Source organism: Phoenix dactylifera, unplaced genomic scaffold (genome assembly GCF_009389715.1).
Source record: "Phoenix dactylifera cultivar Barhee BC4 unplaced genomic scaffold, palm_55x_up_171113_PBpolish2nd_filt_p 000447F, whole genome shotgun sequence".
NCBI lineage: Eukaryota > Viridiplantae > Streptophyta > Magnoliopsida > Arecales > Arecaceae > Phoenix > Phoenix dactylifera.
This window is the reverse complement of record NW_024067879.1, coordinates 1-114,243: the sequence shown is the minus strand read 5'-3', so window position 1 is coordinate 114,243 and position 114,243 is coordinate 1. Positions and strand designations below refer to the sequence as shown.

Sequence of the window (114,243 nt, the reverse complement as noted above, 5' to 3'; positions counted from 1 at the left end):
ATATATATATATATATATATATATATATATATATATATCCAATGCACCTAAATTTTTGATATATAATACATATATATGGAGGCTTTAGCTCACCATTATGGATCATCCATCACGTTTGTAAATAATATTTAATTACATATGGAAAGAGGTTGGTTTTGTAGTTTGAGAGTAATTGGAGGATATTTAGTGAAAATAATTATGTCCATATGAAAAAGAGAGTTTTATATTTATTTTTCTCAACCTTCCCTTGGTCCTTCTCTCTCCTCTGGATATATTCATTGCTATATTAATAAATACATATAATAAAGAGAGAGGATGGGTGAGGGAAGAGGTTGGAGAGTTGCAACTTTTCATATCTTATGAGAAAATTAGATTGCTTTATTCCTAAAGCTACTTCTCCTATCCCCTCCCTTCTCTTTATAAAAACCCCCTCTCCCCCGACCATTTTACACTTCCAAGATTCCATGCTCCAAGTAATCCCCATCATAGTTTCTTCGATTAATAACAAAGTAAGTTAATTGAAACCAATAATATTTTAGAAAGAATAGTAAAATTAATAATATTAATAATACAAATATTCCTATTATTATTTTAATAAAAATAATATATTTAGTAAAATAAGAATATTTTATTAGAAATATTTTCGAATTAATAATGTTTAATAAAATATTAATATATTAACAAAAAAATATTTTATTAAAAATAATAAAAGTGTATATTAATAAAGTATTAATTATTATTATATTATTATTTTTAAATAAATATCTAATTAATAAAAAATATTTTAGGGATGGTATATATAAATAAGTGATGACCCAAAGATTGATTTAAAGATTGATTTTGATGATCACAAAACTTTGAAGTATAATTACTAATGTTTGTGTTGCAAGAAGAAAGATAATTTGTTTTGCAAGGAACATAGCAAGTTGAAAAAATACAAGAAGGCCTCAAAAACTCTCAAAAAGTAGAAAGAAAGTTATACTTCATTAGTCCAAGTTTCAATTTCAAATGATTCAAGTTGGAGGAGCAAATTCAAAGAAATATTCAAAAGAATAGTCCTCGAGTCGACTCCATGAAGTTCAGAGTCGACTCTGGCACTCTGGAGTTTCAAGGAACAGTGCTCGAGTCGACTCCGAGGCTCTGCGAGTCGACTCCGACTGAGAACAGACAAACAGATAGAGAGTTGATTTTCAGCGCTACAGTGCTCGAGTCGACTCCTACTTCAGCGCTACAGTGCTCGAGTCGACTCCCAGCTACAGTGCTGGCAGACTCTTATTCACGAGTCGACTCCTACTTCAGCCGAGTCGACTCGAGCACGCTGGGAGGCATAACGACTAGTTTTTTCTCAACTCCAACGGCTCTATTTTTGTCTCTAACGGCTAGATCTTTGTTCCCACACCATCCAAAGCTATAAAATCAAGGAAAGAGCTAGGGGAGAAGTTAAGGAAGTGGGAGAAAACACATAGGGAAGAGATTTCAAGAGAAACCTCCTAAAAGCACAAAAAGGGCCATTCAAAGCAAAAGAGAGAGAAGAAGAGCATCCGAGTGAATCCCAAAGCTTCCTCTCCAACTGTGTGCTGCCTCAGTGATCCTCTACCTCGTGTGAAATCAGAAGAGGGTCAAGTAAAGAAGAAGCCGAGTTCCTTCATCTACAAAATTTGTTTGAGGGCTTCTTCTCTTTACTCTATTTGTTTACATTGTTATATCTGCTTATTTAAAAAGCTTGTATTTATTTTAAACTCTTGTTCTAATATCTTGTAACTTGATTCAATCAAGGGATTAAATCAAGGGGTTAAGGTTTGTTGGTGAGCCAAAGGAAAAACCAACGGTGTAAGGTTGTGGTTGGTGAACCGGGGAAAACCAACTGGGTTTGATTGTGAACCCGAAAAACAATCAAGTGGTTCTAGTCGGTGAGCCTGTGAAAACCAACCGAGTTCGTTGTGATCTCGTGAAAACAAAAAGTTAGGTTGTGAGCTTGTAAAATATCTGGCTGTAATCTGAGGGATTATAGTGAAATTCCCAAGAGGTCTTGAGGAGTGGATGTAGGTGCTGGGGTGCACCGAACCACTATACATTTGTTGTGTTTGTGATGCTTTCTTTCATTATTTAATTTCCTCACTTACTTATTTAGATAAATATCTAATTGAATTGCTTGCTTAACTCTTATCCGCGCATCATTTAGTTGCAAGTATATTCAAATTGTTTAATCAAGTTTCTTTTAATAAAACTGCATTAAGTTTCATTATATTGAAATGCTTGCTTGGGGAAATCTAGACTAATTGTTTATTGAGTCCGCTCCTTAATAGTTTATTCTTGATCAGATTAGAATCAAACTATTGCTAAGTTTAAATTCTACTGTGCATCTATACAACTTAGCTTAATTAATTGAAAAGTTTAGAAGTAGTTGAAAAGTTTTAAAAGACCCAATTCACCCCCCCTCTTGGGTTGTATCTACTAGGCAACAATAAGGAAATTGCTTATCAATTTTTTTGGCTAAAAATGTCAGGTATAAAAAATCACAGAAATAAATATACTTAAAAAAAATATCTCGAGCAATGTGTGGGTTATACGGATATAACCACATATATTTATCACATATATTGTATGACTTTTAGTCAACATACTCATTTTGTATTTATTATATATTTATTTTGTATGTATAAATGGTGATTAAATCCTTAAAAATAACATGAAGTAAATCTTTTTCTTTATTAAAAATTAAGGCAAATTGTCTTCTTCTCAACTATTTTTGCAATTTAAATATTGCAAGAATCTTATTTGCAGAACTTGTTGGATGGAGATTGTAGGCCTAGTCTGATAATGTGATATTTCTTCTTTGGTTGAGTCAAACACGAACCCCACTTTTTTTCTTCCATGTTCTTTCACGCAAACACACTTGTAGCAAAAGTCACAAAAGCTGAATGTTTGATTATATAATCAAATATTTTAGTTACTATTATTTAGTTCTATATTTCAAAATATGCCTTGAGTAGAAACTAGAAAGAAAATAATAGTGTGTTATTGGAGGAAGACAATATATCACTTATAAGTTTACTTTTTAGGTCATTGAAATAAACCAACTGGTGATTAGCTCCACCAATACCTTACTTTCAAATATAAATGTTAACATAAACATATATATATATATAGTTGTAGCATCAAAATATTCTAAATAGAGATTATTTGTCATTCTCAAATGTTTGGTCCTTTTCATTCATGCCTATATGGAAGAAGATGTAGATAATTGACAATTGAATGAAATCAAAAGCTAAGATGAATGTCACATGACTAATTCATGGATTAATTAATGAACTACAGGACCCTGTTTTACTAAGATTTGTACATATCTACTAGCATATAACAGGAACGATTTGGAGGCTAGTCTCGTGCATCAATCTTCAGTGTTTGATCTCCCTCTATATTATTTTTGATTGCCTCATATCTCAAGGAAATAAATCGGATACATGGTGAGGATTTTACGACTTCACATGGATTCCAAATATTTCTCCCTCCCCTATTCCTTTAAATATCATACTCAACAAATTAAAAAAAAACTTTGTTTTAATCAAGATCAAACGTGTTATACCGAACCGACCAGTACGGAACGTACCATGCCATAACCAACTCAGCACCAATATACAGTACACAGAACGTATCGATATTTAGTATATCGAACCAGCTCCCACACTGGACATACTATTACAGTAATAGAGTAGCACCAATATGCTAGACTCTAGTTTCAATATAACCATATTAAAAGAGGAACATATTCTTGCATACTTTCATAAGTGATAATGAAATCTAAGGTGGAACATTTTTGGTTTTGGGAACATACTGAGATGTTTATGGTTTTATTTTCTTGCATTATGTTTTGATATAACTAAACACCTAATATATACCCATTATGCATTGTACTTAATCATTTTGATGCATGATGTTGTGTACCAGGCCTATACAACCACCATGTCATGTTTTTATATTGAAAGAAAACAAATGGAGAAACCACCTCACAAAAATGCCAAGTAGGATCTCTTCATTTCTCTGTATTCATGTAAGATCACATTAACATGCATCCTGTATTAAATCACAACAGTAGCATCAAAGAATGTTATATCCACATATACTAAATCAAACAGCTGCAAGCTCTGATGATCATACAGAAAAAAAATGAAAGAAAAATAAATAAAATTGAATACCAGTACAGTCCAACACAAGTTAGCTCAGTCAATAGGTAAATAACCACTGATTATTATATCAAGGAGTAATTATTACTAAGCATCTTGGCATATTTTTTTGTGAGGTGATAAAATAAAATAAATTAAAATAAATATTAACTATGACATAAATTTTACATTGGTGAACATATTCTAAAACAACATGCCACATCCTGTGTTGGTACTGCTATAAAATAAATCTGCCTCTAGAAGTTGACCTGTGCATCAAAATTGCCCCTCTTCTTTTGGAGCTCTGATCCACCTCTACCACCTGAATCTACAGTGTGGATGATGCCAGCCTCATCATCACCTCTTCACAATGGCAGCTGCAAAAAATTCCTTGAGGCAATCTGGTAGAAACACAAATTCTACATATTGCCCATACATTGCCACAAGCCATATTACCAATACCATGACAGGATCCTCACAAGGCATCATTCTCAACTTGAATGACGCCTTGACCGCCGCCTCCGCCCATTGAGTAGCTTCAGCATGTTATCAGTTATATCAGGTGGAGAGTCATCATCCACATCCTGGTGGCTGTTATCAGAAGTGTGTGTCAACCATCCCAATGCCTCTATGGCAGCATCCCTCTCTGCGAGCTGCTTGTTCTTCTTGGGCTTACCCACAAACTGCATCCCTTTGAACTCTACTATTGCCCTGAACTCATTGGTTTTGAGGTGTTTTGTCTTGTATTTTGGAGGGCTGTGGCCTGCCCTCATCAACAAAGTCTGTAGCAAGCTCTTCGGGTTTGTCCCAGCCTTCACAACATTGCTCCTGTCACCGTCGTTGCTGCTAAACCCGGCCCTCTTTGTTTCCCGGCCGAAAACAAACCTTCCTTCGCATAGATCACCTGTGACTAGCTCCTGCACAGCAAGCATTAGGTACTTGCCTTCCTTTTGGATATCTATGCTGGGGTCTTGAAGCTGTTCAAGGGTATCATCAGTAAGATCATAAGGAATCAATATACCTAAATCGAGTCATTAGCTAGAGATATGATATAACCACAGACATTATTCTCCATATTATCGAAAATCGCCCAAAACATTTTTTTTTTTTTGCCAGTCAATTACTTCTCCAAAAATTTCCTCAAAGTATAACTCATTCACAAACTATTCCACCAAGTTCATGAATTGATGAACTATTATTCAATTATTATTTAATTATTTATCAAAATTGCACTTTTGCCGTGCTACCGATGATATTATCTGTTATTGTTCTCACTGCTGGTGCATGCATTGTTAATTCAATATAACATTTTCATTACATATATCATTCTTCACAATTCTGCTGATATTTTAGTTCCCCCGCCCCTGCTCAAAATTTCTGTGGATTATCTGCATGTTCTTCAAATACATATTTCTTTATTTTAGAAAATCCCCAAGCCAAAACATTTAGCAATGCCAAATGCCTAACTGTGACTCTAAATAACATTACATCCTTCTTTTCCCGTAAGGGAATATAGTAGGTTGTACAAAACTAGCTTTAGGTGGTTCAGCCTGACTTTACCTTCTTCTGAATAAGTTTATCAAGTTCTTCCTTGATGTTCCAATAGCATCCTGCCAAACTTGGATCCATGAAGAAGTCAAGGTAGCCATCCAACATCTTCAGATGCCCAGCCTAAATATCATAATCCACATTGCAGTTTACCCCTGAATATTAGTATACTTAGGCAGTAAACTGATAATATAAAAGAAGGATGCAGAAAGAATTTTACCATGTCTCCCTTAATAAGAGTGCCACCAAATAGGATCAGTATGGAATCAGATACACCAGTAGAATCACGAATAAAGACAGTGTTGACTTTAACTTTCTCACCAAACATCAACCATGGGTAAGGGATAGTCTGGTACCTAGCATTTACAGAGTTCTGAAAAGAAACAGAAATCAGGAATACATTAAATGCTGAATAAATGAGTGAGGAACATTAAAAGGAATAGAACTAATATCCAGTTTTCAATTTGGAAAAAATGTTTATGTATGTTAGATCAGTTCAAATACAACTGTCCTCATACAGATCATGATTATATAATCAACGGCATGTACAATGTTGCACAAACCATCCAGGATCACAGGGGAAGGTGCAAATACACACATTATGCATACATATGAGTAACAACGCTCTGCATCCTGATGTATTTTATGCGATATTTCTTTGCAGAGTATCTACGTCTGCAATGAATGCTTAAGATGCACGTAGTACACACCATGCAACATATTCGAGACAAGGACTACATTACAGAATTTTGATATTATTGTTTATTGGATAGACGTGGACACAAAAACAAAAACAAAAACATCAATCTCAATTGTAAATGAAATGACTGGTAAAAACTGAGCACCTTCTAGTCACCCAAGGCAAAATATCTTCTTTTCTACCTTGACCTTCTGAGATGATCCTCCAAAGAGATATCAATAAAAAACTATGCTGTAATTCCAATGACATGGGACCATCTACCATTCTTCAAAGCATGGCAATAAAGTAAATTCTAGGTTCCACGTGGCATGGCACTAGGTGAAAAGTGATGGTACGGCAATTTTAGAAAAAGACAACCACTCAAAACCAGTTTGTTCATGAAAGATAAATTAAGAAACTTGAAAAAACAGGCAAACCCTATAATACTACTATTTCCTTGCACTAGAAAATAATCATATAACTACTGTCAATTTTCCAGAAATGGAAAGTTTTTTCTAAAAAACATTGACTGTTTCTGTTTCTCCCCATTAGCATTTCCCCCTCTTCTGAGGGATGTTTGGTGGGGACTTTTCTGTAGCTTATTTTCAGCCCCACAGCCACCATTTCTACAAACACCAGCACTCTCCATTAAAGCCATCATCACGCAACCACATATCATTGTCATTAACCATCCTCCTCTGCCAATCCACAAGCACCATGCTGGAAAAACATGCACTTTTTACCATGGCGAAAGCTCACTCAACAAGAGATCACTTTCTGTAACCTTGAACTCCTCAACAAATAATGTTAGAATTATATTTGCAGACAAGCCTTCTAGGTTTCATGATAGGTCCATCTCCTGCCCAAGGTGACATAGTCGCAACTTTGGCACTAAATGTTCAGGGTTGATGCCAAGTTGGGAACTGATCTTGACTTTAATGTATTATGCCTTGATTCATTAAACCAACCATATTAGATGGCCATGTTCTCTATGGATCTAGGAATTTCCTTCTAGTTTCACAAATTAAATATGAGAAGTTACCAAGATTCCAGACCAAGAAAAGAAATGAATGTTCCCTGCTTGTGCAGAATATTTTCTTCCAAGTAATGACAAAGACCAGCAAAATGAAAGGAAAAGAAAGGTCAAGCCAACAATCTGCACTTACAGCATAAAGTAGAACCTGGCCATCATCCATTGTTTTGAAAGACATAGACTTCTCCCTGTGCTACACAAAACGGAACTCATATTAAAATAAACCAGGTACATAAGGTACGTAGCAAATTTTGATGTAAGCACCAAATATTGTCAATCCTTACCACAACAGATGCTATTCCCGGAAAGAGGCCGGAGCATATAATAGCACGAACCAGTGACTGATTATGGCTCAAGCTATTATTGGTGCTGGGATCAGCATGTAATAATCCAGCATCTTTTAAAATAAAATTGAATTGTTTTCGAAGGGAATGGATAGCCTGAAGAGTTTGGGCTGAAAGAAAATTCCTCCAACAATACTCGTAAGCAGACCCTTCTCTATCTGCATCTTTCCATCCTTCGTATGCACGGACCACAGCCATATGATCACTGTAGTCTTTTGCAGCAAATCTTGTTTTTGCTGTTCCTGCCAACTGAACATGAAAATAAATAGCCAAACTGTCAATCAACTATTCTGGCCTAGAGAGTTTATCTAAACAGCCATATGTCTGCTCCCAATAAGCTGTAGAGAAAATGGATGGTCAATTAAAAAAGTTTTAGCTACGCTAGTGGTAGAAGTGGTCAATCAATGATGATGAAAACAATTGAAAAGTTAAAAATTGTCATGACAATTCAGAAAGTTGAAAAAAATGAAAGTGATTAATCAAGAATGAAGAGGGATGGCATAAATATAGATAATGCATAGACCAAAGCTTTAAATCCCATGACAAGGGGCTGTTCTGGTTTGCCCATAGAACAGGACGCGCCACTGTCTTGCCTCGTCCCAACACTTGGGAGTTGGAACAGACGGTGTCCTAAGATGTGCCAATCGAGATGCTGGGACAATGGTTGGATAGTCTTGTCCTGACACTTGGGATGGTATCCCGTCCTGCTGTCCCACAGGACATCCCACCAGGATTTGTGATCATGGCATACACTCGCATCACTCACTGAATAGTTCCAACTTCCAAGAAGTGGTCATATTAGTACCTCAGAAGAAATATCTGGGAGCTCAAAACCTTTTCTTTTCCACATTTTTAGCCTAACTACAAAGATAAACACTTACATCCTTCTTGTCTTGAGGTAACAGGAATGGGTCCCGGACGCTTAGCCCAGACACAATTGTCAAAACTGGATCAAAGCAACAAAAGACAGCACCCATGATCAGCATCTTCCCTAGCTTTGGATCAACTGGAAGCATTGAGAGATATCGCCCTATACAAAGCAAAAGCAAATTTAGTAAAATCTAGCATCTGACAAATTACTAGATAGGCAAAATATACGAAGAAATGATTCAGGCATTCTAAAACATATTAGCAAACATACCAAGATTTGTAAGGTTTTCCTTCTCATCTAATGCTCCAATCATCTTCAGTAATTCCACTGCATTTTGGACCTGCATAGATCCAAGTTGTCAAGTTCATGTGTGCACTGAATTAGAGGAAGGGAGAGATCAGCAAGTGATTGAAAAAAAGCAGGAAAGCAACTAGGTATGGTTTGTTGATGTAACTTATCAATCCCTTGTTCCTTCACAATCCCACTCTCTCTTCCCCTTAAAAGGCATAACTTCTATTAGCAGACCGACCAGATTACAACCAATACAACATTGAGCTGCGGTCTGGCCCCTAAAAATAGGACAGCAACTTGACCACTTGCAAGTACACACAAATGAACTGTTTTACTTTATGCACAGAAATATGAATGTATGTATTGAGACTGGGAAAAAACACAGATCAGCAATGCTAGTATCCTCTGATGTAGCAAAAATAACGTAAATAATTGGCACACAGTTGGTCTATTCTCCTTCCAGAAGGATTGAGATCTCAATCCTACCAATCCAAAATCAATGATACTTCGTATGGAGGATCCGCACTATCGATTATGATCTATATCACAAAAATTATTTAGAAAACAAAAATCATGTCTTTTGATTGTCATTTGTCTATGCATCAAGTGGTCCAAAAAATATTGTTTTAATGGCTCGATATGATGTTTTGCACAATTTACAGTTTGGAAGTATCCAAATCTATTGAATTTTGGTACATACATATTTTATGATATGTAGACTGTGATCAATGGTGTTGATTTTTAATTTACATGCCCTATGATGTAGTTTGCAACACACTATTACAAATCATGTCTTTGGTAGGAGGCTTCCAAGGACATTATTTTTTTGGTTTCTTGACAATTTTTATGATGCAGATCATGATCAACAGTATGGATTCTCAATTTAGAATGTCCATTATCAGTTTTGAATTGGTAGGATTGAGACCTCAATTCCTCCATACATACATACATATATATATATATATATACATATATATATATATATATATATATAAACCAGTAATTCTGTTAAATCATAGTATGTTATGAGCTTGGAACTATCATCCAAATATATGCAGGAAAAACAGAGGACATGAACTGACCGGCAAGCAGTGTCCACTAAATTCGCATAAAAATACTTACAGCCAGAGGTTCCGGAGGCTGCAAAGCAGCTGACAAGAATTCCCCTATAGTACCAAGCTGCAAACTTTTTATTTGCAAGCATAAGGAGTTCAGAGGAGTTCTTAGAAGCTCCGGAAGCTGATATTCTGGAAAGGCATCATAAACGCATCTAGGATAGAGATGATAGCATTCTCCAGGTTGCACACGACCAGCTCTACCTCTTCTCTGCACTCATCAGAGAGAACAAAGAAAAAAACATCCATTACATAGTTAATATAAGCTGCATCCTCTGGGCATCATATGCATCTGGGACTTGAGCAGTACATTAAAATTCAAATTGCCAGGATACGTAGCAGGATAGAGAGGAAAAAAAGCTTCTCAGAATTAATTAGAAAAAAGAATTTCTTGACATTACTTTTATTCAAACAATAAAGTCCGTATACATGTCTGCATTATCACCATCACAAGCTCCTGTATATGCACATATAATTATGCATATGGTGAAGGTAGAAAAGATGGAGAATTCTGAAGTGGATGAATAAATAGGACAAACAACTGATAACATCATGGAATTTCAAAGTGGGGTAGGGAGGTGTAAATGGTAAGAAGTATATCAAGATTGTTTAATGCCAAGATGGCCAGAGAAAGAAGGTTTATGTTGGAGGCAAGGGGCCTGAGAGCACAATGAAACCGAAGAACCAGATGAAAGATGTCAGGGGATTTGTGAAATCAGTTGACTGAGTAGCACTAGGATGAAAAGTGAAGCAGAAAAGAAGCATCCACAAAGAAGGATACATGGCTTGCATATACAAGTACTTTAACTAAGCATGAGATTCTATATGGTACAGAGTGTTCAAGATCCACCTCTGCAAGAAATCTGAAAGTTGTTACTAAGAAGTCAAGCATCAATATCTAAAGCAGCTGGCACAAAAACAAACTGAGTACATACAGTCATATAAAGAATGCCTTTATTGACTCTATTTTAGACACAGCTGGTACATTCAAAAACAATTGACCAAGGTTCGCCGTCTCAGTGCCAGATCCTGTACCGGTACTATCCTATTACAGTGTCAATATACAGTACGGTACGAGACAGCGAGGCGTATCGAGTGTTGGTACAGTACGAGACTGCGCACGATATGGTATGATACCAACCGGTACAACAAACCTTGCAACTGACATTGTTTACCTTGGACATTGACTTCATCAGAATTTTGGATTAGTTTCTTCTAGTGGATTTTGCATAAAAAATCCACTTACTTATCAATTTTGCAAGAAAAGATCAATTTTTTTTCATTTTTGCAGAATGATACATATTTTGGGATTCCCAAAGATTTTGCCCCTAGATCTAGGTATGGATGGACAGCAATCTAAACAAATGTTGTATCAAATATTCAAATATGTGCATCAGGCATTCAGTGAACATGTATCAGGCATTCTATTTTGTGTATCACTTGTCTTGTACTTAGATCTAGGGAAAAATGGTCTCAAGAACCCTAAATGATCACACAGCAAAAGAAAATAAAAATCAATAAAATCAACACTGGAGTCTTTATACAAAATTTATTTTCCTCACTTTTCAACCCAAACCAACAACCTACAGAACTAGGAGCTTTGACCATAATATGCCACTCAACCAGAAATTTTTCATGACCATGTGCCAGATAACCTACTGAAAATGATATAAGTTGTGACCACCATGCTCTTCATTTGATATCAAATAAGCAAGATCCTTTTGCTGAAAATGTTTTGACTCCTGCTTAATCTTATTGATGAAACTAAGCAAGCAATTTGTATGAAGTGGTATGGTCCTGTTTGTGCACATGCCATAAAATAAGAGCAACAATAGATTGAGAATGACAATGCATATAATTTAGTTCATTATTCATATGTTAAATTTAAATCAGAAAAGTTATGTCAAAGACATAACTGCAAACCAATGATGCATCAATTAAATTCATTAAATCAACCTGATTTTCATTTTAACTCTCATTACAGTCACAGTTCTGAGAGATGGTTGCAAATTTCCTAACAGTTATAAAACTACTGTAAAACAAGTTTTCATTAAAAATCACATAGGTAACATGGGTCAGATATAATTGGAAATTTGGAATTATTCTGTGAGTAAATTCTTCTCTCAAAGAGTGAGATAAAACAGAAGATATTCACACCTGCAAGAAAACTATATGACATAAGGAAAAAAAAATAAAAGGGGGAGCGTGAAGGTATCTTACTTGGCGGGCAGAAGCTTTTGAAATCCAAGATGGGAGCAAACAAGGGGTATTATTCAAAGCATCATATGTGGTCTCCTTTGCTTTCCCGCAGTCAACAACAAAAACAATATCATTAATTGTGATACTTGCTTCTGCCATGTTTGTAGCAAGAACAATCTTACGTACATTCGGTGGTGGCTTCTCAAATATGAGTTTCTGGAAACATAACCATGCAGATAGGGAATAATCAGATCTATTCATGACTATAAACAAGCAAATATTTAAATCTCAGTTACCAGCAATGCAATTCTGCACACACAGAAAGGCCTTGCCTTCGCTAGATATTTTAGTGCCATGGGAAAACATGATATAATGAGCCTTAAATAGGATCCCATACAGTTTGTTATATCATATCTTCTATTATGCAAACATTAAGGAAAACTTCTTTGTCAATGCACTACCTAAACAAAACTCGATCTTACATGGCCCCCCTTCTCTGTTGATCAGATCTTCCACAAATTGGTTCACTCATACACTGTTTCTTCACTAGTTCAGATTGATCCACAAAGCATTGGGCTGCAATAAAGGACAGACTCACTATAATCAACACTTGGCCTTGAACCATGTTTGGTAGCCCCGCCAGGCAAAGCCTCGGTACCGTAGTTTGAAATTTTGGTTGGAATGGTTCGATTGAAGCTGATTAAAACCAACTAAATACAGGGATTACAATTATTTTCAACCAACTAACCAGCTTACAGCAAAACCTGGCACGTATTGTTTTTAAAATATTAAAATTCACTATCTGGATCTTACAATTTGGATCAAGATGTCCCCAAATGATCTGGATCTTATTCTTTGACAGGGATCAGTCAAGATCATAAGATCTAGATCCAAATTATGAATTATACAATCCCTTGCATCATAAGATTTAACTTGATTGTGCTTTTTGCATTTTAAATCATGTGAAAGTCTATTTTCTAAGATTTATTTGACTATATGGCTCATAAAATTAATGAGCCCATTATTTGGAGATCATGGAGTCAAAGGCAAGGGAAATTTTCTTTTCAATTTTACAACCATATGTTGAAATCTGATTCTTTTTCCTTCCAAAATATTTTACATAAAAGGATAACTGAATTAATACGTTCTACATAGATATCTTGAATAATTGGAGGTGATGTTAGCATTGTTAGGCATGCTTTATTTTTCACATTATTGTATGGTCTTATGACGGTGGAAACTAGACTTCTTATTGGCGATATATTCTCCAATTATCTACTGTGTAATGACTTGTTTCGATTTTCACATTTTTTATTTTTAATTTTATAATTTTAAAGAGAACAAAGAAGATCTTACAATCGATGATCCGATCGGATCTAACCCCCTCTATGATTCACAACTCAATCCGAATCCCGATAACATCATTTTTGAAAGACTACACTTTGATTTAGTGACTTTACAAAAACATGAACATTTAGTTGTCAGGTCCCAAAAATGTTCTGGGAAGTAAATTTAGGCTTATTTTAAATTTCATAGATCTCCAAACATGAAGAACCATATATGTGAAATTTAAGAGAATTCACATTTCAGTTGCTAACTTTCCTTTCTGTAAGATATCTGAGAACATAGGTTCCTTGCATTTAACTGTGTAAGCAAGTGACAACTTGCATAGGAGTAAATTAGTGAAAAAAGGGAAAATTACATTTGTAATGCCAAACCTATCTCTTGGACTTGAGAATTTGGTTTTAAAACAATCATGACATATATTTGTTGCATAAGCAAGTCGGACTTATGATGCAGGAATTTCTATAGTTATTGTTTTGGTACTTGATGCTTACATGACTCAAATATCAGTTTATTCTAATTTTCTCCATCAGTCCCTGGTACTCTAGCAATTCAGTTCTAAGCATTCACAAATGTTTGTTATAGTAACTTTTTTACTAGTGATATAATTCACAAGTGATAACTCACAACATTCTTAGTATCAGAAGAAAATCAGCATTATATGCACTGCTACAAAGGAAGGGCCTGAGTACGGGTCCATGTTGCATAGGACAGAGTTCATATCTGTCACACAGGAAAAATGGATCTTAATTTAGAGCCATGCAAAACCGGAAGTGCCTGCGTACAGGTCTGTGTTGGGCCAACTTTTGGTCTTGTTCAGATTTTAGTTAACTGACCCACTTACCTTGCTAGAAAAATTTTGGCTTCATTGCTTATAGTTGGTAGTACACTGCACCATGATAGTTAAGTTCAAAATATATATGGTGCTAATGTGCTTCTTTCCTTTCTTTTTCTTCTAGATACTATTCTTGAGTTCATCTCTTTTTTGCATTTCATTCAATCCACAATCACAGATCCATATGAGCACTTATACATTCAGATATAAATACACTAGGTTGCACAAAAAAATAGTTTTTTCATTGCGCCGGTAAAGGATTTTCCAAGATAAAAAAGGGTCCGTGGGGCACCTAATCGTTATGTCATAACAGATCCAAACACTTAGGGTTCTTCGCGGTCAATGAAATAGACCAGCAAGTCTGCAGCATCTGGTTCACCAAGAAAAGCAGAAACATTGGTCACCAAAAACGAGAGAAGAAATAGGTACATTCAAAAGTACAAGTTGTGTCTTCCATAAGAAGATAAAGCCCAAACGGCAAGGCGAAACCGAAAACCTCCTCAACTTAAGAAGTATCAATATGTGCTTAAAGCATTTCCAACTATAATTGCGTAAGAGAAAGGAATTCTTTGACTTCGAACAACAAAAAGGAGGTCCGATAGACATGTGAATGCAGTAAGCAGTCCAAGTATGTTTTTAAGGCATTACTAGAAAATTTGAGCCAACAATGGGAAAAAGAGGAAAAGACTGAAGCCATATAAGAACCAAGAATTCACATGTAGGCCGTTAATACTGGCCACAGTTGGTAAAAAATATATGCAAAGTAACTCAACTTAGAAAAAATATTGACTGCAATATTACCTGCTCAGAAGTGGCCATCGATCCATGACATGTAAGCACCAAGACCCTGTTTGGATCTCCTAACAGAGGATGTGCTTTTAGTTGGTCTCTCAAGCAACTAATGTCATCCCAGCCAGTCATGAACACTAAAACAGCACCCGGCTGTTCCTTCCGACATATATGACAGAGAACAGCCTCAATAAGATTAAACCCTATGCAATCTGGGTTCCAACAAGCCAAAGAATCACGAACCCTGGAACTGTAGCTCTCAAAGCTTGAGTTTTTCTGAGAATCCTGTACAGTAAAATGTAGTGTCACGAAGCTGTTAATCAACATAGAGTTACATCATATTCTTCCCCGGAAGTAATACCTCAACAAGTGCAGCGATTTGGTTTTTCCTTTTTCTCGGCATTAGCTGCCTCTGTGTTTTCCACAATTTCTCTTGGCCATAATCATCAATTTGGTTGAATGAAGTAAACTTGTATCCAGTTTTCTCCAATATATCTTCCAGAAAGTGCGCCCTTACAGGGTATGTGAAACCCTGAAATCAACATAAGAAATTTATATTTAACGTAGCCTGAAAAAAGATGAATTAACAAGAAAAGATAAATCCCTACAAGCAGAAAACTGCAATAGTCATGGTCAGCAAAGCTATTAAACTTCCCACAAAACATACTCAGGAGAAAGTGTAAAAGCTCCCACCCTTTCCCGAACAAGAAAAAACAGAAAAAATGAAAGAAAGAAAAAAAGCACGAAAAATAAAATTTGTGCTTTTCTCCTTTTCAATCGATTTTTTAATTTTCTCTAGTTGTAGAAGATTAAGTAGTTCGATGTCAAAACAGGAAGTTAATGAGATCATATATATATATATATATATATATATATATATATATCATGCTATCCTTGTAATCCTACATCTGATCTAAACATCAATACGTAATACAATGAAATAACTCAAAACCACTGTTTATTTAGATTTTGAATCATATTGCCCCATTCAAAAAGAAAACTTGTTTTCTCTTACTTTTGTGCATGAGTTGAGGTGGGGGGGGGGGGCATAGGGTTGGACACAGCAAGCTTAGAAAACTAAGATATGAAGACATGGCACCAATTTTATATATATATATACACAGTTGTTTATATGTATATGTATCTGTGCTTGTGTGTAAAGACACACTCAACATACACGCATGTACTGACTCACACATAAACTAAACAGATACCAGGTCTATCTTTGAACCACCAAGGCCAAACTTGAAATTTCTTTCTATAATAAAGCCCAATCCTCGTGCCTCCTTGATGGATCAGATCTAATAATCGTTTTACCCTTAACCCACTTTCCATCTGTTATAGACCAGCCCAGATTTCTCTTTCTCCATTCCAAATCTCTAAGGACTTTCTCTTTAGGGTTTCCATGATCATGCCCACCATGGTGGTGCGGATGATGGACATGCCTTTCTATATATCCAGTAGGGCTGCCTTGTCGAGATTAGGGCAGCATTGTCAGATTATTTCCTGTCCACCCTCAAGAACAGAGGAACAGGACTGCGGGAGGCTGGGAGCAAGTGGAACAGACTTGAAGAGGACTTGAAGCAAAGAAGAAAAGAAGGTATACCTAGCCATAGCTCTTCCCTCTTCTCTATTCTCTCTTATTTTGTTCTTTCTTTTGTTTTTTTTTTAATTTTTTCACTTCTTTCTCTGCGAGAAAAAAGACGGATTTGGGTTGGGGCAAGGTTTTGTTTTAATAGCCATCAGTTATAGTGGATATATGGAAACTAAGAACACTCGAGCAAACCATGAAGGTAGCTGTGTCAACTGCATGTGGTACATGTGACATGCGCATCCTGTCGTGACAACACAGCAAAAATCCTAAAACTTGCCATGTCCAGGTAGCATTGTATTTAGCTGAATCAAATATGCAACTATTCCATCCATTTCTGATCAACATGAACCACAAAATAGTAATCTTCATTCTTAATTTCCTATGGACAACTGATATTACTCAACAAAGAAGTTGCAGAAAACAATATCACAAGGAAAGCATGCCACATGCACTTATCTAACAGAACTAACTACAATTTAATGCAATTTCCCACTTGATGAGATATTAGCTTACAGGAATATGGATCGTAGGTGCCCCACCAAAATAATTTGAGAACAATTCAGCGTTCAAAGTGGCACTCATCAAAATCAATCTCAGATCACGACGACGAGGAAGAAGATCCTTTAACACAATCAATAAAAAATCTGAAAAACAAAAGTAATAGCAGTATGAACACCTTATACCGTAAATAGTAAATTGCATTCAGAGAAAGCCCATAAGAACACGAGCCAAATGTCTTGAGTTTTCAGAAACGCACCTTCATTCATGCCTCTTTCATGAATTTCATCAACAAATACATGAGTTATACCATTTAAATTACGGTCACCCAGCAATCTTCTTAGCAAAATGCCACTGGTACAAAAAAGCAGATGTGTATTTTTTCCTTTCATTCCTTCTAATCGAACTTTGTAACCAACCTATCACAAAAGCTAATGTTGTATAGAAACTTGAATAAAGATACTACAGAAAAAATTCCTTTTTCCTAGTAACCATATTAAAGCTAAATTGTTACAAGAAACCAACAAAAGAACAGTAATATGAAATCTTACTGTTTCACCCAGATTCTCTCCTCTTTCAGCAGAAACTCTTTCTGCAACAGCCATAGCAGATATTCTCCGTGGTTGTGTACATATGATGTTACAGAATGCTCCACGACCAGACTCTATCTCTGATTCCAATATGTATTGAGGAAGCTGAGTAGTTTTCCCACATCCAGTCTCCCCAGAGATCACTATGACCTGTGAAGAAGATAAAAGATAATTGGGGCGAAAAACAAAGGAAACTCTCACAGTACATGCTTGCACAATAAGTGAGTGGCAGAAGGTTGGCAAACATCTTGCACGTTACAGCATCTTTAGAAATAATGGCAGAACAGAAAAAGCTCAAGATTCATAGGATTGACAATACAAGAGATATTTTCAGCTATCGTAAAGAATCTAAAGCAAGAGAAAAAATGAGAAAACCTCCAATCCAAACAAAACTTGAGCCAGGACCCATCCAAAACACTACAACCCTAGCTAATAACTGTACTTGAGAGAAATCACTTGCTTATAAATTTTTCTCTTATAACTTCCCTGATCTCCAGAGTCTCCAGCAGTATCATAAGCATACTTATTTCCAAACCAACATTTGAAATCTGCATGACCTCCTTATGGCATGGGTGTGCACACACGAAAGGAAGGGGTAAATTATCTTCCAATGCAATACAATAGAATCAAGCATACCAAGTAGGAATTAGGAAGATAGGAATAACAAAGAGCATAGCCTTGACGAAGACCATATTGTCCTTGAAGAAAGATGATTTCTCTTCCAACCTGCAATCTTCATTAACAACCTACAAAAAGGGCAATTCCTCATCCACCATAAGGCCTAGCAGAAATCAAGATTAAATATAGCATCAAACCAAGGGCAAGCCTTGGTGCAACGGTAAGGTTGCTTTGTTGTGACCTAGATGTCCTGGATTTGAAACACAGAAAACAGTCTCTCCTCACAAGGGAGAAGGCCGCGTACGTTTGAACTTCTAGACCGTACTATGGGGGAGCCTTATGCATCGGATGCCCTTTTTTTATATAGCATCAAACCCATTTACAAAGAGACGAAAATAACCTACTTGAAATCAACAAGCACACCAAGAAATCATTGTCCCCCTACAAATTCACAAATTGTCGCTAAAGCACCGTGCTCATACATGTAGCGGGCAGGACATACCATACTGGCCAGGAATGGGTCCCTCATACCCCCTTGAGACTAATATGCGGATGGAAGTGGAACAACCCAACATAGTCCTAGATTGACCCTGTACTATTCAATATTGAGCTTCCAGATGTTTTCACACCTTTTTTTTAATACTGGCACTTTTAACCCTTCTTTGTTTCAACACCAACAAGTACCTTATATTAGTATGAAAGGTCCCATGATACATACATAATGCCAGCAAGCAGCAAGAGGCCATATTGCAATTTTTACGGCCCTTGAACCTATTAATAAACACATGTTCCATAGCTTCAAGATGAGATCACCAAGACAGGGAAAAGAAGGAATCTATGAAGCCATGAAACTACTACACTAATCACAATTCAAGACTAAGCTTGAAGAAGTATCCACCAAAACTCAATCTGTACCTACCTCCGAATCCCATACGCTTCGCAATGTAATGAAAAAACCTTCTAGTGTACCCTTATGTCATTTTCAGCTCTCATGTCTTAAATCTCTGTACTCGTGCACAATTAAAGGATAATATTATATTTGTCTCCTTACCAAAACGCATATTGGTTAGGTCAAATCTTTTTTTTTTTAACCTCATTTCAGTCTACCAACCAATAGTCCTGGCATTACATGATAAATGATGCCTATTGGGCTAATAGGCTGCATACTTTCCCCTTAATCACTCCTTCCTTGGGAATCAAGGATAAGAAAAAACGATAGTAATTAAAATTTACAGTTCTCAAAAATTCTTTGAACATGCTCAGGTTCAACATTAACCACTTCCAATAATTCACCCTGGATGGCACTTCATGCTAGCCAGTACAAAGGCACAAAGTAATACATGTTCATTAGGCCCATGAAAAAAGAACACCTTCCATGTAAAAATTTGAAGCCAATCCATTTTTAATTATAGTTTCAGGTAGTCAACTTTAAACCATTAATTTCCTTCACATGCATATATAGAAAGCCTGGAAACAACAAAAAAAAAGAACCAAATCAAACTAATATACTAAGCAAATGCTTTATCAACTTATCATGTTAAGAGTTGAAGCATGGACATAGATACGAGAGACAAAAACAACAAAAAATGGATACCATGTCACGGCAAAAGGTAAGATATGATTAGGCCAGGACATGACAATCGTGGTTCGCCGAATCGGCCCCAACCGCCTGGTTCCGGCCGTACCGAGCCGAACCAGATTAGTTCAGCTATGAAAATCGGAAGCAAGGTCCGAACCGACATTGGTTCGAACCAGTTCCCCCTTCCTCCCCCCTCCCCCTTTAAAGTAATGGGAAGGTCCTGAGAAAGCTTCCCAAGCCTTCTTAGGCCTTCCTTCAACGTTTTCTCAAATCCTCCCACGAGACCAAAAGTACAGATTTTGATGATTCAAGAAGGATCCAACCCAAAGCAAGGTATGTTCCCTCCCCTACCTCATTTCCTCCCTTTTTTTCAATGCCAAAAAATTCCAAAATAAAGCAAGGTCATGCCAAAATTTTCATGAAAAATTGTAGATCTATGGATGATCTACACAATCGCACTAAGATCTTTAATTTTCATTAAATATATAATTTTTTAAATTAGAAAACATATTTTTAGATTAAAAATTTTAAAAATAAAATCTAAAAAATAACTGTAAAACTAGAAGTTTATTTAGGGACATGCAAGCTACTCTCAATATAAATTTGGTGTCCATTTATTTGAATTTTAATGTGATCATGCGCATAGTAGCCTAAGCCTAAATTTTTTAAAAAATGAAAAATAAGTAAGCTTTGATACATGCACACATGCTTAGAAAAATATATGTAGCATCTAAAGTAGGATTCTACATGGATCTAGGCTCAAATTAATTTCTAAAATATTTATATTTTAAAATTATTTTAAAATTTTAAAATAATTAAAATATATAATTAACATAAAAATATAAAAAATTAGGACTACTTATTACAAAAGTTAGAAGTATTTTCTAAAATAGAAAACATATTTTTCTGAATTTATTATATTTAAACATATTTTTAAATATGTTTAAATTTTTAAATATAGATCCATATACATATCAAATTTCGAGTCGTATGTTGGATTCTATTACCCGCAGCCACACACAGCCTATGACCCATACGGATACAGATATAGATATAGTGCGTTTGAGGCATCATCTTCTGGTGGCTACTGCCATATGCAGCCCAGAGATCTTACGAGTCGGATTTTACTGCCGACATATTCGGATAGGCCCCTCCACAGCCGTATTATCAGCCAAATAATATCACTCAAAGCCATAGCTTCAGTTAAAGATCTAAGACCGGTTATAACCCGAAGCACGTTCTATATAGGATGAGCGTACGGGACTACAATGTTGCTTGGTTAGAGGGGTGGGTTGAAGTCCTCCCGATTATGCTAATGATCCGGATATCTATGAAAGACGTTGCCACTCAACGAAATTTTAGATATCGGTATGTATGTTGTACTTTAAATATATAAAAATGCTTGTATCATTTTATATGTTGTATTTCACCAGTTGATTTTAGGATATTTCACGTTGCTTCTTTTAGCATGCAAAGCATTCTAAAAACAAAAATTATACTTAAAATTATTTTACGTTTGCATCACTATAAAACATCAAGAGGCATCATTTAGAATGTATTGGGATTATAGAAACATCAAAAAAATCAAGAAATATCAAATTATACTTAAAATTATTGAAAAATTAAAAACAATAATTATCATTAATTTAAACTTAAAACTATTAAAAAAATTAGCGTGCCAGTTCCGAAACGACAAGCCATTGCGTATCGTATATCGTACAGTACCGAACCGGCCGCCAACTGGTACGGATCTCGATACTAGTTCGGCGAACCTTGATGACAATAAATAAATATACACTTTTCACATATAAGCAAAAGCATCCATAAATATTTGTATGTTATCGAAATACACAGTTCATGCTATACACATCAACATCCACAAACTTCACTATTTAAAATCATTCAAAGCCATAGATTACAATCTATACTCATGCAATACCATCAATATCACAAACTCCAAAATTAACCATTTACGATTGAAACATCAACATTCATCTAAGGAAAAGAGAGATAGCAAGAGAGAGAGAGAGAGACCCTCATCCTCAAAAGAATTTGTTAAGTATCTATGGTGTATCTAAAAACATTTCAGAGCTCTTCTTTAGCTTAGAAAATAGAGCACCTAAAATAAGTATCTGACACATTTTAAAAGTATCCAACACATATCGGTATCAATATGCATCTCATACAAACACAGCATGCAATTTGACATATCCATACTTCCGAAATGGTAGGACTCATTTCCATTTTTTGAGAAAATAGAAATATCAAATAGCTTTACATGAAATGATCCACTTCTGAAAATAGAATGTGGTCTACTCTTTAGTTAGAGTGTAAGAACCACCAGAATCTTATAAAATTTTAACCCACCCTAAGAAAAATACATCAAATCCAACAAACATCAAATCATTTATACATATATAAAAAGACAGTTAAAAAAACAGAATGGCTACTCTAGAACAACATATAGACCAGAAATTTTTCTGCTTCGCCAATCAAATAATTGCCCCTAGTTTCTTCTCTAATAAGTGCTTAAAAAAAATCATCTCAATCACACTATTCTGGCCCACTAGATCAAAGCCACCAAACCAACTCTTCAACATAAATCCTCTCAAAGATGTTTGTACTGTTATCCCTAATGTTCACCTTCTCTTCCAATCCCTCATCTACAATAATGCGGGCCACTCAAACATCCTTACCAAGCACGTGTTTAAAATTAATTCATTGACCACCTTCTTATGCCATTGTATCTTAGATCTGAAGGCCACAAAATATTCTGTTACAACAATCTTATCATCTAATCTTTTACTTCCAAGTTCAAACAAAACTTGTTCTTCTTTAAACAAATTAATCTTCTTAAAGAAATCAAAAGCATCTTATAGTAACATGTACCATCAGATGGTTATTCTTATTACACCTTGTTCTAAAAGGCATGACATTCCATAGCAAGTATTGCCATTCAAAATATAGGAAGTTCTCACCACATCTAAGCATATGCTTCAACAATCTTCATCAAAGACCAAAAAACCACATGCTAGATGGTCCCAGGCCTGAAGAATACTTGATAAAGACAAGCAAATAAGGAATATAACTAAAATCAAAAAAAAAGCAGGCAAATGAAGTTACAATCTCTAGATACAACTGATCAAGACAAACCATGATTCATGCACCAAGTACAATTTGCTGAAGCAAAAGCATATTCAGAACCCATTTCAGTTAATAAAATCCTCATTAACTATCTTTAAACAAGAAGCAAGACATGCTGTGTAAAAGATTACTGATATTAAGAGATAAAAATTCAGAACTGAAGACATTGTGGGATCAAAAGAAAAAATCAGATCTGAGGATGGGTCAAAACACCTCTAGAGATATAAGGGCCTCATAATCAATTTTATGTATTGATTCACCCTATGGGAAAGTGCTTTTATGTATGCAAGTCCATGGCTTCCAGAACATTCAAGAGTCCACTGCTAATTACCCCATGAAAATGAGGCTACCTCCAATTAAGAGACCCGCACTTGTCCTATCTAAATGGCTGCACTCCCACACCTTCCTTAAATTCAAGGTATTCAAACCCTTGTCATTTTATTTTATTAGGTTGTACCTTCACTCAAAACTTTGCCTACCTTCTTTTCTTTTGCTTTTTGTGCCATTCACTTGTCTCCTCAGACAAGTGGGCATCCCCAAAATAGATCAAATTTGAGCTTTCCATCACCAAAATAGATCTAATCTGAGCTTTCCATCATAATTGAAGTCATGGGCCAAATTAAAATCCACCTTACAACAGCCAATATCCCTGTAAAAAATATGATATTGATCCATTGGCTTCTGAGGGAACAAAACAATATTGTACACCAAAAACTCAAGGTGTGCTTACTGTTGCTTCTGCTTTCTAAAAAGTTCTTCTTGGAGGAGACAAAGAAGCCAAACACTAGTTTTTCTAGCTTCTTCTAAAAGTGCTTTTTTCGACTTTTTCTTCTTGTAGAAGCACTTCTTAGATAATCTTGCCAAGAGCATGTTTGGTATTGCTTAAAAAAAATGCAGCTATGACTTTTAATGCAAAGCACCTCCCAAAAAAGTCAGTGTTGTAAAATCATCCAAAAAAAATGCTTCTACAAAAAGAAAAAGTCAAAACAGCGCTTCTAGGAGAAGCTAGAAAACCTCGTTTTTAGGTTCTCCTTTTTTCGTAAAGTAGAAGCAACACCAAACACACTCCAAAGACTTTTATTTTAAGAAGCACTATTTTGCTTTAAAAGTCATGAAAATACTTTTCTTAGGCAACAGCAAACATGCCCTCTGTCATGCCACTTGTGTTTCATGGATGTGCACTATCAATGTTCAACCTTTTCACTCATACCGCCTCCATTTCTTTTTGATTAAAAATATGACAGTTAAAACTTAGAAGGACTTGTAAATGTAGCTTCTTCTGAATTTTGTCTGGTAAGTCAACAACTGCAACCAACTTTTCAGAAACCTAAATGAGTTCATAAAGATATGTAAATATCTCAGGCATCATGCATGCACTATAGGAGGCAATCAGTTGATGCAACAAATCCAGCTCTGATTAGGTATAACACGGTTCATCTATGTCACAGTTTGAGATGCCATCATGGTGAAACTGATGTTAAAAGAAATAAACTAATTCTTTCTTCCCCCACAAAGGAAAACAAAAACTAGAAAAAGAAGTCCAACATTGATATAGGACTACAAAACCATCATCAAAAAGGAAATATACACATAGAGGCTATGAAAATGTTCTCTTTCGAGGCTAGGCTCTTCTAAAACAAATCATTGGGAACATTCTAGGTATATGCTCAACTTTTTCAGCAAAAAAGAAACATTTTAATCTTTCACAAAATAATTTACTGTTCCATCCACATGAGCAGTTCATTGCTACCTAACTAGAAATTGCTAATATGAGACAAAGCTGACCCATATACCTAACAAGTTGGGCAAGAACTTCAAAGGAAATTACAACAGCCATAAGGATTAGCATTGCACAGTGCAATGTCATCCCACCTCATCTTACCGGTCTTCTATAAAAATATCCTTCAAACAAGCTCAAACAGACATGAGACATCAACAAGATAAGATGGTGCCCAACCAGTGTTGCTAAAGGCACACACAAGGCACAACCTCGGTGCCTTGTCTACCTTATGGCACGGCAACTTCAACAAGTCGCTCCAGAAGCACCTTATGCATGCCTTGTGGAGGCAAGGCACAAAAATGGCACACCATTGTGACTGTGCCGCGTGCATGTGATTATGGGTGCTTGAGAGTGTTGTGTGTGTTATGTGCTATGATAACTGTGTTTTTGTGAGTGGGTTGTTCATGCGCTGCCCTGCATGCGTGTCAGTTTTTGTGATTGTCAGTGGGTCCGGGCTGAAGTTATTAAGGTGTTTGCATGTGTTGCTGTGTCTGTTTTGTTTGTTCATGTGCTGCCCTGTATGCTTGGGACAGGGGTTGTATCTTTCGCGCGAAAGAAGGATTCACCTTCCTTCGCATGAATCCACCATTGGATCGCGCAATATCCGCTTCATCATCTGTGCAGAAAGATGAATGAAGGCATTCGGAAAGCTTTGAGATATATGTGTGGCGCAATCCAATGGTCAACGTCGCAAAAGAACATCAATCATTCTTTTGCGCGAAAGATACAACCCGAACCCATGTGCTTGTGGATTTGTCTGACTGTCAGTTGGTGTGGCTGAAATTACTAAGGTGCTTGCATGTGCTGTTGTGTCTGTTGTTTTGGTTCAAGTGCTGCCCTGTATGCGTGTCGGCTTCTACGATTGTCAGTGAACGCGGGTGAAATTATTAAGGTGCTTGCATGTGTTTTTGTGTCTGCTCTTTGTCTCTCACACACACATAAAGCATACGTGCACATACATACACCTATTTAGAAATGCATACGTGTTTCTTGCACCTTTGTTTGCCAAGATGCATGCCTTGTTGTGCATCTTGTGCGCACGAGTATAAACACATATATGTATATACGTGCACACACATATAGATATACAGACACATACATACCTATTTAGATATGCATATGCGTTTAGTGCACCTTTCTTACCCAAGGTGTGTGCCTTGCTGTGCATCTTGCACATGGACTCCAAGAGGCCTTGGTGCCCTGATGTGCCTTGAGTCTATAAAAAGTTTGTGCTCAACATACAAGTCAAAGTATTCTTCATTGGAAGGATCTAGTTGCAAATTAAGACCTGATTCCGTGCAATGGCAGACAAGAGTTTCTCCTTTTCCTTGTATGCTGGAAGAGAATTCCTAAATCGTAGCATCTTCATGCCTTCAGGTGATTCCTGTTGAAATTGAAGATCATGACATGTTATAGATATAGCTCAGATTTAAATTGAATTGAACATGAGATAGATGATGAGGCAGAAGATCAAGAAAGGCTCCAGTAAAACATGCAACAACAAGCATCAAGATGTAATGGGGCAAAATGTTTAGAATAAACAAACTACCGGGTTATGATGATTAACACATTCAAAAAATATTTTTTTGTATGAATCCTTTGCTTCAGACGATACTTACTAGAATTAGACAAGTAACCAGCTTAGGTTATATATATATATATATATATATATATATATATATATATATATATATATATATATATATATATATATATATATATATATATATATATATATATATATATATAATTCGCTTCATTATATATTATTTATGACGTATCATGCTTTATATATACAGCATATTATAAGGACATGACCCACCTGCCAGGTTCTCTGCAAATTCCGCATACGCCAACTCTTTCTCTGAAGAACCTTTTCCATGACCGACCCATCAACCAGTGAGTATTGGTTTTCATCTGGACTTACATCCTCAACATCTTTAATGGCAGAATTGGTTTCCAACTTATCACTGACCTTGCTGGATGTTAAAAGCATCCGGTCAAGGTGTTCCTGAAGTAGACCCTCAACCCTCCTTTGCAAGCTAAGAGAGATTACTACCTGTATTACAAGCAAAGAAATCAAACATCATTCAAGTATAGTAAAGTTGTTATTATGAAGTCAATAACTTGAAAATGCCACAGGCTATCACCTCTCTTTGAGGCCGCTTATCATCAAGATCAGGCCTGTAATTTGGCAAAGGAACCTTGCTGGCAACCACCACTTTCCCATAAATCTCGCTGCATTGATGACCAGATAAAATGGCAAAGGTATAACTTCAGTAACATCTCATAACTTTTTAAACTGGCAACAGGAAAGAATAAATAGCATTTGCTACCTGTAAAGCCCCATTCTCTTTGCAAGGTTAGAGATCTGTTCGTAATCACGCCGATCTCGTTTATCTCTAGAGACAATCTCCTGCTTATCAGTACTACGCAAGAGCAAACTAAGTTTCCACCTCCATTCATCAATGTTGGCCACTGAAGAAGATGGCTGCATGTAGACATGTTTTTTTAAGAAATATAGTGGGAGGAAAAAGGAACAAATAAAGCTTTTTAATTCCTCGGGTCAAACTCCATCAACTGAATTCTCTTTCATGTTGCCCTCAACTATCCCACAAGTTAGTTTAAACATTCTCATCGGCTAAAGAATTTTGGTTGTTTATCTCGCAAAGGAAGTTGACCAACTCTATGAATTGCAATTTATAAATTACGAAAAACAGGAGCCAATGAAAGCAGAAAATAAAATAAAATAAAATAAAACAATTAAAGCAAGCCCCCAGCTATTATGCAGAGAAACGTACAGCGACATCAATCAAGCGGCACTCTGATCAAACTGCAAGGGGAAAGATGATTTTTTTAATCTCACCCAGATAAATACATCGATCTCGATCTAATTCTCCTTGATTTATGAGAATGAAAGAGAGAGAGAGAGAGAGAGAGAGAGAGAGAGAGACCATCATAAAAAAAAAAACAGATTACTTCTCAATTCATCAAAGAATCCAAGTTCTATCATTTCAAAATTTCATTTTTCTTCCGATCAAATTTAAATAAACGAACTAGAAACTCAAAAGATGATCACGTTAGAGACATTGGCATCGATCTAGACCTTTTGGTTATCGAATTCGTACTCGTAGTCATCGTCAGAGAACTGCTCCACGGCGTACCCGCAGAAACCGCGCCGCCCGCCGGCCCAGCGTCGAAAGCCAACATCTCCACCACTATAATAGATCAAGTGCCGCAAAAGAAAGGGAAGAGCTCTAAACCTTCGATCACCCGGTGCCCCAGGGGACCTCCGGAAGCTCAGAAGCAGCCCTAACCCTAAACCTAATCCGCGAGGCATCCTGCTACAGAGGCATGGCACGAAATTCTAGCCGGAGCCGGGCTCGCCGAGGCCGAAATAGAGGGGAAATTTCTATTGTTAGGGTTTGCAGTTTGCATGAAGGAAGACAGAACGAAGGGTTTAGCGGTTTTGCAAGGAGGGAAATGCTCAGTGAAGCAGCACCCAAATTTTTTTACCAAAATAAAAAAACAAAGCGGCAGCCAAATTTGGGATTTTTGTTTGTTTGTTTGTTTGTTTTTTCTTTTTTCTTTCTTTTGCTTAGGAAAGAGGGGGACCTCATCCACGTAGCAATCCCCACTAGGCTCTTTTTCGCTAGAGACAGATAGATAAATTTTACTCCTACCCTTTTCACCCTCGAGGGAGCTCCACTAACGTGGCAGCCACTTCCACGTGTGAGTACGTCACACCAACACTACCTTAATATCGGCAGATCAGATGGCGACTCCACGGGCAAACCAGATGGAGGGCATCCGGTCTCCATATTTAATCGACGCCTGTGCGTTTTGAACTTGGGCCACTCCGGTGAAATTTTAGACCCGTTCTAACCGTGCTACCATCTCAATTGTGTTAGTAGTTTTGTTGAACAACTTAAAAAGTTAAAATTGTAAAAAAAAAAATTGATTATATATCTTTCATGTATATTCTTACTAATTTACTATTTTATATGCAATCTTATAAATTATTTTTGTTTAAATATTTTTTTAAAATATATAAAATTGCATGCATATTTTAATGGACATAGTTAACCCAATATTTATGAGTTATGGTACATTGGAAAACTTATGAGAGGAAGTTTTATTATTAGCATCCTACATCCTAAATGGGTACCTTATAAAAAAATAGTAATAAAATACTTTTGAGCTTTAGAAAGATAAAACTTTAAAATTGGATTACCTTAACATGCAGGGTATCTAACTAAGACAAGTATACCTGAATTAAAAAGAAAGAAATAGAATTCAAAACCGTCATTTTTGTAAGATATTCCCTAGATGGTAATACTAATAGTTTTCTAGTGATGAATTTAGAGATAATGTAGTATCTCAAATAATACTCTACTAAGTCTAGAGATATTTAAAAAATATATTTTTCTTGAGAAACCAAGTCCCTGATCCAACATCATATGAACCATCCATTTCCTATATTCCTAATCTTAATGAATTTGAATCTCCTTGTAAATTGAAATAGAAAAAATCCAAACCTAATAGCAGATCTTTTAAACTCTGAAAAGATAGGAGGACAATAAAAGAGAGAGAACTTTGAGACAATCATTCACTTTTATTATTGAGGATAAACTTTTCACCTTTTAGAAGATAACGCCTTCACTTGATACTCTTTCAATCCTTCAAAAGCAAACTTGAATCCTAACCGATCTACCATGCGAAAATAAGCTAGTAAGTTGTGAGTTGTTGTTCTATAGAATATTTTATTACCTATTCCTTAATGATTCTATATAAAAATATATATCAATAATGATAGGTAAGGGTTGCAACTAGAAGAAAAATCTAAAATATTTTATCACCTATTCCCTGTAACTAGAATTATAGCCTTTAGAAGACTACTTGCAATTACTTTTATTCACAAACTAATCATTTATCAAAAGGATGTCAAGATTGCATTCATAAATGACTATTTAAAAGAAGAGATCCATGAAATAAGCTTAAGGCTTTATTGTAAAGGGACACTTAAATATGGTGTGCAAACTTGTTAAGACCATGTATGGTTTGAATACGCTTCCAAATAGCAGCAAAAAAAATTTGATAAGATCATTCTCTCTTTCAGATTTATCATAAATGATCATGATAAAAATGTGTTGTGTGATCTTTTGCTTATACATCAACACCATATTGATCTTTGGGAATTATTTAAAATCATATCCGACTTTAAATCATTTTTATCAAACAAATTTGATAGAAAGATCTAGGTGAAGATAATATGATTTGAAAAATGAAGCTAATCAAATTTTCTGAATGGATAGTTCTCCCCTTTTTTTCATTCTATGGGCAAAATAATCAAAAAATTAAATTTTCGATCCAAAACTAGTTTCCACTTCATATGATCTCACTATGTGACAAGTAGGATAAGACCTGATATTGCTTATGTTGTGGGGGGTTAACTAGATGTACTCATAATTTAAATCAATCCTATTGGGCTACTCTATAACAAGTGTTACGTTATCTTAAGGGAGATTGATCTTTCTTTTCTCTGCAATAGATACATTGAGGTGGTCGAGAGTTACGGCAACACAAATCGGGTTATTGATTTCTTAGATCTTCAATCAACCATAGGCTCTTTCTTTCTTCTTGGTTGTTCTACCATAGCGTAGGGATCTTTCAAGCAAATAATTGTATCTTGAAGTGTCATGGAGATCAAATTGATTAATCTGGATACTAAATATACAAAGGCAGATAAGATTAAAAATTTTATATTATAGTTAACTTTGGTACCAAACTAGTTCTGGTTATATCAATCTATTAAAACTAATAGATCCAAAAGAGTATCAAGAAAATCATGAATTTGTATATCCAACTTCTTCACAAACATTTAAGGCAATATGTAAAATTTATAATTTCCTTGGAGTATGTCACATCATAGAAAAACTTGATAAACCTGTTAACCAAAGGTTTATCAGATGTTTTCGAAGGAGATGGGGCTTAAGCTCATTATATGGTCACTGATAATGGGTACCATCTTTGTGTTTGGAAATCCCATAAAAAAAGATTCCATGTGGTAAAAATAAAGCTGAATAAATGATCATGCCTGAGTACAACTTTTTAGAAATATCTTCTTGCATCCTTATAATAAGTGTTCATACATATGACAAAATAAATGAAAGGTTAAGTGATACTTTTAATAAGTTCAAGGCAAGAAGTCTATCGAATATTAAATCACAAATACCTTTAGAGCGCTCATCTATATGCTGACCATCATAAAGATTGTGGCTAGGATTTTGGGCCAACCTTAATAAATTTTTATGAAAATCAAGGTGTTAAATGCAAGATTTTTAATATGCCTTGACTGTAGTAAGACCCAATTGATACATATGTGTGTTATGTAAAAATCTGAGATAAGATCCTAGTTCAAATTCTAATACATTGTAATTTCTTTAGATGAATACAATCAGCACTAAGTAAGATTTAAGTTCATTGAATACCTCATCATTACACAATGTAAGTTACCAAAAGTTTCTTCTCTATTATCTTAGCAATGTTAAAAATTTAAACCTTTTGCGAGAGATTGTTAAAAAGCTTATTGATTTTGTTTTTAAAAGGTTTAAGTTTTAAAAATCCCATATTTAATAATCCTATGTTGAATGATAAAATGCAAGAAGATAAGCATTTATTGAAGTTCAGATGTTTCAGGCCTAATTGGGCCTTGTGGGTTTTAGGCTAGCAACAGTACACATACTTGCTCGTTGGCTCGAGATGCATCTCACCACTGAGTTAGAGATGTATCTCACTACTGCAATGCAAACTAATTTTGCAACCCAATTGAAAGTTTTCTCTAAGCTTACCATACAAGCACCACAAGCACTCTAATTCATTTGCTTGTTCATTCAGATTTTGGTGGGGTTCAGATTTGTTGATTGTACATAAATTTTTATAACGTGTTGTGCATGAAAACTGAAATCTGCTTCATATTTATGTTGTAAAGTTGAATGGGGGTCCAAACCCGACCCGAAACCGACCTAATTTTTTTGGATTGGGATCGAGTTATACATGGACCCGATCCGACCCAAATAATCCGTTGGGTCAAAAATTGTAGCCGTGGATTTGACCCAACTCGACCTGACTCGATCTTCTATTGGGTTGGGTCTGGGTCCAAAATTAGGACCCGAATAAGAAACTAGGTTGAGTCAGGGTCACTTATGACCCGGTCCGACCCAACACATTTGCACCCCTACCATATAAGATTTAGATGCAGTTGGATGACTAATTTCAGTAGCATTGATTTTTCTATTTTTATAAATCAAAAGGAATTAAATGTCAATTACCATTTTTTATTAAAAAATAGAAAACAATAATCTCTATTTGATACCAAATCCCATTTGCAACCCTACCAGGTTAGATTTGGATACAGTTGGATGACTGATTTTTCTATTTTTTATAAATACAAAAAATAAATTTCAATTATCATGTTTTATCAAAAAAAGAAAACATTAATCTCTATTTGATAACAAATCCAATTTACACCCCTACCATGTTAGATTTGGATGCAGTTGGATGACTGATTTCAGCGGCGTTGAATTTTCTATTTTTATAAATCAAAAGGAATTAAATGTCAATTACCATTTTTTATTAAAAAAAAGTAGTAATCTCTTTTTTTTTTGGTACAACGGCTGCTCACACTGCTCTAGGATGAGTGCTGCCAATAGAGTCAATAGAAAGAAGATGGCGTAAGGGTGAGGGGGTAGCCACAAAACACGTCCAAAGAACCTCTTCCGAGTGGTGAGCGGCGAAGAAGACGACCCAATATGCAGCCTTGTTCGTTTTTCGATACACATGAATGGCTTCAAATGAGTCACAGTCTCTCGCTATCCTACAAATATCCCTAAGCAGTAGATGGCCATCGCCCCTCCATTGTTGAGTCCCCTCGCAACGGTGATGCCCTCCCACGCTGCCCTGAGCTTCTCTCCAATGGCTGTCATGTCACAGGTGTGACGCCCTCCTGTGGCAATCAGTCTGAAGTTGTGATCCCTAATCACAAAACTCATACCTTCTCTTTCTCCATCTGCCAACACACTGCCATCGAATTCACCTTGAGATGGCTGGGGGTGGGGGCTCCCGAGAGACAAAGGTGAATTTCGGCACTGCAGCAACGAAATGGGAGTCCCAGATGTCCCTAGCCATCCTGGATGAAGTCGCCATGGTAGTGTGGATGATCTCTGCAGCCTGATGGAGGGCTCTATCCACCACCGCACTGGGAGATGTCCTCCTATCCTCAAAGAGACGGGTGTTTCTATCTAGTCAGATATGATAAGCCCGGTAAGTGCAGGTGATGCCCCACTCAGCAGAACTCTGTCTCCTCAAGGCTTCCCTCATGAGGCGTAGAAGCTTCTTGGCCAACCCCATGGACTATGGCATGGGAAATGAAGCCCTCCTCTAAACCCGTACTGCTCGAGGGCAACCAAGAAGTACATGACTGATAGACTCCTCCATGTCAGGGCACTCCCTACATATTGGAGTAATCCTTGTGTCCCTCCTAGCCACCATACTTCGGGTTGGTAGACAACCTCACATCACCTTTTAGATGAACAAAACTATGCTAGGGTGGATACGCATCCTTCAAATCCACCCACCATCAACCTGTCGTGTTGTCTCCTCTTCCATCAATCCCTGCAGGTCCCTGGCACGTACCTTTGCCCTCCCTGTCGAAGTCCAGACCAGTCTGTCCATCGTCCTCCCTGCTGGAATCAGGAGTGCCAGAGCCCTCTCCACCAGCTGCTTCCCGAATGTATCTCCGATCAACGGCTCATTTCATCTACCCACTCCTGAAGAGATTAAATCATTGACTCTACAAACCCACCAACCTCACCGAATCGACCATCGTCGGCATCCGACCAAGCAGCTGCTCGGACACCAAGCATCCTTCAACACATCGATAGACTGCCCATCGCTAATGGCCCACTTGATTGCAGAGAGCACCGCCAGAGCATGGGCGCATATCTCCTTCCATATGAAGGAGCAATGGCTCCTTGCCCGGAAGTCAGTCGCCGCAGTGTGTGCACCATACTTACCTCTCATAAGGGCACACCACAAGCTATCTGGTTCCATGATGTATACAACTGCATGTTTTGCCGCTAAAATCTCTCGCCTTGCCACCAAAGCGTGCACGCCCAGCCTCGATGACCTAACCGGCTGACAAATCACCTCCCATGCTACCAAGTGGATGCCCCATTTGCCCTCCCTTCTGCCCCAGATGAAGTCCCTGAACAGCTGCTCGAGGGACCTCAATGGCGCTAGCGGCATGATGGTGTTCAATAGCAGGTATCGAGCTGAGGACCGCCTGTACCAAAGTCACTCTACCCATCATAGATAAAGCATCCATCTGCCACCCCTCAAGCTTGTGTCTAATGCTCTACTCAATAGAGAAACAATCCCCGCATCGAAGATGACGACAAGTAATAGGAACCCCAAGGTATTTCAGTGGGCCCTCCTGCTCGCCCACTCCCAAAATCTGCTTGATGTAGGTCTTCATCTGGGCTTAGTCCTTGGACTGAAGCAAATAGCTGACTTGGCCAGATTGACCTGCTGGCCAGAGGTTGCACAATAATTCTCGAGGATCCTCCGGATGACCGATGTCATCTGCCTAGTCGCCCGAGCTAAAAGCAAACAATCATTTGCAAATAGCGGTACAAAATTTGAATGGACTCCGGCCCCGACCTATAGGCCTATCATACCTGGATCTCGGCAGCCCATCTGAGGGCTTTGGATAGCGAAGCGCATATGATGAATAGCAGGGGAGACAGCATGCATCCCTGTCTTAGCCCTACCAAAGATACAAAAAACTGCGTAGGCCGCTCACCAAGATGGCGAAGGAAGGAGAACTGATGCACCCCATCACCCCACGTCTTATGAAATCCAAAGCTCCCTAGTGATCGCCTCAGAAAGCTCTAGCTCATCCTGTTATAGGCCCTCTTCATGTCCAGCTTGACCTCCATCAAGCTCCTCCGACACGGGGTTGTCCAAAGATCGAACACGAACTCCTGAGCAATAAGCACATTGTCGGTGATGCTCCGACCTCCCACAAAGGCTTCTGCTCCGGACTGATGATCCTCGGCAAAATGCTCCTCAATATGGCCACTAGGATCTTCGTCATAGTCTTGTACAAGGTGGTACACAAGTTGATCGGTCGATAGTGGTTCGGCTCCACGACGTTTGATTTCTTTGGGATCAAGGTGATGAATGTCCTCTTCCAATCCTCACACTTCGTTGTTGTGCTGAAAAACTGCTGGATAGCCTCTACCACATCCTGTCTAACCACCATCCAGTATCTCCTAAAAAATGCCGGAAGAAAGACATCAGATCCTAAGCCTTGTCTTCAGCTAAGGACCAAAATGTCTCCTAGATTTTTTCTGTCGACACCAGTCTGACCAAAGCAACGTTGTCCTCCTTCGAAACCGTGGCCAATGGCATCGGCATGATGGGCGACTTCTCACTGCCAATCTAATTCATCCACCTGGACCTAAAGAACTGCTCCAGCACCCCCTTAATGGCATCTGGATCCTCCGTCATCTGATTATCTGACCCTTTGATGGCTCTGATTCTATTTCTTTGCATTCAGATTATCGCTGCTTGGTGAAAGAATCTAGTGTTCCTGACCCCCTCCAAGATCTATCGAACCCGCGACTTCTACCTCAATAGGGTCTCTTGCTGTCAAAGGAGCAAGTCATGAAGGGATAACTAGGATCTGAGCTCCATAGCTCCTCTGCCGTCAAGCCCCCTCTCAGTTCCTCCTGAGACTATAGTTCTACAATAGCAATTTCAGCCTCCTCTAGCTTCCTGAAGATGTTCCCCACCTCCTTTCGGTTCCACCAACGCAATTGCCGCGTGGCTCACTCTAGTTTGTGGGACACCCTACGTATAGCATTCCCCCTTACCAGCACCCGCCATGCCTCCCAAATAATCTCCCATGACCGAGGGTAAGAGAGCCAAAACTTTTCAAGTCCAAGAGGACACTGGTAAGAAAGAGAGTGTGAGGTACTGACCAGGATTAGACAGTGGTCCGACGCAACCCATGGCAGATGGCTCATGCTGTAGTCCGGGTGATCTTGAACCCATCCAGTAGTGGCGAAAGCTCTGTCTAGTCTCTCCGAGACCCTAGCTTGTCCCTGTCTGTTGTTGCACCAAGTGAATCTAGAGCCAGTGAACCCCAGCTCGATCAGTTCATTTGCCATGATGAAGTCTTGGAACTCTCTAACCTCCCTCTTGTTGGTGAAGGCCTGATGCGGGATGAATGTGAGGGATTTAAACATAAGGATTGTCAGTAAGTTATGTTGATTAACTAGCCTAATAGCAGCTGAAAATTCAGTCACATATGGGATAAGAAAACATTAACATGAGCATAGTAATTTCAGGACTAGTTACCCGCATGTACTAATTCATTTAGGACTTAGAAGAATGGACCATTGTGGTTGAGAAACTACTTGATTAGGACACTTCCTTCAATAAATCAGACCTAGAGTTGAGGTTTACCAAACATTGAACTTCTGAAATTTTTCTGGAGGAGGATCCTTGATCTCACTCTCGAAGGTTGATGATTGGATGACCAAGCTTCATCTTCCGTTGCAACAGGGCCCTTTTGCTATTGGTGTGGAAGGATAATTGACCCAATGACATAGAGTACTTTAAGGACCTACAAAGAAACAAGGATTAGAACTTTGGCGTGAGAGGAGAATGGAAATCACAAAAGAAAAGGGAGGCGAGAGGAGGTAAGGCAGCGGTGGATGTGGTAGTGGCTTTAGGGCCTCACGCCCAACTTGGAACAAGGGCCTCACGCCCAACCTTCTCTCAAGGTGACAAAGCAAAATTGCTAAGGAAGAAAGAAACTCTTTTTATTCATTCATCAACTGCCCTTACAAGATATCATGAGGAGGTATTTATAGACTTTCCTCATGATTTGAAATTTAAACACATAATGAATGGCGCTCCACATTTGAAGGCTTGGTTGCTAGAGAAAAGGAAAGAAAGTTGGCCAGCTTTAAGGGGGAGGATTTGAAAAGTTGTTGGCTCCCATTTGAAATTTTCTTGCATTTAAATTGTGGCCGACCTCTTGGACTTTGAATTTGGGTGACGTGTCAACTTGTATGAGGTGGCATGGTGATTGGTTCTTCTGATGAGGTGGCATGACGTTGCATTGGTTTCTTTGATGAGATGACGTGGCCGGCTCCTTATGCTTGACTTCATCCTGGTTGGCGTGCTTCCATTGGTTGGAGTGGTGGTGAGGTGGCCAGCTGATGTTGATGTGGATGCCGAGGTGGTGCTCCAAGGGTGTGCAAAGGTGGTGGTAGAAACATGCAACATGTCCTGACTTGGCTTGCTTTCTGACTTATTGAGGCTTGCTTTCTGACTTATTGAATTTATTACAGGACTCGATCAAAGCCACAGTGACCTTGAGTTAATTGATTGGAGTCTTTTCTGGATTCTGGTGCCCGCACCAATTCTCCCGGGGTGGGAAGAATTCGACTCTGTCGAACAGGGGTTGGTTTGGCTGTGGTACTTTTCTAGGAGATCTGGGTTGAGTCTCTGTAGGTCCTCTCGAGTAATCCATGAATCATCAGATTTTGGTCGACCCTCCCAGTGAACCAAATAGCGTTGGTACCCTTTGTTCCGGGTGGTGATAGCTTGATCATCCAAAACATGTTCAACCCTATCTCTCGATTCTGGAAATGTGGCTGGAGGGCACTCAGGTATGGGTTCACTCTCAATGGGGGCATGATCAAAAGGCTCACTAGGTATCAATGTTGGTCCCTTATACTCTATAAGGTCTGAGATGTTGAAGGTCGAGCTAATACCAAAATCAAGGGGTAAGTCAACCACATAAGCGTTAGGTTCAATTTTCTTTAATATCCTAAATGGACCTGCACTGCGGGCATGCAATTTTTTCATAGTTCCCGGGGGAACCTTTCAGGTTTTAGTCTAATCATTACATAGTCTCCTTCAATGAATTTCTTAGCCCGTTTGTGACGATTAGCTGCTTGCGCAGAAGCTTTGTTACTCATATCAATTTTCTTACTGATTTCATTATGTAAATCCCTGACATGTTGTGCATATGATTCTGCTGTCTCTGAGACTCGTGCATGTGAGGGTAATGGAATAAGATCTACAGGTTTTCTAGGTTTATATCCATGGACAATCTCCTTCAGACTACTACTAGCTCCCCTCTTAACGTTGTCCTTAGGTGGGGTAGGGTGAACTACAATTTTCTTTCCATTATGATTGAAGGAACATGAATTTGATCGTCCAAACAGGGTAGCATCATGATCGTATAGCCATGGTCTGCCTAGGATAATGCTACTTACTCCCATAGGAAGGACATCACACCATACCTTCTCCTGATAGGATTGGAATTGTATCTGGACTTGGCATCTAAGTTTAATGGGTATTGAGGTCGAATTTATCCAAGATACCTTATAGGAATTGGGATGGGGTACAGTAGGCAACCCTAAACTCTTGATGGTGTTGGTTGATATGGCATTGACACAGCTTCCACTATCTAAGATGATTTTGCAGGCTTTTTCTCCTATTTTGATAAAGGTTTGTAGGATGTTGGTCCTACGCCAATCTTCTTGTTCTTTAGCCTGGGTCAATATACATCTCACAACTCCTAGAAATTCACACGTCTCAATGATTTCTTCCTCTTCTTCATATTCATCTACCAAATTGGTCTCTGCTTCGTAGACTTCTTCTCCATAATTCTCTAGGGTCTCAGGATCTTCTTCTTCTACTTCTCCTATGTGTAACACTCTAGTGGGGCATTGGCTTGCATAATGTCCTATTTTATGACACCTAAAACAAGGGACATTGTTTTCCTTTCTACCTTCAGGGGCTTTTCCTTTGTCGTCCCTACGAGCCTGTGGAGTGATAGGATTGGGTCTGTGTGATGGGTTTGAACTTGGGTTTGGCCTGCTTCCAGGGTTGCTAATCCTATTGGGTTCAGGTTAGGGGTGGCAATCGGGTCGGGTCAGACATAAACAGGTCGGGTCAGATACAGATCGGATCAGAAAATCATAAACCTGAACCTGACCTGTTTATTAAACAGGTCAAAAATTACAACCTGAACCTGACCTGTTTATTAAACAGGTAACCCGACCCGACCCGTTTAACCTGTTTAATAAACAGGTAATCTGTTTGCCCAACCCAACCCGACCTGTTTAACCTGTTTAGCCCAACCCATCCTAACCCGACCTGTTTAACCTGTTTGCCTAACCCGACCCGACCTGTTTAACCTGTTTGCAGTAATTAAGAAAATTAGTTGAAAAAAAGATTGCTTGCCCCTTTTTGTTTCCTTTAGGCTTTAATTTTTGTTTCCTTTAGGATTTAATCTGTTTCCTTTAGCAAAGTATATCACATCTGAACAATATGCATGGTTACCAACATAGATATAGGACTGCCTGCATCTTAAACTTTCTTCTGAACTTTCATGTTCTTTTTGTTCACTTTTTCTTGGCATACCAAAAGCACTAGAATAAATTAGCTCTAGCATGCAACAGAATGTTAAACATGTGCAGACATTAGACATTGCAAATGTTTGGAAGTGATAATCTGCAGAGTTGAGCTAATAACTGCAGCTTAAATAAAAGGAGAACATCATTGCAGCAAAGTGCAAAAGAGTACACATATGACACAAGGTTTGAAACCTTTTACATATATCTGTAATTCTGTATAGGAATTTTCATAAGTCAAACCATGTAGCAACATCATGGTCTGAGAGATAATAATAAGAATGGCCACGAAGCAGTAGTGCCTCCAAATTATCTTCATCTTGTTTAAGTATGTATCCAGTCTCTGAAATAGCACTTGAGTAGTCTTTCAATGTTAACAACAATTTCACCTTGAGAATTTTTGCCTGCAAAGGACACGCTTCACTGAAGTAAGGTTGCAGCTTATTGGTACAATCTCTATCTAATTTAACAAGCAAAGACAAACATCAGTAATCCATAAATGGTACCCGTAAGCATCCTAGAGAAAAGACAAGGACAATTTTGTCAATATAATCCAAAGCTTTTGAAAATCATGAAAGGCATCTGAGATACATGAGAGGTTAGTGAAGCAACAAATGTAAATCATAAGATTTAGAGGCACAGAAAGTGCTGAAACAACAATATGCAGTAGAGACCCATGGAACACAGTTTAGTTTGTTTTATGAGCAGAAGCAACTCACATAATATGATAGAAGAAAGAAATGTAGTGGACCAGTAATATACAGAACCTACCCCAGTGACACTAGCACATAGCATGTAATCCACACCAGAATCTTAGAAACAAAGTGACCAAACATAACAAGTTAAACTGATTTGACCAAGGGACACAAATGGCATAACAAACAAACAGCATAACAAGCCTAAATTACAACAGTATAACCACGATGAATCAAGAAAACAACAAAGATAAAAATAAAAACAACAAGACACAACAATAACTAAGGCGATACTTATCCATAAAATTGAGATGGTCTCTGTTAATGCAATAAGGAGCAATCCTTTAACAACATCTATGCATGGAAGAGGTCCAAAAGACAGAGAAAAAGGAAAGATTTCACAGAGGGAATTACTACTATAATATTATCTGCAAGACACAAAGAATAAACCAGAGGCCAAACTTAAGAACTTTCTCAGGGGAAAAAGGAGCCAAATTTAACAACAACCAACAAAACCAACCTCCACAAATACAAGTTTCAAAGACCACGCATGTTGAAGAAAAATCGACCAGCAACCACAAAGCGGTATGGAATTTCATTGATCTCAGCTCTCAAGGAATAAACAAAGTAGTACTTCAAATCAAACAACAGATAATGTTCTCGCATAGTTGATAGGTCAGCTAAAGGATTTAGTGCTATCCTTGGGGTAGCAGTATGCTCAAGAAAATACCGTATGACACTTAAATAATATCAAATAGAAATTAAAACCCCGTCTTGTGCTCATGCTACCAAATCTCAGAAAATTCCAAACAGCGCCAGGCAAAAAGCACACCTTTTAACAAATTAGTATTACAGTGCAGACATTCACAAACATGAGGTAGATGATAATCTTATTTAAGATCCAAGTAAATGGAATTGCTTTCGGCAATGAGAGATCCAGCTAATTCCAGGAGCTTCCACCTGAAAGCCAGCAAATATATTTGTTAATTTAATAAAAAGAAGTCGATGAATAGGATCGGCATTTTTTTAAAAAAAAACAGTATCTTGGTCATTTTATCAAGTTGTCAAAAAAAAAAAAGCAAATAGTCGATCTTCTTAAATCCTTCCTGAATGCTACTACGTTGGAGGTTGAAATCGAATGTATGGATTTTAAACCCGGGTAAGAAAATAAGTAACATTGCAATATTGCATATAAAAAGATAGAAAGAAAATCGAAGATTTAACTCCGGAAAAAGGATGGATGAAATCACCTCTCCTATCCAAGAAACGGTTCTCAACTCTATTTTCTGGGCCGATCCGCCGTCCGATCTGACGATCCTAGGGTTCCAAGCTCTCACTCCACCGAAGAAAGAAGCCGGAATCGGAGAACACCGAGGACCAGAAGAGCAACAACTTCACAAAGAAGGAAAAAAAGTAACGAAGCTCTCACTTCATCGGAAGAACTGCTGATCCAAAAGAAAATCTTCAGAACCTTGTGAATAAAAATCTAAATCAAGTGAGAAATCCTTGCAAAACTTGCTTAACCTAGATCGATTGAAACCAAAACAAAAGAAAAGGAAAATAAAAAATTGGGGCAGTAGCGAAATTATGAGAACATTAAAATACTAACCACGGCGATCTTCCCCTCCTCCTAACTGCGGTGATCTTCGTCTTCCCCTCCTCTCAGACTCGGGGCGATCTTCTTCCCCTCCTCCTATCCGCGGCGATCTTCCCCTCCTCTCGGACTCGCGTGCTCGGTGCTTCCAACTCCAAGCCCTCGCACGACACGGCCGCATGGCTGCACAGCGCACGGGGAATAGAAAAGGCTTAGGGACCTAGGGTTTGTGAGAACCCCTAGTGATTATAAACCACCTGATCTTAGATGAACGGCAGCAGCCCAATTACAATCTAAACGGGTTAAACAGGTTAAACGGGTCAAGACATTTAAAACCCGTATCCGACCCAATTAATAAACAGGTTAAACGGGTCAACCTGTTTACGACCCGAACCTGTTTAGGCCAAACCCGAACCTGTTTATGGCGGGTCGAACGCGGGTCGGGTTGGCGGGTCGGGTCATATTTTGCCACCCCTAGTTCAGGTCGTCGAAAAATGGGTCCCCTCTGGAATCGTTCGCAGTCTCTGGCAATCTGGTAGGCTTGGTCTAAATCATGAATTTCCCTTAAGAACAATTCCCTTTGAATGTCCTCCTTAAGACCAGCTCTAAACCTAGATAGGGTTACGGCTTCTGACTCGACTATGTTGCACCTCATAGCGAACTCATCAAATTTGGCAATGTACTCAGATACAGTTTTTCCCTCCTTGATTTAATCTTTGCCATTGATCTAGTAACCTCTGTTCGTAGGATAATGGGACGTATTTCTCTCTTAGCTTAATTTTCATCTGTCTCCATGTATTGATAGGTAGTTCTTCTCTTTGCCTAGTGATCCTCTCAATATTTTCCCAGTATAACCTTGCATGTCGTGTCAACCTAAGCTTGGCAAATTTGAATTTTCTTTCTTCCGACATTTCATACCACTCAAAATATTGATCCATGTCATTTTCCCAATCAATGTATACCTTAGGGTCTAGACTTCCTTCGAAGGAGGGTGCATCAAGTCTGATACTCCTAAGGGCTCGTTCATCCTGGTCTACATGATCCTGATGTGGTTGTCGCTGATTATGTTCAGGAGTGAAAAGGTGGCGATGGGGTTGGGGTGTCAATTCAGGTTCCACGTGGGTCTGTTGATTTTCCTCTAGGGTTCCTAGCCTCTCCTCAACTTGATCAAACCTATTGTTCAATTGTTTGAACTGCTCAGTCATAGTCCTTAGGATGGTCTCAAGATTGGGGTCCATGGCTTCAAGGGGTTGTGTATGTGATGGGTTGTAGGGTGATCCTGATCTAGTTGTCATACAAGGCTCAAGACAAAACAAAATGACTAGCCTATGCTAGGGTTTGCTAAATCTAAATCAAAGACTTATCTAATCAAAATTGGTTCACCACTTGCCCAGGCCAGTTGGACCAAGAGTTCGTGTAACCGCCATTAACCATACTTAGCTGACACCAACCGCTTAACGGGGCTGGGCAGATAAGATGGTAGCCACGACCCTGATCGGAACTTTTCTAGACAGCAAGGAATTAGCCAAATTCAATTAGCCTAAAGACTCGTTGTGGTTTCTAAGTTAAGTTGGCTAGTTGAGTTTTAAATTAGGCTTGGGTTCTAGATTTATGAGGGCGGTTGTTTTGGGCTAAGGAAAGGTGATGAAATCCTTCCCTTATGTTGCAATTAGAGTGCCCTTAATATGATTTATGATGGATGCAACTATTTTAAATGCCCACACAAGTTGAGATTTAAAATTTCAAATTTCAAATTTCGAATTTAAACTTTTGAATTTTGAATTTCAGATTTGAATTTTAATTTTCAGCTTTTGAATTTTCAATTTCAAATTTCAAGTTTAAATTTCAAATTTAAATTTTGAATCTCAGATTTTTTTTGGTTTCAATTTAAGTTCCCACTTTTAATTTCCAATTTTGAATTTCAAATTTGGATTTCAGATCTGATGTTTCAAAATTTCAAGTTTTGAAATTCGAATGCAAAAGTCATATTGGAAATTTCAGATTTGGAAATTTCAGAACTGGAAATTTCAGATTTGGAGCCCAAACCTAGAATTTCAAATTTAATTTTGAAATTGTTAACTTCAAATCCTAAATTTGTGGAGATCAGATCTCAACTTTAATAACTGAAATTCAGAATTAAAATTCAAAATATTCAGATTTAATTCATAAATTTAATAAGGCATGCAAACTAGGATTTTGGCATCAATGGATTTCAGAAAAGTGCAGAAATTTCAGCAAGTGCAGAATTTCAGCATAATCAATGTGCATGTCCTAATTAACCTTGCTCTGATACCAAAAATGATGCGGGATGAATTTGAGGGATTTAAACATAAGGATTGTCAGTAAGTTATGTTGATTAACTAGCCTAATAGCAGCTGAAAATTCAGTCACATATGGGATAAGAAAACATTAACATGAGCATAGTAATTTCAGGACTAGTTACCCGCATGTACTAATTCATTTAGAACTTAGAAGAATGGACCGTTGTGGTTGAGAAACCACTTGATTAGGACACTTCCTTCAATAAATCAGACCTAGAGTTGAGGTTTACCAAACATTGAACTTCTGAAATTTTTCTGGAGGAGGATCCTTGATCTCACTCTCGAAGGTTGATGATTGGATGACCAAGCTTCATCTTCCGTTGCAACAGGGCCCTTTTGCTATTGGTGTGGAAGGATAATTGACCCAATGACATAGAGTACTTTAAGGACCTACAAAGAAACAAGGATTAGAACTTTGGCGTGAGAGGAGAATGGAAATCACAAAAGAAAAGGGAGGCGAGAGGAGGTAAGGCAGCGGTGGATGTGGTAGTGGCTTTAGGGCCTCACGCCCAACTTGGAACAAGGGCCTCACGCCCAACCTTCTCTCAAGGTGACAAAGCAAAATTGCTAAGGAAGAAAGAAACTCTTTTTATTCATTCATCAACTGCCCTTACAAGATATCATGAGGAGGTATTTATAGACTTTCCTCATGATTTGAAATTTAAACACATAATGAATGGCGCTCCACATTTGAAGGCTTGGTTGCTAGAGAAAAGGAAAGAAAGTTGGCCAGCTTTAAGGGGGAGGATTTGAAAAGTTGTTGGCTCCCATTTGAAATTTTCTTGCATTTAAATTGTGGCCGACCTCTTGGACTTTGAATTTGGGTGACGTGTCAACTTGTATGAGGTGGCATGGTGATTGGTTCTTCTGATGAGGTGGCATGACGTTGCATTGGTTTCTTTGATGAGATGACGTGGCCGGCTCCTTATGCTTGACTTCATCCTGGTTGGCGTGCTTCCATTGGTTGGAGTGGTGGTGAGGTGGCCAGCTGATGTTGATGTGGATGCCGAGGTGGTGCTCCAAGGGTGTGCAAAGGTGGTAGTAGAAACATGCAACATGTCCTGACTTGGCTTGCTTTCTGACTTATTGAGGCTTGCTTTCTGACTTATTGAATTTATTACAGGACTCGATCAAAGCCACAGTGACCTTGAGTTAATTGATTGGAGTCTTTTCTGGATTCTGGTGCCCGCACCAAGGCCCTTCCCCCCAACTTTTCTTGTGAATTATCAATGCAGTTGAAGTCCCCTACCACAAACGTGGCATATCCCTGTTGGATTAGCTTGGCTGCCTCCTCCCATAGGACCCTTCTATCCCTAAAGTCTGTGCCGGCATACACTGCAGCTAGGACCCATGGAGTACCATTTTCTTCGAAAATCACTATGACTAACTGTTGTTTGCATACATTGAAAATGTCAAGGTTAAAACATCCTTGTCTCCAGGTTGCAATAATACCACCTGACAATCCTTGGATTCTACTGCATAGGACCCCCAAGATCTTGGCAAGGCCTGCCTGGCTCGTTGAAAACTCCTTTCCGAGAGCTAGGTTTCAAAAAAGACACATACCTCCAGATTGTGCAAATGGACTAGCCTGCAAAAGGATGGAGCGAAAGAGAGCTTATGGCCCTCGGCAATTCCACAGCAAGATTTTCGTTTCGCATCCTGGAGGGTGTCATGGCCCACTTCCACGGGCCTAGCTTCCCCTCACTCAAACGACTTGCCCACATACAACGTCTTGCAAGGTCAACTTGAGTTGATGGGCTAAGGGCCCATGAGGCCATCCACATTACGTACTATGTTAGCCCAGAGAGTTCCAGAATGCCCCATTTCCTTCTTGCCCTGTTCATCCAAACCCTCTCCTCTTCCCCTCCTCCTAGTTTGGTCCACCGGAGCTATGGTCCTTGGGGCCAAGCTTGTTGGCGTGAGAACCACCTCCCTCGCCGCTGGAGAAGGTGTTGTCGCCGAGGTCCACGGTGTCGTCCCTCTCAAGTTGGTCGCGGACGGTCCTGGTTGCCCCCACTCAATCTTCCCCTGCTCTTCTGTCTCGTCGCCTCCTCTTCCCCCGCTCGGCTCCACCGCTGCCTCTCCTCCGGCCGCGGCCTTCTTTGCCAGTGTTGGGGCCTCCATCCCAGCCGCCAAAGGGGGCATCGTCATCGAGGCCCCAACAACGGTCTGCTCTTCGCCACTTGCGGAGCTACCCCTTCTCCCGCATCGTCGGCACGGGACGGCCGTGCGATCGCTGTCTCGGAGGGAGGAATCGGCATGTGGACCCTTGTGCCATTGGTGCCTCTTCGTCGCCTTCGACTCCCCTTCACCATGGATGAGGAAGAAGATGGGGCCTTGGGCTTCTGGCGGCCCAACCCGACCCAGCTTCCGCGCGTGTCCTGGCCGGGCTTCTGGCCCTCTTCAACAGTCCCAGGCCCAAAGCGAGCTCCGCCCTCAGCTAGGCCTGTTAACGAGCCGAGCCGAGCCCAAGCCTAGGCTTGTTTCACAGAAGCTCAGTCTCGGGCTCGGTACCAAGCCTTGTATTGGGCTCGAGCTCGTAAAGCTCGTTTCAATTACGAGCTCAAGGGTCGGGCTCAGGCTCGGGTTCATGATCTGCCTCCTCCTCTCTATCTCCCTCATCTACTTCCTCTATACTCTCAACCTCCTCCCTCCTCTTCCCTTGCTCACCGCCAACTTCCCTGCTCCACCACCACCACCACCTCCTTCGTTGTCGCTGATTCGGTCCTCCACTTTTCCTCCTTTAATCTCTTCATCCATACTACCCCCTCGGCCACCACCACCACCACCAGGACAGCTGCCCGAGCCGCGGCGGCCGCGGGGCTCCAGCACGTAGTTTTCAGGATCGCGGCCTCCGCCAGTCTCTAGGACAAGCGCAAGGACTACATCAAGCTCTGGGGGTGCCCCCGCCAGATGCGGGGCATTGTCTGGCTCGACAAGTCGGTGATGGAGTTTAGCAACTCCGCCTCCGCCGCCGGCCTCCTCGCCCTCAAGCTCTCCGGCGACACCGCCCGCTTCCCCTGCACCCACCAGCAGGGCAGCCGCTCAGCCATCTGCATCTCCCGCATCGTCTCCGAGACCTACTACCTCGGCTTGAACAACATCCGGTGGTTCGTCATGGGCGACGACGACACCGTCTTTGTCCTCGACAACCTCGTCCGCGTCCTCTCCCAGTTCGACCACCGCCAGCCCTACTACATCGGCTCTGTCTCCAAAAACCACCTTTAGAACATCTACTTCTCCTACGTCAAGGCCTACGGTGGCGGCGGGTTTGCCATCAGCCGCTGCCCTCTGCCGCGTGCAGGACTGCTGCCTCCACTGCTCCCCGGCCTTCTATGGCAGGGACGACCGCATTCAGGCATGCATAGCCGAGCTCGGCATTTCCCTTACCTGCTCCCTGAGCTTCCACCAGTTTGATGTCCACGACGATCTGCTCGGCCTCCTCGCTGCCCACCCCATGGCCCCGCTAGTCTCCCTCCACCACCTCGACGTTGTCTAGCCCATCTTCCTCGATGCTCCCTTCTGCGCCGCCGCCCTCACGAGACTAGAAGAGCTGAAGAGGAGGGCCTTGGCCCGTTGGATGCAGGGTTTCCAAATGATCTCGACCGCCGAATTCCGAACTCATGTGGTCGTGTTAAGTCACGAGCTCGTTTGGGCTCGTAAGCTGCTCGAGCTCGAGCTCGGATTTAAACGGGCCTCATTTTGAGCTCAGGCTCGAGCTCGTTTAACGAACCGAGCCCGAGCCCGAGTAGCTCGGCCCGTTAACGGCCCTACCCTCAGCACTTCCATCCGTGCCTTCTCCATTCGATCCTGTTGGCCAGCATGATGGGCTTGACCTGCAATGCATCCCAGCCTGACGTTTGACTTGGTTCTCAGTTAGGGTTGACCTGCTACTCCTGAAGCTCCCGAGTCGCCGATCGAGTCACCCTTCTCCGGCGATCTCCTCCGTGCGACCTTGGATGGATTCTGCCAACCCTCCACATTCGGCGGAGACTCCGGTGAGTTCGGCCTTACCCCCTGTGCACTCACCCTCCGTTTGGGAGTTTTGGAGAGAAAAGAAAAGAAAGGAAAACTTTAATGAGGAGGAAAAAGAAAAGAACGGAATAGTATAGACTTTCCTCTCCTTTTGTTTGAAAGTTTTAGGAGGAAAGAGAAAGTACTTTCCTTCCTCTTGTTTGAGAGTTTGGAGAGAAAAGAAAGCATACCTTTTTAACACTTTTAATAAAATACCCTTATTATAAAAGGGGCATGCTTATGAATAGAGATGCAAATGGATCGGGTCGTTTCGGATCATGAGTGACCTCGACCTAACCTGGATCCTTGTTCGGGTCCTAATTTTAGACCCAGACCCAACCCACTAGGAAATCAGGTCGGATCGGATTGGGTCCACACCCAAAGAGTCAAAATTTCATTTCCTCTATTTATTCTAGCTATACTAATGTCTGTTTGATAAATTTGATTAAAGTAACCCAATGAGCAAGACTGGATATCTATACAATCAAATAAATATACGAGATCCATACAATTAAATAAGCAAACAAGCATATCGGTTTTTTTAGTTTTTACAACTTTTCTAAAATAACTTGTTCAAAATGAGAATGCTTAACTAATAAAACTTGCCCACAAAAAATACATCAAAGCAGCCTACAAAATGTTCAATTTCACTGTAGAGGAAGTAACCACTACCCAGCCACACCTGAAATAAGTACAAAGTAAAATAAGAGGTTCATTCAATGCTATCTAAAGAAATTAGTCATTGCTTCTTATTACTACTAATATAGACTTTTGATAATGGGCTAAGAGGTTATACCTTTTTTTGATGTTTAGTGAGAAAAAGGTATGCTTCATTAAGTAAATCACCCTCCATTCCAATGCCCAACAATTCATTAAAAATTTCTTCCTCCGAATATACATGTGCTCGACCTTTCTCCCAAACATAATTTTCTTTCTCAAGAATAGCATTTCCTACTTTGAGGGCATTAGCAACTTCTGTAATTGCATGTTTTATACCTTCAAATGGTTCATCATTCTCTTCTATAGACTTTCTTTTTTTTCCTTTTGAGGATGCTTTACTTTAAGAAAGTGCTTGAAATGGCGGGTCCATGGACATCATATCAACTTCATTATCAAAATTATCAAATTCATTATTATAGTACGATTGCAAAAAAAAATCAAATAAAACAGAGCTTAGCAGCAAGAACAATTATAATTCATTAAAAACGGGACAAAGAAACATGTGGATCCACTCAAAAAATCAGGACCTTCGATCTTGAAATAGAAACCAAAAACCAGAACCGTGATCTAGATGACATCGAGTAGATCCATAAAGATTCAAGGATAACAACCAAAATCTGGTTCAAAAAATAGATCTTATCCTTCATTTTTTTAAAAATAAATGATGTAGGAAACATACTTTTCTTTTTAACAGATCCAAAACAGCTTGAAGAGATCAACACCTACCACCGCAAAAAAAACGAGCAGGAAAAAAAAGTAAAGAAAACGAATAACGAAAGAAGAAACAAACAAATAAACGAAAAATCATAAAATAACAAATCACATCCAAAAACAAGTAAAAGAGTCGTCTTTATCAAATCTACCGCAATACAATCATCATAGATCCAAACCCCATAAATCAGAAGACAACAAATCATATCCAAAACAAGTAAAAGAGATGCCTTTATCACATCCACGGCCATATAATCATCACAGATCCAAAAGCTATAAATCAGACAATAGATCACATCCAAAAACAAGTTAACGAAAAAATAATTCTTTTATTTTTTTCTATTGAGAGAATAAGCTTATCTTTGAAGCTTAACAACCGTTGCTCCTCTAAGAAAGTGCAACTGTGGAGATGGAGCTCCGTAGAGGTGCAGCAGATGGGTATATGGAGATAGAGATGACATATAAAAGATTAAAATAAAAGATGCCCTAGGATATATTTGTCTTTTTAATTTGGTACTTCTTTTTTAATTTAAGAGTAAAATAGGTATTATAAAAAATTTATTAAGTTTCAAGTCTTTTCTCTCCAAATCCTCCCACTTATGGGAGGAAATAAAGGAGAGAATTGGAGCCCAAAATTTTTCCTCCTATTCCCTCCTATTCCCTCCTTTTCTTTTTCTTTTCCTCCACTAAAAAACTCTCAAACATCATAATTTTTAACTTTTCCTTCCATTCCATTTCTTTTTCCTCAATTCCAAGTTTTCAAACGGAGCCTCAGTCCCGGCCGCATGGAAGCCGACCCTATTGTAAACTTGGATGGCATCTCAGTCATCTTGCTCGGCAACCTCACCTCCTTGGCAGCCCTTGGCTGCCGGATTCTGTTGGCTGTCCCGAAGTCTCCGGGGCAGTTTCCATCACCATGGGTTTCGGTTCCATCTGAGTCCCCACTCCCTCCGCCCCAATCGACACCGGGGAAGTGAAGTCGCAGGCACCTCCCCCATGTCCGATCCGGGCACATTTGTAGCAAAAATCTAGCAGGTTTTCATGGATGAAAGCCTGCCAGAATTTCTCAGATAAACCCTTGATGAAGACTCCAGGCCTGAGGGGGGATCTGGCATCTAGCTCCACCTTCACCCTCGCGAGCCTAGTTTCAGAAGTTGGTCGGTGAAGCCATCCACCGCGATCGGCCCGCCCGTCGCAACTGTAATCTCCAGAACAGACTCCTTCTCCCAGTACTCGAGCGGGTGCTGTGGGAGTCGGAGCCACACCACCACTCGGTTCACCTCTTTGAGCTCGAGGACGAAGTCCGGCTGCCACCTCTCCATGGTGAGAAGCTGGTCGGCTAACCACCCATTGCCCGTTCTCCATTGCTGCTTGCTGGTCCGCCTCACACTTGAAGCAGAGGGTGTGGTATTGCTCTACCATCAGGAATGTCTTGATCTCATAGTCGAGCTTCCCCTTCAGCCGCATCTCCCTGGCAACCCACTCCACCGAACGGGCCTCCCTAAGCTATGCACAGCAACTGCCATGGACATCCAAGCTTCCCTAGCCTTCACCACTCTCTCCGGCGGTAGCTCTAGAGCTTCGGTGAAACACCTCTGTAGAGCCACCAGGTCCTCGTCCGAGATTCAGTGATTGGTCCACGCCGCCTGCCGAGGAAGCCTCTTCGCCACCTCTGTCCACGATGGGTTGGTCACAGTCACCCCCGAGGGTGGGCACTCCTCGCCAATCTCTCTCTCTTTTTTTTGTGGTTAAAAATAGGAGGGGAGGGGGAGGGGTAGAACCCCACCCACGTAGCAGCCCCGACTGGGCCCCTTCCATCAGAAAATGTTCGATGCGATTCGCAAGTTTCCGCGTACTCTTCTCAACTCGTGGAAAATCCTACTGGGTCATCCACATGTGAGTACGTCACCCCAGCGCCACCTTAGTACTGATGGAAGGAAAGCATATCCATACAGAGCCATCCGGGTGTGGGGCATGCGGTCCCCTGATTTAATCGACGCCCACGCGTTTCGAACTCGAACAACTCAAGTAGAGTTCAAGCCTCCTTTACCACCGGGTTTTGATCCCGTGGTTGCCTGCTTCATCTTCGATCGCACATTCTCTCAACCCACCAACTCTTCGAGAGAAGCCCTAAATCGTCGCATGAAAATTGGAGCATTCGCACAATGTCAACCAAGGTAGGTATGAAAATGTAGCTTGGAAGTAACATGACCGGCATACCGTCCAAGATGGCAGCCTCCCACCGCTCCCGTTGACCCACCACCTCTTCCCATTCGTCCTCCTCGTCCCCACTTTCTAATTTTCTTAATGCTTCCCGTCATTAACGGAAAAAAAATTCCTACCACACACAAACGCTCCAATCGAAAGCTCATTGGGATGTGGTCCCCATCAGAAGAACGAACTTCTATTGGTGGTAAAGTTGGATTTGTCAAACAATTTGTTGCGTTTGATATTTTTTAACTCGGTAATGGGGCATAAACTATAAAGCATTTTATGAGACCCACCAGATTCTTTAACCATTCTTTCTTCTCTCCCTATAAATGCCCCCAAACTCTCTCCCTCTCGTCGCGCGTCTTTCGACACTTCTCTCGCCTTTCTCTTCTCTCCTCGTCCTTTCCTCTCCTCCGCCTCTTCTTCGGGACCCCTTCCATCATTCCCTGAGGTACGCCCTTTCTCCTCGCTTTCGGATTTGTTCCCCTCCGTTTTTTTTTTGGTAAATTTGTTCTTCCCTTTGCTCTCTCTCTCTCTCTCTCTGTGTCGAGGGATCGGATCTTGCAAGATCTGATCTAAAGTTCTATTATTTATTATTGTTTTTCTTAGTTTTGTATTCGTGAGTTTGGCATCTATTGTTCTCTGCTACACTTCTTAGCTGTTAATCTTTTGTGCTAGTTTATTCTCCGATGAAAAGTCGTTCTTTTATCTCCGGGGAAATTGACTGTTGCTCGATTTGATCTAAAGTTCCCATTTTTGATTTTTTTTTTCTTGATTTTGCTTTGGTATATTGGGTAGTTTGCTGATTTATAGCTGTCCTCTGCTACATTTCTCGAATTTTAATCTTTTTTGCCAGTTTATTTAATCCACGATAAAAAAGTTGCCCTTTGTCTTTCCGAGGAAATGGGGTCTTGCTGGATCTTTTCTAAGTTTTTTTTTTCTTTTTCTTTTTACTGGTTTTTTCTCTCAATCTTATGTGGGTTGGTTTGCTACCTTGCTGATCTACAACTGGTCTCTGCTTTTCATTTTGCCTCGTTTCTTTTTCACTTTCTTACTTCACTTTTTTTTTGTGGGTGTAAATCAAGGTGCTTTTGTGTTAATATGTGATATTTTTGGTGGAGATCTGAATCCTTACTTCATAAGCTGTCATTCTTTTTTCTTTAGATATTCTCTGTTTGCTAAATTTATGTGGAGATTTTGATCTTCTGCTGGATCTGGTGCGATAATTCTATCTTATGGTTATAGATCTAAGTTTTCTATCTTGTACATATGGCATGGAGTATGATTTGGGACTCTCTTCACAGCTACAGATCTAACTATTAGGACCCTGTTCCACAACTTTGTTTGGCATTCATTAACTTCATTTATCTAATAGATCAGAGGACCCGTTGTGTTTACCGGACAGTGCATTTTGATCTATTATTTGGAACAAATCCAACTATGTGTTCGTTTTCTCATCTCCATGCGTATCTATACCTAACCCTCAGATTTAGTCACAGGGTGTCCTCAGTTTGGCTACTGTGCTTGATTTCTACTTAGCATCGTTCCTGTTTTCTTTCTTACTGGTAGAAGAACCTCACTTTGCTTATTTTGGTTATCCTTTTCATCACAATAGAACTATGAGCCCCCTTGTGTATTTTGAACCAAAGGCTCAGCTTTTCCTTTTACGTTTCATTTCATAAGCCTTGTAAAGCCAACTTCTGTATTCTTCTAATCAGTAAACTGTTCTTTTTCAAATGTGATATATCTTTTGTTTTCCATTTTGCATATTTTCTTATTTTATTTCTTTCTGTTTTTGGTGCAAATACTTTGTTCGTTTTGGTTACAAAAATGTCTTTTTTCATCTTGTCTGCTGCTGAGCATTTGAAAGTAAACTTCTCAATCAGGATATGTCTCCTTGACTATCTTATCCACTCCTTGGCATGCCACACTCGAGTTACCCAGCTGATTATAATGATAGCTACTTTATAATGTAGAAGATAATCTATTACATTTAGTCTATCTTTGCGTGTCTTTACTTTAAGAATTAATATGATCTTTGTTTCCATCTACATGACCAGAAAAATGGCATCACACATTGTTGGATATCCTCGGATAGGGCCCAAGAGAGAGCTGAAGTTTGCTCTGGAATCCTTTTGGGATGGGAAGAGCAGTGCTGATAATTTGCAGAAAGTTGCTGCAGATCTCAGGCGTTCCATTTGGAAGCAGATGGCTGATGCTGGGATCAAGTACATCCCGAGCAACACTTTTTCATGCTATGATCAAATGCTTGATACAACAGCAATGCTTGGTGCTGTTCCTCAAAGATATGGATGGAGTGGTGGAGAGATTGGTTTTGACATATACTTCTCTATGGCCAGAGGAAATGCTTCAGTACCTGCCATGGAGATGACCAAGTGGTTCGACACTAACTAGTAAGTCATCTGACCTATCTTAAGCCTCTGGCTGCTCATTTTGTTTTACCTAGCTTGAATTCTTCATGACTCATTTCTTTGTCCTATGTTAATCCAGCCATTACATTGTCCCTGAATTGGCCCCAGATTCAAAGTTCACATATGCTTCTCACAAAGCCGTGTCTGAGTACAAGGAGGCGAAGGCGGTATGCTTCTGAATAAGTTTTTTTTTTAATCGTTGCTGATAAATCTCTGTTCCTAATGGTTTTGATATTTGTTTCAGGTTGAATGACATTCTGTCAAGTATTCTTTTATTTGTTCCACATTAAAAAATATTCTATTGGAAATTTTATGGTTTGAATTGTGTAGACAACTCTTTTGCTTCTTTTTGATGTTGGATTTTTTTTCCTCTTTCCTTTTGTTCTGTTGTGTGTTGAGTTTACTGTTTCTTTCCCCCCTGAGGGTAAGCTGATGAAAAAGGAAACCAAGGATTCTTTTCTAGCTTTTTAATTTCATGAAATATATAAGTCTAGCACCTACTTGTGACTTGGTTGGTCATTGCACCAATTATTTATACTGTTAGCGGCTGATTATTGTTTCAATTGATAAACAGTTTTTTTCAATTCAAGATATTAATCTGTACTAACTTGAATGACGAGTAACACAATAAGAAGCCATAAATTATCAACATTTTATTGTCTGACATTTTTTTAACTGCTGCTATTTTTTTTGGTACTTCCTAATTTTCAATTACTAATTTTTGGTTTCAGTCATCATGACCATAATAGTCTGACCAATGGTGCTATACACATGCATGTAGTTGAATACTACCTATGCCCACAAACCTTGAAACCACAGGAAACCTCCTTGGTATGTTGGCTCTGCTCGTATTTGAGGCGGGTCCACTAGATAGTGGTTTTTTTGGTTTGTGCAGTGTTTAGGTGGCTTCACCTTCACATCAGTGTATACAAAGCACTTTTCTTATTTTAAACAATAGTAAATGTCCACATGTTTTGGACTAAGGCTTTGTGGCATGTGTTTGACATTGAAATTCAAAACTTCAATCTTTGATTTTCCTGTGGCCGGCAAATTTATGTTTGATAAGAAGTAGTGATATTGCCATTAGAAATTGCGAGTTGTATTAGTAGCTTATATAAGAATTGTATCACAGTGTGTTTGTGTTCATTTGGTGCAACATGGTGGAGACTGGAGATGCATCATTTTGTTGAGCTTGCTACTTCTGAACATGCACAAAACATGATTGTATAAATGGTTTCCTGCAGTAATTTACTACAGTTAGAGCTTAGAAAAAACATGTTTTTTAATTTGGTATTCATAGTTTGGCAAAATTATTCTTAATAGCTGGAAACTTCTACTAATGACAACACACCTGCTCTGAAAGCAATGTAAAAACCTTGCCTGTGGACCTGCTTCCTAAGTATTACTCATTGCAAATTATTTTGATAGATCCACTTTTTCGCACTTGCACCTGAATCTGCTCGATGAATATTTAATGCTTTTATCTAGTGATACTTGTTCGTTTTCCTGGGAATGTGCCAGTCAGAATTATGATAATTAAGCACTTTTATGTGCTTGTTGAATATCCAGCATTCATTTTTCCCCTCTAATGCAGCTAGGAATCGATACAGTTCCAGTGCTCATAGGACCTGTGACATATTTGCTGCTCTCTAAGCCAGCGAAAGGCGTTGAAAAATCCTTTGCTACTCTCTCACTTCTGGGAAATGTCCTGCCTGTCTATAAGTAATGTTCAACATGCTTCAAGGCCATTTTTAGGCTTCCATACTCTCTACTGCATCATCCAATAATATGTACTGATGATATAATCATTGCACAGGGAAGTTATTGCGGAATTGAAGGCAGCAGGTGCTTCATGGATCCAATTCGATGAGCCGACCCTTGTAATGGATCTTGATGCTCACCAACTGGAAGCATTTACTAAAGCCTACTTAGAACTGGAATCATCATTCTCTGGTTTGAATGTGCTAGTTGAAACCTACTTTGCTGATGTTCCTGCTGAGGCATACAAGTTAGTCTGTTCTCATAATTTTGTTCAATGAACAATAATGTATAATATGATTAAAAATTATTGACCATACTTTTATCTATTCCAGGACTATCACTACCTTAAACGGCATATCAGGTTTCGGTTTTGATCTTGTCCGTGGAACCAACACTCTTGACTTAATAAAAAGTGCAGGTTTCCCTTCTGGCAAATATCTTTTTGCTGGAGTTGTGGACGGGAGGAACATTTGGGCTAATGATCTAGCTTCCTCCCTGAGTACACTTAATGCTCTGGAGGCTATTGTAGGCAAAGGTTGTCTAATTATATATTCTGACATCTTACATTACATATCAAGTCTTCTGATGATTATTTTTTGCTGCTTTCTCTGCAGACAAGCTTGTGACGTCTACTTCTTGCTCACTCATGCACACTGCTGTTGATCTCGTAAATGAGACAAAGTTGGATGGTGAAATCAAGTCGTGGCTGGCTTTTGCTGCACAAAAGGTGGTTGAAGTGAATGCGCTGGCAAAGGCATTGGCTGGTCACAAGGATGAGGTATGGTCTCTCACAACTACCCTTTAATACAAGACTTGTTCGATATATCTAGAGCACAATTATGCTAGTTTCATTTTCATAATTTTGTAGAATCTTTCTATGCATATATGGGCTGTTTAATTTACTCTCATAGTGTTTTAACCATTCGTTGCCATTTCTAGGCCGTCTTCTCAGCAAATGCTGCTGCTCAGGCTTCAAGAAAATCATCACCTAGGGTGACCAATGAAGAAGTTCAAAAGGCTGTGAGTTCCTGATCATCTGCATCTCACTTCTGTTGGAAAAGAGGTGTTTCTTACTATTTCAGTTATTGTGTTGGATCTTCAGGCTGCTGCTCTGAAGGGATCTGATCATCGCCGAGCTACAGATGTTAGTGCCAGACTGGATGCTCAACAGAAGAAGCTTAACCTTCCAATCCTTCCTACCACAACTATTGGTTCATTCCCTCAGACAATGGATCTCCGAAGAGTGCGCCGTGAATACAAGGCAAACAAGTGGGTTCTCTCGAACTTTGTTTTTTCGAAGAGCAAACTCTTTCTCTAACAATTTCATGCCATTAGTAAATAAGAGTTAATATATCAATAATTTCTGCTATTCTGATCGTTATGACTGGTTGCAGGATATCTGAAGAGGAGTATGTGAATGCGATCAAAGAGGAAATCAACAACGTTGTCAAACTGCAGGAGGAGCTTGACATTGATGTCCTGGTTCATGGAGAGCCTGAGGTGAGCTTAAATTGCTTTTACTCTGATGTTATGTATGAATCCCTATTAATTCTCAATTTTACATCACATGGAATCACCAACATATTTACATGCAGCTTTGAGAACTATTTTGCTTAATTTTTTGTATGATAAGCATGGATCATAACTTGATCTTACTTTCCAGAGGAATGATATGGTTGAATACTTTGGGGAGCAGTTATCTGGTTTTGCATTCACAGTTAACGGTTGGGTGCAATCTTATGGTTCACGATGTGTTAAGCCACCCATCATCTATGGTGATGTGAGCCGTCCTAAGGCCATGACTGTATTCTGGTCCTCAATGGCCCAGAGCATGACTTCACGCCCCATGAAAGGAATGCTGACGGGTCCAGTCACAATCCTGAACTGGTCCTTTGTGAGAAATGACCAACCAAGGTCAGGGCAACTTCCTTTATACCCATTAAAACTCCTTAGTGGAGCTCTTAATACCTTAATTTATTTTGCTGCACTTCCGCCACTCGTGTGTTAACTTAGTGCATGCTATCTATTAGATTTGAGACTTGCTATCAGATTGCCCTTGCTATCAAAAAAGAAGTTGAAGACTTGGAAGCTGCTGGCATTCAGGTTTATGTTTGTTTCTTGTTCGAAGTTCTATTGTCAGAAAGTTCTCTTTCCTCAAATTCTTTTATTTCTTTGAATGAGTTCAGGTCATCCAAATTGATGAAGCAGCTTTGAGAGAGGGGTTGCCCCTCCGCAAGTCCGGTCAGGCCTTCTATCTTGATTGGGCTGTCCACTCTTTCAGGATCACCAACTGCGGTGTCAAGGATACAACTCAGGTTCTTCCTCCATTACTTCTAATTTGTATAAAGATCAAATACTTAGATAAAGAACCACCAAACTACTTTAATTACAATTATTGAATCAGTAATACTATGGGTCTTTATATAGATTCACACCCACATGTGCTACTCCAACTTCAACGACATCATCCACTCGATCATTGATATGGATGCTGATGTGATCACCATTGAGAACTCACGGTCCGATGAGAAGCTCCTCTCTGTGTTCCGTGAGGGTGTGAAGTATGGTGCAGGTATTGGTCCTGGGGTTTATGACATCCACTCGCCTAGAATCCCATCTGCAGAGGAGATTATAGACCGAATTAACAAGATGCTGGCAGTGCTCGAGAGCAACATCCTGTGGGTTAACCCTGACTGTGGGCTGAAGACCCGCAAGTACACTGAGGTCAAGCCTGCACTTACCAACATGGTTGCTGCAGCCAAGGCCCTTCGGAAGCAGTTGGCTAGTGCCAAGTAGGGCGTATGCCTACTTCTTAATAATATGAATTATGCTTATTTTCATAATGCGGCAAAGTGGATTTCTTTGGTATGAGTGAGTGATATGACTATCTGTTTTAATATTTGTGTTTGAAGATTGTTGAGGTAGCTGAATGCCTTTCCTTTTTTTTTTTTTTGGTGAGAAGACGGCTGAATGCCTCACTATGAACTACTTGTTCCTCTTGGAAACTGAAGTAAAAAAGGGGGAAAATAAAAGAAGAGGAATCTCTAGTTCTTTTGATGAAAAAATAGACCCATTTTCTTGTATAGTGACTTTAATGTAGGAGTAGATTATCTTCAATCCTGCATATAGTTAGTATCAGAATCGCCAGTAGCCCAAATAATTCTTTTCAGAATTGGATTGCAGTCTGGAATGCCATTTGCTTGCTGAAACTTGAATCAACCAGAACTTGGGTTTCAGAGACTACTTTTGCCAGAAATCTAAGTTCTTTGACATGGATTTTTCACTTGTTAGCAGAGCAAGAATGTCAGAGGGAGGGAAGCAACAAATATGCTGAAACAAGTATCAGATTTTTCTAGCAAGATTCATTCTAGAAATAAATTTTTGGCTCTCCCCAACCTTTTCTGAAAGGAAAAAAAATGAGGATCATGAGATACAAAAAGGGGCATGAGGCATGCACCCAGGGAAGTTTAATTATTGGTTTTCATGTTCTAGTTGTACCATAAACAAATGGTGATGCCCACTGAAGAAGTCTTCACTTTGTTCTTTATGTAACCCTGCCGACGAAAGACAACTTTTGTGCATGCCAATAATTACAGCTGAGACTACTAAAGGTGAATTTCTTGTAAAAACTGAAAGAGGTCAGAGGCAAATGAAATAGTCATTTATGGTGATTCAGGAAAAGGATTATGAAGCAAATGGAAATCGTTTGGTCATATACAACAATAACCCAAGTAGAGACTATGTGATGAGGGTGGAAGCATGCATATATAGAAAATAGTGTTACTAAAGGCTCAAAAATGCTTACTTTAACCGTTTTTATGGCTCTTGATTGAAATCATGGTACGCTGTACTGGCACGAACCGGACAGTATATGGCATACCGTACCGTACCTGTTTAGTACTGATATCTGGTACGGATTGTATATTGATACTCGGTATGCTAAAAAGTATCTGGTACTAAGACGGCGAATCTTGATTGAAATGTATGGTTAGGAAGAATAATCAATATTGAAGAAGTGCTATTGGGGGATATGGAGCAGCATCTTTGATAGTGATCTAATAGTGATAAGAGTAGGTTAGTATATTCTTGTCATCTAGCATATACTTTGTCTGTACATCTAAAGGAGTTTATCACCAACTAAAATTCTGCTTTAGGTCGTGTACTTTTATCACAACTAGGGTTACCTAGTAACTAGGAATTTTGCCTTAACACAACAGTGTTAGTCTCAACGTTGTCATGATTATTGTATTTGTATGGATATACCTGCCCTTCTAAATTTAAGAGCTTTGCTCCATCTCCAACCCCATTTTGCTGGGATGGAGATTGAATTTTGTTATTGTTCTGATATTTTTGGGAAGCATGCAATATGATGGGCTTATTGCATAGGCTATCATTAGATGGACCGTTGTGACAGTTTAGTAGCCTTTGACATGCCTGTAATATTTATATAAGGGTAGTTGAAGTGAGACTTGCATCCAAGTATCTGTTATCCTAACCCAATTTTTTCTTTTTATTTTTATTTTTATCAAGGAGGTGATAACTACGAATATAACAACATCAGTATTGCAATGTGATGCTGAGGGATAAAGTAGCATTATACTTCTATCACCAGTCTTTGCACTCTATGAAATGCTATGGTGATCAAGATGTTGATTTTGATGTTCTGCTCTCATTTTAGGAAATATGATCATGTTATATATTGCCATATGGTTTCTTTTTTCTTTTCTTTTCTCTCTACTATTATATAACATGTTGATGTGAATTTCAGTAAAGCTTGCAGTTGAACACTAAGCCAAATATGGACCTAAATCTTGTTCTCAAGGAGGGTATTTACAGATTTAAGATTTGGCCGCTTTCTCACCTGTTCCTGTGTTTCCATGAAATAACCATCACCATGTCAACAAAATCATATCATGTAGCTAACTAACAGGAAGCTCTTTATTTTTCTCTCATGTAAAAAATGAAGCAAATTCCAACAATATCACTACTATCTACTACTGCCAAGGCTAGATACAGCCATATATGAAAAATGGATTCAAAAACATGTCCAAACCCTAATACACGGAGAATATTATCTAATATCCTTTATCAATAATATGTAATAAAGTATTATTTTCAAAATAATATATACTACATATTTGGCAATACAAATATTATTATTGCCATAAAATTGTGGATATCTTCTATAATAATATATTACAATTAATACTATTAATATAATATGATACGATATGATATAACATACTTTGATATAGTGAAAATTATAGCAAGATTCCTCCACTTTGGATGTGTCCTAGAGATATCTCCTCAATTTTGAAAAGTTTTAAATTGATTCTTCAGGTTTCCAAATTATTCCAAAGTGGCTCTTACAGTTATCTCGGTTAACAGAATGGTGATATATGACTATCACATGATAGTATAAAACAATTGGAGGACAAAAATACCCTTGACATGTATTGAATGGGGTAGAGTCTCAAAAGATTTTTTGTGTGAAACAAATATCAAAGCACAGCTCTCAAAGCATTCTTAGTATATGACTCATAGTTAAGGATCACACACCACACATATCTCAAAGCACTCCGAACTTCTTCATTCATCTGCTTACACAGATCTTAAAGCATACTTAGTCTATGACCCATAGTTAAGGATTACCCATTGTGCGAATCTCAAAGCACTTCAAACCCCTTTATTCATTCGCTCGCACAGATCTCAAAGTACCCTTAATATATGGCCCATAATTAAGAATCACCCTAGCATGGATCTCAAAGCATCTTCATTCGTGCACCTGCACAAATCTTAAAGCTTCCTTAGTTCATGGCCCATAGCTAAAAATCATCCACAACACGAATATCAAACTACTCCAAATTCCATTCATCCATCCATGTAGATCTCAAAACACTTTTAGTATATGGCCGATAGTTAAAGATCATCCACGGTGCAAATCTCAAAACACTCCGAACCCCTTCAATTTATCCACCTACATAGATTTTAAAGCACCTTTAGTATATGGCCTATAGTTATGGATCACCCATGTCGCTGATCTCAAAGCACTCTGAACCCTTTCAATTCATCCACCTATATAGATTTCAAAGCACCTTTAGTATATGGCCTATAGTTATGGATCACCCACGTCGCCGATCTCAAAGCACTCCGAACCCCTTCATTTGTTCACCTACATAGATCTCAAAGCACTCTTAGTGTATGGCCCATAGATAAAGATTGCCCACTGCACATATCTCAATGCACTCCAAATTCCTACAGCCTTCTGTTAACATAGATCTCAAAGCATCCTCAGTATATGGCTCATAGTATATTATATTTTATACATCATATAAAATATAATATACTATCATATCATCTAATATATAAAAATTACTATAATATATTCCATTAGATAATCAATAATATAGAAATATCTTTATGTTGTTGCTTAGGCACACATGTAAGGTATGGTGAAAAACATCCAAGCCACTTCTTGGGTATGGTTTTGCCCATTTTTACTAAAATTCAATACTTATGGGAATCAATATTTCCATATCCAAGTATCAAATATGAGAATAGACTAAGTAGGAATCTAATACCCATCCCCCCCTCCTAATTCATGTCAACCAAGCATGGTCTAAAGATGGGCTGACCTTGAATAATTAGGAGAATGCTTGATAAATAATAGATTTAAATGACACTGCTAATCACTAAATAGTCAGTGGGGTGCACAAGAGGTAGGTCTATCCCATGAAATATTGTTTCTATTAACAATGGTTGCAACAATATTATTTTCAACTCATGCAGCATCTTCTTACAACAATGACACATACTACATTCATTATGTGCCTCTTTTATATATGGCTCCTTAGCTTGTAACCTATGTATGTCCCAATCCCTACAGCAACAATGATGGCCACAACAACATTTACTATGAATTGTCTATACTTATTCAATCCCTTTACAACATCCTCCATTCCCGGCTTAGAAGTTTCAGGCACTTGAACATTGTTGTTAGCTACACCTTGTGACAAACGGTCTTCGGCCATTCGCTTTGGCACCACCACGTAAAGAATTCCTTCATCAAACTTGGCCTTGATCATCCTTACATTGCAATCCTTTGGGAGTTGGAAGCTCTTCAGGAAGCGACGCCATTGATTGCCTTCAATGTGGCATTCTCCGCTGATCTTTAGGTTCCCTGATGTGTCGACTTGGGCCTTCAATTCTTGCTTCGTAAATCCTTTATTCCAAGTAAAGAAACAGAGATGCATGATAAGCAATTAGATATATGCCATCATGGTACGCCATACCAACTCAAATCAGACGGTACAGAGTATGCCATACTGTACCGATCCGGTATCGGCACTCGTTATGCCAAAAAAAGCCCATACCATATCATGCCGATACTGTGCTAATGTGGCACTAGTAGAGGTCCGGTACCGAGACGGCGAACCTTATAAGCCATATATTAAAAGGTTTGTAATATGAGCATAAAAAAGTTTAAAATTATCCTTAGGTAAAAAATAATTGTTCAGGGTCACTATTATAATAGTGACTTTTAATAATGATATCCAAGGTACCATTGTATTGCCCCCCTCCAACAATAAAAATAAAAATAAAAATAAAGGCCCCTTTATGTTATAAAATGTATAATAGGTAATAAACTAAAAGTGGCATTTAACCATCATTCAAATAGAAAAACATTATTTAATATTTTCTCTGTTAATAGAATAGATACTACATTTATATTAAATATGCTTACAAATAGCTGAAAAAAATAGTAGTATAATATGTGAGCAAAGGTTTTGTCAGATAGCACCATAATGTAAGCTGAAATTATTATTTTCTTCATAACAGAAGGAAAAACATAAAAACGCCATAATGATCTAACGCAATTGGAGGTAGAATTTTCAAAGTCAATAATTTTTCTTCATGTCATCTTATGATGTGGGTTAATCCCATGAAGATGAAGGCCTCATTTCCATGTAACACACATTCAAGTATTTTACAATTATGATGAAAGAAAGGGGGGAAATTATGTGACAGATCTTTCATGCCAATGAATAGAGAAATAATACCGGAGGCATCGACGAGGAGGGTGTCGAACTCCTCCCCTTCAACCCACTGACAAGGAGGATCAACCTCTGTGTAAATACGAGAACCCGCCATGGCTTCCATGACTTCTGATCTTTGTTGCTTGGAGAGGAATGACATGAAGCACTTCGACAAATGAAAGGAAGGCCATGCATGAGTTCTTATATGCACAATAGAACCCACTCTGTGCAAGGCCATTTAGGCTTTTGCTTCACAAGGAAATTATTCCTTGTTGCTTTCTTTGAAGGCTTGCTTGCTTCCAACCTCTCTGGAAGGAACTACCTTGTCTTCTTTGCACTCTTCTGAACATTGCCATTTGAATTCTTTAATCGATTAATGATGCTCACCGCCAACTTGAGAAAAATGCTTTAAAAAAAGACTTCTCCAGTGAATGATCAGTTCTGGTATCAAAAGAAGAAGAGTTTTGTATACCGATTGCAAAGCTTCTATATATACATGAACTTAAGATGCTAAAAATAATGAAAAGAATAAAAGAATCTAGCATAGGATAAGGATGAATGCAGAATAAACTAACTCCACAGTTGTACAGGATAAGGATGAATACAGAACAAACAAACTAACTCCACATCTGTATAGAAAAGTATATTTTAGAAATGTACATATCAGCAACTATATAAGTCAGCATCTTCTCATCATCTAATCAACTTGGTGCTTCCACATATATTGCTGACTTGTCGTGTGCTTTCCAATATCTGGTAAGCATCTATGTTAAAGTCATGAGGCACTTAAAAAAATTGAACAAATTTCAGGAACTTTATGTTATAAATCATGTCAGTTATGTTTCTCTTTTCTGCAGGATGGGAAGGTGAGTGCAATAGAAGACAATTAGAAGGTACATTTCAGTTTGTATTAGATGCTCTTTACCTTTCCTATCCAGTGCTAGAACTAGATATTCGGGATATAGTACAGGAATTTGAGATGTTTTAGGATATCATAAAATTAGAAATTTTTGGAATTGACTTAGAAGTATGAAGGCAAGAATATGTGCAGTTTTTGTTAATTCATCGGAGGCAGGATTCTACCGATATTATGAGGCCAAAATGATGATGTGAACGTTGAATCTTCTTTTCTACTATCAGTTCCTGGTTTCCAGTTTTACTTAAATATGTTATTTGTTTACCATTTTACAACCAATCCTTGATCATTAGCATTTAATTTTTAGTCCTGTACATATTTCCACATATTTACACTTTTATTACATGCATTTATATTGGTTCTTACACATGCTTGCTGTCCATGTATAGCATATATCCAAGTGTCAGTTATCTGCAGGAGCGGCCCAATGTATTTGGGGTCTAAGGCCATTTTGTCTTTGAGGCCTTTCTTGCAATGGGCCGGCCTAAGACGAACTCACGGAAGGACTTTTTTTCTTTCTATTTTGTCTTTGAGGTTTTTTCTACGGTGGACCTTCTTTGGGCCGGGGCTTTAGGCGACCGCCTAAGTCGCCTAAAGGTTGGGCCAATTCTGGTTATCTGATAGTATGCGCAGGGCTAGGTGTAAGTGTGTGCAAGGGCTAGAGATTAAAAATTAAATAAACAACAAATAGTAATCAATTGAGGGATCAACTTGATACTTTCTATAGATTGGGTTAGCTTACCTGTTTATTAAAATAGTCAGGCTGGTTTGAATGTTTGATCCGTTTAATAAAAAAGTTGAGTACAGATTGACAGATTAACCTCTATGCTATTTTTTGCTAGCACCTATCATATCGGTCCAAGTTTGTACACAGAGGTGTGCTCATATAGGACGTATAGTGACTAGTGGGTTTAAGGCTCCTCTTTAGAAAAAAAATAGCTAGAATGTATTATTTGAGATCTTTGATTCTGTATAAGTATCCAAGAGCGAATAACCAATGTGGGACTAAACAAATACCCTCCCGGGTCCTCATATACTTTCTCTGTTTAAGCCTTAACATCCTCATCAGGCTAAGAGCCCAAATCCGTCCATATCCAATGTCAAGCACCATGATCGACTCATGGTCAGCCTTAATGAGCCCATATTGCAGTATTTTCTGGACCACATGCACCATAGGTCGGGTCCGCTTTGATACCATTTGCAATAACGTAGGACCTTACTTTAAAAAGGCTAGCCAGAAAGTATTATCTGGATTCTTTGATCTTGTATAAGTACCTAAGATCTACCCAGCGAATAACCAATGTGAGACTAAACACATGCCCGTACGGATCCTCACATCTGTTTTTTTATAAACTCTTTTAATTGTCATTGGGTGCATGATTATGTCTAGATTTAGATGGGTCTATCAACTAGTTTAAATTTAAAACATTTACTTCAAAGGTACTCCTGTAAAATGTTGTGCTAGAAAGCATTATGCCCTTTCAATAATATATTTGATATGGCTCAGATTCGCCATTCTAAAAATCTCGTCTAATACCTTAGCCCACCAACTAGACGATGATATGTGTCTAGCGAAATCATCGGTCAATCAAATCTTCAAACAATCAGTATGATCGGTTATAGCTCGGTGCGATCTCAATGCACCCGATTATGATGCGCTTAAAAAAGAATATCCTAATCATTCAGATCAGCAGATATGGAAAGAGCTTAACTGCTCATCTGCGAATTGCATGATCCTAGTCCTGTAGATTTGCATCATGCCCTCAATAAATACTAGGTATGGAGACCCCTCAGGTATGGAAAAAGCCCCAAATACTATACTCACTACTTTTATCTCTTTTTCATCTTTTATGTTTTCTCTTGAAACTCTGCTTGACTTAAATATCAGAGGGTCTCCTGCTGGATACATTCCGACACCCTTCGATCATTTTCTGTGGTCGCAGAACTGCTCCAGTGCGGTGCTATGCTCCTCTAGCTCAACTAAGTAGATCGACACATTCGTCTGTCAGATCTGATTTTGGAATGGCAACAATATTTATTTCTTATAAATTAAATGCATAAATCAAAGGACTATGTTAACTTTAAGCCTTAAAGATTCTCCATGTTGGTGCACTCGCTTTGGTCGAAGTGGAGAGAGATTGCCGAGCTACTCTTCTTGCAGCATTTAGATTGGAACTACTCTACCATTGTTTATGTGATCTAATGGCTTTTTGGATTTATCTATTGTGTCTGGATTTGGCTACCTATATTGGGTGCGGGACGTGGGTTTCTAGCTTTCTATTGCTAAACTTTCCCCCCTTCTCCTTCTTTTTCATCTTTCTTCACCCTTTTGTAGTTTTTTTTTTTGGTACAACAGTTGCTCACACTACTCTAGAATGAGTGCAACCAATAGAATTGATGGAAAGAAGATGGCGTAAGGATGAGGGGGCAGCTACAAAACACGTCCAAAGGACCTCTTCCAAGTGGTGAGCGGCGAAAGAGGCGACCTAGTCTGCAAGCCTATTCGCCTCTTGATACATATGAGCAGCCTGAAATATGTCAGTCTTTTACTATCCTGCAGATATTCCGGAGCAATGGGTGGCCATTGCTCCTCCACTCCTCATCACGAATCCATTAGATCACCATCATTGAGTCCCCTTCTAGAAAGATGTTGGCCCTAGAATATGCCTCGTGAAGGTGATGCCCTCCCACACTGCCTTGAGCTCTGCCCCGATGGCTGTTATGTCACGGGTACAATGTCTTCTTGTGGCAATCAGTCTAGAGTTATGATCCTTACTTATAAAACCCATACCTTCGTCTCCATCTACCGACACACTGCCATCGAAATTTATCTTGAAATGACCGAAGGTGGGCCCCCAAGAGACAAAAGTGAATCTGGGCGCTGTGAGTCCTAGATGTTCCTAGCCATTCCGGATGAAGTCGTTATGGTAGTGTGGATGATCTTTGCAGCCTGACTGAGGGCTCTATCCACCACCACACTGGAGGATGTTCTCCTCTCCTCAAAGAGATGGGCGTTTCTGTCCAGCTAGATATGATAAGCCAAATAAGCACAAGTGATGCCCCACTTAGTTGAACTCGATCTTCTGAGGGCCTCTCTCATGTCTACCGTTGCTCTGGAAAAAAAAGGGTGTTGTGATTGACCTACTGAAAATAATATTGGCAAATCCCATCATGTCTCCTTTTACTTTGTTTTGGAGAATCTGTACAATGTCCTTTTTTTTCTTATTTTCCATGTCTGCAACAGATAGAGAGCTTATAGAGTCAGAAGGCTTTGACAGTACCAGGACAGTAATATTTATTCCTCCTCCAATATGAAGGGCTTGTGCAGAGTGTGTTTTTTCTTCCTCTTCTTCTCTTTTTTTCTGTTTTCTTTTTTATTTAATTTTTTAGCAAATGTATTAACCATTTTTTTGATAACCTTTTTTTTTGTTTTTTTGTCATAGTAGTGACAAAATCAATATTTAGAGTGCTCGGGGCAACTCTATGGCATTAATATTTTGACTTGTTTTTGTTTTGAGCAAAAGTGATCATATCGATATTTTGATTTTTTTTTTCTCGTATAATCTTCGCATCATTAGCATCATCATTATTTTTGGAGGTACCTTATCAACTCACCAATGATTAGACACCTTATATCTTGCGCAATGGAACATCATGCTTGATGAGTAAAGCAATGCCATTCCTTCTCCACCTACATCTCTCCCTCTCTGGTTTCTAGGATTATCTCCCACATATACACAAGCCCATGGTAAACGTAAAGAATTCCAATATTTCCTCACTTTATTTTCTTTTTAGGCATCATTTACATTTAATAAATCACAAATGCCTCCAATGTTTCAATGAAAGCATACATAGCTTAGCCAGCTTAATGGCCATCTTCCTCCATGGGTCGACTCCGTTTGTAAGTCACGTACAACCCCACCCCAACCAAAACCACAGCAGCTGCAATTATATTCACCATGATCTGGCTTGGCTTGTAGAAGCCTGAGCCTAGTTCACCCACCAACTTGCTCACCCCATTCCTGACCGCCTCCTTTTTCTCGCCTTCAGTGACTGCATCACCTTTCTCACCCTCTTCACGTTCAACAACACCTGTAACCTTCTCCTTATATTGCTTCTCTTCAGTTTGATCCTTCTCCTTCTCTCCCACCTTCTGCACTTCTTTTCTCGCATCCATTGGTTCACCTTTCTTCTCATCTTCTTGTTTCTTAGCAACACCATTTGGCTCAACAGAAGCTTTGTGGTTCATCTCATCTTGGCGCGTGCTCGGTTTCGGCTCGATCGCTGTGGGCTTCTCATCAGGAGCTTGTGTAGGCTCTTTGCGCTCCCTGACCTCAGGGATCAATTTTGGCAATATCACGTAGAGGTGCCCGTTCTCGAACTTGGCACGGATTTCGCTGACGTTGCAGTTCTCAGGGACTTGGAAGTCCTTGCGAAATCGGTTCCATCGGTTGTCTCCGAGAGGACGCTCCCCGCTAATCCTAATCTTCCCATAGTTATTAATCTGAACCCTGAGTTGGTCTTTCCTATATCCTGCAACCGAAGAAGGAAGATTATACATTACAGCAATCAACACAAAATGGTGATTTTGAACTACAATAGCAGTCGTGACGTATTCGAATTCCATGAAGATTTAATCACAATACGTACTAATAAATAAACTACTGCATCAAAGCTTTATATATTCAATCCTATATGAAAACAGTTACTATAGTCATACAACTTTATACTCTCATGGATGCATGATCAGCTTCTTTCTTTTTATTTTCTCGTACTCATCTCTGTAACTTTCTCCTCCTTTCTTTCTCTCTTCCTTGAGTTTTGTAACTGCTACTGATTTCTTATTCTCCTAATTAAAATATTTGGTGATTCTAACTCTCTTTAACTCTAGAAAAAAAACTTTCTAATTGAACTGATGATTGAGTTGAAGAGAAAGAAGGCATGCCTGGGATCTCGAGGATGAGTGTACCAGCACCTTCCTCTTGAACCAACTCATGTGAAGGGATGAAATCTTCGTAGACGCGCTGACTGGCGGCAGGCCTCGTATCCATGTGAGCCTCCTTTGCTTTGTTTCCCTCTTACAGATAGAGATCTTCTAATGTGCTTGAGTGAATTAATGATGATGGAGATGGAGGCCATTCAAGGGGGTTTATATGTATATATACCTGCATGAGGGAGGGATCCTTTGTGTTGTTGTCAATGTTGAATTATTCCTTGGGGTTTAGTTGGTTTGAAGGCTGGGTTATTCCTTTTTGACCTCATAACATGGGTAAAGGGGATGGTTCCTTGTTTGCTTTGCACTCTTCCCCCCCAAAGCATTCTTGATGCTTTAAATAAATGTCTGATATAGCTTTCTAGTAGATATTGGTTTTTCTTAGTTAAATACAAAAGCATATAAATATAGGCTGTTATATATGCAAAGTAATCAAACAAAGTGGCAAGTCATTGTTTTTGTTTGTTCTATTAAAAAGATATTGTTATTGTTTAACGCTGCTTAATGAAAAAGAAAGTATCTTGTTCATATATATGGACTTTCAGAATATTGTCTTTATATTTCTGCTGACAAAGACACATGATGTTTAGATTGGTTTTATATTGATCCAGGTCAAACCATTAGGCCTGGCCTATAAACAAATTTCCAGCCACATTTCGAAGGCTCTTATCATTGGCATCCATGACTTTATGTAATTTAGCAGTCAATCAAGGAATTAATTAGATGCTATATGCTGTATGGATCCTTGATAGCTCGGGATATCTGGGGCTCTTCTTCTGCTCGTGGAGCGTCTCGCATGGTATTTTTCACCCGGAGTCCTCTACCTCCGAGCTTTCTTAAGATAAATTTTGACGGATGTGTACTAGATGGCGGGAGTAGGGGAGATGCTGGCTTCATTATCAGAGGTCCAGACTCCATGACTATTACGACTGGTGGTTGCCAGATCTTCGATATCTTGGTTTCGGGGGCTGAGTTGAGGACGGCTTAGGCCAGCTTGAGCTATGCTTGGCGAGTGTTGCAGGCTAGTGCTATACTGCTTGAGGCGATTCGGCGGTAGTCATTGGCTGGATCCAGCAAAGCACGGGAGGGGTAGGCGACTATCATTCACTGCTTAGGGATATCTGGGCGATGGTTGGTGGTGGGATGGTCTTGCAGACTAAGCATCTGTATAGAGAAGCCAACAGGGCAACAGATTGGGTAGTCTTTTATGTGGCCAACCATTCCGGAGATACTTTTTGGGTAAGAGAGAGGAGGTTATCCGGTGTGCCCCGAGACTTGTTATGTTTCAACTTTTTTGGATGTATTTTGTACTCGTATTGTATGATACATCCGTCCTAGCAAAAAAAAATAGAAAGAAATTTAGATGTTATCATACAATAGCTCAGAAAATCCTCAAACTCTCTTCTATTATCTATTTCTCACCCTTGGCTTCTGTGGCTTATAAGATCAGTAATCAGATATGTGAGGCCCAATAGTCCCACATCGGAAAGACTCGTTCCAGAGCCAGGGCATACGAGGTGGGTGTCTCCTAATCCTGCAGACGCATTTTGGATGGAAAACAAAACCGGGGAGGGGTGAAGGACGCTTGCGTGAAGCCTCAGAACCGGACAATATCTGGCAGGGGAGCCCCGTGTTCCCCCCTCATGTGGCCCCCACGTGGGCACTGGGTGCCTCACGTGCCTCGTAGAGGCGGGGGCGTGACATTTGGTATCAGAGCCGAGGACGGCTCTTGTCCGATGGTGGGAAGGGTGTGAGGCCCAATAGTCCCACATCGGAAAGACTCGTTCCAGAGTCTGGGCATATGAGGTGGGTGTCTCCTAATCCTGCAGACGCATTTTGGGTGGAAAACAAAATCGGAGAGGGATGAAGGACGCTTGCGTGAAGCCTCAGAACCGGACAATATCTGGCAGGGGAGCCCCGTGTTCTCCCCTCATGTGGCCCCCACGTGGGCACTGGGTGCCTCACGTGCCTCGTAGAGGCGGGGGCGTGATATTAGGCCCAATAGTCCCACATCGGAAAGACTCGTTCCAGAGCCTGGGCATATGAGGCGGGTGTCTCCTAATCCTGCAGACGCGTTTTGGGTGGAAAACAAAATCGGGGAGGGGTGAAGGACGCTTGCGTGAAGCCCCAGAACCGGACAATATCTGGCAGGGGAGCCCCGTGTTCCCTCCTCATGTGGCCCCCACGTGGGCACTAGGTGCCTCACGTGCCTCGCAAACGCGGGGGCGTGACATTTGGTATCAGAGCCGAGGACGGCTCTTGTCCGATGGTGGGAAGGGTGTGAGGCCCAATAGTCCCACATCGGAACGACTCGTTTCAGAGCTTGGGCATATGAGGCGGGTGTCTCCTAATCCTGCAGACGCGTTTTGGGTGGAAAACAAAACCGGAGAGGGGTGAAGGACGCTTGCGTGAAGCCCCAGAACTGGACAATATCTGGCAGGGGAGCCCCGTGTTCCCCCCTCATGTGGCCCCCACGTGGGCACTGGGTGCCTCACGTGCCTCGCAAAGGCGGGGGCATTACAAATGGTATCAAAGCGGACCTGGCCCATAATCTATGTGGACTAGGGGACACTGCAGCACGGATCCATTGGGGCTAACCATGAGTCGATCGTGGTGTTTGTGATTATATTTGAATGGATTTGAACCCTTAGCCTAACGAGGACGTCAGGGCTTGAACGGGGGGAGTATGTGAGGATCCGTGCGGGCGTGTGTTTAGTCCCACATCGGTTATTCGCTGGATAGATCTTGGGTATTTATACAGGATCAAGGAACCCAAATAGTAACTTCCGGCTAGCCATTTTGGGTGAGATCCTGAGTTGTTACAAAAACAAAATCGGGGAGGGGTGAGGGACGCTTGCGTGAAGCCCCAGAACCGGACAATATCTGGCAGGAGAGCCCCGCGGTCCCCCCTCATGTGGCCCCCACGTGGGCACTAGGTGTCTCACGTGCCTCGCGCAGGCGGGGGCGTGACATTTGGTATCAGAGTCGAGGACGGCTCTTGTCCGATGGTGGGAAGGGTGTGAGGCCCAATAGTCCCACATCGGAAAGACTCGTTCCAGAGCCTGGGCATATGAGGCGGGTGTCTCCTAATCCTGCAGACGCGTTTTGGGTGGAAAACAAAATCGGGGAGGGATGAAGGATGCTTGCGTGAAGTCCCAGAACCGGACAATATCTGGCAAGGGAGCCCCGTGTTCCCTCCTCATGTGGCCCCCATGTGGGCACTAGGTGCCTCACGTGCCTCGCAAAGGCGGGGGCGTGACAAGATATCTATATAAAGTAGGGCTGTCAACGGGCCGAGCTGCTCGGGCTCGGCTCGGGCCCGGCTCGGTAAAAGCCCGGCTCGAGCTCGGCTCGTTAGTCAAACGAGCCCGAGCCCGAGCCCAAAATGAGGCCCGTTTAAATCTGAGCCCGAGCCCGAGCAGCTCGCGAGCCCAAACGAGCCTAAAAGAGGGCTCCAAAATCGAATTGGATTGGTTTGGGTTCGGACTTAGCCCGTTAACCCAAACCCAATCCGTTACCTTCCCTCCCATAGTCCCACCGGCCACCTCCTCTTTCTTTTTTTTTTTCTTCTCCTTTCTTCTGGGTTTCTCCAGAAGCGTCCAGGTGTCCCTCCCAGGCTCCCCTCCCCTCTTTCGGGTGTCCCTCCCCTCCCCTCCGGGCGTCCCTCCCCTCCTTTCTTCTCCGTTTCTCCCTCTCTCTTTTCCCCTCTTCCTTCTCCGTTTCTCCCTCTCTCTTTTCCCCTCTTTCTTCTCCGTTTCTCCCTCTCTCTTTTCCCCTCTTCTGGATAGGGTTGTCCCTCCCCCTCTTTCTTCTCCGTTTCTCCCTCTCTCTTTTCTCTCTTTGCCGACTCCTCCACCGGCGACGGCGGCGAGACTGCGACAGAGGAGGGTCGGGCCGCGGCCGGCGACGCGAATGCTAATGCCACGTGAGGAGTCCCTCGCATGGGAGGGTCGGGCCGCGGCCGGCAACGCCCGCGGCCGAGCCCGCAGCGCCCGTGGCATCCTCGGCCGTGCCTGCGGCCGACGCCCGTGCCGGCGGTGCTCGCGGCCGAAGCCGGCGGCCGCCGCACGCGACGAGGTGAGTCCTTCCTTCATTCTTCTTTCTTCTCTTCTTCTTCTTTTCTTTCTTTCCTTCCTTCATTCTTCTCCGATGAACCGCCGGAACCGAGCTCGGCTGGCGGCTGCTCGTTCTTCTCTCCGACGGTCGACGGAGATAGGGACGGGGATGGGGATGGGGCAGGCTCGGGCTCGGGCTCGGGCTCGCCGCTCGGGCTCGGGCTCGGGCAAACGAGCTTCACGAGCCCAAGCCCGAGCCCGAGCTGTGCCGCCCGAGCCCGAGCCCGAGCCCAATACTAGGCTCGGTACCGAGCCCGAGCCCGAGCCCGAGCCGGGGAGTTGGTGAAACGAGCCGAGCCGAGCCTGCGGAGGCTCGGGCTCGGCTCGGCTCGTTAACAGCCCTAATCTAAAGTGGGGACTGCAAAGATAGACAAGAGGGTCTTTGGAGCCGGGAGATTAGATTTGAAGCAGGTTTGGATGCAAACCAACAACTTGAATTGGACAAAATGTCCAGTCTTCCGCAAATCTCAAATTAGTTATACGATAGAAGCTTTCAATGTACACCCGAGGACAAATCTTCCACTCAATGAGAAGTGAGAACTTGTGACAACATTGTCTTGAAGATGGATGCAATAGGAAGAAGTGGCATTTAGAAGTGATGCTGACTTTATATTTAGGTTTCGGCGTAACAAAGCTTGCACTGTCTTTTTGTGCTCAATGCGCACAACATGCATGCCGTTGGTAATAATTCTACTATGGTGCTGCAAAATCGTAAGCTGATTCTAAGTAATCATCGTTGTTGATTGGATTCTGGAGGAATGACTTTGTTAGGATTGGAGAATTTCTATAATTCTTCCTGTCGAGAGTGACTTTGAGAGTTTTACCAAAACTCTTCCGACTTAGTGCAAATGTAGGACTCCGTAGTATGAACTTGGCATCCGATTGGATCACTTACAGTCAAGAATGTTTACAAGCTTCTGAATCACAGGGAATTCATCGAGTCATGTACTGATTCAATCTAGAAATGTTTGATACAGCTGAAAATAAGATTTTTTTGTTGCCTGCTCAGGACAAACAAGGTTCTAACAACTAAAAACTTGAGCAGATGCAATTAATATTTCTCCTAATTCTTGGTTTCTTTGCGGAGGAGGTGACAAAACCAAGGATCACTTGTTCCTAGACTATGAATTATCATCGAACATTTGGAAGTCTTTTATGGATAAACTTAACATTGGGGAGCTTCCAAGATTTATGAGTGAAATATGGAGGAGTTGCTGGAAATTGGACCCGGGGGCAATCTTCGGTCGAGGAGAGGGAGCGGCTGTTAGTCCTCACGGCGGGGCGGCGGTCCGTCGGCGGGCGGCGTCCTCTGTCCGGGGCGGTCGGAGAGAAGGAGCAGCAGGTCCTCGCAGCGAGGCGGCGATCCGTTGGCTGGCGGCGTCCTCCGTCCGGGTGCCTGCACACGAACCGGTGGCCGGGTTCTCCGGCGCCGGCCCTCCGACGCTCAAGTCAGGGAGGGGGCAAATAGTGGGAAGAAGGAGATAAACAGTGATTTTTGGGTGTATGAATGTTCCAATCCCCTCTTGAGAGGCCAAGGCTCCCTTTTATATGCGGGGGTCGGTTTACCTGTGATGTAACAGGGCGAGGCCGTAGTACGGCTTGGCATGTTGTTCAGGTCGGCGCTCGGTCAGGCGAATCATTGCACTGATGTCGGCGGTATGGCCGAGATCAGAGACTTATCATAGTCGACTAGACCCTGCTGGGTCGATTTGCCGTGGAGAGCTGGGGATCCGTAGATGTCAGGAGCCATGCGCATTTATTGTGGAGTAAGTCGGAGATCCGCATTTATTATGGAGTAAGCCGGAGATCCGCATTAATGGTGGAGTAAGCCGGAGATCCGCATTAATGGTGGAGTAAGCCGGAGATCCGCATTTATTATTGAGTGTGCCGGCAGATTACAGCGGCCATGCGCAATAAATGCCGGAGGGGTGTTAGAGTACGGTCCTCGGACATCGGGGTTTCTCTTAGGTCGGAAGTTTCGGGGTCGGTCGTCTTGTGGCCGAGCGTTCCGAGGTCGGACGCTGACTTCGGCTGTCCGGGGTCGGAGATTGTACGGCTTCTTTGGGGCATTTATGTCATTTGGGGGGAAACTTTATTCTCCCCAACACTACCCCCCGACTTCCGAGTTCGAGCTGCTTTTTGGCTCGGACGAAGGAAGTAGTCCAGTCGTTGATCATCCTGTAATATAGCCAAATATGTATAGAGATGTACGTGCCGAGTAGGGTGTACCTCTCATGCAGTTGGAGTTAAGTGCTCCAGGTTGATTCAGCGGCCTTCTTTGGCCTTGTCTGTTGGCGATCAAGCCGAAATTGAGCCGAGCTCGATAGTCGATGGAGATCGAGCCGAGCTCGTTGGCTGAAGCCGGCGGACAACGAGCCGAGCTCGTCTTGGTCAATGAAGACCGCATCCCAACGCATCGGGGCATCTCGACGTCTCGAGCTTCCCTATAGCCGGGGCATCCCGACGTCTCGGGGCATCCCGACGGGTCGGGGCATCTCGACGTCTCGAGGCGTCCTGACCGTGGTCAGGGTAGGAGAACGAGCCGAGCTCGTCTGGTCAGAGAGGACCGGAACTCATAGTCGATGGAGCACGAGCCGGGCTCGTCGGTGGAAGTCGATGGAGAACGAGCCGAGCTCGTCTGGTCAGAGAGGACCGCAACTCATAGTCGATGGAGCACGAGCCGAGCTCGTCGGTGGAAGTCGATGGAGAACGAGCCGAGCTCGTCTGGTCAGAGAGGACCGTAACTCATATTCGATGGAGCACGAGCCGAGCTCGTCGGTGGAAGTCGATGGAGAACGAGCCGAGCTCGTCTGGTCAGAGAGGACCGCAACTCATAGTCGATGGAGCACGAGCCGGGCTCGTCGGTGGAAGTCGATGGAGAACGAGCCGAGCTCGTCTGGTCAGAGAGGACCGCAACTCATAGTCGATGGAGCACGAGCCGAGCTCGTCGGTGGAAGTCGATGGAGAACGAGCCGAGCTCGTCTGGTCAGAGAGGACCGCAACTTATATTCGATGGAGCACGAGCCGAGCTCGTCGGTGGAAGTCGATGGAGAACGAGCCGAGCTCGTCTGGTCAGAGAGGACCGCAACTCATAGTCGATGGAGCACGAGCCGAGCTCGTCGGTGGAAGTCGATGGAGAACGAGCCGAGCTCGTCTGGTCAGAGAGGACCGTAACTCATATTCGATGGAGCACGAGCCGAGCTCGTCGGTGGAAGTCGATGGAGAACGAGCCGAGCTCGTCTGGTCAGAGAGGACCGCAACTCATAGTCGATGGAGCACGAGCCGAGCTCGTCGGTGGAAGTCGATGGAGAACGAGCCGAGCTCGTCTGGTCAGAGAGGACCGTAACTCATATTCGATGGAGCACGAGCCGAGCTCGTCGGTGGAAGTCGATGGAGAACGAGCCGAGCTCGTCTAGTCAGAGAGGACCGCAACTCATAGTCGATGGAGCACGAGTCGAGCTTGTCGGTGGAAGTCGATGGAGAACGAGCCGAGCTCGTCTGGTCAGAGAGGACCGCTAACTCATATCCCGACGTCTCGGGCGTCCCTATAGCCGGGGCATCCCGACGTCCCGGGTCATCCCGACGGATCGAGGCATCCCGACGTCTCGGGGCATCCTGACCGTGGTCAGGGTAGGAGCACGAGCCGAGCTCGTTGGCTAACCTGAAAATAGATAAAATATTGAATTTATTTGAAGCCAAAGTGGCGTCCTGTACCTTTTGGAGATATTTTGATGGCTCTCGAGCTTCGAAGTCCCTCAGGACTTGGTTCAGTACCGGCCTTCTTTGGCTCGATTTTCTAGGAGGTGTTCTGCGCTCGGGTTTTTGAGCTCGGTCTGCATGAGCTCGGCCTGTATGAGCTCGGCGAAGGCTTCGGTGATGGCAACGCTCTGAAGGAGAGCAACGTCGCGGGCGCCGTCCCTTTGCCACAGAGGCTCACAATCCCATTTTAAAGCTCCATAACTCTCCTTCTCCAGACCTCAGCTTTTATTTCTCTTTCCCCCCAACTCGTTGACGTGAGACTTGGGCTACTACTTCTCACTGGTTGCCCCCACATACGTCGTTGCAGCGGGAGCTATGCCTGATTCGAGATGGCTCGAGAGAGAGTTTCTTCCTCTGCTCAACATGAACCCGTGGAGGCGGCACAGGAGGAGCCTCCACTTGTTGCAGGCTTTGGGCTGCAATGGCTAGCGCTTGGACTTGCTGCACTAGCGCGTCGAAGTGCTCGGGTTGGACTTGTGGAACTTGATCTGCCGGAGGTCTTGGTGGTGGATTCTGGACTGAGCGCCCGGGGCTTGGAGCATGATGCCGGGAACTGGCTCGTCCTCGATCTGGCGGGAGAAGGGGGACTTGGTAGTGAACTCAAAGTCCCCTTCCTGTCTTGCCTTCTTGCTGTGGAGTGCCGCAATCTGGCGCTCCAGATGCTCGACTTTTCGGTCGAGCTCCCCCACCCGTGGGATTGTCGCTGTGGTTTGCGCCAGCTCACGGTGATCCGGGGCTGACTCCGCCTCAGAAAGTTGGGGTCTCCGGTCGAAACCTTCTCCCGGTAACTCTCTCCGGGGAGAAGCTCGTTCTCCGTTGTTGGCTCTGGAGGAGCCATGCAAATTTTGGCTGGGGAGAACCGGGCCGTTGGGGAGACACTCCGGCGGGGCCTGGGCCTGCGGGGGAAGTGCCGGTAAAGCCTCCACGCGCCGCAGGCCCTGAACGGCGGCGGCCAGGGCCTGGACTTGCTGTACCAGGGCATTGAACTGTTCCGGCTGGACCTGAGGAGCTGGGTCAGCCGGAGTTGGAGAATTCTGGACGGAGTGTCCAGGACTTTGCGGGGGACGCCGGGAGATGTTAGAGGCTCCCTTACTTCTCAACTTCATGACTGCTACTCGGGCCCTTCCTCTAGCGCCAACTGTTGCTGGAAATTGGACCCGGGGGCAATCTTCGGTCGAGGAGAGGGAGCGACTGTTAGTCCTCACGGCGGGGCGGCGGTCCGTCGGCGGGCGGCATCCTCCGTCCGGGGCGGTCGGAGAGAAGGAGCAGCAGATCCTCGCAGCGGGGCGGCGATCCGTTGGCTTGCGGCGTCCTCCGTCCGGTGCCTGCACACGAACCGGTGGCCGGGTTCTCCGGCGCCGGCCCTCCGACGCTCAAGTCAGGGAGGGGGCAAATAGTGGGGAGAAGGAGATAAACAGTGATTTTTGGGTGTATGAATGTTCCAATCCCCTCTTGAGAGGCCAAGGCTCCCTTTTATATGCGGGGGTCGGTTTACCTGTGATGTAACAGGGCGAGGCCGTAGTACGGCTTGGCATGTTGTTCAGGTCGGCGCTCGGTCAGGCGAATCATTGCACTGATGTCGGCGGTATGGCCGAGATCAGAGACTTATCATAGTCGACTAGACCCTGCTGGGTCGATTTGCCGTGGAGAGCTGGGGATCCGTAGATGTCAGAAGCCATGCGCATTTATTGTGGAGTAAGTCGGAGATCCGCATTTATTATGGAGTAAGCCGGAGATCCGCATTAATGGTGGAGTAAGCCGGAGATCCGCATTAATGGTGGAGTAAGCCGGAGATCCGCATTTATTATTGAGTGTGCCGGCAGATTACAGCGGCCATGCGCAATAAATGCCGGAGGGGTGTTAGAGTACGGCCCTCGGACATCGGGGTTTCTCTTAGGTCGGAAGTTTCGGGGTCGGTCGTCTTGTGGCCGAGCGTTCCGAGGTCGGACGCTGACTTCGGCTGTCCGGGGTCGGAGATTGTACGGCTTCTTTGGGGCATTTATGTCATTTGGGGGGAAACTTTATTCCCCCCAACAGGAGGGAGTGGACATTGTGCCATGGTTGAACCAAGAGCATCTTTTGAATGGATGTTACTGCCTCCATTACATTGCCAGAACATCTGGATAGAAAGGAAATGGAAAAGTTTTCAGAAACCAACCTAGCTAGAACAATGGTGCAGATTAGGAGAAGCTCTCTATTCTTATTTTCAATTGGATGCCTGTTTGCTTCCAGAGGACAACTCAAGCACTACTTAAATATGTTCTAGAAATTTTTAAGCCTGAATTCTAACATTTTCTTGCTTTATAGAACTTGTGCTTTGCTTCTCTCACAACTGCCTCTTTGCATCTCTTATCTTATTTGTAACCTTTTCTTCTTTTTAATAAATTGGATTTGGCTTTGCCCGGTTCTTGTGGATATGTGTACACTGGTGCTTGTTTTAATTTTTTTTTGTAATTATTCTAGCGAGAGAGAGAGAGAGAGAGAGAGAGAGAGAGAGAGAGAGAGAGAGAGAGAGAAAATCTTCTGAATATGTGGATGTGCATTTATCAATACTTATGCACATTTCAAATCCTTAAACTATCACTAAGAGAATGACAAAATCATGACCATCTATCAATACTTCATCACCTTGAATCATTCGCAAGCACAAGTGCGAGGTTCTACCCTCAATATCATTATTGCCCTCATTACCTATTCTATAGAATTTATTTGGAGCAAACTTTTTAAATATCTTAATGCACTCATATTTTGATAGCGCAATCTAACTCTAATAATAGCTTAAGGCTTACTATAACAATTTAATTAAGAACTAATAAATGAGATTTCTACACAAGCATTTTTATCCTTCCATCTAGATACTTTATTAGATATTATAGCGATCCCACTTTACTTACTACCAAAATAGTCATTTCTATATCAATAAAATGACAAAATATCTATTAAAAACCGAACAAAGTTCCTAAATACTTAAAGGCATGTCTACTATTATAACATTGAGGATCAAGTTTGATTGAGTGACATTTGATGAAAATCAGTTTTCATCCCTAGTTTGATTGTTGTTTGATTCTTGTTTCATACGCAAGATAAGGTAAGAGAAAATGATCATTAAAACTAAAAGAATGCGATCAACTTTGATCCAAATAACCTATTATTTCAAAAAAAAAAAGACACTTAAATCCACTTCACATATCATCACAACTCAAAATACCTATATATATATATAAATATTAAATTGCAAGGAAGGTGGGTTTGAAATAGCTCAGTGAACATAATTGGTTATCCGAGATACTTCACCTTCTAATCTAGACCTTTTCAAGTATTAAATCTTTCTGAGATACCTAAGATGGTATGAACTTTAAAGGACTCTTTTTTTCACAAATAGGATTCTCTAGACAACAAGAAACTAAGAGAGATTTATACATGATCTTTTTTTTATTCCAGCTAGATACCCGGCTAGATGTGATTGCTATCTGACTGACAATTTTCACTCACGAGATGACAAAATTACCCTCAGTAATCAGAAAAGGAAAACCGTCTTAGATCCTTCACCCCAATCATGGAGATTAAATTCAATGATATCCAAGAGAGATCTATCTTCAACCCTGCTCTGATGGTCATTTTGTTCTTATCTTCATCCACAAAACAGGGACGTAAAAAGACTGCCATCAAACATGAGGGCCTGGAGTTAATTTTCGGCCAACGGATCCTCACGATTAATCGAAGTGAAACCAGGGGCTAGAAATAAATTGTTTTCCTTAACGGTTATGCTAAATTCTTTTGATAGCTGCACTCCTTTTTAACACGATTCACCCTTTATTTCTTTGACACTATTACTTCCTTTTTAATGTGAGGCGGTCAAGGGGTGTGCATCAAGATAATAGGGAGGACACGTGTAACCTGCCACCATTAATAGAGTAGGAAACTGTGGGTGTAATCACAGCCGTCCATCCATAGTCACGTGCACCCTCACGTGCCCAGCGCTTGTTTTGGTTGCCGAGCCGTCTATAAGTACCAGTCCCCTCCTCCCTTCTCTCTGTGCCTCATCGCGACCTCTGAGAAGAGAAAGCTAAGAAGAGATCTCTCCATCAGTGGAAGCGACCGACTTGATCTCGCCTTCTTCCCCTTCTCTCTCCTTCTCTTTTCGTTCCATTTGGGTGAGATCTCCTCTCCTTCATCTTTTTATTTTCTTCATCACAAACCCTAGATTCCGTTCTTTCTTAGTCTTCGTGATACCCTAGGTTCCCCAATTCGTTTTTTAATTTTTCATGCTTGGATGCTGACTTTCTGATAAATCCTAGAAATTGACGTGAAAATTGGGTTTTTTACGCTTGATTTATGGCTAGGTAGCTTCGTGTCTATTATCTGATCTCTGTGATTGGCCTTGGGGATTGATGATCTCGTCATCCGATGTGCGGGGCGAAATGGGTATTGATCGGATAAGAGTAAATTTGTCAGCTTTGATATGGAACTTTTGGTAATGGACAATAGGAGTGCCAAAGAAATGTTGAAATAGTATATTCTTGATTTGATCGAGCGTGGTCGTAGGTGCGGCTGATTGCTTGGATTAAGATTATTTGGTGTAGGGCGTCCAGTTGTGGGTATATCGGGAGTTGGAATGGTAGATGAAGGTGGGTGATTAGTTCCATCGAACAGATCATGTGCATGATTTGTGGTAGAATGTGGTGTCAGTGAGGCGCGCTGGTGAACTTTTGCTATTAATTTGATAATCAAATGGGTATTGTTGGGTAAAAGTAAATCTGCAGTCTCTTCCATTCAACTTTTCTTGACGTTGAGTAAGAACCAAAAATTAATAAAATAGAGTTTTTTTCTAAATAAATTGAATTGAGTGCGTAAGGCAATGGTGATTTCTTGGTTTAGGGTTACTTGGTGTGTTGGAGACTATTTGTCGTTGTCTTGGAGGGCTGAATGGTGGATTAAGGTAGAGATTATTTTCATCAAATAGATCTTGTGCGTTATTTGAGGTAGAATATGGTCAGACTGAGAGGTGCTGAGCTAGTGATGATTGGTGTTTGACTTTTTGGGTTTGGTTTTGTTAAAAGTAGCTTATGTTTACTGTAAATATTGATTAGGAAATTATATAGATTTATGCTTGTGGATAATGTCCAAGTTATACACTCAAAGGTCATGGATACATTCACCATCGTGTTTCCTTCGCATTTAAATAATTTATGGAAGTAAATTTTAATGATTAGTACTAAAGAGGGCTGCATGTTTAACTAGCAGCTTATTTCTTCGCCGGTGTTAGCAGTATCCTATTTAAGATGCAACAGTTGCTTTCTGACATGCATTATACTACTATGTTTTTCTGTTGCTTTATCTTTGCAAGCGTTGTAGCACAATCATGCCGTGATTTAACACCATAACAAGTGATAAAGTAGTGATCTTCTGGGTTTCTAAATAAATGATGCCTTCATTGATATGGATATGTAGAATTCTTTTAAGAGCATATGCTGTTGTGAATCAAATTAGCAATCATCATTAACTGTAAAACAGATGAATGGGATTAATGATTCACCTAGCATATGTTGTGTCATGCCCATAATAGCGAATCTTAAAGACAGCCTATAATTGACTGGATTTATGGATATGTTCTGCAATTTTTTGATGGTTGTGATGATGAGTTATGGACTAGGAATATAATATTACACCCATTATATGTTGTGCATTGATACTGAAGAACTGCAGATATATGGAGTAAATTTGTTCACTCAGTTCTTAAGTCCTTTTGCAAATATAATTGTGCTGATAGCGGTTCTTCTATTTATGTTAGAGTTTTGAGAGGCATCTAGTGGTATGTATATGCGTGAATTAATATAACACCCATTTATGTGGTGTATATTAGTGCTGAATGATAACTACAGGCATACGGAGTTAGTTTGTTAAACATTCACTCAGTTCTCAAATCTTTTAGTAAATCCAGTTGTACTATTAGCGTCTCTTTGAGCTAGGGTTTTGAGGGGTATTTAGTGGTATATGCGTGTGTATTCTGACTTATGAGGTGCTATGTACATCACATGCTTAGAATGTGTAACTGTTAAGTGTTGACTGTTATCATTTTTATTTCAGATGTATCTCTATTTACAATTTGTTAGTATCTACCAATGCTACTTATCCAAGAGGTATTCTTTGTCAATAAACCAAGAAGACACATCTGATTCAATTCTTTGAGACTAAAGATGTCAGATAATGGGAAATCCCTAATTCAGGGGTGAGATCCACCATTTATCTAATGAACCTGCTTAGCTATAATTTTTTGATTTATGAGGTAACTGTCTTAAAGACCCTATCATTGCAATTATTCTTTGCTTGAAGGTGCTATTCTAATGGTGCAAGAACTCAAGGGTCTACTAATTTTCTATGTTGCAACTCATGTCTTGGTAGGGATAGGAGTTTTACAATTAAAATTTGCCAGTAGCTATACAGATTTTGTTAAATATAGAATTTGGATAGAAACCAAATAATCTTGGTTGGCCAAAGTTGGAGAGTGGTTAGATTTATGTCATTTCTCTGGTTGAGACGGGAGACTAGAAAACTTAAGCCAGTGGACTAATGTTCACCATCTCCATCCTAGACACCGTACCGGTGCCATGTCGATACAATACCAGCATACTTGGTACGAGGGTCAGCATATCAAGTCTCAGTTCGTTACCGATATGGTATGATATGCCCGTTACGTGATGGTATGCACCGGTATGGTGAACCTTACTGTGGACTAACAATACACGCGAGTTGTGATAGTTATGATAGGCTTTGTATTTTTCTTTTTCATCAAAGAACTTGTTTTTTAAGTGTATGTCTAGTTGAGTGGGATGTCTTTTTGTTCAAATTATTGCCTATGTTCTTACTCTGCCCATCCTTGTGTGTTCGCACCTTTGTACCCACCTTTTGGTTCAAATATACAGCTTTAGATTTTGTTTTGACGTTGCTTCCTACTTTTTAAATTTCCTCTATACTTTTATCACTTTATAATTTTTATCATTCTGAATTAAAGTCGCAGAAACCAGTTGCCTGGGAAGTCCAGTAGAAGTTTTAAATTATTGCCTTTTTTAAATTTTGCACTTTATAATTTTTAAATTTCTTCTATACTTTTAGCACTTTACAAAAGTGGGATGTCTTTTTTTAAATTATTGCCTATGTTCTTACTCTGTCCATCCTTGTGTGTTCACACCTTTGTAACCACCTTTTGGTTCAAATATACAGCTTTAGATTTTGTTTTGATGTTGCCTCTTGTTTATTAAATTTCTTCTATACTTTTAACACTTTATAATTTTTATCATTCTGAATTAAAGTTGCAGAAACCAATTGCCTGGGAAGTCCAGTAGAAGTTTTCGTACAGGTTATGATCATTGAACATTAGCATTGACATGACATAGATCTTTCCATCTGAAGGACATTCAAGAAGATTATTGTGGATTTTAAAATAGAATTGTCAGTTTATATGCGTTTACCCATGAAATGGGGTGTCGTGGAAGGCCATTATTTGACCTTAATGAACTCCCAGCTGAAGAGGAAAATGAGAATGATAGTGTCCTTTTCCAGCCCCAGAAGTCTGTTCCTATTCCAAATCCTCACACCTCAAGCATCTTTCCACCATCAGAAGGTTGCCAGCGGATAGTTAATAACCATGCATTCACACATGCTTCTTCGGGTTCAGGTTTTCAGCCTTTTGTAAGGAGTAAAGACCAACAGAACTCAAAGGATGGCTCCAAACAGAAAGCAGATGATTCAAATGCCAACCAAGCCTCAACATCAATGGCTACAAGTCATAGAGAGGATAATAAATTTTCACTGTTGGGGTCTTCAGGTAATCAGGATGCTCAAGCTGTTGAAAGGGAAGAAGGGGAATGGTCGGATATGGAGGACAATCTTGATAATCTTGATACAGTTCGAAGCAATATTAGCGGTAAGCATTTGGAGGTTAACACTGAAATTGCACAGTTGCAAAAGGCAATTGAAGAAATTAATCCTGTATCTGTTAAGGCCGATGAGAATAGTTGCAATGATTCTAATCTCCTTGGACCTAGCAATAATGAAGTTGGAGATGCTTTTAAGGATGCAAAAGTTCAAGACCCATCAGGATCAGAGAATAACAGAACTGCAGACTGTAATTATAAAGGGGATGCACTGGCAGATGGCTTGGAAGAACCTTCTTCAATTGCAAAGACCAAGGAGGTCAAAGGAGTTGAAGCCAGTTATGCATTGAGATTTGCAAATAATCCTGCAAAGAGACCAAAGCTTGATGAGCACAAGGAGGCAATGTTAGGTAAGAAAAGAGGTAGGCAGACTGTTTTTATTAATGTGGAGGATGCTAAGCAAGCTGGTCCTATGAAAACTTCAACACCTAGGAGGCAAACTTCTTTTCCAACACCTATTATTACTCGTACTGTGAAAGACATGTCTCGTGCTAGCCCTGCTGGTGTTGAAAGGGCTGTGGACAGACAGAGTCAGCTCATAACCAAGGATCAGAAGCAATCTGACATAGCAAGCAGTGAAGGAAGTAACCCTCTGGAGCCAAGTGACCAAAAGGCTGAATCTAATGGTGATGTTAATCCAGGGTCAATATCTCGCTCTAAGAAGATAAACAACAATGAGTTTTGTTCAGAATCTTACTTACCACCAATTCCAAGACAGGCTTCATGGAAGCAGTCTGTAGACTCCAGGCAGTATAAGAACCCAACCATTTTATCCCGAAAACCTTCTGTCACAGGTCAGAGCATTTCAGATCAGAAATTGGGAAACAAAAAACATCTTGCTTCTAAGAAGCAGAGTTCAAACAACATACAGTACCAAGATACATCAGTGGAGCGGCTTCTGAGGGAGGTGACGAATGAGAAGTTCTGGCATCATCCAGGTTTGGAACATTCCTTTGCTAATTATAAATTCTGGTGTAAGTATGTTTCTTTATATCTTATTTTGTTTGCACCTGAATTCTTTTGGAGAATGATTCAAAATCCTGAATACATGTATCATGGCGTGAACAACATGTGCATGTGATGAGAGGGAACAAAGAGCTGAGGAGTGGGTCAGGATTTTGAATGTCTCATTTAATTAATCTATTGACACAAATTTGTATAATCGGTAGAGAATCAGCCACGCTTGTTCTGTAGCCAACATCAACAGGATGTGCAAGGCAAAGAGGTTGTTGAGTATATGGTGTGGTTTTGAATCCACCAATTTACACAAATGTTTTTGTGTGAAATAAAAGGGAAACTGTCTCTATGTCCAGTTCGATTGAAGGATCCTTGTGGGTAGGAAGAGATTTAGTTTCTTTTTGGGTGATGATTGGCTCTAAACTTGACATTTGTTTGAGATTTGATAAGTACACTGTCTTGGCTAGTAATGTATTAAATTGTTCAACCAGAAGTTAAACAGAGTTAACGTGCCTTTGTTTATTGGTTGGTAACTGATTACTGACTAGATGTGTATGCTATGTCAAGATACTGCGAGGTCTCTTGTCTAAAGCCTGACAGTTACCTGTAACATGTACCTTATCTGAGGATTTTCTGTGTATTTTAATTGCCAACCTTTGTGATTTCTTGTCTTGTAGTTGTTCCTAGTTATATTATGTTGTCATTTGTGTGGTTACTATTTTGAATATAACACAAGCATCTGGCAATTATCAGAGGAGACGGAACTTCAGTGTGTGCCTGGACGCTTTGAGTCTGTTGAGGAGTACGTGAGAGTTTTTGAGCCCTTGCTCTTTGAGGAATGCCGAGCACAGCTCTACAGCACCTATGAGGAGCTTACAGAGACTGTAACTAGGGATGTACATATTATGGTTCGTGTAAAAACTGTGGAAAGACGAGAAAGAGGTAAAGATCTTGATTTTGTTATTTTGAGGTTTATTATCTTTGTTTTCTTTAGGAGTAATATAGAATTGTAAGAATCAGAGGGTGGATTGCAGTTTGAATTTGCAGTAAAAAAATAAAGCAATCAGTATAAGCAATATGGTTATCACTTGATAAAAATGTTGTTTAGCTTTTTTGCTATATGTTTTGGTTGTTCTTTAGCTTCTTGATTATTTTATGCATATCTGTAATGTTTGGCTTCTAGAATTATAATGGTATTGATGCTCAGAAAAAGTACTCGCATTTCTTTAGCTCACAGTTTTTCTATTTCATTATTGTCTATCACAGCTTTCATTGTGTTATGAACAAATGTTGAGACTAAAGATTTCATGCATTTGAAGCTTTTACAGATGTAATTATCATGTTCGTTGGTAGTTCAAAAGTTTTATTTCCCACATATCATGTGAGCTATGTTTGATAACATAACTTAAATAACTAAAATTTTTGGAATTTTGTTACCCATGTTAGATCCATGACTATGCAAAGCTTCTGGAGAACTGATTTTTTCTAATTAATGAAACAATAAATTGGGCGGGGAAATACTTTAGAGGTACCTTAATCTTTGCCAACAGTGTTGTCCAAAATATCGAGGGGATTTCTTTTATATCAACATGAAAATATGGAAATTTCTTTTAATAGAAGTGAAACCATAAATGGGTTTTTGCTGATATTTGATTGCTCTTTGCTTTTGGAGGTGGGCCATCTCTTCTACAATTTTAAAGAGGAAAGAAGGGTAGAAGGTAGAAACAATAGTTTGTGATGGTATTAGAATTATTGGAGTGTTATTGGTTAGTGTTTCCTTTTCACTTATTTCAGATGCTAATGCCAATGAGTTTGGAATCCATATGCTCTGTTGCTTGCATACATCCAGAGGAGGTGGTTCAAGTCTGTGAGTAATTCAATTGGAGGAGAATTTGCATTAGAATATATTGTATGATCTTTTGATGGGAATTGTGGATGTGCATTGGACATACTTCATTGATATGTGATTTGATCTGTAGAATGGATTTAAACTTTAGGAATCTTGTAAATCAGATACTTAGATATTTTAATGAATTGGTTTTGGTTGTTGATTCTTTGCTGTTGCCACCTCTTTCTGCAAAAGTGTAGAGGGCCAGTTAGTTCCTCTAGAAATGCCAGAGTTCTCTGTAGTATCTGTAGATGCTGATAGGCATGAGTGCTTATGGTTTTGTTACCTGTAAAATTAAGTGTTTTTTCAGATTTTGTACTCCTAAGGTCAACGATGCCTTCTCTTTATTTTTTTAAATAAATTTATTTGCGTCTACTACCATTTCAAAAGAATCTCGGGAATTGTCGCTGGGTTTTTACAAATTGAAGATTTTGCTTATATGGGGTAGGGAATGTCCTGCTTATTGTTCGGTAGTATTGGTTTGATGTGAGGAGGTATTAAGAGGCTTTATATTGTATGTTTGTCAGAATGAAATTTGTCCAGAATATATTATTGCGTTGGTGTTACAAGTAGCCTTTACCTCACGGTAATTGTTGGCTTTGAACTCTTGTGCACCATTTCAGGACTGGATACGTCATGCCATTCCAGTAACTTGTGTGCTTGAGTTACCATGCTGTCATAATTGTATGATATACCCAATTATTGAAATTAATATCATTCTTAGTTGAGGACTTGTGTCCTACTAAAAGTCTCTAATTTGATGGCAAGGGCATTATATCATCTCATGCTGAATGCTTGCGGACCTTCTGGGAATCAAAATGTTATGAAAACTCTCAGACTTCTGCTTGAGTGATTTGGTCAAGGCTCAGATTGGACCTTGGAGGTCCTTCAGGAATCTTAGATTCAGCCTTGGTTGTCTGGTGGACTGGTGGGATGATTTGGTTGATTTGTATTTGCAATATTTGAATTCTGTAGGGATCTAGAGGTTAAATAACCCTTTTTTAATGATGATTTGCTCTTTCTAATAATTCAGCTTTCTAATAATTCAATCTTCATTGTAGAAGGCATTTTTCCTGTTGCATTAACTGGTGCTCAGAGCAACTAGCAGTTGATTGTTACATGTAGGGGTTTTTCTTTTTAGCAATGCATCATATGCTGATTTTGTTGGATTCTGAATATTCCTTTATGGTGGTATTGCTGTTATGCATGGAGGTGGACCTTTGAAAGGACCATATGAAGGGTACATGAAGGAGTTGGATTGAGCTCTGAGTTTCTGCAGAGCACTGCAACACTTGCTTGAAAGATAATGTGCCTGTTTTGTGCAGGTCAAGCTAGCCTGTGATATCTTTGAAAGTATATGTTCTGCAAAGGAACAATACTTGCTGCTACAGTGGCTGGCTGAATAGTTTTCATTCCTACCCAGGGAGTTTTGACTGGTAAACTAGTTCTACGTCTAAACATTCATTGGTCTTGATTCTCAATTCTTGGTGCTAGTTGGAAGCAGTTGATTTATCTACCTGAAATCTTTGTAGTGTGCTATTATTTTTTACACTGTGCTGGCTTGCGTTGTTATTTCCAACATCTAGTTTTATTGTCATTGGTATCTATCAGGTCCTTTTCGAATTATAGATATCCTATTGATACTCTTGAAGTTTCACAACTAATTCTGAAGGTCTGTTGTTCATGTCCGTTAACCTAATGTCATCTCACATTTTTAAGTCCAGGATGGTATGATGTCATAGTTCTTCCCGTGCATGATTGCAAATGGACTTTCAAGGAAGGTGATGTTGCAGTTGTATCAACCCCTCGGCCTGGTACAGGTTTGCAGTTGAGCCTATACGTATTTATTTCATTTTGGTGGATCAATCCATTTTGCTTGCGTCTACAATGTTTCTTTTGTTAAACTAAATGGTGCATTGCACTCTTTCTTTTGGTTAGGTTGAACTTTCCATAGTTTACAGTTTTGTGCTTGTGTTTGTGCAAACAGCCAGATCTAATAAGAGAAGTATTAATTCCGGTGCAAATGATGACGATGTTGAATTGGACATTACTGGATGGGTTGTTGGTACTGTTAGGCGACACATACCTATTGACACACGTGATCCTCCTGGGGCAATTCTTCATTTTTATGTTGGCGATTCATATGATTCTAGTAGGTAATATGTTTTTAACTTTCATAATGCGTGCATGCTTAGAGACCAGCATATGTGCTCGATTTCAAAAAGTGACTCAGTAAAAAAAAAGTCTAGCCACCCCTTAGGCGCACAGTCCGCCTAAGACTGAACTGTTATATTGTAATTCATCAGGCTGATGTTTGATTAGTAAGCAATATGTTGAATGTTGTCATTATTTGAATAAATTATGAAATACCATGTTGGCATTTTGAGTTAACATGTAGGAATGTAGTGGGTCAGATTTAAATTTGGCATGGGTGGATCAATATGTTAAATTTGATTTACCAAATGTCTTGGATAATTTTGAAATCACCAAGGAGTTGGAGTCTTGTTTTTATATCGTTGTTTCATTGCTTAATAGACTCTCCATGTGGTCAGTGAAATGACAGACTCAACGATACCCTTGTATTAGTTACCTTTGACCACCATCGGCAGGAATCTTTTTTCCCCCCATATCTAGATCTTTGTGCTTATGTTCAGGCTAGAATATACATATATTTCTTCTATCTTAGCACAGTATTTGCCTTTAGGTAGTGGCAAATAAGAAGTGCTGGCTTGTTCTTGTTTGGGTCAAGTGATGTGATCTTTTCTCCTATCAAAATAACTTATACTCCTTAAATTCAACCGGACCTATTAGATATTCTTTCTACCCCGTGTATTTGTTCATTGCATTTTTTCCACATGAGACTAATATGATATTGCATTTTACTCCATTTTTAACTTTCAGCAAGGTGGATGATGATCATATTCTAAGGAAGCTTCAACCCCGGGGCATTTGGTATTTAACTGTTCTTGGGTCCCTTGCAACTACTCAGCGCGAATACATTGCTCTTCATGCATTTCGCCGTCTTAACTTGCAGGTGACCATATGTCCTAATTGATGCAGAAGTACCTTCTTGCCTGTATTTCTTGTATGAGTAGTGCTGATGATATTTTATTATACAGATGCAAACTGCAATTCTGAAGCCTAGTCCTGAACACTTCCCCAAGTGTGAAGAGCAGCCTCCTGCCATGCCTGACTGTTTCACCCAGAATTTTGTCGATCATCTCCATAGGACTTTTAATGGTCCTCAGTTGGCTGCTATACAGTGGGCTGCGATGCACACAGCTGCAGGCACAAGCGGTGGAGTGGCAAAACGGCAAGATCCATGGCCTTTCACTCTTGTTCAGGGCCCTCCTGGAACTGGGAAGACACACACCGTGTGGGGCATGTTAAATGTTATTCATCTTGTCCAATATCAGCACTACTACACTGCTTTGCTCAAGAAACTTGCTCCAGAGAGCTACAAGCAAACTAGCGAGAGTAATTCTGAGTGTGTTGGTAGCGGATCAATTGATGAAGTTTTGCAAAGTATGGACCAGAACCTCTTCCGGACTCTGCCAAAACTTTGCCCCAAGCCTAGAATGCTTGTGTGCGCTCCTTCAAATGCTGCCACAGATGAGCTGCTGGCACGTGTCCTTGACCGTGGCTTCATCGATGGGGAGATGAAGGTCTACCGTCCTGATGTTGCTCGTGTTGGAGTGGATTCACAAACCCGTGCAGCTCAGGCAGTTTCTGTTGAGCGAAGAACTGAACAGCTTTTGCTTAAGGGTCGTGATGAGATTATTTGCTGGTTGCATCAGCTGAAAAGTCGTGAACAACAGTTCTCACAAGAGATAGCTCATCTTCAGAGAGAACTTAACGTTGCAGCTGCAGCTGGTCGATCCCAAGGATCTGTTGGTGTTGATCCTGATGTTCTTGCTGCCCGGGATCATAATCGTGATGTACTACTTCAGAACCTTGCTGCAGCAGTAGAGGGCAGAGATAAAGTTTTGGTTGAGATGTCACGCCTTCTTATCTTAGAAAGCAGGTTTCGTGCTGGAAGCAGCTTTAATATGGAAGATGCACGAGCCAGCCTTGAAGCAAGTTTTGCTAATGAAGCTGAAATTGTTTTCACTACGTTGTCAAGCAGCGGGCGCAAGTTATTTTCTCGTCTTAGTCATGGCTTTGATATGGTAGTTATTGATGAGGCAGCCCAGGCCAGCGAGGTAGCAGTCCTGCCTCCCCTTTCACTGGGTGCGGCAAGATGTGTTCTGGTTGGTGATCCCCAGCAACTCCCTGCAACAGTCATTAGTAAAGCAGCTGGAACCTTGTTGTATAGTAGAAGCCTTTTTGAGAGATTTCAACAAGCAGGTTGCCCTACCATGCTATTGTCTGTGCAGTATAGAATGCACTCTCAGATACGTGATTTTCCATCTAGATACTTCTATCAAGGACGTCTGATGGACAGCGAGAGTGTAGCCAACCTTCCTGACGAAATTTACTACAAGGACCCTTTGTTGCAGCCTTACATCTTTTATGATATCATGCATGGACGGGAGTCCCACAGAGGGGGATCGGTCTCGTACCAAAATATTCATGAAGCACAGTTTTCTCTGCGGTTATATGTGCATCTTCAGAAGTTTCTGAAAGCCAGTGGTGGCAAGAAAGTCACTGTTGGCATAATTACACCATACAAGCTGCAGCTGAAGTGTCTCCAACGAGAATTCGAGGAAGTTCTGAACTCAGAGGATGGAAAGGATATCTACATCAACACCGTCGATGCATTCCAGGGCCAGGAACGTGATGTAATTATCATGTCCTGCGTGCGTGCCTCAAAACATGGTGTTGGATTTGTTGCTGACATACGCCGCATGAATGTTGCTCTTACTCGAGCTAGGAGGGCATTATGGGTATGCTTTGCTCTCTCTCTCTCTCTCTCTCTCTCTCTCTCTCTCTAGTTGAGTATCAATGTGAAAGGAAGGATATCAAATTGATGTGGTGTTAAAATTCATCTTCTTCCAGGTCGTGGGCAACGCGAATGCTCTCATGCAGTCAGATGACTGGGCTGCATTGATTGAAGATGCTAAGGTGAGGAAATGTTTCATGGGCATGGATAGCATCCCTAAAGAACTCTTGGTTCTGAAGGGGTCTGCCAGCACTCCAAAAGTTTCCTCGAATAACATGAGGAGCTCGAGGTCTGCTGGGAGGCAGCGGCATTTTGAGATGCTCCCAGAGCCCAAGTCTGGGACACCATCTGAAGATGAAGAGAAGGCAAACACACATATACCAAGGAATGGTAGCTATAGGAATCCTAAGTAGAATGGGAGTTCTCTGGATGATTTGAGGCAGTCCGGTGACAGGTCCCGAGATGCTTTGCAGTATGGCATTGCTAGGAGGCAAAGAGAATTCTTCTGGATCTAATAGGAGAGATTGACATTAACAGGCTTTCATTTCTATCTGGGGCTTTGTGCAAATCCATTTAATTGACTGGCACTCAATTCATGCGGAAGCCTTAAAGAGAGAACTCGGGCATTTGTGCAGGGGAAAAGAAGGCCTTTCTGACTGCCGACATGCTGATCGATTGGGTTGCTGACCATGAAACGCCTGCAGCTATAATGATCGTCAGAAGGAAGGGCATCCAGGATTACTTGAGAACCATCATCAAAGATGTCTCAGGTCTTCAGGATGCTTGGATCGAGCAGCTGCTGAGTGTTTTGGAAAGCTGACTGGGTGAGAAATGTAAAGCTGCAATTTTGGAAACATTCAGCCAAGAGTACCTTATGCTCCATCTTTGTGGGGACTTTCGTTCACAGGTTGTGTTTGGAAAGCAAGATATTGAAGAGTTCCCATTTGGATCAAATGCCTAGCTCAACTTCAAGCGGCAAGATGGAGCTGCTCCAGGAACTTTGAAAGTTCGAAGACTACTCGAGCAGGCAAGAGCTCCATTAAATTTAGTAGTGCTTGCGTGGAGGAGACCTCCTGACATTTTGGCAGCACTTGCTAGTTACCGTTATACCTGCACCTAGGGCTTAACCTTATACTTCTTGTTTGTCTGTATATGCTTGAAACAGAGGCCATGCCCCACAAATTGTTGGGATGGACTTAAGAGATGCGTCTGATGTTAATGGATCCTTGGGCTCCAAATCTTGTAGAGCATGCTCACTGGCTTTCAGAAGGGTGAATGAGCAAAAGAAGCCTCAAGAACAATCGACATTTGTGTACATTTGTGTACTTTGTTGAGGATATTGAATTAAATGTATGTTGCATGGAAAGAGGCTATCAGCGCATCACCTTATGTTGTAACATAGAGTAACATCCATGGAAAAGGGTTATTCTTTTATTTTCTTATATGCCTTTCTTTGCTGATAAAGATGAGCTTGCGACTTATTCCAGGTGTGGTGGTGCAGGTTTAGTGGAATTCCTGTTGTAAAGGAAGACAAAATTTAAAAAGAGACACTAAAACAAACATACATTTTGATTTGTGAGAAAAGAATTGTTCTATAAATTCAGCATCTGTGACCCTTTTTAGGTCAACTTAGTCATATAAAAGTGTGCACACCTCATTTGCAAATCTCAGTTAATAATTTGTGAAAAGACAGTCCAGTAACACATTCCTGTTTACGTAGAAGACCGTCAAAGTGGGCAAAAAACAAGTGGACGCAACCAACAATAAATCATAAAGAAAAATGTCCCTCCTTTTTTTACAATAAATTTACAGTAAAGTATACCAAGTTAATTTTCTAATACGATGCATAGTCTTCTCTTCTCTGATTCATGTTCGTAAGATGTGATGGCAGTTTTAAATAAAACTGGCTTTCAGTTGCAGCAAACCTCATCTCTTATTCGGACTTGGTACCAGCTGTGTACAATCTATTATACATTAAGCATAATAGTGGGATTCATAGCTCAGTGGAGCAATTGACTGCACATCAATAGGTCAGTGGTTTGAATCCGGTTGGGCCCTTTATGAATTATTTTGTATATTTTTCACCAAGTTCATGGAAAAAACAGCAATATATAGAAATTTTTTAATAATATATATTCATATTTTATTTTGGATATATTATTATATAAATTTGGTTGGATTAATGATCTAAACTCTTGGTCAAATTGATCTTTATGCAAGTTTAATAACTACGACCTAATCCATTATCGTTTACAATCTTAATAGTGGACCTATCACTTATGATTTATTATTTATTTAGTTTTTAATATTAAATTTCACTCATCATATGATTTGTATCAGAATAATATCCAACTTATATTCATATTCGAATAGAAAAAATATAGATATAATTAATATCTAACTAGTATTTATATTAATTTAAAATAAATATAGATATATTTAATACCTGATTCACATCTATATTTATTCAAAATAAACATAGATACTAATTTTTATCTATTTAATACTCCTATCTACAGATATCAATATATTAGTATCTGATCCATTTTCAATCTTACCTTTCACCCATACTTTTAAAAAGTTATTATCACATCATCATCCCCGCAATCCTTCAAAGTTATTTCCCATCCAAAAGGACAGGAGCCGGAGGATGCATTTGAAAGAATACTCATAGATGTTAAACTGTTTTTGTATTTTAGAATGCAGGGCGCATAACTGCAATACACTTAATCTTGTATGTGAGAGTAAACATCACAAATTACTAGATGGCTTCAAGGTAAATTTCGACGGCAGTATATCAGAGGGCGACAACAGATGCGGCTTGGGTTTTGTGATCAGGACTCCAGGATGATTGTAACTGGGGGTCGGCGTATATTTGATGGGTCCGTTCTTATGGCGGAGTTGCGTGCGGCGTGGGAGGGCCTTGTATATGCCAGAGTGCACCTGAGTGCTAGGCGGGTATTCCTCGAGGGCGACTCGGCCATAGTGATCGGCTGGATCCGGAGCCGGCAAGTCAGGTCTGAGTTGCACCCCCTACTCTGGGATATTTGGCGACTCGCGAAGGAGTTCGAGTCATTTCGGGCTTCATATATTTTTCGGGAGGCGAACAGTGCAGTGCACTGGGTCGTCTTCTTTGCAGCCCACCACTCTGGGAGTGTTTTTTGGAGTATTTTCGATCGTGTGCCGTTGGCATTAGATCGCGTTTTGTGCTGTGACTGTTCTGGGCGTTTCACAGCTAAGTATTGAGAGGCCGGCTTACCCCCCAAAAAAAAAACTACTAGATGGCTTGACCTGATGTCGATCATGATGAAGTAGCATGGGTTGGTCTTTTATGTGAGAGCCAATGTGGTATTGGCAAGTTTAATGTAGTAGTAGTTTGATGTTGGAGTGGGAGTGAGACATCAGAGCAAGAGTTGTCTCATGATAGAACCTGTCAATCCTATTTCCTGCCTGAAGTTTCTCTAGCTAATCATTTGGCACCAATTTCAGATGGTTGATTTGGGTTTTGTGATCTTTGAAGTTTGCTCAATCCTTTTCTTGATCCCTTGCCTTATTGTTGAAAAAATCTGGGACCATGAAGATGATGATTCACGAAATATGTGCATGAATATAGGCAAATTATACAACAAGATACAAAGACTTCGATATGAAAAGTCCTGAAAAAAGAAACAGGCAAGGCAGATACAATGCTAAAATTAAGTTTCCTTCTACACACACAATTACATCATATCTGACTAAATCTGTACTTAGTTTGTGAAGAACATATGATTCTATGTTCTCTCCACTTTTTTTCTCTCTTATATTCTCTAGTTTCTGGGGCATACAGTGATGAACATTTAGAGAAAGTTCTATACACTGTAACTAATTGCAGATTTGGGTATTGAATGTGCATGACATAACTCAACTTGTAATGTGACATGAGTGGATCTTATTCTTGCAATATTTTTAACTAACTTTTTTTTTTTTGTTGCCGAAACAGATGATTCATACAATTCTATTACGGACATATCCAAAAAGGTCAAAAAATAACAAATCCTGAAGCGCTATAGGCATCTTCCTCTCCCCGACCCAAAAGGCATCTTCAGAATAGTTGGCCACGTACGAGGCCACCCAGTCTGCAGCCTCATTGGTCTCTCTATACACGTGCTTAGCCTAAAAGGTCACATCGCCATAGATCATGGCTTAGATGTCTCGAAGCAAGGAGTGACACCCACCTATACTACCGACGCCACTCTGGATCCAGTCAATAACCATAGCCGAATCACCCTCAAGCAGTACTACTCTGGCCCGCAACACCCGACGAGCATGGCCCAGTTCTACCCACGCCCCATAGCTCAGCCTCCGGGACCGAGGTGTCGAAGATTTGGCAACCACCAGCCACAACCACCCTTGAATCCGGGCTTCTGATAACAAAGCCCACACTTTTCCTCCTGCTGCCATCTAGTACACATCCATCAAAATTGTCCTTGAGAAAACTCGGGGGTGGAAACTTTTAGGTGAAGAACACCTTTCGAGATGCTACACGAGCAGAAGTAGATCCCTAGGTGCCCCGAGCTATCAAAGGCCCATCCAACAATTCGGTATGAATAATCTCTACCGCCTGAACCTAGGCCCGCTCCATAACAAATGTTGGAGAAGGACAACTCTTGTCAAAAGTTCAGGCATTCTTGGCTAGTTAGATCTGATAAGCAGTACTTTTAAGGCTACTCTAGAGAAGTACTGTGCTCGTAGATCAACAAATTCTCTTCTTAAATTAATTCAGTGAAGGATGTGCAAACAAGATCATTTTCAATAGAACTGTTAAGATCATGATCTTTGTGCTCGTTCTGAGTTAACGCAGTGAAGAACGTGGAAGCAGGATTACTGTCAATAGAACTGATAAGACAATGGCATTTTTTGAGTGCGTGAAACATCTTAGGAATGGCTGGCTTCCATTCACTAGAGAAGAACTCCAAATATCTCTCTCTCTCGCGCGCGCGCACATATTCCCTCACTCTCACATATGACAATTTTCAACAACACAGGATCCAACTGTTGCTGCACAAGCTAGAATAATTTGGTGTGGTAGAAGATTTTATCTTTCCCAAAGGGAATTAAATTGAGGATGTTATCAGCTTGGTGTCATTTGGCCTATAGCCTGGATCTCTGATGCCGGTCGTGCACGATGATTGCAGCTATCCATCATCGTATAATGATGTATGTTTGTCTATATAACTGTTTTTTTTTTCCCCATTAATTTCCCCCCCTGTATTGATTTCAGTTCCAGTGCCATATTTTTAATAAATGAAGCTGCTTGTATTCTGTTGGAGCAATGGAATGCATCTACCACACCTATGACAACATAACAGTGTGCATATGGAACATCTTGGATACCTTCCATGGTGTCTGAGCACATACATCCACCTCCCTGGTCTGCTGGAAGGACTTGATCATGAGGCTAAATCTTCTGCAAAAAAAGTGCTAAATCCACCTTGAGAATGAGCAGAGAGCAGAATAATGGTCTTTGTAGCTACAAAACAACTACTTCATCAGATTCAGAGGCCCTTCATAATGCAGAGGATATGATGCATGATGGGAAATTGAAGTAATGACCATTATTTCATGGTCATCTTGTTAGAAGGATTGGCATAACATCCAATAACAACTGCCTGAGGGTTTGCTCCTCTCACAGTCTGCCCTGTAATTGACCTGAAATCTAGGATCTGGGTCGAAAATTAGACCTAATATGCTGTTGGGTTGGGTTTGGTTCTTAAAATCAAAGCCATAACCTTGTTGGCAGCATCAGGTGTAGACTAAACCACACCCAATTCCGCAACCAGTTTTATTATGCATGCGTGTGTATGTGCATGCAAGTATTTACTGAGCTTTACGTCCATCTCTAACATTATCCCCACCATCCTTTTTTGCTAAATTGGAGAGGTTAAACCTCTTCTTATTCACTTGAGATTGTGGCTTCGTTAGAGCTTTCTACTTGGGAGCAAAGCTTTCTCTTATACTTGTGTTAAAGAGTATGGCCCTTCATTTTTTGCTGGAATCAGAGCTTTAAGCTGAGTCTTAAATACTGAAGCTAATAGCTCCAAACTTGAAGCTATATGAAGCTGAGATATTATAATGTTATGAATTGAAGTAAAGCTGAAGCTAGAGGAATAAACAAGAAGTTTTAGCATGTTTTTCTGAGATAAAATGAGGGACTTCCACCTAAACTGTGATTATCCAGTCTCAAATATTTGGAAATGGACCATCCAAGATTTGAATTCAGAATTTCTGGTTGCTGAGCAGAGAGGTGCGAGCCTGAATTGGAAGTTCAAATTTTCTTAAAGCTGATACAAGTTAGAGCTTACTATCATTTATTTATTGATATTTTAAGTTTATAGCCACCAAAATCCACCATTTGGGTTTCTAGGAGTAGACAAATCTCCATATATACCCTCGATTGACCACTAATATTATCCAAGTTTTTGTTTGGTGTAACTTGTCCTTAAATTGTTGAGGACAATCTTTGCTTTCTAATGAAATCCTTATTGGAATCCCCTTGACATTAAAGGGAAAATCCTGTTGAATTTTTCTTGCTTCTAATTTGTCCTAAAATACTGTTAGGGACCATAATAAGCATCAGAAGCAAGCAAGAATTTGAGCATATTATGCAAAACATTGAATGGAGACTCTGGCTCTCTTGGAAAACAACTCTGTTCCACCGAGATCTATAGTTTGCAATTTCTTTCCCTGTTACCAGACTATCCAAGCCTTTAATTTTTTGGAGAAGAACAATATGAAATAACCTAAAGCTTAGATGTCTTCTTTATCAAAAAATCTCTCGTTCATATGGAAATCTTGATGTTACTAGCGATGGAAGCAACGCCAAAACATTATTCTAATTATCAAAGAATAATTTTTTGTTTTTCCAAAAAAAAAAAAAAACTACCAAGAGACAGCAGAGGATCTCTCTCTGAAATAAAGAAAAAAAACAAACATAGCCATATTCTTTAATCACATTCTGAAGAAACTGCCTTAGATCTATATGATAGAAAATGATGCTTCAACAAATCTCATATTTTGCATAGAAGCAATCAAGAAGGCTTGCATATTCCCCATCTCCCTACCATTCCCCCTTTGATTCATTTCCACATTCTTCAGACATCACATAGTAAGAAAAAATCCGACAAGAAACCAAGCAATAATTCATAAATCCTCTTTAAAATATTTCTCTTTGGTTCCGAAAATTTCTTAGATTTCATAGGCAACAAACACATTGTTGTTATTTCTGCCCTTCTCCTCTGAGTGAAGCCATTTCATCAATTAATTTCCATCAACCATGCCAAAGTCCTTCACTTAACTTCCAACACACTAACTGAAATACAAATCCAAACATGAGATAGAAGCATCAGGTGATAACATATATAGAAGTAAACTAACAAGGAGATAAGACTAGATGTCATAAGATCCATGAGAAGTAGTACAAACTATTCCTAGTAGCTCCTAGCAGTACCACTACATATATATATATATATATATGTATGTATGAAGTAGTAAGATGAGGCAATGCATCATGACAGCAGCAGCAAGCAGCCATGTTTGGTGATGGTTTGATGTTGAAATGAATCAGTGGTGGGGGCAGAAGGTGACGAGGTAGCTGGCGCCCGGGGAGCAGGTGAGGATGCTTGTGGCATCGTCGTAGGCGTAGGAGTAAGCCCGGGGGCATGCGGTCTTGAACAGCCGCGAGTAGGACGTGGGCTTGCACTGCTGCGGCCCCCCGTAGCTCCCCGTGCAGCAGTACCTCGGCGACCCAAACGCCGAGCACGCGCTCTTGCACCCCACCACCCTCCCCCCACCTCGCCCCCCGTCTCTCACCGCCAGCCCCGCCGGGCACACCGCGTTCAGATCGCTCACGCACCCCGCAGCCGCGCACCGCGCCCCCCCGCCGCCGCCGCCGACGGATGCCTTCCCTCGGAACGGCGTCATGGAGATGCCGAGGTTGTAGCCGTCCACGAGGCTCACGTCGTAGAAGTCCTGAGTCTGGCCCTGGCCGAGGGTGATCTCCACGAGGGTGGCCGGGGTAGAACCGCCGAGACCGGCGCAGAAGAGGTTCCCGCCGCAGTCGCCGGTGGCGCAGCGGCCGCGGCTGGTGGCGGGGTCGAAGGTGCACCCCTGGCGGCCCCAGACGCGGCCGGACCAGCCAGGGGGCAGGCGGATGGAGTAAGCCTGGTTGGGGAGCAGGCGGAAGCCGCCGCGGGCGAGTATGGGCTTCCCGGCGCTCGGCTGGATGCCAGGCCACACCGTCTCCCGGCACCGGTTGTACAGCGCCAGCGTCGCGGCCTCCGACGGCAATGCCGCCGGTAGCAGCAGCAGCAGCAGCAGCAGAGCCGACAAGCGGAGAAGTAACATGGTTTCCATCTCCCTGGCTCTCACTCTTGGCGTTGCTGAGCTCAGATAAAAAAGAGAACCCTGCCCCTTCTGTACCTCACCCGTGACGTTAAATAAAGTAAATAATACTACAATATAATAATGTAGCTGGTCGACGAGCAGAATAGGATGGCAATTTATGATCTGATACGTAAATGATCTGTTTTAAGTATATTTAAATTCTACATAAATAAATTTAGATTATAAACGGATCGATCTATTTTTGATCTATTTATTAAATAAGTTAGTTTCAATTTTAAATTTTAAATATATTTAATTAATTTTGAATTATTTAATAATTAAATTGGGCCATAATTAGATTCATTTAATGTATTTAAAATCTGTTTAATCTCTTTAAAATATATTCCTGACATATTTAATCTAATCTACTTAATTTATTTAAATCTATATAATTTTTCAAAAATTTATTTAACTTGACCCGATATGTTTAATAAATAAATGATGTAAATCAGATTAGATTATCTATTAAATAAATTTAAAATTTTAATTTTAATCCGCTTAAGAAATAAATTAGATTTGGGTTAATAAATTTTAATATAATTAACATCTGATTCGATTTATATATAATGCCACCTGATCCAATTGCGCCCCTTCGAGTAGTACATCGAGGACTGTCTTGTTTGTTTCCACTTGTTTTTTCTTCTTCAAAGTAAAATAAAAGAAACAGCAAAAAAAATAACATAATAAATTTAAATTACAAAATTTAATTTATTTATTAAATAATTTATATTTAATTTTAAATTTTAAATTTATTTAATTTATTTTTTTTGATTTGTTCAATAATTAAATTGGGTTCTAATTAGATTCATTTAATACATTCAAAACTGTTTAAAATATAATTTATTAAAATTTTATTTAACTTGACACGATCATTTAATAACTAAGTTACATAAATCAGATTAAATTATCTATTTAATAAATTTAAATTAAAATTTTAATTTGTTTTATAAATAAATTAAATTTAGGTTATGCACTTGCCTTGTTTGTCCTCACTCGTTCGTTTCTTCCTCGAAGTAGAAAAAGAGGCAACAAAAGAGGGGAGAGAGAGAGAGAGAGAGAGATATTAATGAAGTAAAGAAATAAAGAAAGGGTGGTGGTAGGTCTTGCAGTACGTGTTAAAGTGACTGAGAGAGAGAGAGAGAGTGTGTGCACACCAGGTGGTGACGGTAATGGGGTGAAAGTGGTGGGGGTGACGGGAGTCAGACTGTCAGATACGGATTAAAAAATAATATTGTTTGAATGCTGTCGAGGGAGGATGGTGCAGCTTTAGGCTAAATACGTATTTAGAAAAACTAACAAAGCTGGAGACTGAATTACTTTTTATATGGCCATTTATTTTGAAGATATTATGTGAATTAGACAGAAAAGCTGTCTATCCAAAGAGGAGGGGTTGGGTTCGGTCACCTATGCAAAAAGAATTTTGAGGACGGATAGTATCACCTTAAAAGATGACTTTATTATAGTGACTAAGTGAATTTGTAATTTTTGGAATCGAAGGATAGCCACGAGCATACAGAGATTAGTGTCTGATTGTCGCTCGATCGAAATTGTTCATATATTTCAAAAGATGAATAGAGCTACACACTGTATCGTCTTTTTTGTTGCTCATTAAGAAGTGTTATAGTTTGAAACGGTATGTTTTTATTATTATTTTTTAATTTTAGTAGATATATTATACGAATTATTTATAAAAAAGAAGAGAGAAAGGAATAAAAAGATATTAATGAAGTAAAGAAATAAAGAAAAGGTGGGGTAGGTTTTCCAGTACGTGTTACAGTGATTGAGAAGAGAGAGTGTGTGTGTGCGCGTGCCAGGTGGTGAGGGTAATGGGGTGAATGTGGTTGGTGTGACGGGAGTCAGACTGTCAGGTACGGATTAAAAGAGAAACCGTAAAATATTGTTTGAACGCTAAGAGATAAAAGAAAAAGATTTTTTGTGGGGGGAGTTCACGCGACACGACGTGGTCTTGGGGCTCGTGCTCTGCAGGGAGACCAAAACCGGCTTCGTGGAAGCAGCAGCACGACGGACTCCAAAAAAAAAAAAAAACAAAGGAGAAGTGGTGGAGAGATCGAGGCGGGAATTGGAAAGCGTACAGGGGAGTTGGGACAAAGAGAGAGAGAAACGGATGGCCACTGCGACCGTCACCCACTAGCGCTGCTGCTGTGGTTGATGACCGTGCAGTGGGCCGCAGAAAAGATTCTCTCGGCGTGGTTGTGTTTGTCTTCTTGCCTGCAGGAAACTTTTGCGAGGCATGTGAAGCTGGCCCAGCCCCTGAAACAATCCAGTCTATTGAAAACAAATAACCATACTTCAACCACACTGATTAGCTGGATCTGGAAGGACCCTTACAGTGTTGGCGGAATTTACTCTTTATTTTGTAATATATGATTGATGGTGAAAAATATCGTGAGACGAACGGGACGGTAGACTAGATGGCGGCGTATATTGCGAGCCACTCAGAAGGTACTCTTTGGGTTGGTGGGGATGACATGCCTGGTGCATTCCAAAACCTTTTGTTTGCAGATTCTACTGGATGTGTTCGTACCCGATAATAGTATGAATTGCCCGTTTTTAGCAAAAAAAAAAAAAAAAAAACCACACTAGCAAGATACTGTAGTACCTTTCAAAAAGTACTTATGTATAAAAAAATAATAAATAGAGCTGTCGATTGTTAGGAAAGACCCCTTCACTAGATGAAAACTTTCCTATCTTTGTGTGAGTAGAATGAGAATACCACAATAATTAATCAATGTAAGAACTACCAAAAAAAATCAAACCACAAGAGAGCGACAAAAATTTTTAGGTGGAAAACCCTCCAATATGAGGGAAAAAAACATCGGACCTAAGTCCACCATAAACCTCCACTATCAACAATAATGGGCTTATATAGTATCTTCTCTAGGCTAAACTAGAGGATCACATACATCAAGGATCTCTTCTTTGGATCACAAAAAAAGAGTTTATATGAAAAAGAGTTTAGGCTCCAATAATAAAATGAGAACAATCTCACCGAGTGTAGGTTTGCACAAGGTTCTTCTTTTTCTTGAGATGCCTTGAATAAGATCTTCACCTCCTTCTTGAGATGGATTCCACAAGCACTTCATCAAGATGGCTACCCTCTTTTTCTTCTCATCCACTTTCCAATAGAATAATGAACGCTAACCCCCTCTTTTTCCTCTTTTTGTTTCCTTTTCTTTTTTCTCTCCTTTTTTTCTTTATTTAAATTGCTGGGTCCCACCTCATATAAGGTGGGACTCGGCCAACATGCTCGTACCTGATAATAGTATGAATTGCCCGTTTTTAGCGCAAAAAAAAAAAAAAACAAAGAACCATACTAACAAGATACTGCAGTACCTTTCAAAAAGTATATATGTATAAAAAAAATAAATAAAGCTGTCGATTGACTTACATTTTATATAGTATAATATTTTAGAAAAATTTTATGGACCGACCAAAATATTCATTCTTCACAGTTTTATTAGATTGTTACTTTTGATTCTCTGTTCAGTGTAGCTATATCAGAATTGTGTGAGTAGCCGTTGTATCCAAAAAAAAAATCTAAAATTATTATTATTATTATTATTATTATTATAATTAATTATATTTTTAGAGAAAAATTAATGGAATAAGTGATTGGATGATTTCTTACGTGTGACTGATCATAATGAAGTTATGATCATTTGGGAGCATTGAGGCCGTCCTTCCCGCTTTGCATCTCTTTCTTGGTTCGGATTGCTCTAGATGCATTCACGCTCATCTAGCATGAGTTGCCGGTTTATCAAAAAAAAATATATATATATATAATTTGGAATACCTTCTATTTATCTCTAAGTTATTATTTTGAAAGTAGCTATTGTTGGGTGTATTTATTCGAGAGCGCTATAAAAAAATTTATGTTGAATCTTTCGCACGAAAGAACGATTTTCTTTCTTTTACGATGCAAGAAAGATATTGGAGTATTTCAAAATTTATGCAAGGTGTTGTTGGGGGAAAAAATGGACCATTCCATAAATACAATTAAAGCATCCAAATCCGACAGTAAGGTCGAGCTCATGTAGGCTGCCGAGCTCATTCAGGCCGAGCTCCGAAGGCTGCCGAGCTCAGAAGGCCGAGACCAGAAGGCCGAGCACAGAAGGCTGTCGAGCTCAGAAGGCCGAGCACAGAAGGTCGAGCACAGAAGGCCGAGCTGACCTCAAAAGACCGACCTCGTCGTCCACATGCTGCGGCCATACCCTGCAGCAGCCTTACCGCACCATGCTTTACTTGCCGGCCACGCCACGACATATCAATTAGGAACCATACCCTGCTACGACTGTCAACGCCTCACCATTCCCAAGAATGGATTGCACTGCACGTCACAAGCAAGCTATGACTGCACACCATCTCCTCCCATGATGGGAACGGGGCATCCACGGCAACTCATTACTTCCACGCCCGCGTCGAATCGTGACGGTAACCCATTAATTCGTCCAGTCACATCACAGGTAACCTGGCACTCCTCCTATAAAGGGGAGCTTCTCCTTCTAAAAAGGGGCTTCTTCCTCCCAAGGGAGGGCTTGGAACTTTTATTTACAGTCCATCTCCTTCTCCAAAATTAAGCCCCCCTCTGGCTTAACCCCGGCCACCGGTTTGTTGCAGGTCCTCCGGAGGACACCGCCCGCCGACGTACCGCCATCCGCCACTCTCGCCGGAGCTCCTCCTCCTCGGTCCGCGGCCATCTCCGGGTCCAGTTTCCAGCAACATGTGTGATTCCTGGACATCACGAAAGAAAGTTGATCATTCGGTTGCACGAATGATCATACAAGTGGCCAGATCAGCAAAGGAAAAATATTGCACCCTACAACGGAAAAATGAATGGTGCATTTTGATGGGAGAAGGTGTTTGTGCACGGATGTATTTGTTAGAATATGCTTTGATGGAAGAATTTTAATGAAGTTGATAATTTCCAACTAGCTAACTGGCATCTCCCCAATAATGATGATCCTTCATTAATTTCCATAATTTCCAACTTGCGTGTACAATATGATGCATTTTGCCGAGCATAACTCTTAACGGCACCGTGTCAATGTCCAAGCCAATTCTCACACCATTCTCCATCTGGAATAAAGTAGCAACACGGTTGCTTTTTATCTGCAAAAAGTGGTTATGACTTTTTCAGCGTTTGGTACGTTTGTTGCATGGTTGATGACTTTAGAGGGACTTAGAGAAATTCACTGGCTCCAACAACTAGTTTTTCGTCCAAAATAGCTAGTTGGAAAATAATTTTTGAGTTTCTTAATCGTGCATGAATCTTTAAATGTTTTTTTTACTTAAGCCTTGATTCTCATTAGATTAAGAGTTTAAATCCATTCAAATCTAATCCACAAGCATCACGATCAGCTCGTGGCCAGCCTCGATGAGCCACTATGATACTATTTGCCACAATCCAAAACTTCACTCAAAATGGCATCATACACATGCTTGCAGGGATGAATGTTTTTCACATTTATACCGGCAATGGCTAGGTGGGGCAAGTTACTTTGCCACAATACCTCCTTGTGCTCGAAGGGAAGTACTTTATACCTGCAGTGTGGCAAAGGCAACTGGAACAACGGTAACAGTGAACTAGATGGACATTTAGCTCACTCAAATAGACTAATGTTTGTCGAGCACGGATCTTTTACCATTTGTGGGATGTATTGCAGAATGCTATACAACCTCCGACTATGAATAGATAAATCGCCATCAAATAAGACGGTCCACAAGTGCTACTGCATCATACACGACGTGTGTTGTTTGATGGTCGTCCATCTTCTGATAGCGGCTATCAAGAGTTTCACAGTATTTTGCAGTGCGACCCTCGTAGAGAATCTTAATTGATATCTGCCACCGAATAGGAAAGTATATGCCTATCCCAACCTAGACAAACACCTACAAATAACAATTGCCCTACCGAATGGATAAACTTGTGATATTAATGTATTAGACCAATTATTTCACTTGTTTAAATTTGAACTAACCCAAAGTTGCCCTCATTTAACCCATTTTCATGTTCATGACAGTCTTTCTTGAAATAGGCTCCAAATAATTGTATTACAATCGTTAGATAGTACATCAGCTTTGCAACCAATTAACCATCATCTTTGTTAACCAATTTTATTACTAGAAGAAACTAGCCATTTTCAAAACATAAAGCAAGAATTCATCTGGATCCACATGTTAGCAGAGTCCAAAATAACTCCAGGTTAACAAAACTCTTCCGAATAAATACTTATGATCGAATTTCAGTTAGATGGTATTTATGATTGAATTTGGATTCTTAGTCCAGCAAAAAAGTTAGTAATTAAACCAAAAGAGTATGCGGGAATTTGTGTCAGTATATATTTAGTCTCATACTGGTTGTTCCCTTAGAATAAAGTAAATGTTGTCTCCCTATACTCCGCTCTTCGGCCTTTACCGAGAAGAAAAAAGTAAAATGAAGGCAAGATAGACATGGCAGATTCGGATGGCAAAGCCAGGTTAATCGATAGACCAGTTGCGAATAAAACTATTTCTAATGCATTGCTACCAGTTTTTTTTTTTTTTTTGCTCCAACAATCTTTCGAAGAATTCACAATCATCATCTCTTCGGTCCAACAACCTCCAGAAAATTGAGATTTTATGAAGATGACTCTGCGCCCTAGCCGATTAAATTTAGGACAAACAACCAGCAAGGAGGTCTTCCTTCTGTCGCAGATCACTACTCCGGCACGCTTTACCTCATCAATTTAGTTGGTAAGGTTTCCAATATAATCTCGATTCCATTGTTTGAGTGTCCCCTTTGTCTCCTGCGCCTTCTATCAGCCAATCAAAATAGACGTCTGTATCCGAAAATATTACTGCTACTCAAAACAAGCACACAGATATCTTGAATAGAAAACATTATTACGTCTCATTGTCCGGCAGACTTTTACCGCAACAAAAGCTATTGATGTAGTTGGTGGGGTAATTACCTACCTTTTAGGCTCCATCTTGTTTCTGGCTGGCAAAATAAATGCAACCTTGGGTGGCCCTAGGGGCGGTGGAGGGTATGCTGTTATGAAATATTTGGACGATGGTGAGTGATGGAATGACTTTTTAGACTAAGCATGTGTTCAGAAAGAACAATAAAGCCGCAAATTGGATGGCTTTTTATGTGGCCTGCCGCTCTAAAGGTATCCTATGGACTCGTTTGGTTTGCGGAAAAAGAAGAGAGGAAAGTGTGGTCAACGGGAAAGTAATGAGATGCATTTTGTTTGGTTAGAGTTTTTAAAGGAGAAAGATGAAAAAGTTGTATTCCCATAGGAATACGATTCCCACATTTTATGAGAAAGTCTTTTCCATGAGAAATATGAAAAAGTTACTTTCCCATGAGGCGAGAATCACTCCATCTTTTTTTTCCAAAAAAACCCTTCAGCATTAAATAGGCATTAAAGACCTAATTTTTATTAAGGATATAATACGAATTACACATAACTTTTTCAAAAAATTAGATGGTCAACCAAACATAAGCGCTCTGAATATCTGTCACTTTTCCATATTTAATCAAACATGCCAAAAGGACATTTCCAAGCATTCTCTTACTAGGAATCTTCTTCCCAAGAATCATATTCCTAGGAGGGAAAATGCTTCTCGCAAACCAAATGAGCCCTATAGGTTTGAGAGACAGAGTTGTTTAGAGCTCTTCGAAACTTGTTGTTTTTTTATTTTATTGGACGTATCCATACTTACAATATATGAAATGCCCGCTTTAGCGCAAAAAAAATAAAAATAATAAATGCAGCCTTAAATAAAAAAAACAAAAAGAAGAAAAAGAAATAACAAACGGGCTTTGATATTGACATTAGACAAACTTGTTAAAACCAGTAACCAAATTTTTATATGGTTGAACTTTTTTTTTTTTTTTTTCGGGAAAGAAGCCAATGAATGTAGTTGCTACGTTAACTTTCCCTGGCGAGAGGAGGCAATAGAACGGCGGTGGGAAGCTGAACATAGTGGTTAAAGAAATGATGATTAATTCTTTATATTCACCTCTGTCCAAGGAAGAAAAATGAGTCAATTGGATTCCTTGCAACCAACGTAATCAAATACAAAGGATAAAGCTGAAATAATTGTTAAAGGTAACTTGACGAACTAGAAATCCTAAGATCTCCAAAAACTTTAAATCCCTATAGCAAAGGGCACAAAAGAGACTTCAAATCAAAATTCTGAATGAAGTACCTTCAAGATCCACAAGACCCGTTAAGTGATAAAGATGAGATTTTGATGAGTTGGATCAGTTCACAGAATATCAGAAATTTTTCATGGACAACATGGATTTTTGTTTCTTATATTGTACATTATCCTTCAATATTCCCCCTTTTCTTCCATATGTGTTGGGGAGTCTCCTTGGCTTACTTTTTGATTTCTCTTTGGCTTGTCTGGGTAGGTTGACTTGGAGATACTATGTGGGATACTGCTTCCGCTGAGCCTCTTTCGTGTACCACCATGGGAAGTCATGCACCCTTCTTATCTATGTCTGGTAACAAGTTTTTGAGGCAGGCTCTCTCACTCTCTCTCTCTCTCTCTCTCTCTCTCTTTACTACAATCTAGTATGGATATATCCAAAAAAGTTAAAAGACAACATATCCTGGAGCACATTAGGCAACTCCCTCTCTTCAACCCAAAGAGTATCTTTAAAGTGGTTGGCCACATATAAAGCCACCCAGTCGGTAGTTCCGTTGGCCTCTTTATAGACGTGCTTAGCCTGAAAAGCCATCTCGCCACGAACCATAACCCTGATGTCTCGAATCAAAGGATAGTACTCGTCTATACCGCCAACACTCTGTTGGACCAAGCCAATAACTGTAGTCGAATCTCTCTCAAGCAATATAGCTCTAGTCTGCAATACATGCCGAGCATAACCTAGACCAACCCATATTAGTTCTTCTTTTCAACGCTTCTTCTTTGTTGCCACGGGGATGTTTATTATGATCATACTCTCTTGGAATACTAGAGGCTTGGGCCTTCCTACTAAAAGGCGAGCTGCTCGTGAGCAGGTTCAGGAATCTAAATGCGGCATCTTCTTAATTCAAGAATCCAAGCTTTGTTCTCCGTCGGTTAGAGTTCTTTTTTTTTTGATGAAGAGATTCAGTTAGAGTTCTTCAATCCATTGGGGGTGCTAAAACTTCAGATTGGGCTTATCAAAATGCATTGGGCTCAGCTGGTGGTATCATGATCGGGTGGAGTCCAATCTTATTCTCTCAAACAGAGGAGTCCAATCCATTAAGACATACTCGGTTACAGTGGAGCTGCGTGGCACCTCTCTAAAAACATCTCTATCATCTCTTCTGTTTATGGCCCTAATGGTAGAGCCTCAAGAGTGGATTTTATGATGAGCTAGCTGAAATCAGAGGAGAATTCAGAGGACTATGGTTGCTTGGTGGTGATTTTCAACATCACCAAGGCTCCTCAAATAGAAAGAGGAAATCCACAGGGTGTGCATGACTCCTTAGCTTTCATGGATTTTGTGAGAACCTGTGTGGGTGTGTGTTTAGTCCCACATTAGTTATTTTGATAGGTCGCAAAGCTGGTCGCGAATAGCAATTTGATTGAAACTGAAATACCTCTCTTCGGGTGAGAACAAACCACAAATAGTTTGGATAATCCCTCTCTTCACACGAGCACGTTGGGAGCACCGTGGTTTATCATTATTCGTTAGGTAGGTCTTGGATACTTATACAAGATCAAGTAACCAAAATAATACTTTCAGGCTAGCCATTTTAGATGAGGTCTTGAGTTGTTACAAATGGTATCAGAGCAGACTAACCTATAACCTATGTGGACTAGGAGATACTGCAGCACGGATCTATTGGAGCTGACCATGGGCCGATCATGGTGTTTGTAATTAGATTTGAATATATTTAAACCCTTAGCATGTCTAGGACGTCAAAGTAGATCTTGAGTACTTACACAGGATCAAGAAATTCAAATAATATCTTCCGCCTAGCCATTTTGGATGAGGTCGTAGGTTGTTACAAAATTTTATCTCTTCACTTCAGCTCTTCAACATTGATCTCAAGGGGAGGGATTTCACTTAGATCAATGGCAAGGCTGGACTGCTTTCTTTCTCCTTCGGTTGGGATGACCTGTCCCCATTGGCGGTACAGAAGGCTTTGGTTAGTTCGGCATCAGATCATGTACCAATCGTTCTTGACTGTAACATGAAACCTCCAAATCATTATACTTTCAAGTGCGAACTTTGGTGGACGAAGGAAGTCGGTTTGGATGAATTGGTTCTTGGGTATTGGCAGAGTATTAGAAGATGTTCTAATTCAGCCGCCAAGTGGGTCGACAATTTAAAGAGACTTCGTGCTGCCCTCAAGAACCTCAGAAATTCGAAATCTCTCCCTTCTTGCAAAATGGGCTTGGAGATTGATTGTGCTTCCTGGTGTTGGTGAGTGGCAGTGAATCTATTTGGAGGGAAGCAAGTTTTACGACTGCTCACTACACGAGAAAGTAGATTTGCCATGCATGTCAGACGACGACCCTTCAGAGCCTACCTAGTCTGGAAATTGTGTTTTCTTTAAGCTTGGTAATGGTGAAAACATTAGATTCTGGGAAGATTGTTGGCTAGGACCGATTCTCTTTGAATCCTTATTTCCATGATTTGTTTCTTAGAGCAGTCAAGCGGAACGTCTCAATTGCTTCCTTATGGAGGAGCAAAAGGGCGCACTTGGAATATCAAGGTCTTTGGTCCTCTCACAGTCCTCAGAGTCAAGCACAAATGGACCAATTGCGGGACTTGCTCTCATCTGTTCATCCTATTGATTATGTTGATGTGCTAGTGTGGAAGCCTTGTCGAGATGGGGAAGTATAGAGTTGATTCATGCTACAAGTTCATTAATAGCGGCAGGAATTCGTTATCAATTCTACAAGATGATTTTAGAAGGCTCCAGTACATGAAAAGGTGAAAGTATTCATTTGGCTAGCCCTAGAAAACAAGCAACATATTAGAAAAAATTTGGCAAGGAAAGGTTGGAGGGTAAGCGTAGGCTGCTCCTTTGGTGGTTTCCGCTCTAAAGACTGCTTCTCCACCTTTTTTTTTTTTTTTTTGGCTGAAACAAAAGAGGAATGGAGGAGGAAGGGACAAGCCTACCCCCGCGTAGCAGCCCCCACTTTCACTGGGCGAAAATGTTCGATGCGGGCAGAAATGACCGTATGTTGAGCACCCCTGCCGGTTTTACTCATACCCTCCCCACCGTGGGTCGGGCTTCGGTTATCCCTCTGAGCTCACAGCACGAATACCACATGTAAGTACATCGCACCTAGCACCGCCAAGGCTACCAGCAGAGCGATACGCCCTTCTAGATCCCGTGTCCGAGCAGGAACCACTTGATTGGAAGTAAGGCCATGTTTCCACTGGGCTACTACCTCAGTGGTCTCACATTTTCATTCGCTCTCTATGTGCCAAGCATTGTGGTCTCTCTTTTATCATGTTAAATTTTTGCCGGTTTGCCTCCCATTTAACTTCTTTTGGTCTACAATGGAGAAGAAAATTCAGGGCATCTAAGAAAAGGCCGGGATCACTTGCTCATGCACTCATGTGGAACATCCGGCACGAGAGAAACTCAAAAGGATCTTCTTGAAAAGAAAAGCATCGTCTGCCTCTGTTTTGCATAAAATATTATACTTTTTTTCCATGTAGAAATACCTTTGTAATGCCAAAACCTCTGTTTCCCACGACTATCTTTTAGATAAGCTGTCTTCTCTACGTGTATAATTACCAGCCTCCTTGTAAATATGTCTTTTCTTTCAATAAAGTTTGGGAGAAGTTACTCACTCCCTCCATTTTAGATCAAAAAAAGAATTGAATAATTAAATATTTGATGATATTATCTGTAACGATCTGAAACCTTAGTAAAAAAACTAGTTAAGAAGATTTTTTTTTTTTTGGTAAGTATCCAAAATTTTTTCAGCACATAGAGATGAGAGTAAACACACAGCTGCACAGACTTTCAAAGATGAGGAAGATGGTTGATATCAGGCCTGGTCATGGACGCTGCCATCACAGTTGGAAGGGAGAGACCTAGAGGCCTAGCGCCTGAGTATGCGAGCTCAATCCAGGGTCCCGCTGATAACCAATGTTGACAAAAAAATAATTCACTTCTCTAGAAGCAGTGAAAGAAGTTCTAGCAATAGCATTGCACTAAAAAAAATGGTTATTTTCTGAGTTAATGTCCAAGATTGTTCCTTCCATGTTACAATACCCGCAGGAGACTGGTCAGCAGAATAGCTAGAGTCTTGAGTTTGAAATTTAAAAAAACTAAATAGCAAACAGTGACATTTTCGATGAAAACCCTTCTCCCCTAACGTCAAATCTGCAAGAAAAT

General features: G+C 40.4%; 6 protein-coding genes, 1 long non-coding RNA gene and 1 pseudogene across 13 annotated transcripts; 3 read left to right on the top strand and 5 right to left on the bottom strand.

Annotated features, from left to right (window-relative positions):
- Positions 1–4,215: 4,215 nt before the first annotated feature.
- Positions 4,216–28,521, bottom strand: LOC103719936 (DExH-box ATP-dependent RNA helicase DExH3). 2 transcript variants are annotated; one of them, XM_039118925.1, is made up of 20 exons: positions 28,121–28,521; positions 27,351–27,505; positions 27,165–27,252; positions 26,990–27,073; positions 26,837–26,887; positions 26,303–26,398; positions 17,855–18,043; positions 17,563–17,722; positions 17,319–17,449; positions 15,573–15,743; positions 15,224–15,496; positions 12,265–12,459; positions 10,052–10,255; positions 8,909–8,978; positions 8,649–8,797; positions 7,708–8,016; positions 7,557–7,616; positions 5,932–6,084; positions 5,724–5,834; positions 4,216–5,140 (listed from the first exon to the last, which is right to left on the bottom strand). In XM_039118925.1, exons 1-20 carry the CDS (start codon positions 28,352–28,354, stop codon positions 4,655–4,657), a joined length of 3,369 nt encoding a protein of 1,122 aa, XP_038974853.1. In that variant the 5' UTR covers positions 28,355–28,521; the 3' UTR covers positions 4,216–4,654. The 2 variants fall into 2 exon arrangements, with proteins under 2 accessions (XP_038974853.1, XP_038974852.1); XM_039118924.1 differs by having other exon boundaries at positions 26,837–27,073.
- An 11,063-nt stretch (positions 28,522–39,584) lies between these two features.
- LOC103711659 lies at positions 39,585–42,044 on the bottom strand. 4 transcript variants are annotated; one of them, XR_005508296.1, is made up of 4 exons: positions 41,820–42,044; positions 41,461–41,652; positions 41,043–41,170; positions 39,585–39,975 (listed from the first exon to the last, which is right to left on the bottom strand). It is a non-coding gene; the product is annotated as an uncharacterized LOC103711659 (long non-coding RNA). The 4 variants fall into 4 exon arrangements; XR_005508298.1 differs by having other exon boundaries at positions 41,461–41,655; positions 41,820–41,877; XR_005508297.1 differs by having other exon boundaries at positions 41,461–41,681; positions 41,820–41,841.
- A 3,972-nt stretch (positions 42,045–46,016) lies between these two features.
- Positions 46,017–50,048, top strand: LOC103719937 (annotated as a pseudogene).
- Positions 50,049–52,077: 2,029 nt separating this feature from the next.
- On the top strand, positions 52,078–59,054 carry LOC103719921 (5-methyltetrahydropteroyltriglutamate--homocysteine methyltransferase 2-like). The gene is made up of 14 exons (XM_008809404.4): positions 52,078–52,232; positions 53,842–54,195; positions 54,293–54,380; positions 55,808–55,935; positions 56,030–56,221; positions 56,307–56,509; positions 56,589–56,752; positions 56,914–56,994; positions 57,077–57,243; positions 57,369–57,474; positions 57,638–57,888; positions 58,005–58,077; positions 58,161–58,289; positions 58,402–59,054. The coding sequence occupies exons 1-14, from the start codon at positions 52,111–52,113 to the stop codon at positions 58,768–58,770; spliced, it is 2,427 nt and encodes an 808-aa protein (XP_008807626.2). The 5' UTR covers positions 52,078–52,110; the 3' UTR covers positions 58,771–59,054.
- A 3,646-nt stretch (positions 59,055–62,700) lies between these two features.
- On the bottom strand, positions 62,701–64,226 carry LOC103719922 (inactive protein RESTRICTED TEV MOVEMENT 2-like). The gene is made up of 2 exons (XM_008809405.4): positions 64,035–64,226; positions 62,701–63,196 (listed from the first exon to the last, which is right to left on the bottom strand). Exons 1-2 carry the CDS (start codon positions 64,168–64,170, stop codon positions 62,811–62,813), a joined length of 522 nt encoding a protein of 173 aa, XP_008807627.2. The 5' UTR covers positions 64,171–64,226; the 3' UTR covers positions 62,701–62,810.
- A 4,451-nt stretch (positions 64,227–68,677) lies between these two features.
- On the bottom strand, positions 68,678–70,046 carry LOC103719923 (inactive protein RESTRICTED TEV MOVEMENT 2-like). Its single transcript, XM_008809406.4, has 2 exons — positions 69,872–70,046; positions 68,678–69,459 (listed from the first exon to the last, which is right to left on the bottom strand). Exons 1-2 carry the CDS (start codon positions 69,975–69,977, stop codon positions 68,792–68,794), a joined length of 774 nt encoding a protein of 257 aa, XP_008807628.2. The 5' UTR covers positions 69,978–70,046; the 3' UTR covers positions 68,678–68,791.
- Positions 70,047–81,835: 11,789 nt separating this feature from the next.
- On the top strand, positions 81,836–94,613 carry LOC103719924 (helicase sen1-like). 3 transcript variants are annotated; one of them, XM_017845905.3, is made up of 8 exons: positions 81,836–81,947; positions 85,104–86,665; positions 87,438–87,626; positions 90,297–90,386; positions 90,560–90,728; positions 91,474–91,606; positions 91,692–93,458; positions 93,571–94,613. In XM_017845905.3, exons 2-8 carry the CDS (start codon positions 85,270–85,272, stop codon positions 93,865–93,867), a joined length of 4,041 nt encoding a protein of 1,346 aa, XP_017701394.2. In that variant the 5' UTR covers positions 81,836–81,947; positions 85,104–85,269; the 3' UTR covers positions 93,868–94,613. The 3 variants fall into 3 exon arrangements, with proteins under 3 accessions (XP_017701394.2, XP_008807629.3, XP_038974851.1); XM_008809407.3 differs by having other exon boundaries at positions 90,297–90,392; XM_039118923.1 differs by having other exon boundaries at positions 81,842–81,947; positions 85,110–86,665; positions 90,297–90,392.
- Positions 94,614–100,703: 6,090 nt separating this feature from the next.
- LOC120106069 (thaumatin-like protein) lies at positions 100,704–101,958 on the bottom strand. Its single transcript, XM_039118921.1, has one exon. It carries the CDS (start codon positions 101,843–101,845, stop codon positions 101,054–101,056), a length of 792 nt encoding a protein of 263 aa, XP_038974849.1. The 5' UTR covers positions 101,846–101,958; the 3' UTR covers positions 100,704–101,053.
- Between the last annotated feature and the right edge of the window lie 12,285 nt (positions 101,959–114,243).

Bases quoted from the DNA above. Each gene is read 5' to 3' on its own strand.
- LOC103719936 (XM_039118924.1), bottom strand. From the start codon at position 28,354: ATGCCTCGCGGATTAGGTTTAGGGTTAGGGCTGCTTCTGAGCTTCCGG. The intron at 15,497-15,572 runs GTATTACTTCCG...TTTACTGTACAG, and splicing joins AAATCGCTGCACTTGTTGAG to GATTCTCAGAAAAACTCAAG. The intron at 5,835-5,931 runs GTAAAATTCTTT...TATGATATTTAG, and splicing joins CTCTTATTAAGGGAGACATG to GCTGGGCATCTGAAGATGTT.
- LOC103719921 (XM_008809404.4), top strand. From the start codon at position 52,111: ATGCCCCCAAACTCTCTCCCTCTCGTCGCGCGTCTTTCGACACTTCTC. The intron at 57,475-57,637 runs GTGAGCTTAAAT...CTTACTTTCCAG, and splicing joins TGGTTCATGGAGAGCCTGAG to AGGAATGATATGGTTGAATA. The intron at 58,290-58,401 runs GTTCTTCCTCCA...GTCTTTATATAG, and splicing joins GTGTCAAGGATACAACTCAG to ATTCACACCCACATGTGCTA.
- LOC103719922 (XM_008809405.4), bottom strand. From the start codon at position 64,170: ATGTCATTCCTCTCCAAGCAACAAAGATCAGAAGTCATGGAAGCCATG. The intron at 63,197-64,034 runs GTATTATTTCTC...CTTGGAATAAAG, and splicing joins CCTCCTCGTCGATGCCTCCG to GATTTACGAAGCAAGAATTG.
- LOC103719923 (XM_008809406.4), bottom strand. From the start codon at position 69,977: ATGGATACGAGGCCTGCCGCCAGTCAGCGCGTCTACGAAGATTTCATC. The intron at 69,460-69,871 runs GCATGCCTTCTT...CTTCGGTTGCAG, and splicing joins ACTCATCCTCGAGATCCCAG to GATATAGGAAAGACCAACTC.
- LOC103719924 (XM_008809407.3), top strand. From the start codon at position 85,270: ATGGGGTGTCGTGGAAGGCCATTATTTGACCTTAATGAACTCCCAGCT. The intron at 86,666-87,437 runs GTTTGGAACATT...GGCAATTATCAG, and splicing joins GAAGTTCTGGCATCATCCAG to AGGAGACGGAACTTCAGTGT. The intron at 91,607-91,691 runs GTGACCATATGT...TTTATTATACAG, and splicing joins TTCGCCGTCTTAACTTGCAG to ATGCAAACTGCAATTCTGAA.
- LOC120106069 (XM_039118921.1), bottom strand. From the start codon at position 101,845: ATGGAAACCATGTTACTTCTCCGCTTGTCGGCTCTGCTGCTGCTGCTG.